Source organism: Stegostoma tigrinum, chromosome 35 (assembly GCF_030684315.1).
Source record: "Stegostoma tigrinum isolate sSteTig4 chromosome 35, sSteTig4.hap1, whole genome shotgun sequence".
Lineage (NCBI taxonomy): Eukaryota > Metazoa > Chordata > Chondrichthyes > Orectolobiformes > Stegostomatidae > Stegostoma > Stegostoma tigrinum.
In genome coordinates, this window is record NC_081388.1 from 3,024,063 (window position 1) to 3,168,241 (window position 144,179).

General features: G+C 43.6%; 2 protein-coding genes and 1 pseudogene across 2 annotated transcripts in view; 1 reads left to right on the plus strand and 2 right to left on the minus strand.

Moving 5' to 3' along the window:
• Nucleotides 1–25,553: 25,553 nt before the first annotated feature.
• On the plus strand, nucleotides 25,554–90,637 carry LOC125447380 (asialoglycoprotein receptor 1-like). The gene is made up of 10 exons (XM_059639950.1): nucleotides 25,554–25,771; nucleotides 26,286–26,405; nucleotides 36,482–36,556; nucleotides 40,152–40,226; nucleotides 41,283–41,357; nucleotides 45,778–45,852; nucleotides 49,582–49,656; nucleotides 78,937–79,085; nucleotides 84,103–84,215; nucleotides 89,388–90,637. The coding sequence occupies exons 1-10, from the start codon at nucleotides 25,648–25,650 to the stop codon at nucleotides 89,521–89,523; spliced, it is 1,017 nt and encodes a 338-aa protein (XP_059495933.1). The 5' UTR covers nucleotides 25,554–25,647; the 3' UTR covers nucleotides 89,524–90,637.
• Nucleotides 90,638–96,079: 5,442 nt separating this feature from the next.
• On the minus strand, nucleotides 96,080–118,742 carry LOC132206344 (hepatic lectin-like; annotated as a pseudogene).
• Nucleotides 118,743–125,591: 6,849 nt separating this feature from the next.
• The window catches only part of LOC132206317 (CD209 antigen-like protein C), an 18,944-nt gene continuing 356 nt past the window's right edge, over nucleotides 125,592–144,179 (minus strand). Inside the window, exons 2-4 of the mRNA XM_059639909.1 lie at nucleotides 143,494–143,601; nucleotides 131,778–131,887; nucleotides 125,592–125,813 (exon numbers count right to left, since the gene is read on the minus strand). Of these exons, the coding sequence (XP_059495892.1) occupies nucleotides 125,687–125,813; nucleotides 131,778–131,887; nucleotides 143,494–143,601 (345 nt within the window). The 3' untranslated portion in view covers nucleotides 125,592–125,686. The remainder of the gene's footprint in view (nucleotides 125,814–131,777; nucleotides 131,888–143,493; nucleotides 143,602–144,179) is intronic.

The following is a 144,179-nucleotide window of genomic DNA, read 5'->3' on the forward strand; positions in this document are numbered from 1 at the left end:
TCTATTTTTCTTCGGCTCATCAATTTGAACCATAGGGAGGAATTCTTTTCTCTTGTTGTTTGTGAGATCAGTGACAGGAAGAGCACTTAATTAAGTGGGACGGTGCTGTACCTCAAGCCTACTGCCCTCGGTCAATATTAAATTTGTGAGTCATGTCGACCCATGATTGACAATCTGTTTCCACCCCACAGATGCTGTTCTTCAGGGTGTAGAGCTGGATGAACACAGCAGGCCAAGCAGAATCAGAGGAGCTGGAAAGCTGATGTTTCGGGTCTAGACCCTTCATCAGAAAAGGGTCCAGACCCGAAATGTCAGTCTTCCTGCTCCTAAGATGCTACTTGGCCTGCTGTGTTCATCTAGCTCCACACCTTGTTATCTCAGATTCTCCAGCATCGGCAGTTCCTACTATCTCTGTCCCTGATGGTGTTGCTAGGCACGACAGCTGCCCACTTCTGTTTAGGTGAAACTTTCACATTCTCTGCTTGCAAGAGAAGGGCTGTAGGTGGCCTCTCCACTGCCTGATAGGCTTGTAGTCCAGTCTGTCCTATAAGGTTGCATCACAGTTCTTTGTGTTACAACAAGATTGAGCCTATTGACCCTATTGCTCTCCTCAGATGCTGCCTGGGTGACTGAGATATTACGGCATTTATTATTCTTATTTCAGGTTTCTAGGATTTGCAGTATTTTGCTTTTGCATTATAACGTATGAAGGAGAAGGTTTTTACACTGTTATGTTTCATTGAGGGCGAGTGAGGAGAGGCTGATGTTGGGCAAAAATACTCATATGGTTTGACTGGACTGAATGTGTTTTTGTGCAAGTTGCATTTTCCATGAAATCTCATGTAATCCATTTCATTAGATGGTTGCGCAATCTCAAATGCTGCATGGAGTCAGTCCTTCCTGTAGAATAACGTGTGCAGTGCAAAACAGGGCACCAGATTCGATTTATCTAGAAAATAGTGTAAAGTGCCCCTTGATTTATTCAGACAGCAAAAACGTGGTTGCAACACCATCATAAATAAATGAAACAAGTTGCAATAATAGGCTAAATTTATAACTTCCTTTTGCAGTCCTGTGATTATAATCTGTATAATCTAGTTTAAACTTTTTGTACTTTTTCAACAGTAGTTTTTTTTGTATAATAATACAGCTCCTTCCCTAATTGGTTTCACATTGAAAAGCCAGATGAGGCACATAGCAGCTTTTTCAGTAACCTGTAAGTAAAGACAGTAGGGATGCAATTAAGCAGATCCATTAGGGATTCACTGCATTATAAATAAATCACTACTGTCTTCATTTGCTTACTACTCAAGGCAGAGTGATTGCCTCCAACATTAACAGCTACACTCTTCATACAGACAATGTATAGGTCATCAGTTTATTCGATAGAGCTCATATACTATCCCTTTCTGGCAGTATTTGGCGTACCTGGTAAGTGAATTCAAAAGGCGGTGTGTTGAATACATTGTGGCACAATTTACACATGATTCCTGGTAAAGGCAGCCATTTCAATGTGCTCAGTTCAGATCTTAACGTTTGTTGATAGATAAAGTTGAACATTTCTAGGAGTAAGCTCAATACGAGATTCATTGCCTTCATATACTTATCGAAAACACCATATAACGTTATATCCACCATTAATTTGCTGTTACTGTTAAAAAAATTCATAATTTTCTGTTTTCTAAAAGCCAATCCCTATTTAAATTAGGCTGCTCTGCTTATCTTCTATTAACTTTGATATTTTCTTTTCAGCTGCTCAATTTTACCATTAGTCTTCATTTCTTTACTTGTTCATCTTCACTTTGTTGTAATTTTAATTGCTGCTCTTTTCTTCATCCTTGATGTTATCATCTTTCCGGATTTTTTTTATATCACTGGATACCACCTTGACATTGTCTTCCCTTCTGAACTCTTTCACCTGGTGACTAAAGTGCGATTTTTTGGCAAAGAGGCTCAGTGAGGAGGTTACGCCACTGTTGAAGAGGGTGAAGACATGACTGCCAAGCTGAATGAGTGTGCTGTGTGCATGATGTGGGAGGTCAGGGACACTGATGATGTTTCTGGTTCCTATACCTGTGGTAAGTGTGTACAAATTCAGCTTCTGAAGGAGGTTGTTTCAGCCCTGAAGAAAGAACTAGATGACCTCAAGCTCGTCCGAGAGAATGAGAATTTTCCGGACAGGACCTTCAGCGAAGTCACTACACCAAGGATACCTGAAGGGAGAAGGGGGCTGTTGATGACGAAGGAAGACATCAATGAAGTACAAGAGACCCCAGGGGAAGCAACTATTGTAAACAGGCTAACTGTCTTGGAAACTGTCGAGACAGACGACACTGCCAGTCCGAGAGGTGGACAGATCCGCGAGTCAAAAATTGGTGTCAAGGCAGAGCCGAGAAGTCAGACATCATGGAGAGCTGTGGTAATAGGGGACTCCACAGTGAGAGGGACTGACTGGGGTTTCTGCGGCAACAGGCGAGATTTGAGAATGGTGTGTTGCTGGTGTCAGCAGTGGGGTGGAAGGGGCCAAACTGGAAATTTAAGAATCAAGTTAAAGGGAAAGTGAGAATAAGAGAAGTTAAGAAGGACAACAGAATCAACAAAGCAGAAAACTCGAAATGGGATTGTACAGTATGACCAAGCGAAATAGGGATTGATAGGAAGGGTGAGGGGAGAAACAAATTAAAAATATTATATATGAATGCACGAAGCATAAGAAATAAGGTGGATGAACTTGACGCTCAGTTGGAAATTGGCAAGTACGATGTTGTGGGGATAACTGAGACGTGGCTTCAAGTGGACAGGGCCTGGGAAATGAATATTCAAGGCGATACGTGCTCTTGAAAGGACAGACTGGTGGGCAGAAGGGGTGGGGTTGCCCTGTTGGTGAGGAATGATATTCAGTCCCTTGCGAGGGTGGACATAGGATCAGGAGATGTAGAGTCAGTTGGATAGAGCTGAGGAATTCTAAGGGTCGAAAGACCCTGATGGGAGTTATCTACAGGCCCCCAAACAGTAGTCTGGATGTAGGGTGTAAGTTGAATCAGGAGTTGTAATTAGCCTGTCTCAAAGGTATCACTACAGTTGTAATGGGGGATTTCAACATGCAGGTAGACTGGGAAAATCAGGATGGTACTGGACCCCAAGGAAGGGAGTTTGTGGAGTGCCTCAGAGATGGATTCTTGGAACAGCTACCAGGGAGGAGGCAATTCTGGATCTGGTGTTGTGCAACGAACCAGATTTGATCAGGAACCTCAAAGTAAAGGAGCCATTAGGAGGTAGTGAGCATAATATGATAAGTTTTAATCTGCAGTTTGAGAGGGAGAAGGGAGAATCGGAAGTGTCAGTATTGCAGTTGAATCAAGGGAACTATGGAGCTATGAGGGAGGAGCTGGCCAAAGTTCAATGGCTCACTACCCTAGCAGGGATGGCAGTGGAACAACAATGGCAGTTATTTCTGGATATAATGCAGAAGGTGCAGGATCAGTTCATTCCAAAGAGGAAGAAAGATCCTAAGGGGAGGCAGGGGCGGCCGTGGCTGACGAGGGAAGTTAAGAACTGTATAAAGATAAAAGAGAAGTATAACATAGCAAAGATGAGGGGGTTGGGTGGGGTGGATAGGGAGGGCCTTTTTCCTGGGATGGTGACGGCGAGCATGAGGGGGCATAGCTTTAAATTGGGAGGTGAGGGATGTGGGACGGATGTCGGAGGTAGTTTCTTTGCTTGGAGAGTGGTGGGGGAATGGAACGCTTTGCCTGCAACGGTGGTGGATTTGCCAACTTTAGGTACATTTGGGTCGTCATTGGATAAGCATATGGACATACATGGAATAGTGTAGGTTAGATGGGTTTGAGATCGGCATGACAGGTCGGCACAACATCGAGGGCCGAAGAGCCTGTACTGTGCTGTAATGTTCTATGTTCTATGTTCTATGATTGGGAAGCCGGAGGACTGGGAAGCTTTTAAAAAGCAACAGTGGATAACTAAAAAGGCAATACACAGAGAAAAAATGAGCTATGAAGGCAAACTGGCCAAAAATATAAAGGAGGATAGTAAACGCTTTTTTAGGTATGTGAAAAGAAAAAAAATGGTTAAGACTAAAATAGGGCCCTTGAAGTCAGAAACAGATGAATTTATTATGGGGAACAAGAAAATGGCAGAAGAGTTGAATAGGTACTTTGGATCTGTCTTCACTAGGGAAGACACAAGCAATCTCCCAGATGCAATAGTGGCTAAAGGACCTAGGGCAAAGGACGAACTGAAAGGTATTTATATTAGGTAGAAAATGGTGTTGGATAGACTGTTAGGACTGAAGGCTGATAAGTCCCCGGGACCTGATGGTCTGAATCCCAGGGTACTTAAGGAGGTGGCTCTAGAAATTGTGGTCGCGTTGTTAATTATTTTCCAAGGTTCTATAGATTCAGGATCAGTTCCTGCGGATTGGAAGGTGGCTAATGTTGTCCCACTTTTCAAGAAAGGAGGGAGAGAGAAAACAGGAAATGATAGACTGGTTAGCCTGATGTCAGTGGTGAGTAAGATGCTGGAGTCAATTATAAAAGATGAAATTACGAATCATTTGGATAGCAGTAACAGGATAGGTCAGAGTCAGCATGGATTTACGAAGGGGAAATTGTGCTTGACTAATCTGGAATTTTTTGAGGATGTATCTATGAAGATGGATAAGGGAGAACCAATGGATGTAGTGTACCTGGACTTTTGGAAAGCCTTTGATAAAGTCCCACATAGGAGATTAGTGAGCAAAATTAGGGCACATGGTATTGGAGGCTAAATACTAAGTTGGATTGAAAATTGGCTGGCTGACAGGAAGCAAAGAGTAATGATAAGCAGGTCCCTTTCAGAATGGCAGGCAGTGACCAGTGGGGTACCACAAGGTTCGGTGCTGGGACCGCAGCTGTTTACAATATATATTAATGATATAGATGAAGGCATTAAAAGTAATATTAGCAAATTTGCTGATGACACAAAGCTGGATGGCAGGGTGAAATGTGAGGAAGATGTCATGAGAATATAGGGTGACTTGGACAGGCGAGGTGAGTGGACGGATGCATGGCAGATGCAGTTTAATGTGGATAAATGTGTGGTTATCCACTTTGGTGGCAAGAACAGGAAGGCAGATTACTATCTAAATGGAGTCAAGTTAGGTAAAGGGGAAGCACAACGAGATCTAGGTGTTCTTGTACATCAGTCAATGAAAGCAAGCATGCAGGTATAGCAGGCAGTGAAGAAAGCTAATAGCATGCTGGCCTTCATAACAAGAGGAATTGAATGTAGGAGCAAAGAGGTCCTTCTGCAGCTGTACAGGGCTCTTGTGAGACCTCGAGTATTGTGTGCAGTTTTGGTCTCCAAATTTGAGGAAGGACATTCTGGCTATTGAGGGAGTACAGCGTAGGTTCATTAGGTCAATTCTCAGAATGGCGGGACTATCATATGTTGAAAGATTGGAGCGACTGGGCTTGTATACACTTGAGCTTAGAAGAATTATTACTAAGGGATTGGACCATCTGGAGGCAGGAAGTATGTTTCCGTTGATGGGGGAGTCCAGGACCAGAGGACACAGTTTAAAAATAAAGGGTAGGCTGATTAGAACAGAGTTGAGGAAAAACTTCTTCACCCAGAGAGTGGTGGATATATGGAATTCTCTGCCCCAGAAGGCAGTGGAGGCCAAGTCTCTGGATACTTTTAAGAAAGAGGTAGATAGAGCTCTTAAAGATAGTGGAACCAAGGGTTACGGGGATAAGGCAGGAGCAGGATACTGATTGTGGATGATCAGCCATGATCATAACGAATGGTGGTGCTGGCTCGAAGGGCTGAATGGCCTACACCAGCACCTATTGTCTATTGTCTATTGCCTATTGTCAACCAGGCCACAGTATTACCTTTTGATTCGCCTTCACTTATTGGTGTTATTCATAGTACTTCTCCATCTTTTTTTTAAGAATCATAGAATCCACAGAGTGTGGGAGAAGGCCATTCAGCTCAGCAAGCCCACACTGACACCAAGCAGCATCCCACCCCATCCCTGCATCCCTACATTTCCCATACCTAGTCCACCTAGCCTGCGTGTCCCGAGGCTTCATGTGAGAGGTTTTGATTACAGGAGCAGGGATGAGTTGTTACAGTTACACAGGGCCTTGGTGAGGCCACAGACAGACCACGGTGTGCAGTTTTGGTCTCCTTTTCTGAGGAAGGATGCTCTTGCTCTCGAGGAAGTGCAGCAAATGTTTACCAGGCTGATTCTGGGAATGGCAGGATTGACGCATGAGGAGAGATTGACTAGATTAGGATTGTTTTCACTGGAGTTCAGACAAACTTGGGGTGGGGAGGGTGGGGTGGACGTTCTCATGCAGACTTATAAAATTCTAAAGGGACTAGACAAAGTAGATTCAGGGAGGATGTTCCTAATGGTGGGCGTGTCCAGAACCAGGGGTAACAGCCTGAGGATTCAGGGTATTTAGGACAGAGATGAGGAGAGAATTCTTCACCCACAGAGTCGTGATGATGTGGAGGTGCTGGTGTTGGGCTGGTGGACAAGGTCAGAAATCACAGAACACGAGGTTATATCCAACTGAATTATTTGACCCTGCAGAATTTGTTAGCCAAAATATTGAATGTATTCAAGAGGTGGCTAGATATAGCACTTGAGGAAAATGAGATCAAAAGTTATGGGGAGAAAGCAGGATTAGGCTATTGAGTTGTATCATCAGCCAAAATTGTGATAAATGGTGGAACAGGCTTGAAGGGCTGAATGGCCTCCTCCTGTTCAATGTTTCTGTTTCTTTGGACACTACTGGTAATTTACCATGGCTAATCTGCCTAGCCTGCACATTTTTGGACTTTTTTTTTCTTATTGATGGCATTTTCTCTGTCACTCTTTTGTCACTTCCAACTTTTAATCCTTGGCATTTTCTTCTCTCATGTTCCCACTGTGCCTTTTTATTTGCTCCTCCTCTGGTGCAAATAATCCTTCATCTTATCTTCCAATTCTTCCTTTTCCTTGAGGTTCCTTCTGGTTTCTTTTAAACAGTGCTGGCTTTTTAAGGACTGTCTCCAACTCCCTACCTGAACTCTCAATTCCAATCCTTGAATTGTTCATAGAATCTCAAAACCTAAAAAAAAATTCGTAGATATTAGCCACTGAGATTGTAACAGGAATGGAAGGATGAGTCCTTCAGAATTGGATTAGAATAATTTGGTGATTGTATTTGACCTGACATTGATGGCTTTGTTATGTGCTGTAGATTTTCATGATTCCATAACAGATAAAGAAACAAAGAAACAAAGAAACCTACAGCACAGGAACAGGCCCTTCGGCCCTCCAAGCCTGCGCCGATCAAGTTCCACTGTCTAACCTGTCATCTATTTTCTAACGGCCTGTGTCCATTTGCTCCCTGCCAGTTTTGTACCTGTCCAAATATATCTTAAAAGACACTAACGTGTCTGCGTCTACCACCTCCGCTGGCAACATGTTCCAGGCACCCACCACCCTCTGCGTAAAGAACTTTCCACGCATATCTCCCTTAAACTTTCCTCCTCTCACTTTGAGCTCATGACCCCTAGTAATTGAGTCCCCCACTCTGGGAAAAAGCTTTTTGCTATCCACCCTGTCTATACCCCTCATGATTTTCTAGACCTCAATCAGGTCCCCACTCAATCTCCGTCTTTCTAATGAAAATAATCCTAATCTATTCAACCTCTCTTCATAGCTAGCACCCTCCATACCAGGCAAAATCCTGGTGAACCGCCTCTGCACCCTCCCCAAAGTATCCACATCCTTTTGGCAATGTGGCGACCAGAACTGCACACAGTACTCCAAATGTGACCGAACAAAAGTCCTATACAACTGCAACATGACCTGCCAACTCTTGTACTCAATACCCTGCCCAATGAAGGAAAGCATGCCATATGCCTTTTTGACCACCCTATTGACCTGCGTTGTCACCTTCAGGGAACAATGGACCTGAACACCCAGATCTCTCTGTTCATCAATTTTCCCTAGGACTTTTCCATTTACTGTATAGTTCACCCTTGAATTTGATCTTCCGAAATGCATCACCTCGCATTTGCCTGGATTGAACTCCATCTGCCATTTATCTGCCCAACTCTCCAGTCTATCTATATTCTGCTGTAATTTCTGACAGTCCCCTTCACTATCAGCTACTCCACCAATCTTAGTGTCATCAGCAAACTTGCTGATCAGACCACCTACACCTTCCTCCAGATTATTCACATATATCACAAACAACAGTGGTCCCAGCACAGATCCCTGTGGAACCCACTGGTCTCCAATTTGAGAAACTCCCTTCTACTACTACCCTCTGTCTCCTGTTGCCCAGCCAGTTTTTTATCCATCTAGCTAGCACACCCTGGACCCCTTGTGACTTCACTTTCTCCATCAGCCTACCACGGGGAACCTTATCAAACACCTTACTGAAGTCCATGTATATTACATCTACAGCCTTTCCCTCATCAATCAACTTTGTCACGTCCTCAAAGAATTCTATTAAGTTGGTAAGACATGACCTTCCCTGCACAAAACCATGTTGCCTATCACTGATAAGCCCATTTTCTTCTAAAATGGAATAGATCCTATCCCTCAGTATCTTCTCCAGTAGCTTCCCTACCACTGACGTCAGGCTCACCGGTCAATAATTACCTGGATTATTCTTGCTGCCCTTTTTAAACAAGGGGACAACATTAGCAAGTCTCCAGTCCTCTGGGACCTCACCCGTGTCTAAGGATGCTACAAAGATATCTGTTAGGGCGCCAGCTATTTCCTCTCTCGCTTCCCTCAGAACCTGGGATAGATCCCATCCGGACCTGGGGACTTGTCCACCTTAATGTCTTTTAGGATACCTAACACTTCCTCCTTCCTTATGTCAACTTGACCTAGACTAAGCAAACATCTATCCCTAACCTCAACATCCGTCATGTCCCTCTCCTTGGTGAATACCAATGCAAAGTACTCGTTAAGAATGTTACCCATTTTCTCTGACTCAGCGCATAACCTTCCTTCTTTGTCCTTAAGTGGGCCAATCCTTTCTCTAGTTACCCTCTTGCTCTTTATATAGGAATAAAAGGCTTTGGGATTTTCCTTAACCATGTTTGCCTGCAATATCTCATGTTCTCCATTGACTATACCTAAACAGGGAATGACAAGTTGGAGGAAAACAATAAGTACTATAAGCATATGAGACTAGTTTGTATTTCATCTTTTCCCCAATTACTCATATAATTATGGAATGGTTACAGTACAGGAGGAGGTCATTTGGCCTTCTGGACCCAGTCTGCTCCTTTGCAAGACAGATTTAGTTTAACCCACTTCTCCATACCTTTCCATTCCACTGCAATATGAAAACCAAACCCAGTTGCTTATCTAATTATTTTGAAAGTATGGAAGAACCTTTTCCCCTCCCGTTTTAGGCAATTCATTCTCTTTTACTGCTTTTCTCTTTCCTTCGCAGTGAACCTGGTGGCGATCCTGATACTCTCATGTGGAAAGTGTGGTCTCTCTAAATGCATCTCATGTTACCTGATAGCCATGGCAACAGCAGATATGATGGTGGTTGTCTGTAATGTGATATTGTATAGGATTGCTGATCTTTATTGGTCAAAGTCTTTCCTGTTTTACACTCCAGTGTGCAAGATCATTCTCTTCCTGGGTCCTACTGCCATAGACTGTTCTGTGTGGTTAACTGTCGCTTTTACATTTGACCGCTTTGTAGCAATCTGCTGTGAAAAGCTGAAAATCAAATATTGTAAGAGTAAAATTGCAGCTGTGGTTATAGCAATTGTGAATGCACTGCTCTGTTTGAAGAATATTCCATGGGTCTTCTGATATGTTCATTATGTCACAATTAACAGTATTCCAATGGGTTGCCTTACATCTCTTAGCTTTTATGTGCTACCCAGTTGGATAGCATTTTCTTGGACTGAACAGCTATTAACTCCATTGCTGCCTTCATTTTAATTTTATTGCTTAATGGTCTCACTGTCAGACGCATTTTAGTGGCTAGTCAGATCCGAAAGACCCTCAGGGACAACAGCAAAGGTGTAAATGTTCAGGACCCTGAGTTAAAGGCCCGTCAAAGGTCCATGGTTTTACTTTGTGCTGTATCGAGCAGTTTTATCCTACTCTGGATGACAGCAGTCATATACTTCATATTTTATCGAATTACAAATGTATTTAACCATAGATCTTTATTTAGTCCCTTACAAAGTTCCCAAGAAGCAGGAAATATGCTTAAACTTCTGAGTTCTTGTACCAATACGATCATTTACACAGTGACCCAGAGGAAGTTCAGAGGTGAGCTACTTAAAGTCCTCAGCTATCCATTCACTCTAATTTATAAACCAATTCAATTGTACAAGAGGCAAATCTGACTACCCCAGTTGTAATAATAACTGCATGTCACAATGATACTTAAATGTTCCACAATGTTCAGAACAACAGGGATACTATATACAAGGCAAAAGTGTATAATGCCTTAATTCAGAATAGATTATAAATTTTTTGGTCCTATGTGAATCTGGCCTTGTGAATCCACTGCCTTGGAGGAAAAGGCAGTAGGCATCAATGCTTCTTAGTAATGTCACTATAAGTTGCTTCCAAACAGAAGGCTTTTTGTCAAATGTGCAAAGAAAAGTGGAATAATTCTAACACTTCAATACTAATGATACTATTTAACAGACAAATCTTTAATCTTAGCAATAAAGTTTAGCCCATTGGAGGGAGAAATACTTCATACTTTTATGGTAAATAGTCACTGGGCCCAAAATATTGACTCTGCTTTCTCTTCAAAGAAGCTGCCAGCCCTGCTGAATATCTGCCATATCTTCTGTTTTTGTGTCTTTTAAGTTGTATTTGCTGCCACTTTAAGTCGAATATAGTTATTCTGAATCTGCTGGTTTGCAGAGAAGCTAAATTTGGCATTGGCATTCATGATTTCACTTTGCAATTGGTTGTCAGTTAATTGAAGAATTGATCAAGTGTTCATTACAAGTCTAACATATCATGAAATTCAGAAAATTGCTGAGTAGTGAGCATAGATTTCAAAAGGGAAATCTCGCTTGACTGAATTTTTTGAAGACGTAGCAGAGGAAGTAGACAATGTGATTTGGCTGGAGTAAATAATCTGCCTTTTCAAAAGGCCTTTGATAAGATGCTCATTCATGGGTGAATTGATAGGTTTAACCTGGGCCAAATGACATGATGAATTGTGAATAAAGACTAAAAGATCTGCGAATGCCATAAATCAGAAAGGAAATCAGGAGTTGGTGGAAAAGGTCAGCAGGTCTGGCAGCATCTGTGAAGCGAAATCAGAGTTAACATTTCAGGTCCAGTGACCTTTCCTCAGTGAGCTGACTTCAAGCAAACTGGCAAAGAGGTGGTAAAGGCTAGCTGGCCCAAGTGGCAGAAGGTAAGCACAGGTGTTGCACATGGGTCAGTCCTGGAACCATGGAGGTTCACAGTATACACACATCACTTTGATTCCAAAGTTTAAGCTTCCAAAATTGGTAGATTACAGCACATTTATGGAGAGGGACAGTCTGGGAAATAGTCAATACTGAGGACGACTGCAACAAATTTTAAAAAAAGACATGACTAAAAATGGAAAATAATTGTCAAAAGAAACTTAACAGATAAATGGGAAGTGGAACATTTAGGTGGGTGAATCAGAAGGTCACTGATTACTTGGAAGGTGCAAATTTATAAGGGGAAGAGGAACAGAAAGATTCCAATGTATAAACACAATGACCACTAAATGTTGCACTGTAAGTCAGTAAAACTGTTAAAAAAATGTAATGAAACGTTGTTTTCAGACAAGAGATCTGTGACCAGCAGTGTGCCACAAGGATCAGTGCTGAATCCATAGCCTTATCATCACTTACATAAATTATTTGAATGTGAACATAGCAACTATGGCCTGTAAGTTTGCGATTACACTTAAATTGGTGGTGGGACCTGGACCTGATGGGCCATTGGGCTGAGGATTGGCAGATGGAGTTTAATTTAGATAAACGTGAGGTGCTGCATTTTAGAAAGGCAAATCAGGGCAGGACTTATACATTTAATGATAAGGTCTTGGGGGTGTTGCTGAACAAAGAGACCTTGGAGTGCAGGTACATATTTCCTTTAAATTGGAAACCTAAGTAGACATGTTAGTGAAGAAAGTGAGATAGCAAGAACTGCACATTCTGGGGTCAGAGGTAATACAGTGGAGAGCTGGAGGAACACAGCAGGTCAGACAGTACCGGAGGAACAGGAAAATTGATTTTTGGGTCGGGACTTTTCTTCAGAAATGGGCCTTTCCTGTTCCTCTGATTCTGCCTGGCCTATTGCGCTTCTCCAGCTCCACACTTTGTTGTCGTGAAGATGGTGTTTCTTACACTTACTTTATTGATCAATGCATTGAGCATAGGAGTTGGGAGGTCATGATGCAGCTGTACATAACATTGGTTAGGCCACTTTTGGAATACTGCATAGAATTGTGATATCCTTGCTCTAGGAAAGATGCTGTGAAACTTGAAAGGGTTTAGGAAAGATTTACAAATGTGGTTCCAGGGTTGGAGAGTTTGAGCGTTAGGGAGAGTTTGAATAGGCTGGGGTTATTTTCATTGGAACATCAGAGACTGAGGGGTGACCTCATAGAGTTTTATAAAATCATGACGGGCATGGATCGGGTGAATAGCCAAGGTCTTTTCCCTGTGGCAGGGGAGTCCAGAAGTAGACGGCGCAGGTTTCAGGTGAGAGGGGCAAGATTTAAAAAGCGACCTAATCTGTATAATCTATATAATAAGTGCATAATGTTTGACATCATTCATGATGTCTCAAATTCTGAAGCTATCTACTTCCAAATGCAATATTTTGTTTAGGGCTAATAAGTGATAATAACATTTGCACCACACAAGTGGCATGTAATGTTCATCTCTAACAACAGATAATCTAATCATTGCTCTTCAACATTCAAACAAGTGAATCCCTATCCTTTATCCTGGGAATTACCATTGACTAGAAACTGAACAGGATCAGCTATATAAAAACTGCTGCTACAAGAGCAGTTTGGAAGCTAGGGATTTTGTGGTAAGTAACTCACCTCTTGACTCCTCAAAGTCTGTCCATCATCTATGTTATGGACCACATCAAACCCCTTTAAAGTAAATAAAGAAGGTAACCTAAACTCTAATGTTTCCTGATGTTAAAGACAAGTGCCAGGTGTTGTGTTCCAAATGCAATGTGATTGGTCAAACTGCCAGTCTTGAAGCAAAACACTTTATTCATACACTATAGTTAAAAGACGACAAAAGAAAGAAAAAATTGGAATAACTTTATTCTGCTGGAAAACTTAACAGAATAATAGATTTGTTAACTACCAAAAAGTAATTGTTCCAACATAGTAACATCCCATGAATACACCCTTGGCAAAGACAAATTCAGTATAATTGATTGTCACACATGCAATTCTAGCAGCGGGAAGAGAACCTCAGGTGTTAGCTATAACAGAGAGAGGAAAAGTAGCTTCCATATCCAGCTTCAAATGCCCAGCAGCTACTGCTACTGAAAACCTAAAACCTAAAACCCTGGTTCTGTGAGAGCTCGACTTCACTTATTCAGGCTGCTTCTATTGTTCCAACTTAAAAAAAAACCCAAGGCCTTACAAACTGTTTATGTTATTGGCTCTGAGTGGACTGCTATCCATCTCACTCTCAATCGTTCTCCATAAAAAAACAAACAGGACAAAATCATCTCTCATATCTACAAGCTACAAATCAGCAGTATGATGGAATACTCTCCACTTTCCTGCAGGAATGCATCTCCGTCAACACCCCAGTTTAGGTTTCCTTATTTAGGGTTGGATGGAAAAGCATAAGAGATGGTTCAGTGCAGGTTTATGAGATTGATATTTGGGATAAGAAGAAAATTGATCAGCTGCACTTGTTTCTACTGGAGAGGAGAAGTGTAAGGGGTGACTTGATTGAAGTGTCTAAGTACCTGAATGGTCTTCAGAAAGTGGGTAGAGAAAAGATGTTTCCTCTGGTGGGTCAGTCCAGAATCCATGGGAACTCTTGTAAAATTCGGGTCATCCTTTTAGAACAGTGATTATGGAATGTCTTTTCTCTCAGATGGTTGTGTAGTTTGGGAATTCTCTGCTTCAGAAGCTGAAGGAGGTGGGGTCATTGAATTTTTTAAGGCAGGGGTAGGTAGATTCGCATTAGGTAAGGAGTCAAAGATTATTGGGTAAATGAGTATGAATTTCAGAACACAAACAGATCAGCCAGATTGAATGGAGGACCAGGTTCAGTGGACTGAATGGCCTAATTTGTATGCTTGTAGAAGCTTGACATGGTACAGGCAAAGCAACCTGCTTGATTGACACCCCATCAAAACCCTTCAATATTTTATCCTTCCATGATGGATACAAGATGCTCATCATCTACAAGATACACTGCACCAGTTCACCAAGGCTACTTCGAAAACACTTTCCAAACTGACAGCCTCTACTATCTAGAAGGAGAAGCACGGCAGATACATGGGGACACCACCACCTACAAGTTCCCGTCCAAGGCACTCACTGTTCTGAATGGGAAATATATCATCATTCCTTCACTGTAGCTGCATTGAAATGCTGGATTCCCTAATAACATTGTGGGGGTACATCCAACACACACATTCCAGTGATCCAAGGCAAGATTCATTACTCCTTTCTCAAGGGCAACTAGAGATGAGTTATCAAATTTGGCCCAGCCAGCAACACCCACATCGTGAGACTGAATAAATCAATAAACACTTGACACTCCACCTACCCAGGTTGTCCATTCCTTTCCCTGTAGTTGCATGATTTTGAATGCCAGTGTTTTTAATATTGAGCCATTGAAGTGGAAACATACATAATCTACAGTAGAGAGAAATCCAAAACAGTGGATTTGCAATGACTGGAAAAGCTGCTTAGATTTCATGTTTTTGTTCTTGTTATTCAACCCTACCTACTTTTCAACTTTTGACTGCAGTTATTTCTGTTATTGAATGAAATAAGTTGCAATATGCCTCAGCTCCAATATGTTGCCTTTCTTTGTATTGTGCTGTACAGTTGAATGTAGATAGTGTTTCTTCCACTTGCCTATCTATCTTTGAAAGCGCTGCTCAATATTGCACATTCTGTTTGTAGTCATTTGAAGAAAGATGGGTAAAGGATCTTCCACACTGCTGTTTCAGTTCATAATTTCAGATCTAGGCTACATTTTATGGTATGAAAACACAGGCATCAATGACTCAGTTTTCTGGAATTGGTGAGGCTGGGACAAACTGCTACATTCTGTCCTTGCACTCTGCAATTAATGTTGTTTGTAAAAAGTAATGAATACAGATTCATTCAGCAGGTTAATGTTAATGCTAATGCAACGTTTGGTCCAGATCAAACTTCCTCATCTGCCGTGGACAAGCTCAGTAAGATGCAGGCATGATAATATTCCAAACACTGAGCATTCCAGCAGCATTGAATAGGAACCTAAATGAGTGAACCTTTCAAGATGTGGGGCTGATGATGAAAGGATGCAATGCTGGAAGTTTTGGATGACCATGTTCAGGTCAGATTACTCTAGCAGTGTGCATCAAGTCCCATGTCTGTCATTTGATATGTCAATTAGTGTAGCTGTGTTCTTGCTGTTCATGCTATTCCAGCATGTGTTGTGGCTGCCCAGGCAATAGATCTTGGCTGTTGAAAACATCAATGTCAGGACAAGTGGGGAGTGGGAGTAGATTCCATTTCCCAATACATCTCAGAGGAAGATGAGGGAAGATCTGAGAAGACCCAAAGGCAGTATCAAGGTAGAACTAAAACTGAATCCCTCATCTTGGGTGGTCTCAGTATTGTCAAAACAGCCTGGTCCTGCAACAGCAGGCCTCAGTGATGCACAACCCAATGTCCTCCAGTAAGATTCAGGGGATATGTTCATGCCAGCTCTCCCCCACTTCTGAAACTCAGTAGGTTTAACATCTCACCTGGTTCTCCTGAGTATTATAGGCCACTTTCCCCTGCAAGAGAGTAAACTAAATGTGAGTGATTGTGTAAGCATCAGCTTGGTGTCACTGAAATGGTGAAATAGAGCACTCCTAATTTCTGAAGAAGGATCCAGACCTGAAACGTCAGCTTTCCTGCTCCTCTGATGCTGCTTGGCCTGCTGTGTTCATCCAGCCCTACACCTTGTTATATATGAGTAATGTACCAGATGGTTTGGCTGGGTCAGTAATGGTTTTGTGCTACACTGAACAATATGAGAGTTTGGTGGTTTAGGTACACCTGAGAAGCAGTATGAAAATGTATCCAAGATAGTAGGATCAGCTGATGCTGAAGAATCAGGAACAACAAAGTGTAGAGCTGGATGAACACAGCAGGCCAAGCAACATCAGAGGAGCAGGAAAACTGACATTTCAGGTCTAGACCCTTCTTCAGAAATGAGAGACAGACTGGTCAAGGAGAGGCAGAGTTGGAGCCAGTAAAGGTGAGTGGAGGTTGGGAGTTAGGGAGGGGATAGGTTGGTCCTCTGACACTTCCATCATCTGCAATCCGACCCCACCACCAAAGACATGTTTCCCTCCCCACCCTTATCTGAATTCCGGACGGACCACTTTCTCCATGACTCCCTTGTCTGCTCCACAGTCCCCTCCAACCCCACCACCCCCGGCACTTTTCCCTGCAACCACAGGAAGTGCTAGACTGCCCCTATACCTCCCCTCCTACCCCCATCCCAGGGCCCAAGAAAACCCTCCATATCAAACAGATGTTCACCTGCACATCTGCTAATGTGGTATACTGTATCTGCTGTTCCCGATGTAGCCTCCTCTACATCAAGGAAACCAAGCTGAGGCTTGGACGCCACTTTGTGGAACACCTATGCTCAGTTTGCGACAAACGACTGCACCTCCCGATCGCGAACCTTTTCAACTTCCCCTCCCACTCCTTGGACAACATGTCCATCCTGGACCTCCTGCAGTGCAACAACAATGTCAACTGAAGGTTTTAGGAACAGCATCTCACATTTTGCTTAGGAACCCTGTAACCCAATGGTATCAATGTGGACTTCACAAGCTTCAAATTCTCCCCTCCCCTGACTGCATCTCAAAACCAGCCCAGCTTGTCCCCGCCTCCCTGTCTGCCCTCCTACCTATCCCCTCCTCCCACCTCAAACCTCACCCCCATCTCTTACCTACTAACCTCATCCCACCTCCTTGGCCTGTCCATCCTCCCTGGACCGACCTATCCCCTCCCTAACTCCCCACCTACAGTCACGTTTACTGGCTCCAACTCTTTGACCTGTCTGTCGCCTCATCACCTATCTTTTCCTTTATCCATCTTCTATCCACCTCCCCCTTTCTCCCTATTTATTTCAGAACCCCCCTTCCCCTCCCCCTTTTCTAAAAAAGGGTCTAGACCGGAAACATCAGCTTTCCAGCTCCTCTGATGCTGCTTGGCCTGCTGTGTTCATCCAACTGTACATCTTGTTGTCTCATGAACATGTATCCACTCACTTCAAACATACTCATATGTGTAACAGCATTAGACTCTCTCTTTTAGCTAATGCTGCCATGTCTCCAAGATCAGACTCTGCATTCACTTCCTTACAACGTGCATCCACTACCTGCACAGAGTTCCTTGATAACTTATTGCTCCCCACACAGAAACGTGGCGTCTCACAGGCCTCCAGTTGGGTGACATTTCCCTATAAGTTAGCATTGCTAATCTGGAAACATTTTCCATGACCTGCAGTGGTATTTCCCTGTAGTTGGTATCATTTAACAGCAACTTCCAGTTCATTTTGTGCAGGGCTTTATATGGTTTGAGAAAGCTGTCAGTGGGCAGAAGGCTGCTTTCAGTCTCTTTCTACGCTCCTTTGTTGAGGGTATGGTCTGCTGGCACCACTACAAGGAGGGCAGCAGAGTTGGCTTCATGTAATAATCACTTTAATAAGGCCAGAGCCCTGATCGAATGGGCCGATTTATAGATGTTTGTGAGAAGCTTAAGGAACTTGACTTCTTGCTTCACACATTTTCTCTGGCATACTTTTCTCTGAAAAACCACAACTGCAAATAGTGCCTGACTGATAGGAGATTATTTTAGCATTTCTGCTTTCTTTAGCTAAGTAACAAGTCCTTGAGCTCTGAGTTTAAAATATTTGCTCTGTCAGGTCTTCCTGATTAAAGCACTCTGAGAACAATATTGTGAGGGATGGTAAGGGGGAAGGGAGTTTGGGAGGGCAGGGTGGTAGGAGGGGAGGAGGGTGACCTTTGGGGGCTTAGGTTAGATTGACAGGAAGGGAGATGGTAGTGATTAGGGTTAATACAAATTCTAAGTTTGTCAGTAAGGGCCAATAGATGAATCTTCAGTTCCCTGGGTTGCTGTTCAGTTTTAAGTTGCCGATTTCCATGGGGTCTCAAATTCCTCATTTACATGGTCAATGACTAGTGATGTTTTATTCAATTCTACGAAATCCAATCACTCTGCCACAGATTTAACTTTATTACTCTGCGGGCCTCTGGGTCATCTGTTAGAGCTGAACCATTCTAGAATGTGTCCTCTTGTTCCATGGAATCTGTATCTCTGTTCCATCAAGTGTATATTCCTGTTCCATTTCATGAGCACTGGAGGTTGCAGACTTAATAATATAGAATGGTGATATATATTTTCATTTAGTGACAGATGTCAAATGTATGACGGGAAAGAGAAACCAGCCTGAATTGGGCAGTCAGGAACATAAAAGCCAAATGCTGTGGATGCTGGAAAATCAGAATAAGAACAAAAAAGGTGCAGCAGAGACTCAGCAGATCAGGTAACACCTGATCAGAGACGTTAAACGCTGAAATTCTAACAGACAAGAATTTCAGTGCAGATAGTTCATCAAAGCAACTTTGATTAGATAGCCACTACAGTCAGCTGACAGGGGCAATTTAACCAGTTAAAGAAGTAACAGAATCTTTTCTATTATTAATCACCAAACAATTTTCAACAAATGTAACTAATAGAATAGCCTGGGGTGTACATACCTGTATTTGTGAAACTGTACACTAACGTACTTAGCAGCTGATAACTTAGTGATGATAAGAAAAGTCATTGAAGGAAATTAGCAGAATATGTATACAGATTATACAGAACCAATATTAGTTGTCAGTTTGAACAGTAACTGAACGTGAGGATAGGTCTGTGCCAGATGAAATGAATATTTTACTTAACGATATAGTGAGTGGGGGCATGCAATGTCAAGGTTTTATATTTATAAACTATTAAAGATGCTGACTATTGGACCTACAATTTAGTAAGACAAGGCATTATTGGGATATTCAATAGAATCTTACAGAGACAAGTAAAGCCAAAACCCTAAAAAAGAACTTTCTAAGCATTCAGTATATTTTTCAGGATTCATGGTGGCCAGAAAAATCATGAGTAATTACAAAGTTTGTTCAATTTTGGAGTCCATTTCTGGTGCTACATGGACCAGGCCATGACAAAGATCAGTTTGTTAATAACATGTTCATTGTATTATAAAGGTCGATGATAAATTGATGGAGAATCTTGATTGGTTAAGAAGTTTGAGCTTACAAAATAGCATGGTCTGGGCTGGGGTGGAGAGAAGGTTATGAAGTGTACCATCTCTTCCTTGGTAATATCTATGCCGAGGTGGAGAAGGTAGGCTGTCTGCTGGTAGGCATCAGGCTTTCACCTACAGGAGGTAACAGAAGAGCCTGGTCTGCACCTTTGACCCCAGGAATTACATTGTAATTTAATTTTGTTATTTTCCTTTGAAGTTTTAATTTCTGAAGTAGAATGTTGACCACGAAGCCATTAAATAAAAATGGAGAGAATGGTTAGTAAGTTTGCAGATGACGCCAAAATTGGTGGCACAGTAGTGAAGATTTTCTAAAATTACAAAGGGATCGTGATCAAACAGGTCAATGAGCTAAAAAAATGGCAGATTGAGATCAGTCTGGACAAATGCTAGGTACTGCCTTTTGGTACAACAAACAAGGATAGAACTTATATAATTAACAGTAAGGCCTTAGGCATTGTTGTAGAACAGATGGGCTTAGGGTTTCAGGCACATTAATCTTTGAAATTTGCATCACATACAGACAGGGTGGTTAAAAGGCATTTAGCACACTTGCGTTCATTGCTCAATCCTTTGAGTAACGGAGTTGGGAAGTCATGTTAAGATTGTACAGCACATTGGTGAGGCCCCTTCAGCAGTATTGTGCCCAGTTCTGGTCACCCCGTTATAGGCAGGATATTATTAAGCCAGAGAGGGTACAGAAGAGATTTACCAGGATTTTGCTGGGCATAGAAGCTGAAAGAACTACAGATGCCGTAAATCAGGAACAAAAACAAAGTTGTTGGAAAAGTTCAGCAGGTTTGGCAGCATCTGTGAAGGAGAAAACAAAGTTAACGTTTTCGGTCAGTTTCTGAGGAAGGGTCACTGGAACGGGAACATTAACTCTTTTTTCCTTCACAGATGTTGCCAGAACTGCTGAGTTTTTCCAGCAACTTTGTTTTTGTTGACGCTGTTGTTGAAACATATGGTATTGTGCTCACTGTCATTAAAATGTTTCCCTTGCCACCTCGAACACTTGAGCACTAAGGTCCTGAGGAGTGTTGTGGAACAGAGGAGACGAGGAGTACAAGTACATAGTTCTTTGAAAACAGTGTCACAGGTAGACAGGGTGGTGAAGGTGGCGTTTGGCATGCTGGCCTTCATTGTTTGAGGAACTGACTGTAGGGAGTTGGGACATTTTGATATAGTTAAATAAGTCACTGGTGAGGCAGCACCCAGAGTATTGTGTCCAGTTTTGGCCACCCTGATATAAGAAAGACATAGTTAAACTAGAAAGTGTGCAAAGAAGATTTATGAAGATGTTGCAAGGACTAGCAGGCCTGAGTTATAGGGAGAGGTTGGCTAGGATAGGATTTTATTCCTTGGAAAGTAGGAGAATCAGGGGTGACCTTATTGAGGTGTACAAAATCATGAGGGGCATAGATAGGATGAATGCACAGCGTCTTTTTCCCAGGGATGGAGAATTGAAAACTAGAGAGCATAGGTTTAAGGTGAGAGGGGAAAAATTTAAGGAGAATCTGAGGGGCAACTTCTTCACACAGAGTGGTGTGTAAATGGAATGGGCAGTCAAAGGAAGTGGTTAAGGCAGGTACAATAGCAACATTTAAAACATATTTGGATAGGTACATGGATGGAAGGGCTTAGAGGGATACAGGCCAAATGTGGGCAATAGGAATGAGCTGAGTGGGCACCATGGTCAGCATAGATCATAGAACATAGAACAATACAGTGCAGAACAGGCCCTTCAGCCCTCAATGTTGTGCCAACCTGTGAACTAATCTAAGCCTACACTATCCCGTCATCATCCATATGCTTATCCAAGGACTGTTTAAATGTCCCTAATGTGACTGAGATAATTACATTGGCAGGCAGGGTGTTCCACACCCTTACCACTCTCTGAGTAAAGAACCTGCCTCTGACATCTGTCTTAAATCTATCACCCCTCAATTTGTAGCTATGTCCCCTTGTACAAGCTGAAGTCATCATCCTCGGAAAAAGACTCTCACTGGCCATCCTATCTAATCCTCTGATCATCTTGTATGTCTCCATTAAATCCCCTCTTAATGTCCTTCTCTCCATTGAGAGCAGACCCAAGTCCCTCAGCCTTTCTTCATAGGGCCTGCACTCCAGACCAGGCAACATCCTGGTAAATCTCCTCTGCACCTTTTCCAATGCTTCCACATCCTTCCTGTAATGGGGCGACCAGAACTGCACGCAATTTTCCAAATGAGGCCGCACTAGTGTTTTGTACAGTTGTGGCATGACATCATGGCTCCAGAACTCAATCCCTCTACCAATAAAACCTGACACACCGTAAGCCTTCATAACAGCACTATCAACCTGGGTGGCAACTTTCAGGGATCTATGTACATGGACACCAAGATCCCTCTGCACATCCACACTACCAAGAATCTTTCCACTGACCCAGTATTCTGCTTTCCTATTATTCTTCCCAAAGTGAATCACCTCACATTTATCCGTATCCAACTCCATTTGCCACCTTTCAGCCTAATTCTGCAGTTTATCCAAGTCCCCCTGCAACCTGCAACATTCTTCCACACTGAAGTGCTCATTCACATGTTGAATTGCTCTCTGACTGTGGCTTGTCCTGCTTCATTCTCAAGAATTAGGTGCAGCACTGCACCATCCCTTGCAGGACCATCTACATGTGGACTTCAAAAACTCCCGCGTAAATTTCAAGAAATCTTCCTCCTCTAAATCCTTCATACTATGAATATCCCAATTAATATTGGGATAGTTGAAATCCCCAAACATCACTACCTTATTATATATTATTTTTACACACTTTAATGAATTGACTAAGCCCATCGCCCTACGCTATCCCATGTGCTGTTGACTCCCCATTGATTATTCGGGTGTCAACAGTGCAATCCCAGAAGTGTGACTGCCTCCTCTTTATTCCTAAATTCTACCCACTAAGCCTCATTTGATAACCCTTCCAAGATATCATCCTTCCTTACTGCAGTAACTGACTCCCCTAACTAAGAAGGTGTCACCATATCTACTGCTGCACACGTCCCTGTCCTGCCTGAAGATCCTATACCCTGGAATGTTAAGTTGTCCCTGTCTTGTCCCTCGCTCAATTGCATCTCTGTGATGGCAAGAACCTCACAGTTCCATGTATCAATCCAAGCCCTTAACTCATTTCTGTTACCTCTAATCCTCCCGGCATTGAAGTCGAAACCATTTAGCCTCACATTACTCTCTTTGTGACGCCACATGCTGAACTGTCTCTGACTTGGTTCCATTTCTAAGTTACGCTGTGGCATGACTGAATTAACTCACTGTGTCCCCTGTCCTGCTGAACTACTTTAATCTCTACTCAACAGGTGAGCAAACCTTCTTGCAAGAATATTAAACATAGAAACAGAGAAAATAGCTGCAGGAGTGGGCTATTTGTCTCTTTGAGCCCACACGACCACTCAATATGTTCATGGCTGATAGTTAGTCCCATTTGGAATAAGGTACAGACCATCCCACTTGTAGAGGTCCCACCTTTGCCAGAAATGGCCCTAATGATCCAGGAATCTAAAACCCTTCCTCCTGCACCAACAATCATGCACTCATCTGCTCAATTCTCTTACTTCTGTACTTGCAAGCTCATGGCACCTGGAATAATCTTTGAGATCCTTCTTCTTAATCAATTACTCAGCTCCCAGAACTCTTGATGCGAGATCCTTCAGCTGCACTGTGACCATCTCTCTAAATGTACTAACTATGATTGCCACCGATGGTAACATATAATTTGAATCTTGATAGAGTGGAAGCTTTATCTGTTGACATACTCTACAAGTTAGTGAAAGTGCACTCTCAAAGCAATGCAGAAACTGTTTTCATTCCCCTGGAGCTGAAAGGAATTCAGGAATAATGAAGAATCCTCCCCTCTCAGCTGCTTGACTCTCCTTTTCGCAGGCGAAGGATATGAAAAGTTGCACTCTGAAGAAAATGGCATCAGTATCATCCTTGGCTATATTTACAAGTTGAGGATTGGTAAATGCAATAAATGTCATCAGTTGCTCCCTGAGAAAACCCCTTGGCAAAAAATTCATTGGAGTTGTGAACTTGATAACCACCAAATGAGGTTTATCATCTATACCTTTTGAGGCCAATTCTGCTCCAGCAGATGACAAAGTTCAGAAATGATGTGATGGGATATTATTGCCACCTGCATTGCCTTTCAGACAGTTGAAGAACATTACAGTGAGGCCTATAGATGTAGGATTTCAAATCACACCTCTGCTTCCTTTGTGATCAGAGATAATGGGAACTGCAGATGCTGGAGAATCCAAGATAACAAAGTGTGAAGCTGGATGAACACAGCAGGCCAAGCAAAAAGAAGGTAAAAACCGAAAGAACTGTGGATGCTGTAAATCAGGAACAAAAACAGATGTTGCTCAAAAGCTCAGCAGGCCTGGCAGCATCTGTGAAGAGAAAATCAGAGTTAACGTTTTGGGTCCGGTGACTCCTCCTCAGTACTGATGGAAGCTGGGAAAATGTTGGTTTATATGTAGAAAATAGGGAGGGGTATGGGGTAGAGAGTAATTGATAGGATAAAGCTCAAAAGAGAGAGAAGATCAGTTGGATAGACAAAGGAGTTAATAACGATCTGGCTAGGAGGGTGGTGAGTAGCTGCTAATGGGGACTGTTAAAAAAGGGATGGGGATGGGGTAGGGAGTAAACGATACAACTCTCCCATGTCTTCGCCCCCTACCCCACATCCCAGGCCTTGTTATCACACAGCCTGCCTTTACAGCCTAAACTATTGTTAGTTACTAACAGTCCACATTAACAGCTACTCACCCTCCTAGCCTGATCATTATCAACTCTTTTATCTATTCAACTGATCTTCTCTCTCTTTGGGCTTTATCTTATCAATTACTCCCTATCCCACCCCCTCCCTATTTTCTGCACGTAAACCAACATTCTCCCAGCTACCATCAGTTCTGAGGATGGGTCATTGGATCGGAAACAAACTCTGATTTCCTCTTCACAGATACTGCCAGACCAGCTGAGCTTTTCCAGCAACTTCTTTTTTATTTACAAGATGGTACATAGTGCATACGGTGCAATGTCATGTTTGCTTGAAGCTATAATTTTTTATTGCACATTTCAAGACAAGGAATGGCCCAAGTTGAAGTCAGATGGATGGTGTTACTGAAACTGTGGAGACCTGAATACTGCAGTTGCCCAAGCAGGACCTCCAATTCTTAATGTATTAGTCCACTCCAGAACACTGGTTATCAACCCTCGATCACCGACTATCTGTAATCTCTGGTTCCCCAACATCAGATCACAGATTCTGTAATCTGTTTCCTGACACTCGATCATATGAGAGCTCTAGTTATTGATTCTCAATCACTAACAAACTGAGCTCTGTTTCCTGATGCTTGATTACTGGCAATCCTTCAGTTCTAGTGTCTGACACATTGACAATCTATGCCCCTCAATCTTCAGCACTCGATCTATATTCTCTCTAAACTAAAATCCTTAGTTCCTGGTACCATTCTAGAAAGTATCTTCTGCTGGGCCTTGATTGCCTTGCTAAAGTGTGGAGGTTTGACGGCCGCACAATGAAATGGGAGAAGATACTGAATGGCATAGGTCCGTAAATGCATTGAATTAGGAATGTGCACTCATTGAAAAGATCCTGAAAGGCTGCAGATGAACAGTTTAGATCTGGAGTTCAAAAGTAGAATTTTGCAATAATGTGCGTTCACGTTTATAAAGCCACAAAAAGTGCTATGCTCGCTTTTAGTAAAACAATTATAGAAAGGATATTAATGCCAGGAACAACACAAAACAAATTTAGCATCATCATTAGTGGTTTGAGAGTGGGATATGACTCCACCCATCATAGAAAAACAAGTGCTAAAGTTTCTTGACATTCATCAGACACAATCTACTACTGTAACTTTCAAAGACACTCTGGAAGTGCAGCATGAGGAACTGCATGCCATAAGTCACAAAGTCTCGACTTGCCTCTCAAGACAAGACATTTTTCCAGATAAAGAAATGGAATTAGAAGCTACTTATCAAAATGTCGATGTGATTTATCCGAATCAACCTGCACAAAACAGAAAGATAAGAAAAGCCCAGAATCCAACTGGACAGCACCAACACACTGGCCATGGCAAAGGTTATTCTGTCCTTATTAATATCTACAATTTCTTAACCTTCAGTGGAAATATTAACTCTTCTTCATTGACAAAATTAGCTGTCAGAATGTTCTACTTGAGGAGGATTGATCATTTTTACAACTGAATAATGAAGTAAAATAGTGGCTCCAGAAACGTCTTTATTGCGTTACTATCTCAGACTGAAACCAGTGAGGAATATTTTGAAGATGGTAGGGAAAGGGGGATAGCAATGAGAGGTGCCTAACTTATGATTAGTTTGGCAGTTTGCAGTGTACCTGCTAATAACTCTAATTTATTTCATTGCAATTTCCAGTATATTTGGATCTTTAAGTTTTGTTGACTGATGTTTTTGAATTCGAGGTATGTGTATTGAATAGGTCCAATCTTAGAAAATTTTAGAAATTTTACTGTTGATAAAACTGCTTGGTTCCTTGGACTTTTCCAGCACCAATGATGAAAGGTTTGGAGTCTTTCACAATGGTTCCAGTGATGGCATTCTCTTACTCTTCACAGTACGCAGCTTCCACTTCACAAAGCCTGTCCATGGAAAACGGTTTCCTCCGATCATCTATCTGCTCCAGGCTGTCTCGATTTTGCTGTCTGTGGTGATTTTTATTACGGCAGTTTTACTGTGTAAGTTTTGCAATATTTTCAAGTAAGGGAACTTACTGTGAATTCTTCAATGATAATAAAAATAATTCAGCAATGTGTCTACATTAGCATGAATTCAGGCTAAGTAAGCATGCAGTGCATAAATAGTGTTGTGGTACTATCACTGGACTAGTAATCCAGAACAGCTGGCAATTGCTCTGGGAATGTGATGTATCTTCTGTCTTCCATACAAAGCTATTAATTTTCCACTTTCCAATCCCACCTTTGGCTCTCTATCTTCTGAATCAATTAACAGGTCTAATCCTCATCAAGAAAATTAAATCCTCCCTAAAAATAATAGCAAGGTTCTACACCATAAATATTGGTTCCTCGCCTGTTGATATACAAATCATTTAGATCTCCCAGAATTTGTATCAATATCCAGGATTTTAAAGCCCTTCCTCATACATCATTTCTCCAGCTACATGTTGATCTGCTCATCCAACTATTTTGATACTCACTCATATGTGGCACCACTAGTAATCCAGGGATTACAGCCTTTCAGTTCTATTCATTAATTTGTTTTACAGTTCACTAGAATCTATGCCTAGGATCTTATCCCTCTTTCTATCTATTTCATTGGAGCTGACATGGACCTTGAATTCTGGCTGTTGGAATTCTCCCACGACGCGGTTTATCCAGGAACAGCTTAATGGCATTCTTGACCTTGGCAATAGGGAGGCAACACGTCACCCTCGAGTTACATTTTGCAGTTTCAGATGGACAGCTTGTTTTCTGAACTATGGAATGCTCTATGAGCATTGTTCTCTTTTCAGTATTTCCTATTGTTACTGTGCATGATCAAATGATCCTTTGAATTAAGAATAAAGAACAAAGAACAGTGCAACTCAGTTTCAGGCCCTTCAGCCCACCAATCCTGTGCTGACACATGACTTTCTAAATTAAAAACCTTTTGCCTCCATTTGGACTGTATTTCTCTATTCCCTCCCTATTCATGTATTGGTGAGGATGCCTCTTAAACATTCCTACTGCAGCCTTTTCTACCATCTCCTCTGGTACTTACTGCGGTATGAGTTAAAAAAAAACTTGCCTCTTGCATCTCCTTTAAAACTTTCCCCCTTTCACCTTAAAGGTATGTCCCATCATTACTGACACTTCTATCCTGGGGTAAAGACTCCAACTATCCATTTTCTCCATGCTTCTCATAATTTTGTAAACCTCTATCAAGGCGTGCCTCAGCCTCCAAGGTTCAAGTGAAAACAAACTGAGTTTGTCCAATCTCTCCTCACTGTCATTGAGCTGATGGCACAAATAGAGACAAAAGGGTATGACCTGGTGGGAGTTTCTGAAACGTGGTTACAGAATGATCAACACTAGGCATTAGATGTCAAGGCCCACTCATCATTCCAAAAGGATAGACAAGAATGAGTAGAAGATGGAGAGAGATAATGGGAACTGCAGATGCTGGAGAATCCAAGATAACAAAGTGTGGAGCTGGGTGAACACAGCAGGCCAAGCAGCATCAGAGGAGCACAAAAGCTTTTGTGCTCCTGAGATGCTGCTTGGCCTGCTGTGTTCATCCAGCTCCACACTTTGTTATCCGAGTAGAAGATGGAGTTGCTTTATTGTTTCAAGATGGCATCAAGGCTGTATTGAGAAATGATATTGGCACTAGGAACCTAAATGTTGAATCACTTTAGGTGGAAGTAAAAAGCAAGGGAAGAAACCCCGTGGTAGGTTAATTCACAGGCCCCTGAACAGTACTTCTGTAGAGCCCAGTATAACCCATGAAATAATGAGGGTTTATAAGAAGGGCACAACAATAATTACGGGTGATTTGAACATGTGTAATGACTGAATTATTCAACTTGGTAAGGGTAGCCTCGAAGAAAATTTCATAGAGTATACGAGGGATTGTTTCTTAGAGCAACGTGTCGTGGAGCCAACCAGAGAACTGGCCAGTTTTGATTTGCTACTTTGTAATGAGGAAGGATTGAGAAATGGTTTTGCAGTTAAGATCTTTTTCAAAGGGATGGTCACTACATACTACAGTTTCAAATTCAGATGGAAAGAGTGAAGACAGTGTTGTGCACAAGAGTTTTAGCATTGGCAAAGGTAATTGTACAGGCCGAAGGATGGAGTTTGCCTGAGTGGACTGGGCAAAAATGTTAAAGGGCAGGACAGTTGAAGAACAGTGGCAGATGCTTAAGGAGAAGTGAAATAGCTCTCAATTATATTCCTGAGAGGAAGGGGAATAGTAAAACGGTGAACAATCATCCGTGGCCAAACAAGGAAGTCAAGGATAACATAAAGGCAAAAACTAGGGAATATCAAACTGCAGCAGCCAGTGGCACTTTGGCAGATTGGGAGAATTTTAAATATCAGCCAAAAGCTACTAAAAGCAAAGTCAGAAGAGCCAAATGAAATACAAAAGGGAACTAGGAGAAACCATAAGCACTGATACCAAAAGCTTCTATAAGTATGTGAATGATCAGTACACAGGGACAGAGTGTAATATAGAAAAGTTCGCAGTGGAAAAATCAGGCTGTGATAAGGAGGTAATGAGTTTACAGATGAATTTTGATAGGCCAGGAGAATAGGCCAGAGTCTAGCACTTGGAGCTTACCCCCACCTCCCCCAGCTCCTGCGGGCTTCCGGACCCGGGGCCACATGGCAACGGCGAGCAGGCCTAGGGACCGGGTCAGGCTGCGCCTGATCCGCCCCATGTGTGTGGAGGGAGCCTGGGGGTTCTTTGCTAAGGAAAGGTCCGCTGGCACTGGAGAACATCCAGGGAAGTTTGAGTCGCCTCATACCAGGTTTGGAGAGATCCCGTTGTGAGGAGAGGTTGAGCCTTTACTCATTAGAGTTTAGAAGAATTAGGAGTGGCTTTATTTAAATGAACAGGATTCTTAAGGAAGTTAAACAGAAGACTGCGGATGCTGGAAATCTGAAACAAAAAATGTCTCTTACTGTTGGTGGGGACGACTTACCAGGGGAAAGCAGTGGGGCACAGGTCTCTGGCACAGAGTCTGTCCCTGTTGCTCAGAAGGGAAGGGAGAAGAGGAGCAGAGCATTAGTCATTGGGGACTCCATAGTTAGGGGGACAGATAGGAGGTTCTGTGGGGGCGAGAGAGATTCACGGTTGGGTGTTGCCTCCCAGGTGCCAGGATGCGTAATGTCTCTGATCGTGTTTTTGGGATTCTTAAGGGGGAGGGGGAGCAGCCCCAAGTCGTGGTCCACATTGGCACCAAGGCCATAGGTAGGAAGAGAGATGGGGATTTAAGGCAGAAATTCAGGGAGCTTGGACGGAAGCTGAGAGCTAGGACCAACAGAGTTGTTATCTCTGGTTTGTTGCCGTGCCACTTGCTAGTGAGGCGAGGAATAGGGAGAGAGAGGAGTTGAACACATGGCTACAGGGATGGTGCAGGAGGGAGGGTTTTGGGTTCTTGGGTAATTGGGGCTCTTTCTGGGGTAGGTGGGACCTCTACAAGCAGGATGGTCTTCACCTGAACCAGAGGGGTACTGATATCCTGGGGGGGATATTTGCTAAGGCTATTCGGGTGGGTTCAGCAGGGGAATGGGAACCAACATTGTAGTTCGACTATAGAAAAGGTTGCGAGTAGGGTGGTCCGAAATAAAGTTTCAGGGAAGCAAGATGGCACCAGCAAGCAAGAAGTTGGTTTGAAGTGTGTCTACTTCAATGCCAGGAGCGTCCGGAATAAGGTGGGATTTAGATGTTTCAGTAAGAACAGAGAAGATGGTAAAAGGGGCAGAAGCGTGGCACTGTTGGTCAAGGACAGTATGACAGTTGCAGAAAGGATGTTTGGGGACTCGTCAACTGAGGTAGTATGGGCTGAGGTTAGAAACAGGAAAGGAGAGGTCACCCTGTTGGGAGTTTTCTATAGGCCTCCGAATAGTTCCAGAGATGTAGAGGTAAGGATAGCAAAGATGATTCTCGATAGGAGTGAGAGAGACAGGGTAGTTGTCATGGGGGACTTCAACTTTCCAAATATTGACTAGGAACACTATAGTTCGAGTACTATAGATGGGTCAGTTTTTGTCCAGTGTGTGCAGGAGGGCTTCCTGACACAGTATGTAGATAGGCCAACAAGGGGCGAAGCCACATTAGATTTGGTACTGGGTAATGAGCCTGGCCAGGTGTTAGATTTGGAAGTAGGTGAGCACTTTGGTGATAGCGATCACAATTCTGTTATGTTTACTTTAGTGATGGAAAGGGATAGGTGTATACCACTGGGCAACAGCTATAGCTCGGGGAAAGGCAATTACGATGAGATTAGGCAAGATTTAGGGAGCACAGGATGGGGAAGGAAACTGCAGGGGATGGGCACATTAGAAATGTGGAGCTTATTCAAGGAAAAGCTCCTGTGCATCCCAGATAAGTATATTCCTGTCAGGCAGGGAGGAAGCTGTAGAGTGCGGGAGCCGTGGTTTACAAAGGAGGTGGAATCTCTGGTCAAGAGTAAGAAGAAGGCTTATGTTAGGATGAGATGTGAAGGCTCAGTTAGGGCGCTTGAGGGCTACGAAGTAGCCAGGAAAGAGCTAAAGAGAGAGCTCAGAAGAGCCAGGAGGAGACATGAGAAGTTGTTGGTGGATAGGATCAGGGTAAACCCTAAGGCTTTCTATAGGTATTTAAGGAATAAAAAATGACAAAAGTAAGATTAGGCCCAATCAAGAATAGTAGTGGTAAGTTGTGTGTGGAGTCAGATGAGATAGGGGAAGCGCTAAATGAATATTTTTCAACAGTATTCACTCTAGAAAATGATAATGTTGTCAAGGAGAATACTGAGATACAAGCTACGAGACTACGTGGGATTGAGATTCACAAGGAAGAGGTATTAGAAATCCTACAGAGGGTGAAGATAGATAAGTCCCCTGGGCTGGATGGGATTTATCCTCGGATCCTCTGGGAAGCCAGGGAGGAGATTGCCGAGCCTTTGGCATTGATATTTAACTCATCATTGTCTACAGGAATAGTGCCAGACGACTGGACGATAGCAAATGTGGTTCCCCTGTTCAAGAAGGGGAGTAGAGACAACCCTGGTAATTATAGACCAGTGAGCCTTACCTCAGTTGTTGGTAAAGTGTTGGAAAAGGTTATAAGGGATAGGATTTATAATCATATAGAAAAGAATAAATTGATTAGGGATAGTCAGCAGGGTTTTGTGGAGGGAAGGTCATGCCTCACAAACCTTATAGAGTTCTTTGAGAAGGTGACCAAACGGGTAGATGAGAGTAAACCGGTTGATGTGGAGTATATGGATTTCAGCAAGGCATTCCATAAGGTTCCCCACAATAGGCTATTGTACAAAATGCGGAGGAATGGAATTATGGGAGATATAGCAGTTTGGATCGGAAATTGGCTTGCTGAAAGAAGAAAGAGGGCGGTAGTTGATGGGAAATGTTCATCCTGGAGACCAGTTACTAGTGGTGTACCGCAAGGGTCGGTGTTGGGTCCACTGCTGTTTGTCATTTTTATAAATGACCTGGATGAGGGCATAGAAGGATGGGTTAGTAAATTTGCAGACTACACTAAGGTCGGTGGAGTTGTGGATAGTGACGAAAGACGCTGTAGGTTGCAGAGAAACATAGATAAGCTGCAGAGCTGGGCTGACAGGTGGCAAATGGAGTTGAATGCAGACAAGTGCGAGGTGATGCACTTTGGTAGGAGTAACCAGAAGGCAAAGTACAGGGCTAATGGTAAGATTCTTACCAGTGTAGATGAGCAGAGAGATCTCGGTGTCCATGTACACAGATCCTTGAAAGTTGCCACCCAGGTTGACAGGACTGTTAAGAAGGCATACAGTGTTTTAGCTTTTATTAATAGAGGGATCGAGTTCCGGAACCAAGAGGTTATGGTGGAGCTGTACAAAACTCTGGTGCGGCTGCACTTGGAGTTTTGTGTACAGTTCTGGTCACAGCATTATAAGAAGGATGTGGAAGCTTTGGAAAGGGTGCAGAGGAGATTTACTAGGATGTTGCCTGGTATGGAGGGAAGGTCTTTCGAGGAAAGGCTGAGGGACTTGAGGCTGTTTTCATTAGAGATAAGAAGGTTGAGAGGTGACTTAATTGAAACATATAAAATAATCAGATGGTTAGATAGGGTGGATAGGGAGAGCCTTTTTCCTAGGATGGTGACGGCGAGCACGAGGGGGCATAGCTTTAAATTGAGGGGTGAAAGATATAGGACAGATGTCAGAGGTAGTTTCTTTACTCAGAGAGTAGTAAGGGAATGGAACGCTTTGCCTGCAACGGTAGTAGATTCGCCAACTTTAGGTACATTTAAGTTGTCATTGGACAAGCATATGGACGTGCATGGAATAGAATAGGTTAGATGGGCTTGAGATCGGTATGACAGGTCGGCACGACATCGAGGGCCGAAGGGCCTGTACTATGCTGTAATGTTCTATGTTTTATGTCCTATGTACAGAAGTGCAAAGTTGTCCATTTTAGCTAGAAAAATAAAAGTGCAAATTACAATATAAATGGGAAGCAGATTCAAAGTTCATCAGTGCAGAGGGATCAGCTGCCTTTGTGTATGAGTCGCAGAAGGTGGTAGGACGATCAGAGACATGGACTATTTTCTAAACAGGGAGAACATTCAGAAATATGAAGTGCAAAGGGACTTGGGAGTCCTAGTTTGGGATTCTCTTTAGGTAAATTTGCAGGTTGAATCGGCAGTTAGGAAGGCAAATACAATGTTGGCATTTATTTCCAGATGACTAGAGTAGAAAAACAGGGAGGTACTTTTTATAAAGCTCTAGTCAGACTACATTTAGAGTATTGTGGCAATGTTGGGCCTCATACCTCAAGAAAGATGCATTTGCCCTGCAGCAATTTCAGAAGACGTTCATGAGAATGATCCAGGAATGAGAAGCTTAACTCATGAGGAACGTTTAAGGACTCTGGGTTTGTACTCGATGGAGTTTAGAAAGATGAGGTGGGATCTAATTGAAGTGTACAGAATACTGAACGGCCTGGACAGAATGAATGTTGGAAAGATGTTTCCGTTTACAGGAAATACAGGGACCGAGAGCACAACCTTAGAGTACAGGGAAGACCCTTTCAAAGGGGGCTAAGGAGAAACTCATTCAGCCAGAGGATGGTGAATCTGTAGAATTCATTGGCACAGAGGGCTGTAGAGGTCAGGTCATTGAGTACATTTAAGACAGAGATGGATGGGTTCTTGATTACGAAGGGGATCATGCATTAAGGGGAGAAAGCGGGAGAATGGCGTGGAGGAACTTATCAGCCATGATTGAATGGCGGAGCAGACTCAATTGGCCAAATGGCCGAGTTTCTGCTGCTATACGTTACGGACTAAAGTGGGCCTGCATGTTCAGTAATATAATAAGAAAAAAAAATAGAACCTTAATATTTGTTGAATTATAATAGTAAAGAATTGTTGTTACAATTACAAAAAGCATTAGTGAGACCATGCCCTGCAGTACTGTTACAGAGATAGTAGGAACTGCAGATGCTGGATAATCTGAGATAACATTGTGTAGAGCTGGATGAATACAGCAGGCCAAGCAGTATCTGAGGAGCAGGAAAGCTGCATTTCGGGCCTGGACCCTTCTTTAGAAATCTGAACAATATAAGAGACATACTGTGAAAAAAGAAGGGTCTAGATCCAAAACATCAGCTTTCCTGCTCCTCTGATGCTGCTTGGCCTGCTGTGTTCATCCAGCTCCACACCTTGTTATCGCTACAGTATGTGTTCAGTTTTAGTCTTGTTATTTGGGGAACAATGTGGTAGCATTGAATGCTGTTCAGAGGAGATTCACCAGATTGATTCCCGGCATGAAAGGGTTTAATAATTATCTGAAACTTAATCCCACCACTCACACTGTGATGACTAATACAACACACTGAGTCTTTTGCTTCTGTTATTTTTGTTTGTTATTTGGTCTCAATAACTTCTGATATAAATCTGCTACTGTATACTTCGTGTTTATAGACTTATCATTTTATTTTAAATCATGTGTTATTATAGTTTCAGTGCATTATTGCATATCCAGCAAGTTCCTGCACAGTGTTTTATTGTCTATTCTGTATTTGTTCACTTCGAGTTGCAAGAGGAGAGAAATCCGTAGAGGTTTAGGAAATAAATTCTGGAACTTAGCCTTGGTAGTTGAAGATAAGGCTATTAGTAGCAGAAAGATGGGAATAGAGAAGGTTAAGGAGACAAGAATTAGAGCACTGCAAAAATTCTAGCTACATGTAGGGATGGAGCAGATTGGAGAGAATGATGAGGATATCCAGGGATGTCAAAACAGTGGAAATTAAAAGAAATAACCAGAGGTAGTGGATACCTGGTAATAATCTTCCAAGAAGCTTCAGGCTTTGGTGAAGTCCCAAAGGATTGGAAAACTGCCAATGTAGCATCTTTATTTTTAAAAAAATGGATATAAAAACAGGCAACTATGGGCCTGTAATCTTAATGTCTGCTATTGAGAAAATGAAAGCAGCCTCAAGTCCCTCAGCCTTTCCTCATAAGACCTTCCCTCCATACTAGGCAACATCCTGGTAAATCTCCTCTGGACCCTTTCCAATGCTTCCACATCCTTCCTGTAATGCCGTGACCAGAACTGTACGCAATACTCCAAGTTGCGGTCGCACCAAAGTTTTGTACAGCTTCACCATAACCTCTTGGTTCCAGAACTCGATCCCTCTATTAATAAAAGCTAAAACACTGTATGCCTTCTTAACAGTCCTGTCAACCTCGGTGGCAACTTTCAAGGATCTGTGTACATGGACACCGAGATCTCTGGTCACCTGTAATGCGATGATCAGAGCTGTACAAAATACTCCAAGTCCAGCCTCACCACAGTTTTGTACAGCTGCAGCATAACCTCATGGCTCCAAAACTCAATCCCTCTACCAATAAAACCTACACACCTTATGCCTTCTGTTGCAAGTGAACAAAACCCCAGCAGCTGAAATGTGATGTGGGGGAAAATGACATTATGATCTTTGGCTGGAAGAAAAGAGTGTTAAAAATTATTTAAATGGAGAAAGACTACAGAAAGCAATAGCACAGGGCAATTATTTGCATAAGTCACAAAATGCTAGCATCTACGTTTGCTACATAAAAAAGGTAAGATGGGTAGAATATTGGCCCTTATTAGAAAGGGAGTTGATTATAAATATAGGGTGTTGCTCAAACTATACAAGAGCTAATTAGACCCAGCTAGAATACTGTGAATAATTTGGTCCCATTATTGAAGGGCAGCATGATGATTCAATGGTTAGCAGTGCTGCCTCAGGCATCAGGGACCTGGTTTCAATCCTAATTTCGGGTGACTATCTGTGTGAAGTTTACATATTTTTCCCGTGCCTGTGTGGGTTTCCTGCGGGTGTTCTGGTTTCCTCCCATAGTCCATAGATGTTAGATTAGGTGGATTGGCTATGGGAAATACAGGGATAGGATTATTTTGGGAGGAGAGAGCGGGATGCCTTTCAAGGGTTGGTGCAGACTAGATTGGCCAAATAGCCTCTCTCTGCACTGTAGGGATCCTGAGATTCATGAGGCTGCTCTTGATATAGAGGGACTGTATTGTGAGTATTCTCTGGAGTTTAGACAAGTGAGATATGTTAATGAAATATATAACATTCTTAGGGGACTTGACACACTGAAATGGAGAATTTACGACTGGGGGCATATCTCAATATATTCGAGGCTGAGGTAGGCAGATTTTAAATCAGCAAGGGAATCAAGAGTTATGGGGAAAAGGCAGAAAAGTGGAGTTGAGGATTATCAGACCAGAATGTCAGAAAAGACTCAATGGGCTGAATGACTTGCTTCTGTTCCTAAGTCTTAATGGTTTATGGTCTTAACAAAGAAAAAAATCTTCAAATAGACATTGCCAGGCGAGAGACAACACAGGTCTGTGAAATCAGTGGCAGTAGTTACTTTGATTTTCCACATTCACAGTATTTTGTTGTTTGAATCTGTTTGATTGTTCACATGCTGAGCTATTCGACAGGCAAAGTGTGCTCCCATATATGTCGGGTGTTGTTGAGGGTTTGACACTATCTATTGAACTTTATTTGTAATCAATTTTCCTCCTTTTTAGTCTCTGTTTGGTCAACAAAACTGGCAGCTGTTGAGAATAAATTCCAAATGGAAATTTCTGGCCTCCAGACAAACTGTGAGTCTGAGATTTATCAAAATTGAATGCTTACATATAAGTTTTTTAGACATTTCTGATATCTCTTTACCTCAACTTCCTGCTACCTACATAACTCCCAGCTGAGATTAGATTCCCTACAGTGTGGAAACAGGCCCTTCAGTCCAACAAGTCCACACTGCCCCGTGGAGCATCCCACCCAGTGCCAAACCCCTATATCCCACACACCCCTGAACACCATGGGACAATTTAGCATGGCTGATCCACCTAGCCTGCACATCTTTGGACTGTGGGAGGAAACAGGAGCACCCAGAGGAAACCAACGCCGACATGGGGAAAATGTGCAAACTCCACACACGGACAGTTGCCCGAATCTGAAATTAAACCTGGGTCCCTGGCGCTGTGATGCTGCAGTGCTAACCACTGAGCCACCGTGCCGCCCCTAAGTACTGTCCTAAAACTCCCACACTCAAACATCGAGACCCACACATTCCATTCAGACATAACAGACTCAAGCATTTCTCTGCAAAAGCATTCACATGAATTAGTATTAGGAAAGGCCATTTTAAGGTCTTAGTGGAAATTTGCAGCTCGGGTTGTGAACGCAGTTGTGTGTTAGCTTGTTGGCCATTTGTTTTGTGGCGTGCAGGTGGTTCATTGCCTTTCTAGGCAACATCAGCAGCGCGACCTCTAATCAAAGTGTTGGTGTTCGTATTGGTCATGTCACCAGCCGGCAGTAAAAAGGAATGACCAATATTCACTTGTCTCAATTGTTTATGGCATCCATCAGCCTCGAGAGACCATGGATCTGCGCCTGGAGAGTTTTGATTCAGCTGCTCATGATAGCACAGCGTCTGCTGTGGCTGTACACGGGAGTCACGGTCTCGGTTGCAGCGACTGCATTCAAAGACACTGTCCTCCAGTGTTGCCGTCTCAATACACCCAGACAATGAAGGCCCTCAGTTTGACTGGGACAAAGTGACCATATTGGGATAAGCAAACACTAAACATGCAAGGGAATTTCTGGAAGCCTGCTTCTTAACACAGGACTCCATTAACAAACACATTGAAATAGACCCCATATATAGACCGTTGCTAAAACAACAGAACCAGAAGCAACAAGTCGATCAGGCCAGAGGATCATATAAATCTGGGAGGAAGCAGAACATCAATGCTTCAATTAGAGGTCATGCTGCTGTGTTGCCTAGAAAGGTAATGAAACATCTGCACACCACAGAACAATCAGCTCAACAAGCTAACGAACAACTGTATTAGGAGAGGTCACTCAACTCCTTGAACTTCCTCTGCCATTCGATTAGTGTCAAAAAATTCCTACAGTCCAGAAGCAGGATTTGATCAATAGAGTCAACACTGACCCTCCAAAGACCATCCTACCCAAACCAATCCCTGTAACCCTGAATTTCCCATGGATAATCCACCCAACCTGCCCATCTCTGGACATGATGGGCAATTTAACATGGTCAATCCACCTAGCCTGCACATCTTTGGACTGTGGGAAGAAACTGGAATGGATAAGGGGCTACGTGCAAACTCCACCCAGACAGTCACCAAGGCTGGAATCAAACCCAGGTCCTGGTGCTGTGGGGCAGCAGGACTGACCACTGAGCCATGGATCATGGCTGAGCTGATTATTCCACATTCTTGCCTAATCTCAACCTTTTATTCACTTGCATACCAAGAATCTACCCACCTCTGCCTTAAAAGTATTCAAAGGCCCTGCTTTCGATAGCCTTTTGAGGAAGAGATTGCTAATGGCTCATGGCCTTCTGTTAAAAAAAAGTTCTCATCTCTATCTTAAACACTACCTAAACACACAAAACCAAACAACACTTTGTATCCAAACACACCCACATCCAAACATAACCCTCTGCAAACACTCTCACACAACCACCCAAGGAAAAACCCAGTCCTGCCACACCCATAAGAAAACTTACTCTCCCAAATACACGCACTCAGGCATATTCTTACTCACCTTCTCACTTACTCAAACAACTCTCCATTCATTCACAATCCCATTAAAACTTACATCCCACTCAACCCTCCCTCCACCCAAACATCTCACCACCATGTCTCCCACCATGAGTGCTTGATTATTACAACATCAAAATGATACGGACAAATGCTGGAACAGTCAGCAATGCATTTCCTTTGCCAGAAGACATTGTGGATCTTCATAAGAGGTTGAATTTAAGCCCTGAATCAGGTAAGAAGCTGAGGTGAGGAAACACACAGTGTAATTTTATTTCTGAGACACTTTGACAATGGGGAGGTTGGTAATGTGTTGGGAGGCTTTTTGACTCGCCAGCTGTGCATGCACCTGACTTCACAGTTTCCCAAAATTGAGTGGGCATCGTGATAACCCACATTGGTCCCTTCCATTTCCTATATGCAAGTGTGAGAATTAAAGTGGGTCTGAGGAAAGCAGCCTAAGGCACCAAATGGGAGTGATTGGAAATGATCGAAGTAGTCAGCATCTTGAGTATGGTTCCTAGATATAGCACCACAAGCATTTCAATAAGATGATTAGGGCAGGAAAGCATGGCATGTTCAAGCATAAAACTGCTCACTCTGCATGCTCGGCCTTCTTCTGCATATCAAAGCATCCCCTTCTGTTGAGGTACCTTCTTGCGTTCACCCATTTTCATTGCAATATTGCACCCATCCCTCCTAGCAGCTTCAACAAATTCTCCTTACACCATCTCAAACATCTTTTTTTTCTCTGCCTGCTGGAGAAAGAGAAAGTACAGAACACCAGAAGGAGGTGCAGAGAATTAGAGTGACCACCCTGTTGTCTCCATTTGATAGCTCTGCAGGGTGGGTTTCTGCACCTCCAAGACATGATCTCCCATCCTAAGAGCTGCTAGCCAGTCAGAGGACTGGCACACCTGGCAACTCATGCCACTGAGTTTGATAGCCACTGGTGGGAATGTAACAGCTCCTGGACGAATCATGTTGGAGGGAGTCTAAAATGTGCTAAGTCTGGTCAAGGTTCATTGACCTGAAGATGTTAGATGGGTGTTGATCTCAAGGCAGTGGAGGTCTTCCAGCAGGTGCAGCATTTGCCACTGGAAAACCTGACATTGGGATTGGGGAGCCTGATCAAGCTGCCTCACACCCCTGAGCCACCAATCCCTCATAAAGTGGGATGCAAAATCCAGTCAACTGTATTATACACTGACTATGCTGGCAGGCACTCTGAGTTATTGGAGAGGATTACAGAAAATTCCAGCGATTAGCACCAGACAGCTGAAGATGAGGCCACTATAACGACAATGTTTCAGAAGGTTAGAATTAGGAACGGTGAAACATCTTGGAGGTCTGCAGGTCTGATACAGTTGCAGAGACTGGGAGGAATGAGGCCACTGAGCAATTTCCAAACAATGATCAAATGCTTGAAATCAATGTGTTGCTAAACTGGAAGTCAATGAAAGATCTTAGGGAGGCTGGTTCAGCATACTTTGTTTATATTTCAGATTTCCACCATTCAGAATACTTTGTCTTTTGCATCAGTGTTAATCTGGACATGTTAAGTCATAAGGCACTCGGTTATCTGTGAAGTCTTCAATTTATCTTTATCAACACTTTCCATTTGTAGTCACTGAGTGGACATCAAAACTGGTAGCGATTGAGAGTAAACTCACAGAAGACATTTCTGGCCTACAAAGAAATGGTGAGTCTGAAATATTTCATCATTGGAATGTTTCCATGTTCTTTAGCTAGATTTTTGAGTTTCTTTTGCTCACTCAAAGACCAATTAACCAGCTACAATTCACATACTTACACACACATCTGCCCCACATCAAAATCACACCCACCTGAGCTCAACCAAACCACACTCCCTCAAAAACTCTGCAAAGCCAAATGCATCACCAGTACTCAAACATGTTTGCATTTCCACTATGACACCTATTGAATTACAATCACTTTTTATTACACATTCAGTTCTTATGTATGCAGTGAGTTATTCTGCACCCAGTGTGCAACTGTAGCCTCAATGGCTAGAACTTCCCGGGTCTTTTGAGGAAGTGTTTCAAGGGGCAGAGGGGCAGGGTATGTAACATTGCCTAGGGAAGAGACAGTGAGAAACACCACTAAATTGGGGTAGGATGCTGCCAGGGCATGCCAAGATGAAGCAGCACCTCTACTCGACAACAGGTGCTGAGTCAATTAAACTGCCAATAAAGTATTCTACTAGCTTGTTTGAATTTTACAGAAAACACTTGGGCTCACAGGGGCTCAGAATGCTAGCAGATTTAAAATCTATGAAGGCCATGGGGAGGTTGTGGGGACATTAGTGTGAACTAGGGGAAATAAGGGACCATGGAGGAGGGTAGAGGGTAGAGGGTAGGGTACTTGAGGCAGATAGGATTGGGTAGAGAGAGAGAGGCATAGAGTGGGATGAAACATAAGATTAGTATGAATGAAGCACAGGGAATGTGTGTGGGTCAGGTAGGTGATGTAAGTTGGTGGGAAGAATGAAGGGATGTTACTGCAGTCATTCCTTTTATTAATTGAACTGCAGTACAGCCCTGATGCAAGAAAGCAGGCTTATACCTAGGTCACATTCACAGCCAGCAAATTTCATTTACATCCCAAGGGAAACCTACCACCCCAGGCCGAAAATCTGAATCTCCAGGGGACTGTTTCCTGTGTTGTGTTCAGGAATGAAAATTGAAGCCTATCTGTTACTTCTTTAATGTTTTTATAACATTTTTTTTCCTTATAGTCACTGAATGGTCCACAAAGCTGACAGTGATTGAGAATAAATTCAACAAAGAAATCTCTGCTCTTCAAAAAAATGGTGAGCCTGTGATATATCACAATTGAACTATTTCGATGTTCTTTGTTAAGACTTTTTGAGGGGCCTTTACTCAATATGCCAGCCCACACAAACACCACCTTATAGACATCCACCCGAGCAACCTCCTGCCTAACCATACCACCCAAGCCAGGACACTCCCACCCAAACATGACCAACCATATATTCACTTACTCAAACACCTCCCCAACTACAAAATCTACACCGGACACCCTTTACAACCCAGACATACTACAACTATCCCTCAAATTCACTTCCAATCAATCACCCATCATGTAAACAGCCCAAAAAAATGACTCCCCCCAGAAAAAGGCAAAAGTATACCCTCATCCAGACACAACCCAATATCCCCCAACCAAATGCTCTCCTCTCCAATATCACCCATGTAATAAATACATAATCCAAAACCCCTCCCAAACATAGCCCACAAATGACACCCTGCACCCAAATATTTATTCAGTTAAATACACACCCAAAACTAAATTACCCCTCACCAAAGACTCTCACACTTTCAAATATTTTCCCATCTGAACATATCTGCCAAGATCCCACATTGCTCCGTTAGACACTCCTCCCACAAAAAAAGCCCCACACCACGAAATAAGCCACCACCCTTTACCTAAACACTCTGCTGTCCAAACATACTCCAAACAAAATCACTTCTCCAGTAACACAGCCACCATCCAAACTATCTAATGACCACGTTCAAGCACCACACTACTTGAACACACTCCCACTGTGACAGCCTGTTGGAGTACACACAGATTGTGTATGGTATACTCAGTTCTTGAGCAGACAAATATTTTATACTCATTGTATTGCTCAATAGCTGGAAATTTCAGGGCCCGTTGAGGAGGGTCCTTGAGGTGGGGCTGGGCAGGGGGAGGGGAGCAGAAGGTGCAATAAAAGCTTCAGAAAAAAAGACAAAAACAATCAGGAACAAAATGTGATACCACCATATCACATACAGGCATTATAAAGGCTAAATGCTTCAGGCAAAAGGACATCCGAGACCCAGCAGGTAGATGAAAGTAACAATGGTGTGGCAGGTCAGTTCTTGCTTCAGTCAGCATTACTGGACGAGACAGTGCGACTTGATACGAAACAGAAATGTAGGCCTTGGGTTGTACTATATGAAGGAAGAAGTCAGGTGCCAGGGCTTTGGGGATGTTCCACAAAAGTGTATGAGCGTAAGGGCCATGAAGAGGGAGTGGAACTGGATGATGGCAACTAGCATTTGGAGGCTGCACCAGTTATGGGCCTTGTGTATTCAGGAGATATGAATACACATCCATTACATGCAGGCTGTGTTTGACTGCACACGTGATCATCAAGGCTCCTACCAGGCCAGATGCTGATCTTAATAGATGGAAAGGACTCCAATTCCAAAAATGTACAATTTGCCAATGGTGACAATCAGAGGATCCTATGAATTTGTGCTCTAGAAACACTTCTAATACCTACATACTCGGGCACTCCAGGTGCCAAAGACAAAGTTCAGTGTATTTCATAATAAAATGTAGAGGTAGCTTTAGTTTAAGTCTCAAAGAATACAGAAAGCTTTACTCTGTATCTAACCCTGTGCTGTATCTGTCTTAGGCTTGTTTGATGGGGAAAGTGTAGAGGAAGCTTTATCCAATTCTAAACACATGCTGGACCTGTACTGGAAGTCCCTGATTGGGACAATAAAGAGGGTTTTAAATTCAATTTTGATGAGTAGAGGGAGCTTTACTCTGAGCCCAGATTAAATTCATAATCACAACAGTTATGTTCCCACATTCTTTCAATTGTCTTTCAGATTTCCCATTAGTTCTTCCAAGCAGCTCCAATCAAACACTCCAAATTTCTCTTCAAAGATTATCATTCTTTATATGGAGGTCATAACAATGCTCACTTCTGATGAGCAACTGAAATTAAACTCAATATGTTGCTGTAAATTCCATTTTGTGTACTCAATGTTCGCATCATGCAGTGCGCTATTTGAAACTCTGTGTCATTCTTCAGTGACACTTTACACTGCATTTTTACACACTCTGTTAATGTGCAATTTGTTAAAGTCTGGGAAGATTGTTGCTCGGGTTTTGGATGAGTTTGTAGATTTGCTCACCGAATCAGTGGGTTTAGTTGCAAATGTTTTGTCACCCTTCTAGGTAACATCGTCAGTGCGCCTCCGGTGAAGTGCTGGTGTTCTGTCCCGCTTGGCATTTATATGACCTGGTTTCCTGGTGTATTTGGTACCACTTCTGGTTCTGTTTCTCAGTGATTTGTACACGGAGACTTATACAATCTGTTTGTTGATGGAGTTCTGGTTGGAATACCAGGCCTCCAGGAATACCCTGGCATGTCTCTGTTCTGCTTGTGAGATTATGGGTGTGTTATCCCAGTCAAATTTGTGTCCCTCTTTGTCCGTGTGTAGTGAGACAAGTGAGAATTGGACATGTCTCTTGGTGAGTAGGTGTTTGTGTATCTGTATTGTCAGTTTTCTTCCAGTTTGGCCTAAATGTAGTGTTTCTCAGTCCTTGCATGGGATTTGTACATTACAATGGTTTTGGGTGTGGGGTCATTTCAATTCGCTAGTAGCTGTCGGTGGTAGTTGGTTTGTTGGTCCCCCTCAGACCCACTGTCTCACCACCAGGCACACTTGCCAAAAAAACGACAACAAAAATTGAAATACTTACTGCATAAAACTACCCACACTATCCACTCCTCCCAAGAATTTCTCAACAACATCAAGGACACCAGGATAGAAGACTGCGAGACCATATCCTTCAACGTAACAGCACTATTTACATCCATAAACACTGACCTAGGCAAAGAGACAACTGCCACACTACTGGACAAATTAAGTAGGCAGGCACCCCAGGACACCAACATCAACAAGAACACTTATTGAAGCTCCTAGATCCGTGCCTCACGGCCCACTTCGCCTTCAATGGCAGTGACATATACAAACAAATCAACGGAGCACTAATGGGATCCCCCATATCAGGGCTGATTGCAAAAGCAGTAATGCAAAGATTAGAATAGACAGCACTCCCCACTGTACAACCCAAACTTTGCATCCGATACATAGATAACACCTTCGTGATTATCAAATGCACAAAACTAGAAGAATCCCACCTACACAAACATCCTCACTGGGATAAAATTCACAAAAGAAGAGAACAACGACCAATTACCCTTCCTGGGCATAACAGCACAATGCAAAAACAATGAGGAACTCCAGACTAGCGTATAAAGAAAGACCACACGTAGGGACCAGATACTCTATTACGCTAGCAACCACCCCAATGCTCGCAAACAGAGCTGCATCAGGACACTGTTCAAAACGAGCCACAACACACTGCAGCAACCCTGAGCTACACAAAGCAGAACAGGAACACCTATACAGAGTCTTCAAAAGAACTGGACGCCGAAAAGCACAATCCACCATTACCTCCGAGACAGACCACGACAGGAAGGCACAACATGACCAGACTCACTAATTACCTTACCGTACATCAAGGACATTTCAGGGATAACCACAAGACTACGCAGATCGCTAGGTATCAGAGTAGCCCACAACCCAACAACCACCGAACGACAGCTACTAACAAACGCAAAAGGATCCCACACCCAAAACCAGCTAAACCGGTGTAATGTACAAATCCCATGCAAAGGCCGAGAGAAACACTACATTGGCCAAACTGGAAGAAAACTGACAATACAGATACACAAACACCTACTCACCAAGAGACATGTCCAATTCTCACTTGTCTCACTATACACGGACAAAGAGGGACACAAGTTCAACTGGGACAACACATCCATAATTGCATAAGCCAAACAAAGATAATGCCCGGAATTCCTGGAGGCCTGGTACTCCAACTGGAACTCCATCAACAAACACATTGAATTAGACTATGTGTACAAATCACTGAGAAACAAAACCAGAAGTGGTACCACACAGCCGAGCAAATCAAGACATATAAATAACATGTGGGACAGAACACCAACATTTCACAGGAGGTGTTACCGCATAGGGTGACAAAACATTTGCAACTAAATCTACTGGCTTGGCAAGCAAGTCTACAACTTTGTGCAATTGAGTTAGTTCCTGTAACATTGGCAGAAATTGCAGAAATGGGGAGTGTCAATGCTTGGAAAAAATGTCAAGACAAGGATGAGAATTTTTCAAATGAAACATGCTTAATGGGGAGACAATGTAAGATAATAGACATAAATGGGTGAATGGGCTTTGTTTATGTTTAAAATTTCCAGTATCTATAGTATTTTGTCTTTTGCATATGTATTACTGTACACAAGCAGGGTTATTCAGCATCGGTACTACACAGAGTTTTGTTGTGCAAATAAGGAGATTTTTTTTGGAATCACACTGATGAATCATTTTTCTGATTTTCAGTCAGTGAGTGGCCAACACAAATGACAACGATTGAGAGTAAGTTACAACTGGAAATTTCTGGCCTCCAGCGAAATGGTGAGTCTGAGGTTTATCAAAATTGAATGCTTTCGTTTTATTAATCAAAATTCTCTTAATAAAACCTGCTACCCTCAAACCAACCATTTTGACACAACCCACTCTAACACCCCCTCAATCTAAACACTTTCTCAATTCTTCTTAGATGTATATCTCCAGCCAAACGTATCTCCATTAAGACAACTTGGTAACCTCAGATCTTGAACATTCACTGTCCCATCACACTAATGCTCCACTCAAACATTCTCCACCCAAAATCGACCAGGCCCAAACACCCTCCAACTCAAACACCTGCCACACCCACTTGAACAGCCCAAAGCAAACATCATAGCACTCCACTGGCTCCACACAAACACATGATTTGAGCAGATACCTGCCTAAACATATCCTTATCGTTCTTCAAAAATGGCAACCTGCTTTAGTGCAGCCAGTGCATGGTTAATTAATTACTGTTTGGTCAGATTTTGTGAAGACAATGACTAGGATCTTAAATTGAGATGGAGACATGGACCATCTGGTTTAAGGCCATGCACAATACCACCTCCACTAACCATTGAAACCATGAGCGAATAACCAGGCAACTCACTGTCCACAGATAAAGTAGGAACTGTAGGTGCTGGAGAATCTGAGATAACAAGGTCTAGAGCTGGATGAGCACAGCAGGACCAGCAGCATCTTAGTTTCGGGCCTAGACCCTTCTTCAGAAATGGGGGAGGGGAAGGGGAACCTGAAATAAATAAGGAGAGGGAGAGGTGGATAGAAGATGGATAAAGGAGAAAATAGGTGATGAGGTGAGCAGTTTCAGGGCTGAAGAGATTACACTCTACACCTTGTTATCTTAAATTCTCCAGCATCTGCAGTTCCAACTATCTCTGAAACAATTTTATCCCCACTGTGAAATCTCTCCTAAGGATGAAGAAGTTACCCTTCTCCCTCCGGATAGACCTCCGCGGATCTCTCTCCCACTGTAACTCTCTGCTAATCTCTACGGCCCTGAAACTGGTGCCTCTTCACCTATCTTCTCCTTTCTCCATCTTCTTCTGCCTCCCCCTCTCTCGCTATTTATTTCAGAATCCCCTTCCCCTCCCCCATATCTGAAGAAAGGTCTAGGCCCGAAACGTCAGCTTTCCTGCTCCTCTGTTGCTGCTTGGCCTGCTGTGTTCATCCAGCTCTACACCTTGTTATCTCAGATTCTCCAGCATCTGCAGTTCCAACTCTCGCTGCAGATCATGATATGCCCATCATCCCTGGTATCATGCCAGCAACAGTAGGAAGAGACCTGTATGTAACAAATTGTCAAGCACAATACTGGGCATGCAGCCTGATACCTTTTCTGCAACAGTGAAAAGACAGCTTTCAGAGAACACTTCCATTACTCCATTTGAATTTACACCTTCCTTCAGCCCACCTCACATCCAAATGAGGGCAAGCTAGGGAAGTAAAATTCTGTCCACTGAATTCTTATCCACCTAATGTTAGTGCACACCCTGTGGGTAACATAAGTTAGGGAATGGTTGAGAGAGTGAATTCTAGGGATTAATGCCTGGAGGTGTGACCTCTAATGGTGAAGTCAGGAAATGAGGAAGGTACAGAAGGTCAGAATCAGACCAATGCAGAAACCTTATCTGATCGCAAAGTTAGAAGAGCTTGCAGAGCTGGGATAAGGTCTTGGAGAGATTTGCAAATAAAGATAAACAGATTAATATTCAGATTGAATTAACTGGGAGTCAAGAACCTTAGAGATAATGGGAACTGCAGATGCTGGAGAATTCCAAGATAATAAAATGTGAGGCTGGATGAACACAGCAGGCCCAGCAGCATCTCAGGAGCACAAAAGCTGACGTTTCGAGCCTAGACCCTTCATCAGAGAGGGGGATGGGGAGAGGGAGCTGGAATAAATAGGGAGAGAGGGGGAGGCGGACCGAAGATGGAGAGTAAAGAAGATAGGTGGAGAGAGTATAGGTGGGGAGGTAGGGAGGGGATAGGTCAGTCCAGGGAAGACGGACAGGTCAAGGAGGTGGGATGAGGTTAGTAGGTAGCTGGGGGTGCGGCTTGGTGTGGGAGGAAGGGATGGGTGAGAGGAAGAACCGGTTAGGGAGGCAGAGACAGGTTGGACTGGTTTTGGGATGCAGTGGGTGGGGGGGAAGAGCTGGGCTGGTTGTGTGGTGCAGTGGGGGGAGGGGACGAACTAGGCTGGTTTAGGGATGCAGTAGGAGAAGGGGAGATTTTGAAACTGGTGAAGTCCACATTGATACCATATGGCTGCAGGGTTCCCAGGCGGAATATGAGTTGCTGTTCCTGCAACCTTCGGGTGGCATCATTGTGGCAGTGCAGGAGGCCCATGATGGACATGTCATCTAGAGAATGGGAGGGGGAGTGGAAATGGTTTGCGACTGGGAGGTTCTCACACACCTCCCTACCAACCACCGGATCACACCCCGCCCCCGCCACAACCGCCCTAAGAGGATCCCCCTCGTTCTCACACACCACCCTACCAACCTCCGGATACAACGCATCATCCTCCGACACTTCCGCCATTTACAATCCGACCCCACCACCCAAGACATTTTTCCATCCCCTCCCCTGTCTGCTTTCCGGAGAGACCACTCTCTCCGTGACTCCCTTGTTCGCTCCACACTGCCCTCCAACCCCACCACACCCAGCACCTTCCCCTGCAACCGCAGGAAATGCTACACTTGCCCCCACACCTCCTCCCTCACCCCTATCCCAGGCCCCAAGATGACATTCCACATTAAGCAGAGGTTCACCTGCACATCTGCCAATGTGATATACTGCATCCATTGTACCCGGTGCGGCTTCCTCTACATTGGGGAAACCAAGCGGAGGCTTGGAGACAGCTTTGCAGAACACCTCCGCTCAGTTCGCAACAAACAACTGCACCTCCCAGTCGCAAACCATTTCCACTCCCCCTCCCATTCTCTAGATGACATGTCCATCATGGGCCTCCTGCACTGCCACAATGATGCCACCCGAAGGTTGCAGGAACAGCAACTCATATTCCGCCTGGGAACCCTGCAGCCATATGGTATCAATGTGGACCTCACCAGTTTCAAAATCTCCCCTTCCCCTACTGCATCCCTAAACCAGCCTAGTTCGTCCCCTCCACCCACTGCACCACACAACCAGCCCAGATCTTCCCCCCCACCCACTGCATCCCAAAACCAGTCCAACATGTCTCTGCCTCCCTAACCGGTTCTTCCTCTCACCCATCCCTTCCTCCCACACCAAGCCGCACCTCCATCTCCTACCTACTAACCTCATCCCACCTCCTTGACCTGTCCGTCTTCCCTGGACTGACCTATCCCCTCCCTACCTCCCCACCTATACTCTCTCCACCTATCTTCTTTACTCTCCATCTTCGGTCCGCCTCCCCCTCTCTCCCTATTTATTCCAGCTCCCTCTCCCCATCCCCCTCTCTGATGAAGGGTCTAGGCCCGAAACGTCAACTTTTGTGCTCCTGAGATGCTGCTTGGCCTGCTGTGTTCATCCAGCCTCACATTTTATTGTCAAGAACCTTAGTTGGGATAAGTCAATAATAAACCAGATTTACAGCATCTGCAATATTTCCTTTTGGTATCAGTATTATGTGGTAATTTTCACAGTAAGTTACGCTGCATGATGCATTTCTGTACTTGTAGAGTACTGTTGAAAGTGCAACACTATCTGTGGACTTTTTCAACCTCATCACTTTCCCTCTTTTCTTTTAAGTCACTGAGCAGTCAACACGACTGGCACAGATTGAGAATAAATTTGAAGAAGCAATCACTGGCCTCCGGAGAAATGGTGAGTCTGAAATTGATTAAAATTGAAATGTTCCCTATTTCTTGGCATGGTTTCTTTTTGAAGTCCCTTCACTCAAACATTATCTCACGCAAACACCATCTCAACAAAGATACCAGTCGAAACAATGAGTCAGACGATGATAGATTGAACACTGTCCTCTTTCCTGCTTGCATGTAAGGACCAGTGAGTTGTCTACAGCAGGGCGAGTCTGACTGTTATGACAGACGCAATTTGACGCTCTGGTTTTACCCAATTGCTTTTGATTTCAACCCTTAGTAACATAACAGATCAATCAATTCTTTATTTTCAAGCCTCAGCAACCGAATCACATCCTTATTTTCAAGCCTTAGCAACTTAGTCGACCAATCATATATTTATGGCATTTTATCAATAGGACATCTGTCTAGGCCTGTTTTAAAACTTCCTTCTCTTAACTGGAAATAAGCACGGTCAGTGCCATCATGTGGACAAAATTAGCTGTCCTATTTTTCTGACCCCATTTTGATTCCTTCCACACTCCCTGCTTTTGTCCTTTCAGGACATCCTCAGAGCTCAATCTGGCTCAGCGCCTGGAATTCTACGTTCTTATGTTCAGGTACCATCACCAGTGGAACAAAAGCACTGGGAGTAGTTTGTTTTACACAACTGGAGCAAAGGACATACCCTATCAGAAATAAGACAATAGCAATCATGAACCTTGAACGATCGAGCTTCCCAGATTCTCCAGGATAGCTTTAAGCCAGTTTATGGAAGTCAGGCGACTGCTTAAGCTAGTCCATTTCCTTAGGGATATGGTCAGCCAAGCTGGTGACCTCCTCAGAGTTATCGGGAATGTAGGTAAAACTGACCAATGAGGGCACAAGTGCGCCCTTTCTCAGCTAAGATTTTGTCCAAAGCTATGCAATTCTGGATAGAGGTGGCTTGTAGGGCAATCATTTCAGTATTAATCCTGTCAGGGGCCTGAGAGGTATCATCGGCTATCATTCTAGGATAGCTGCCACTTTGATAGATTCTTTGGCTAGCTTGGTTGTTCCTTACAAGGGGAACAGAATAGCAAAGAACTGTGCTGTTTCTGTGATGGCACGTTGTGTACTGTAGAGTCAATTTCAAACTGGTCATAAACGGAACTACAAAAGCAAGGTAACACGAACATGTCGATGGAGGGGCAGGGAGAGGGGCCGGTGAACAACCAGACATGTGCCTCCTCTACGCAAACAAAATGCGCACCATTGTAAGGAACAAGCCAGGTTATATAGTCAGAGAACAAGATGTGGTTAAAGGTCCCTGTTGATGTAAGGTTGGAGAAATGAAATTTAGATGGAGGCCAAGTGTGAGGCGTGACATTAAAGTATTGGATAGAATTGCTATGACCTGCAGGCCAACCCGTAAGCTCAGATCTAGTGAGGTAAATAGAGCCGCAAGTTTTCCTACCCTTGATGTATTAGTAATGGTGACAAAGGGTGGGGTGTGGGTGGTATTAAATTGGGATTGTTACCAACCTTCAAATGCTGAAAAACTGTATCTGGCTGATATCCACTTATCTTGGGTACCATTAATCACCATTCAATGTAACCCCCCTCTGTGTGCAAGATGTGGCAACCATGTGATCCCCAGTCATAGAACATAGAATATAAAGTACAGCACAGTACAGGCCCTTCGGCCCACAATGTTGTGCCATGGAATAACCCTAATCCAAAAATAACCTAACCTACATTCCCCTCAATTCACTGCTGTCCATGTGCATATCCAGCAGTAACTTAAATGTCACGAATGACTCCGCTTCCACAACTACCACTGGTAAACTATTCCATGCGCTCACAACTGTCTGGGTGAAGAACCTCCCTCTGACGTCTCCTCTATACCTTCCTCCTAACACCCTAAAACTATGAACCCTCGTGGCAGTCAATCCTGCCCTGGGGAAAAGTCTCTGGCTATCGACTCGGTCTATGCCTCTCGTTACCTTGTACACCTCGATCAGGTCACCTCTCTTCTTCCTTATCTCCAGAGAGAAAAGTCCGAGCTCAGTCAACCTCTCCTCATAAGACAAGCCTTTCAGTCCAGGCAGCATCCCGGTAAACCTCCTTTGCACTCTCTCCAAAGCCTCCACATCTTTTCTATAATAAGGCGACCAGAACTGGACACAATATTCCAAGTGTGGTATCACCAGGGTTTTGTAGAGCTGCAGCATAACCTCGTGGCTCTTGAACTCGATCCCCCTGTTAATGAAAGCCAAAACACCATATGCTTTCTTAACAACCTTATCCACCTGGGTGGCAACTTTGAGGGAGCTATGCACTTGAACACCAAGATCCTGCTGTTCCTCCACGCTGCTGAGAATCCTGCCTTTAATCCTATATTCAGCATTTAAGTTCGACCTTCCAAAATGCATCACTTCGCATTTATCCAGTTTGAACTCCATCTGCCATTTCTCAGCCCAGCTCTGCATTCTGTCAATGTCTCGGTGAAGCCTGCAATAGCCCTCGATACTATCAACGGCACCTCCAACCTTTGTGTCATCAGCAAACATACTAATCCACCCCTCAACCTCCTCATCCAAGTCATTTATAAAAACTACAAAGAGCAGAGGACCAAGAACAGAGCCCTGTGGGACACCACTCAGCACTGACCTCCAGGCAGAATATTTACCATCTACAACCACTCTCTGCCTCCTGTCAGCCAACCAATTCTGAATCCAGACAGCCAAATCACCCTGTATCCCATACCTCCTGACTTCATGATGCGCCTGCCATGGGGAACCTTATCAAATGCCTTGATGAAGTCCCTGTATGCCACATCCACTGCTCGACCCTCGTCAACCTGTCTCGTGACTTCCTCAAAGAACTCAATAAGATTTGTAAGGCATGACCTGCCCCTCACAAAGCCATGCTGACTCCCTTCAATCACGCTATGCTTTTCCAAATAGTCATAAATCCTATCCCTCAGAATTCTTTCCAAAATCTTGCTGACCACAGATGTAAGACTGACTGGTCTGTAATTTCCAGGGATTTCCCTATTCCATTTCTTGAAAAGAGGAACAACATTTGCCTCCCTCCAATCTTCCGGTACGATTCCCGTGGAGAGTGAGGAAGCAAAGATCTTTGCCAGAGACTTAGCAACCTCCTTTCTCGCTTCCCAGAGCAACTTAGGATAAATCTGGTCTGGCCCTGGGGTCTTATCAATCTTAATGTTTGCCAAAATTTCCAGCACATCAACTTCCTCAATCTTGATCTGTTCAAGCCTGTTCTCATTCACAACAAGGTCCCTTTCCTTAGTGAAAACTGAAGCAAAAAACTCATTTAGGCCTCCCCCATTTGCTCAGATTCCACGCACAAGTTCCCTACGCTATCCCTGATCGGCCCTACCTACTCCCTGATCATTCTCTTATTCCTCACGTATGAGTAAAATGCCTTCGGGTTCTCCCTAATCCTTCCTGCCAAGCCTTTTTCGTGCCCCCCCCAGCCCTCCTCAGTCCACTTTTGAGCTCCTTCCGAGCAAGCCTGTAATCCTCTAAAGCTGTGCTAGACCCTTGCTTCCTCCACCTTACGTATGCTGCCTTTCTCTTTTTGACAAGAAGCACCTTTGTACCCGTCATCCAAGGCTCCTTAATCTTACCCCTTCTTACCTGTCTCGGCGGAACAAATTTATACATCACTCGCAACATCTGCTCCTTAAACAGCTTCCACATGTCTGCTGTGCCCTTTCTGTGGAACAATTGCTCCCAATCTGTACTTCCCAACTCCTGCCTGATAGCGTCATAGTTTCCTTTACCCCAGTTAAATATCTTCCCCTGGTAACTGCTCCTTTCCCTTTCCATGGTTATGGTAAATGTGAGGCTGTTGTGGTCACTGTCGCCAAAGTGTTCTCCCACCATGAGATCTGACACCTGTCCTGGCTCATTGCCGAGCACCAGATCCAAAATGGCCTCCCCCCTCGTCGGCCTGTCCACGTACTGAGTAAGGAAACCCTCCTGAACACACCTGACAAAAACAGCTTCATCCAAACCATCTGCATGAAGGAGGTTCCAATCTATATTGGGAAAGTTGAAGTCACCTAACAACAACCCTGCTACGTTTGCACTTTTCAACAATCTGTCGGCCAATGAGTTCTTCGATCTCCTTACTGCTATTTGGGGGTCTGAAGAAAACCCCCAATGAAGTGACTGCTCCCTTGCTGTTCCTAACTTCCACCCATACTGACTCAGTCGACAAACCTTCCTTGGCAACCTCAGCCCATACCACCTCAGTAGACGAGTCCTCATCAAAGGTTCTTTCAGCCAGCGTTATACTGTCCTTGACCAACAAAGCCACACCTCCCCCTCTTTTACCACCTTCCCTTGACCTTAATGAAAGATCTAAACGCTGGAACCTGCAACATCCATTCCTGACCCTGCTCTATCCATGTCTCCAAAATGGCCACAACATCGAAGTCCCAGGTACCTATCCAAGCTGCAAGCTCACCTACCTTATTCCGGATACTCCTGGCATTAAAGTAGACACACTTCAAGCCAGCTTGCTGTCTGCCAGCACACTCCTGTGACAGTGAGGTCCTGACCATGTCCTCCCTACGCTCATTGTGCTATGTACTAGGACTACACTTCAGTTTCCCATACCCCTTCTGAGCTAGTTTAAATCCACCCGAATAGCACTAGCGAATTTCCCACCCAGGATATTAGTGCCCCCCTCATTCAAGTGGAGACTGTCCTGTTTGTAGAGGTCCCACCTTCCCCAGAATGAGCCCCAATTGCCCATGTACCTGAAGCCCTCCCTCCTGCACCATCCCTGCAGCCACGTGTTCAGCTGAAATCTCTTCCTGTTCTTTGCCTCTCTATCACGTGGCATGGGTAACAAACCAGAGATAACCACTCTGTTTGTTCTAGCTCTCAACTTCCACCCTAGCTCCCTGAAATCCTACCTGACATCCCTATCCCTCCTTCTGCCTATGTCATTGGTGCCTATGTGGACAACGACTTGGGGCTGGTCACTCTCTCCCTTCAGGATCCCAAAGACACCATCCAAGACATCACGGACCCTGGCACCTGGGAGGCAACACACCAGTCGTGAGTCTCTTTCGTTCCCGGCAAACCTTCTGTCAGTCCCTCTAACTATCGAGTGACTATCCTCTCTTCCTATCCCCCCTTCCCTTTTGTGCAAGAGGGACAGACTCTGTGCCAGAGACCTGCACCCTACTGCAAGCCCCTGGTAAGTCGTCCCCCCCAACAGTATCCAAAACGGTATGTTTTTCAGGGGAACGACCACAGGGGATCCCTGCACTGACTGATTTTCTCCCCTTCTAACAGTTACCCAGCTTTCTTCACGCTTAGGAGTAACTACTTCCCTGTAACACTGACTGTGTCTCCTGAATGATCCGAAGTTCATCCAGCTCCCGCTCCAGCTCCCTAACGTGGTCTTGGAGGAGCAAGAGTTGGGTGCACTTCCTGCAGATGTATTTGGAGAGACACTAATGGCGTCCTTCACCTCATACATCATGCAGGAGGAACATTCCTCTACCTGCACTGCCATCCCTGCTAATCCCCCAAACAGAAAGTTAAAAAAAAGAGAAGCTTACCTTGATTTGTCCCTGGTGTATAAGGTTAGAGGAGGTGGATGGGTAGGAGGCCCTACAAGGGTAGGGTTTCGGGTTTACACAATGATCAATTATATAGCTGAGGGATGAAAAAAAAGTCACTCCCTTCCCAGAAACCTCTGCTCCGGGGTGCTGCTGATCGAGGTAAGCTTTTTAAAGTTTCAAAAACTCTGGCTCACCGGCTTCCCGACAGGCCCCTGGTCCAAGCTCCCGCTCGCGCTGCTGCTCAACCAGAAATGGAAGGCACCGACCCTCGAGGTAAGCTTTTTATAGATTCAAAAACAGTGACTGACCGGCTTCCCGACAGGCCCCTGGTCCAAGCTCCCGCTCGCGCTGCTGCTGCTCAACCAGAAATGGCATCAGGCATTTGTTCTGATGAGTAGCCCATCCTGCCACTTCAGATACATTGAAAGGCATGGGTCTCAGGGGTATACCACCCTTTTCATGTATGGGAATATTAACAGCAACTGGGAATCCATTTATTCATTCACAGGATGAGGGGGTCGCCGACCAGGCAGCATTTATTGTCCATCCCATTTGCCCAGAGGGCAGTTGAGAGTCAACCACATTGCTGTGGGTCTAGAGTCATATGTAGGCCAGGTAAGGATGGCAGTTTCCTTCCCTAAAGGGCGTTAGTGAGCCAGATGGGTTTTTCCAACAATGGATTCACGGTCATAATTAGATTCTTAATTCCAAATTTTAATTGAATTCAAATTCCATCATCTGCCATGGCACGATTCGAACCCAGGTCCCCAGAACATTACCTGGGTCTCTGGATTAACAGTTCAGCAATAATACCACTAGGCCATCACCCTACCCATAGAAATATTACAATGTCTAGAAAGTTCATATGACATATCCACAGAGATATCTCTTTATAATCAATCCTCCCATTGCAGGGAGAGTCAGTATAGTTATCAGTCCCAAAAGCAACAGTATCTTCACCTCTGTGTGGCAGTCTCTGTGTGCCTCTCGTCTTGCCTGGCCCTCCTGGGGTGGGGGTCAGTGCTGGCTGAACACGTGATGTGTGGACCCACATGGCCTTTCCTTCTATCTTCACCTCTATGTGTGTTGTCAATAGTATTTGGTGCTACCATTCCCACCTGGGTTCCAAGCCATTCTTTCAGTGGAACAATCTCACAAACACGCAGTCTCTGGCTGATACATGGGGCAGTTCTCTTCGGTGGCTTCCCATTGATCTTCAATTACTTGTAAGAGGAAAGCTTTAAGAGATTTAGTCAAGGTGATGCAATAATTTAATAGGGTTTCATCCATACTGTGAATGCCCATTTGCTTAGCAGTGAGGGGACCATTTGCTGGCAATCTCATTGGCCTACCTATCATTTCATGAGGGGACAGTCCTGTTACCCTATTAGGGCTTAACCACATTCGCATGAGAGTGAATTTAGTGCCTCTGGCCACTTCAAGCCAATTTCCACACATAACTTTGTTACGTTTTTTTTAAACATTCCATTGTGTCTTTCTTCTGCTCCAGATGACTGGGGGTGGTAGGGGCAGGACAGGTGATGTTTGATCTACAGTCAGCTGAGCTGTTCCTTAACCACCTCTCCAGTAAAATGTGGGCTATTATCGCTGAATATTTGCTCTGGTACCCCGAAATGGGATGCAAAGTCTTGTGGCACTGTTAACTGTTGTAGCGTCATTTCTCCAGGTAGTGTAAGCTTCCACCCACCTGGAGAATGCATCTGAAGTATCTAAAAACAAAGCAGAAACCCATGCATTTGGGCATCTGAATAAAATCTGTTTGCAAATGTGTAAAGGGGTCCCATGATTGAGGCTGCGATGCAGGCTTGACAATGGTGTTTTCCCTGCATTAAATTTTTGACTTACCATGCATCCAGCAGTCATCTTTTTGCCTACTGCCGCATACCAGGATTTTTATATGATGCGACTCATCCCCACATTTGTCCACATGTGTGAAGTGGTGACACACACGAGTAATGCAGCGGGTGCACAGCTGTCAGGAGCACCCTGTAACCTGCCAGGCCAATTGTTCTGCCATGTTGGGTTCTGATTGCAAGGTTATAATATCCACAAGTGAAGGGGACAGAGAGAGGGACAGCACCAGGGGCAGTAAGAGCAACACATCGTTGTACCACTGCCCCAGACCATCCTGCAGCTTCTCCCTTGCTGGCAACTGGGTCCTGTGATACCACAGTGCGGAGCTGGAGGAAAAGTGCAGGCCAGGCAGCATCTGAGGAGCAGGAAAGCTCCCAACCCGAAACAACCCCTCCTCTCTCTATTTGTTTTTGAGCACCCCTCCCCCTTCCCTATTTTTGAAGAAGGGTCCCTACCCGAAATGCCACCATCCTCAAAGTAGAGGAGCAGCACCTCATATCCTGCCTTGGGAGCCTACAGCCTAAATGTGGACTTTATCAGTTTCAAAATCTTCTCATGATAACAAAGTGTGGGACTGGATGAACGCAGCAGGCCAAGCAGCATCTTAGGAGCACAAAAGCTGACGTTTCGGGCCTAGACCCTTCATCAGAAAAGATGATGAAGGGTCTAGGCCCGAAACGTCAGCTTTTGTGCTCCTAAGACGCTGCTTGGCCTGCTGTGTTCATCCAGTCCCACAGTTTGTTATCATGGATTCTCCAGCATCTACAGTTCCCATTAACTCTGATCAAAATCTTCCCATGCCTGGCCTCATCCTATGACCAAATCTCCCTCTCATCCCTGCCTCCTTGACCTGACACAACCTGTCCATTTTTACTCCCACCCATCCGCCCCACCTATCCCACTGAGCAATCCCCACCACTCCCTAACTGTACTCACCTATTGCCATCCCACCTACTTCCATAGCCCCACCCCTCCTCTCTCTATTTCCCAGCTCTGTTCCCCTTCCCCATTTCTAAGGAAGGGTCCCGACCCAAAACGTCAACTTTCCTGTTCCTCTGATGCTGCCTGGCCTGCTGCGCTCCTCTGGCTCCACGTTGTATTATCTCTGACTGCAGCATCGGCAGTTCTTACTATCCCAGCTGGGTCTTGTATTGGGCTATGGGACTGAATCTGTTACTGTGCAAATAGATCAGTGTACCCTGTCAAAATCCCTTTGACTTGGAAGCAAACAATTGGAGGGGTTCAGTATGGCCAGGAGGCCCAATGCAGGGGTGCTGGGGGGTAGTTTTAAGGTATCCAAAGGCTGATTCGGACATCGCAGTCCATGTAATTGGTCTGGAGCTGAAGGGACGGTCAGGTCATGGAGGGGACGGCTAAGTTCAGCATTCCCAGGAATCCATTGGTAGCAGTAAGCCATTCCCAGGAAGTGGACCAGGTCTTTCTCTGTGGTAGGTTTGGGGATTTTGAGGATGGCTTCAATGTACTGAGGGGATAACAACCATTTGTTCCCATCGAGAATGTGGCAAAGGTAGGTGACAGTCATCTGACAGAGTTGGAGCTTCACTTTGGATTCTTTGTGACCCTTCTCGGCCAATGATTTCAGGAGGGAGAGGCGGTTAGTTCGAGAGGACGGGCAATCAGGAGAGGCAAGGAGGAGATCGTCCACATGCTGGATAAGGATAGGGTCACAGGTCAAACGAACCTTACTCAGATTCTGCTGCAGATGACTTGAAAAGATGGTTTGACTGTTGGTAGCCCTGGGGAAGACAGGTGCAAGTCTATTACTTAACCTCGTAAGTGAAGACAAAGAGGTATTGCAAGTCCTCATGGATTGGAATGGAAAGGAAAGCCACACACAGGTCCACAACTGTGTAATATTTTGAGTTGGGTGGGATACAGCTGAGAACCATGGTAGGATTTGGGACCACTGGGAAAGCAGGGATAACTGAGAAGTTCACGGCCCTAAGATCTTGCACAAACTGCCAGGTGTTCTTACCAGGCTTCCTGAATGGCAGCATGGATGTATTACATGGGCTGGCTGTGGGAATGATGACATTTCGTTGGAACAGGTCTGCAATGATGGGAGCGATTCCTTTGTGCAAATGTGGCTTGGAGGGGTCAACTTTAACTTCAAAGGTCTCAGCCAATAGGATGCACCGTACCTCATTGGGACGTGTCACCCAAAGGGTACCAGGGATCTGGGCTAACAGATCAGAAAAAGACTATTAGCTGGGGAATGGGTGCAAAGGTGTGGGTCTCAAATCTGGCAGTCAGCACGTATTGATCAGTGGGTATGAACGTCATTCACAGAGCACGCTCTGTGAGCATTTCCACTGTTCTGCCATTGGTCTGCAGGGTGGATGTGACAGTTTTTGACAGTGGTCTATAAATCATGGTGTACAGATCCCTCGCTTCAAGTCTGAGTGCAATGTTGGGAGTGCAGTGGGCTGGTCTCTAGGAGGTTAGCTGGACAGCACCTGGACATTGGGAAGTAGAAGAATGGAAAGGGGAATGCCTTCCTTCCTGATGTACAAACAGGGAGCAGTCTTATAGACAGACTCACCAATCATGCCAGCAGCTCTTGGCTCATATTCCCAATCACTGTCTGTATCATCATAAACTGCGGTACAATGAAATTGGTAAAGCCATTTCGAGATGCCTATTGGACCACAGGTGAGACCATACCTGAGGGCACTCCAATGATTATCAGAGTACTTGGAGTGTCAACCAAGAGAATGTTTTATCAATCACCTACCACCACCAAACGATAGGACAGAGTCACTGACAACATGCTGTAGGAGCACGTGGACATTGCTATATTGTTGTGTTGGGACTTGTAACTCAATGCCCATAGGTGTACAAATGAGGGAACACCTCATTTTGCAGAGTTAGTCCCTTCCCAGTAGATTACTAGAAATGCCGTCGGCGCGTAACTATTGCTGTTTTCCTCAGGCTTGAATGTCACACATAATGTCCCCCAAAAAAGGCATGATAATGAGTCATCCCATCAACCCCACTACTCTAGCTGTTGGTGATTCCCCCTTATAGTTCCTCAATGTAGAATATGTGTCCCCAGTGTACACCAAAAACATGAAGGGCTTCCCATTGATGGTCACTGAGCAAGCAGCTCTCAGTGTTGCTGTACAAGTTGGAAAGGTAATGATGTATCCTTTATCTGGGGGGAGTGGCACATCTATGCTTGCTATTGCTATAGGTAATGTGGTGTGGAGGTAGAGGAACACAGCAGGCTAGGCAGAATCAGAGAAGCAGCAAAGTGGACGTTTCGGGTCGGGACCCTTCTTCAGTGCAATGGCAACTGATGTAGAGGAGGGAAGTGATTCGAGATGGAAAAAGACATTGCATTCTCCTGCGCCTTGTTCGAATGCTCCCGGGACCAATGGCTGTGTTGGCCACAGTTATAACAAGACTATCCCAGCCATGTCCCCTACCTATGTTGGTCCCATAGGGTCTATGGGGTGGTCTAACTCTGTCAGCAATAAGGATTCGATCAGATCTTTCCTTATTTTTCTGTTGCTGGAGTTGTAATTGGCACTGTCAATATTGCAGGATACTCAAGGATTCATTTCGGCTCTTAGCTTCCCATTCTACACAGATAGCAAAGGACATCTATGGTTACAACTCACTTACAATAAGACTGACAAGGGCAGGTGTCCCTGCGTCTCCCTCAATACCGGAATAGAATCCAAAAACTAAGTGGAGTCACTCAACGTCATGCCCATGTCCTCACCAATTTCCTGCATTGTCCCATGGATTTTTTCCCCAGTCAGCAGTTTTTGGATAACTTTCACCCGGTACCTTCTTCAAATCTTTCCAAAGTTGTGCTTAAAGGATCCTCATTTTGTCTTAACCTGCCCCCATTTACAAGGGCCTAAACATGCATCCATCATCAGTCCCATATACTCTCAGTTCACTGTATTACACTTACACAAAATCTCTAACTTTTGTAAAAACCCTTCAATGTTGGTTTTCGGGTTGGGCATGTTTTCGGCTGTGCCGCATAACGCAGAAGGCATCCATGGCCGGTAGACCTGAATGGTTTGGCCTTCTGGTCCAGGAAATGCATGCACAGGTAACTGGCTCACTGTCCACTCCCAGTCCCAGCCCCAAGGTGAGAGCGGGTGTGCCCAGTGACCCGGCTGCACAATGTTTTGGAGCCGACATAAACAACGTGACCTTCGCTCCCAGAGGGCACCATCATGGAGTCAGCTTATTGGGCTGCCAGAGGATCTTTCTTCTGATGGGGAGGATCGGGGAGCCCCTGAGGAAGATGAAGGGAGCAGAGGCCAGCAGTCCCACGTGATTTTGGGGCTTTCTACTACTGGCCTAATTTCCCCATTTGTTATAATCATCACAGTCACGACCTTGAGGTTCCTCGTCACTGTCCTTCTAAGTTGTCAATTTATTAGAGACCGTGATTTTGTCACAGTTTTCATTTGATTCTACTCTATTGTCCTTCACAGTTTCTTTGTCCTCTTCAACTTGTTTACTTTTCTGCATTGACACCTGCCTCCTTTTGTTAGATTCTGTCAGCCACCATTGATACACTGATCAACCAAAATCCAACCCCCAAGACTAAAGAGGTATATCCCTCCCCTCCCCCATCTGCCTTTTATTGAGTCCGCTCACTCCGTGACTCCCACATCTGCTCCTCTAACCTTACCACACCCGGCACCTTTCCCATGGCAGGTGCTACACATACCCCTACACCCCCCCACTCACCCCCAACCAAGGTGAAAAGCCAACTTTTCATATCGGACAGGGGTTCACCTGGGCATCCTCCAACCTGGCCTCCTATACCCATTGCTCCCAATGTGGCCTCCTCTACATTGGTGAGGCCAAATGCAGACTCAGGGACCTTTCATGGAGCATCTGCACTCTGTACACTATAATCAGCAATGCCTTCCAGTCACAATTTTAACAGCCCCCCCCCCCCCAACTCCCTGGGTGACATGTCCATCCTGGGCCTCCTCCAGTGTCACAACAACGCCACCCAGAAATTGTAGGAACAGCACCTCATGTTCTGCCTCAGGACCCTACAGCCTGATGGCCTAGACATGGAATTCACCAGTTTCAAAAGCTACACCCCTCCCCTGCCGGCCTCATCCCATATCCATTCCTCACTCTCATTCCCACCTCCTTGACCTGACACAACCTGCCCATCTTCTCTCCCAACTATGTGCTCCACCCATCTCAATGGCCAATCCCCACTACCCCTAGCTGCACCCACCTATCACCATTTCATCCACCCTCCCCCCGCCCCACCCCTCTTTTCCCTATTTATTCCCCCGCTCCTTTCCCCCTTGCTGGTCCAGATGAAGGGTCTAGGCCTTTTGAACCAAAACTGCGGGGTTCAACTTGCACCTGCCCCAGAGGTAGGTAACAACATCTCAGTTCTGAGGAAGAGTCACCGAACCTGAAACGTTAACTCTGATTTCTCCTTCACAGATGCTGCCAGACCCGCTGAGCTTTTCCAGAAACTTCTGTTACATTTCAGAACAGGTTGATTCGAAAACATTGATTATTCTGTTTAAGAGGGTTGATTGTATTTTATTGGAAACCCGTAGGACCACAGAATATCAGAACTTCAGCAGTATATGGAGCAGTAAAGGGGAACCATGCCATTTGGCAGAAGGCCATAAGACATAGGAGCAGAATTAGGCCATTCAGCCTGTCAGGTCTGCTCTGCCTCTCAATGAGATTACGACTGATCTGATAATCATCAACTCTACTCCCCTGCCTGTTCTCCGCAAACCTTGTTTCCCCAACTGATTAAAATCTGTCAGTCTCAGCTTTGAGTAAATTTAACAGTCCAACTTCAGCAGCTGACTGTGATAAAGAATTCTACAGACATATTACCTCTGAGAGAAGAATTTCCTCCTCATCTGTCCTTCCTGGTTGGCCCCTTACTCTGAGATTACCCGCTCCTGAATTCCCCCTCAAAGTGAAATCATCCTTCCACATTGACGCTGCCAAGCTTCTAAGACATGGTTGTCTGGATGTGTTCTTACCAGCACCATATACATTTGCAGTAAGACTTCACCACTCTTATACTTTATTCCATTTCAAATAAGGGCCAGCCTTCCTGATAACATACTTCACCCATGTGCTAGTTTTCTGTGTTTTGTGTAGAACTACCTCCAAATCCCTTTGTGTTGCAGCTTTCTGCAGTTTTTATCCAGTTAAATAAAACTCTGTTGTTTTGTTCTCCCTTCCTTAACTTCAACAACTTCATATTTTCCTGTAGTAGACTTCATTTACTAACTTACTTAACCTATCAATATCTCCCTGTGAATTGTATCCCACTCACAACCTGCCTTTCCACCTACTTATGTGCTGTCTGCAGATTTAGCTACAGTACATTCACTCCTTTCCTTCATGTCATTAATATGTGTCGTAAACTGTAATGAGGTGATTGTAACGAGGTCAGCCAGCTGGACCTCATAGAATAGGAGTTCCCTGACTGGGGCTGTTAATCTGGCCCAGTCAGGGAGCCCTGGCTGACAGATATAAACAGGAGGGTCAGAGGTTCTGTTCACTCTGAGAACTGGTTCTGAAGGAGTTGGGTCAGTGCCAAGTGCTGTGTACACATGTAAGTAAAGGGTGACTTGGTGATGGAGCCATTTCAAACTCTATCTTGAGAAGAACAACTCCCTCATAGTCATTCAAGAGCTAATTGATACTTTGTAGCTATGGATGGAATCAGGCCCGAATGACCATCAATTGTTGGGTGGGTACAATTGGCATAAATGTGGCCACGCATATTCCATTTTCAAACCCAGTGGTAACAACACATTCAGCCCAATGTATTCTTACATATGCAATATTTTGTTGCAAATTCATCATTACCTTGAATATTCACTTGATATTTGAGAGTGGCCACAGGACATTGTAAAATGGAGGGTTGAAAAGTCAGCAGTGGCGGTATATGGAGGTCCCAATGACGTAGGTAAAAAACATGAAGTGAGGTCCTGCAAAGGGAATTTAGAGAGTTAGGCAGTAGATTAGAGAGGAGTACTGCTCAGGTTGTAATCTCTGGATTACTTACAGTGCCAACCATTACCGAGTCTGGGAACAGGAAAATAGGCCAGATGAACATATGTCTCAAAGGGGTTGTGTTAGGGAGGATTTCAGATTTTTGGATTGCTCGAACAGTCGCTGAGGAAGGTGGGACCTGTACAAGATTGACAGGTTGCATCTAAACCAGAATGAACCCAGTGTCACTACTGGTAGATTTTCTCATGTTGTTGGAAAGATTTTAAACTAATTTGCCAGGGTCATGGGTGACAGAGTAGATATAAAGTCAAGAGCAAGGTTCAATCAGATACAGAAGGAATATTAGTACAGTCCAGCTGTGGGGATAACATGGGCATGATAAGGCACATAGGAGGACTTGAAAGCCAAATTATGTCTATTTTAATGCAAAAAGGAGGCCATCACCACAATAATGGGGAAGGATGTCCTACAAAGCTCTTAAAATGACACCATCTGAGTAGAACTCAGAAAAGAAACGGGACAACCACTTTGATGAGATTATACTACAGGCTTGCTAACAGTCACAGAGAGCTAAAGGAGCAGATATGTAAACAAAACACAGAGTGGTGAGAGCAGATAAGGCTGGGTTCATTGGGGATCTCAACTTTGCTCACATTACCTGGATTTATCTTAGCTTGAAAGGATGACACGGAGTGAAATTTTTAAAGTGCATCCAAGAGAGGTTTTGTGCCAGTACATTGATAGTTTTACTGGAGATGGGGCAGTGCTTGACCTAATCCTAGGGAATGAAGCCAGATAAATGATTGAAGTGTCAGTGGATGAGCATTCTGGGGATAGTGACTCTTTAAATTTCAAAGTCATTATGAAAAGGAATAAGGATAGTGCAGAAGTTAAATGTCTAAATTGGAGGAAGGCCAATTTCAAACTCATTACATAGGATCTGGCAAATGTAGACTGGGAGCAGCTATTAGTGATAATGGGAACTGCAGATGCTGGAGAATCCAAGAGCACAAAGTGTGGAGCTGGATGAACACAGCAGGCCAAGCAGCATCTCAGGAGCACAAAAGCTGATGTTTCGGGCCTAGACCCTTCATCTCAGATGCTCTAATGCTTACAGACACCGCTCTATGATGTGAATATTTCTGGACGACTTGTCTTGCCAAAATTGAAGACATTATGACAATTTCAAGAATCTTATACAAACATTCATGGTGATCCTTTTTATGGTTGTTGACCAGTACAACATTCACATTGTAGAATTCCTTTTGATCAATGAATATTCAGAGTGAATAGATAGAACCTTCAATGCTGCATATCTAAACTCCCTGGATCATGTGGATCGAGCCAGAGTAGCAAATGCCTTATACTTCTGAGTAATGTCAACAGCAGCGAAAAGCACGCAAATGGCACGGGAAAACATAGCAGCGATCACATGACAGATGCATCGATGTGCAGTAAATTTTGGGAGAGGAGGCGAAATGGTTACATAGTGAAACACTTGACTAGAATCTGGAGTCCCACGATAAAGTGTGTTGGGGATGTGGGTTCAAATCCCAGCAGGGTGAGAAACGGCGTTTGAATTGAATAACATTCTGGAATGAAAAACGAGCCTAACAACGGCCACTTCGATTTTTGTAAAAACCATCTTGTTACCCGATGTCCTTTAGAGAAGAAAATTTGCTGTCTTTATCCGTTCTGGCGTACCTGTGAGTCCACACCCACAGCAGTGTAAGTTGACTCTGAGCTGCTCTCTTAGCAAATAGAGATGGGCATTAAATGCTGGACAAGCAGGAAGACTGACGTTTCGGGCCTAGATGCTTCATCCAGCTCTACACCTTGTTATCTCAGATTCTCCAGCATCTGCAGTTCCTACTATCTCCAGAACACAACTAGTCATGTCCTGCCAGTTTGAGCACTTACCTAGTAGTCCAACCTTTTGTTTCCTGCCACTGAACCAATTTCCTCATGGTTAGCACTGCTGCCTCACAGCGCCAGGGACCCGGGTTTGATTCCACCCTCGGGCAACTGTCTGTGTGGAGTTTGCACATGCTCCTCGTGTCTGTATTGGTTTTGTCCAGGTGCTCCGGTTTCTTCTCACAGTCCAAAGATGTGCCGGCTGCGTGGTATGGTCATGCTAAATAGTGTTCAGGGCTTTGTAGATTATGTGGGTTACAGGGGGATGGGTCTGATTGGGATGCTGTGAGGGCCAGTGTGGACTTGTTGGGCTGAAGGGCCTGCTTCCACACTGTAGAGATTCTATGATTCTATGAAACCAGTGACATCCACATCATGTGAAAAAGGACAAAAAAGGCACGAACAGGTCCACTGAATGATCCAGTGTTGCAGAAATTGAGAACTGTGGGGTCATTGTTTGATACTGGCATTGCATGTCCAGCTGTTCCATCTCAGAGAAGGATGGAAATCTCAGTGACCACCTGCTGGTAAAATCTGAATCCCTTTGAGAGTTCTGCCGTATCTAAGATGATCGTCCTGCATCTGTACATCTGCAATCTGACCCCACTACCAACGACATTTTTCCCTCCCCAACCTTATCTGCTTTCTGGAGGGAACACTCTCTCCCTGATTCCTTTGTCTGCTCCACACTCCCCTCCAGCCCACCACACTCGGCGCTTTTCCCCGCAATCGCAGGAAGTGCTACACCTGCCCCCACACCTCCTCCCTCACCCCCATCCCAGGCCCTAAGAAGACTTGCCACATCAAACAGATGTTCACATGCACATCTGCCAATGTGGTATACTGCATCCACTCTACCCGGTGTGGCCTCCTCTACATCGGGGAAACCAAGCGGAGGCTTGGGGACCGCTTTGCAGAACACCTCCGCTCAGTTCGCAACATACAACTACACCACCAAGTCGCAAACCATTTCAGCTCTCCCTCCCACCACTCCTTGGACGACATGTCCACCCTGGGCCTCCTGCAGTGCCACAATGATGCCACCCGAAAGCTGCAGGAACAGCATCTCATATTTCGCTTGGGAACCCTGCAGCCCAAGGAACCTCACAAACTTCAAAATCTCCCCTCCCCCGACTGCATGCCAAAACCAGCCCAGCTTTTCCCTGCTCCCCTAACCATTCCTCCCACCTGAAGCCTCACCCCATCTCCTACCCACAAACCTCATCCCACCTCCTCGACCAGTCCAGCTTCCATGGACTGAGCTATTCCCCCCCAACTCTCTACCTACACTCACCTTTACTGGTTCCATCCCCACCTCTTTGACCTGTCTGCCTCCTCTCCACTTGTCTTCTCCTCTATCCATTTTCTATCCGCCTCCCCCTCTCTCCCTATTTATTTCAGAATCCCCTTACCCTCCGATTTCTGAAGAAGGGTCTTGACGCGAAATGTCAGCCTTCCTGATCCTCTGATGCTGCTTGGCCTCCTGTTTTCATCCAGCTTCACACCTTGTTATCTCAGATTCTCCAGCACCTGCAGTTCCTACTATCTCTGTAACAATTTTAAACTCACTGCGAAATCTCTTCTAAGGATGCCCACCTTAAAGAAGTTACCCTCCTCCCTCTGGAAACACTTCAGTGTGTCTTTCTCCCACTGCAACCCTCTTGTAATCTCTTTGGCCCTAAAACTGCTCACCCACGTCCTGAAGCAAACCAGGTACTACAGCCACGTTACCTTTCTGAGTACCTGCCTGCAGAACTGGTTCATCCCCAAAGGATTACAGTCTACCTTCAGGCCTTCCCAATTTGGTCCCAACCATGACGACCGCTACAGTCAGAACATTGATATCATGCAGAAGTGCTTCTCCCTGCGACTCCTGAAATACACACTAGCTGCAATGCGCCAGCATCTCCAGGCACTAGAATCAAGCTGACCTCAGCCCAGAGCCTCCCTCTCCCAAACCTGCAAAGGACCTCTCCTGTTCTTTATCCTTCGTAAGATCCACAACCTAAACTCACAATTTTACTCGGCTTTATTTGTCACGACAAACCAAAAACAATTTAAACTCACTGGTGCTTACCACCAAACCCAGAACCTTCCCCATCGTGTGCCCACCACCATTAGGCCACCTTCGGAGCACCAATCGTTTCCAAAAATGTCGTCACATCCGCTTACCACCTCCACATCCAGCAGCTCCAGAGGAGACAGCAGCACCCAGCCCTGCCGGGTCTTCGCCATCACCCGACACCTCCCCCTCACTGAGGATGGACGGTCAGTCCTCAATAAAGGACTCACTTTTGTCTCTCTCCACCCGCACTTCGACAAATACAATTCTCGTTTGGACATTGGGCAGTTTTTCCGCCACCTCCACGCTTAATTCATCAATCATGAGCCTAACCCTCCCTCTACTGACCCCTTCTCCCACTTCCAACACACCCCCTCCTCCTAGTCACCACCCCAAGCGCTCTTACCCTCCCTTGACCTCTCCATCTCCAACTGACATCGTGACATCAATCGCCTCAACCTCTCTACCCCTCTCACCCACTCCAACCTCTCCCCCACAGAACGTGCAGCCCTCCGCTCCCTCTGCTCCAACCCCAACCTCACCATCAAACATGAAGACAAAGGGAGGTGCACTGACCTCTACATTGCTGAGGCCAGGTGCCAGCTCTCTGACACATCCTCCTACTGCTCCCCTGATTATGACCCCACACCCGACCACCAAACCATCATCTCCCAAACCATCCACAACCTCAGCACTTCAAGTGACTTCCCACCCACAGTCTCCAACTTCATCGTTCCCCAACACTGCACCGCCTGCTTCTATCTCCTTCCCAAACCCACAAACCTGACTGCCTTGGTCGACCCATTGTCTCCGCCTGTTCCTGACCCACAGCACGTCTCTGCACCTATCTGGACTCCATTTTCACCCCCTTGGTCCAGGAACTCCCCACCTACATCTGTGACACCATCCACGTCCTCCACCTCCTCCAAAACTTCCAATTCCCCGGTCCCTAACACCTCATCTTTACCATGGACGTCCAGTTCGTATACACCTGCTTTCCCCATGCAGATGGCCTAAAGGCCCTCCGCTTCTTCCTGTCCCACAGGCCCAACCAGTCCCCCTCCACTGACACCCTCATCCACTGAGCTGAACTCGTCCTCACCCTCAAAAACTTCTCTATCAATCCCTCCAATTCCCTACAGACAAAGGGGGTGACCGTGGATACCTGCGTGGACACAAGCTCTGCCTGCCTCTTTGTAGGTTATGTGGAACAGTCCCTCTTCCGTAACTACACTGGCCCTATCCCCCACCCCTTCCTCCGTTACATTGATGACTGTTTCGGCGCCGCCTCATGCTCCCATGAGGAACTCGAACAGTTCATCCACTTCACCAACACCTTCCACCCCAACCTTAAGTTCACCTGGACAATCTCCAATGCCTCTCTCTCCTTCCTGGACCTTTCTGTCTCCAGCTCTGGCAAACACCTCGAACCAATATCCATTTCAAGCCCACCGACTCCCACAGCTACCTAGAATACACCTCCTCCCATCCACCTTCTTGCAAAAATGCCATCCCCTATTCTCAATTCTTTCGCGTCCACCGCATCTGCTCCCAAGATGAGGTGTTCCATCCTGGACATCCCAGATGTCCTCGTTTTTTCAAGGACCACAACTTCTCCTCCACAGTGGTCAAAAATACCCTCGACCATGTCTCTCGCATTTCCCGCAATTCATTTCTCACATGCCCTCCCCGCAATAGCCACCAAAAGAGAATCCTCCTCATCATCATATACCACCCAACCAACCTCCGGATCCAACGCATCATCCTCCAACACTTCCACCATCTACAATCCGACCCCACCACCAAAGACATTTTTCCCTCCCCACCCTTTGACTGCTTTCAGGAGGGACCACTCTCTCCATGACTCCCTTTTCCACTTCACACTCCCCTCCAACCCCACCACACCCAGCACTTTCCCCTGCAGCAGCAGGAAGTGCTACACCTGTCCCTGCCCCTCCCCCCTCAGCCCCATCCCTGGCCCGAAGAAGACTTTCCACATCAAACAGATGTTCACCTGCACATCTGCCAATGTGGTACGCTGCATCCGCTGTACCCGTTGTGGCCTCATCTACATCGGGGAAACCAAGCGGAGGCTTGGGGACCGCTTTGTGGAACACCTCCGCTCAGTTCACAATAAACAACTGCACCTCCCAGTCGTGAGCCATTTCATTTCCCTCTCCCACTCCTTGGACAACATGTCCAAGCTGGGCCTCCTGCAGTGCCACAACGATGCCACCCAAAAGCTGCAGGAATAGCATCTCATATTTCATTTGGGAACTCTGCCACCTAAGGGTATCAATGTGGATTTCACAAGCTTCAAAATCTCCCCTCTCCCGACCACATCCCAAAACCGGCCCAGCTCGTCACCGCCTCCCTAACCATTCCTCTCAACTCAAACCCCACTCCCATCTCCTACCCACTAAACTCATCCTGCCGCCTTGACCTGTCTGTCCTCCCTGGGCCAACCTATCCCCTCCCTAACTCCCCACCTACAGTCACCTTCACTGGCTCTAATCCGCTTCTTTGACTTGCCTGTCTCCTCTCCACCTATCTTCTGCTTTATCCATCTTCTATCCGCCTCCCCCCTTCCCTATTTATTTCAGAATCCCCTTCCCATCCCCCATTTCTGAAGAAGGGTCTCGACACAAAACGTCAGCTTTTCTGCTCCTCTGATGCTGCTTGGCCTGCTGTGTTCATCTAGCTCTATGCCATTTTATCTCAGATTCTCCAGCATTGGCAGTTCCTACTATCTCTGTATGTCTCATGCTGGTGCGTCACCTTCTGTGAGATGGACCACCTTGCTTATCCTCTGTCCTAAGGAGCTGCAGGTGGCTTCAGAACTGTTGCTCCTTCTGTTCGTTGGGTATTGTTGCTGCTCTCCAGCTCAGAACCAAGATAGATCGGCAGAAGCAGGTTCCACACTGTTGTGCAAATTGCCGGCTGAGAAGCGCAGATCAAAGGCAAAAAGTGACCACAAGGTGACAGAACATAGAACACAGAACAGTACTGCAGAGGACCAGGCCCTTCACCACCACCCAGTCTGTGACTGTGCTGGCCATGATGCCATTCGAAACTTATCCCATCATCCTGCACATGGTCTGTGTCCCTGCCTGTCCATGTACCTGCCTAATTGCTTCTTCAACATTGCGGTCATATTTATTTCTACCAGCTCCCATGGCAGTGCATTCCAGGCACCTACTATCCTGTGTGTAAAAAATGTGCCTCGCACATGTCATACATTCATAGAGTCCATGGAGATATACAGCATGGAAACAGACCCTTCAGTCTAACTCATCCATGCCAAACAGACATACTCCATAATTCTGGTCCCATTTGCCAGCATTTGGCCCATCTCCCCCTGAACCCTTCCTATTGGTACACCTGCCCAGATGCCTTTTAAATGTTTAATTGTACCAGCTTACACCACTTCCTTTGACAGCTTATTCCATAAACGGGCCGTCCTCTGCCCCTTAGTCCCTTTTATATCTTTCCTTTCTCATCTTATATGCCCACTAGTTTTAGACTCCATGCTAGTAAAAAGACCTTGCCAATTTGCCCTATCTATAGCCCTGATGATTTTATAAACCTCTAAAAGGCCACCCCTCAGCCTCCGACACTACAACAAATATAGTCCCAGCCTCTCCCTATAACTCAGAGCCTCCAAACCTGGTAACATTCTCGTAACTCGTTTCTAGTTTCACAACACCATTCCAATAGGTAGGAGACCAGAATTGCATGCAGTATTCCAAACGCAGTCTCACCAATGTCCTGTACAGCCACAACATGACCTCCCAACTCCTATACTCAATGCACTGACAAAGGCAAGCAAACCAAATGGCCTCTTCGTTATCCTATCTACCTCTTTTAAACTTTTCTCTTTTCATCTTAAACCTATATCCCTAGTTTTTGACATTTCTATCCTGAGAAAAGGCTCTGACTATCCACTTTATCCATGCCTTTCATAATTTTATAGTCTTCTACCAGGTTGTCCTTCAGCCTCCAATGCTCTATTGAAAACACTCAAGCTTATCCACCCTCTCTGTATAGCCAGAAAACTCTAATTCAGGCAACATCCTGGTAAACTTCTTTTGCTCCTTCTCAAAAACAAACACATCCTTCCTGTGGTGTGGTGACTGGAGATGCACACAATCCTCCAAATATGGCCTCAACAATATCTTGTACAGTTTCAATGGAAATTGGCAACTTTTGTCCTCACTTTCTTGACGAATGAAAGCAAGCATGCTGCATGCCTTCTTTACCATCTTATCCTGCCTTGGGAGCCTTCTTTAATCCTACTTTACACGCTTATTTCATGGTCCCTTTAAGCCCTCCTCAGTCGTGTCTAAGTTATTTTCTGCTTCCTTTATATTCCTCGAGGGTCTTGTCCAATTTCAGAGATTGAAGCCAGTAATTATAATCAAAATATTAGAAACTACCTCCGAGCAGTGAAAGTGCAGTTAGACAAAAGCACTAGTCCGGGGCTAAAAGCCTTTCGCTTAGGCAAGGGGACAGACTTCAGCTTATAGTTTTTAAAACGTTTCACATGAATTTCTGAACCTTATCAAATCCAAATGTTATCTCATCTTGCTTTACGTTGCAAGTTCCAGGGAATCTTGGAAACTGAAAAACTGAAATTATTGAGTAAAACAACTGAAAGAACTGAGCATGCTGGAAATCTGAAACAAAACAGATATTGCTGGAGAAATGCAGCAGGTTTGGCAGCATCTGTGGAGAGAAAGCAGAGTAATGTTTTAGGTCCAGTGATCCTTTATCAAAAATTATCACGCTGGGTTAAATCTGCAGTTAGTTAGCAATTAACACTGTTAAATAACGGATCAATACAGAGGGTTTCCTCTACACTGGTGAACTCACTTAGACTAGTTTGTCCCCTCCCCCCACTGCATCACAAAACCAGCCCAGCCTGTCTCTGCCTCCCTAACCTGTTCTTCCTCTCACCCATCCCTTCCTCCCACCTCAAGCCACACCTTCATTTCCTACCTACTAACCTCATCCCACCTCCTTGGCCAGTCCGTCTTCCCTGGACTGACCTATCCCCTCCCTACCTCCCCACCTATACTCTCCTCTCCACCTATCTTCTATTCTCTCCATCATCGGTCCGCATCCCCCTCTCTCCCTATTTATTCCAGAACCCTCTCCCCATCGCTCTTCTCTGATGAAGGGTCTAGGCCCGAAACATCAGCTTTTGTGCTCCTGAGGTGCTGCTTGGCCTGCTGTGTTCATCCAGCTCCACACTTTATTATCTTGGATTCTCCAGCATCTGCAGTTCCCATTATCTCTAGACTAAAAATGAATGTTTTCTGCTTCCTGCTTGGTACCACTTTCAGGAATTTTCCAATTGGCTTTTATTGCCTTCTCCTGCTTCTTTTAAATTCCTCTGGTTGTTTACATTGATTAATTGCAAGTGAATAGATTTTAACTTTGTTTTTAATAATTTAATTTAATTGTGATTTAACAATTCTCAGTGTCATTAGTTTTTCTTGTTTATTTTAGCACACAGTATTGATTAATGATTCAAGTGATTGAGTGTTGGGTGAATGATATATTTGAGTGAGAGGAGAGGGGAATGTAAGTAGCCAAGGGGATATCATGGCATGTGGGTCGGGCAGCAGTTAGGTATCAGGTGCTCACAGATCTCAGGAGCGTTCAGCAGGGAGTCTTGGGGTAGTTTGGGATGGACAGTGGGGTGGTTGGTCATTTGGTATTGGAAACTGAATTCAGTGCAGGGAGAGAGGTGGTGTGTGGGGCTGGTGTGAGCATAGGGTTGAGTCAGATATGGTCAGAATGGTGCTGTGGAAATCAAGGTAAGGTGGTCAGGTCCAGGAGGAAGGGATTGTTGTGTCAGGTTCGGAGTGGGTACTGAATGTCTGTGGGGGAGGGGGCAGCACTTTTGCGCAGGCGGTCAGTAGGGAGCTTGGGAGAATGTTGGTTGAATGATTATCAAGAGGTCCCAATTTGTAGCGATCTTTGAAAAGTACTATGTGATGTGCATAAATGGAAACTGGGACTTTCAGAAGGCATTTGACAAAGTGCGGTATCAAAGCTGATGACAGAAAATTAAAGCTCACGGGATGGGGTAACATATTGATATGAATAAAAGATTGGCTGATTAACAGGAAACAGAGAGTTAGCATGAATGGGACATTTACTGGACAGCAAGAAGTAACAAGGAGTGTGTCACCGGGCTCAGGGCTAGGGTCTTACCTTTTCACAATTTATAAAATTATTTGGATAACAGGTACTTGGTAATATTGCAAACGTTTATTCAAAATTTGTTCAAAAATGGAGATAGAAAGCAGAAAATGATAAGCCAGCTAGCTTAACATCTGTCATTGGAAGATTATGTTTATTCAAGACTTATAGAAGACACTTAGAAAAGATCAAGGTGATCAGACACAACCAACATGATTTATGAATGGGGACCATGTTTCCCTAATTTTTTAGCAATTTCAAGATATGACATGGGCTTAGGATAAAGAGCAACCTATAGATGCGCAGCATTTGAGTTCCAGAATGTATTTGTCATGGCATTTTCACCAAATATTATTGCAGAAAATAAAAACTGGTGTGTAAATGATAATATATTGATGGATGGAAGTTTGGCTGTTTAACAGGAAACATATAGTGGATATAAATGGGGTAATACAGTGTAGAGCTGGAGGAGCACACAGGCCAGGCAGCATCAGAGGATCCTGAGATTGCATTCATTAGAGTTTAGAAGGTTGAGGGGAGATCTAATAGAAATTTACAAGATAATGTATGGCTTAGAAAGGGTGGACGCTGGTAAGTTGTTTCCATTAGGTGGGGAGACTAGGAGCCGTGGGCATAGCCTTAGAATTAGAGGGGGTAAATTTAAAACGGAAATGAGGAGACATTTCTTCAGCCAGAGAGTGGTGGGCTTGTGAAATTCATTACCATGGAGTGCAGTGGAGGCCGGGACGTTAGATGCCTTCAAGGCAGAGATCGACAAATTCTTGATCTCACAAGCCACCAAGGGCAATGCGGAGAATACAGGGAAGTGGAGTTGAAATGCTCATTAGCCATGATTTAAATGGCAGAGTGGACTAGATAGGCCGAATGGCCTTATTTTCACTCCTATGTCTTATGGTCTTATGGAAAGCTGATGTTGCAGATCGGACCCTTCTTCAGAAATCCTCAACCGAAACGTCAACTTTCCTACTCCTCTGATACTGCCTGGCCTGCTGTGTTCCTCCAGCTCCATGCTGTGTTATCTCTGACTCCAGCATTGGCAGTTCCTACTAGCGCTGATAGATATAAATGGAGCATCATTTGATTGGCAACACATGGTGTGCTACAGAGATCAGTGCTGGAATATCAACATTTTACAAAGGCTTTAAAATAACTAGGATGACGGAACTGAAAGTGTAATTGTTAAATTTGGGGATGGACAGGCTTGTATCTGTTGGAATTCAGAAGATAAGCATTTTCTTGCATATAACAAACTAAAGATCCTGAGGGTCTGAAAAAGGCTAATACGGAAGGTTAATATCTGTGTTTCGATGAAGAGAGTTGCAAAGCCTCATGGCTGTGTTAGGAAATATGTTCCTTATCTGTCTTTAAATGGACAATCCCTTTTTTAAACAGCAAACCCATAAGGAGAAATATTTGTAAGGAATATTATATCACAGTCAGATGTGGGTCTTTAGAACTCTTTTCCTCATAGAAAGTGGAAGCAGAATCTTCTAATATTTTTAAGGCAGGATTGATGGATACATGAGAACCATGGGGGTGGGACGGGGAGCTCGGTGGTGTGGGGGGGACGCAATCATCTGGAGTAGCTGGCAATGCAACATTGATGTTACAATCAGACCAGCCATGATCTGATTCAATAGCAGAGCGGGTTCAAGGGACCTGCGGTTTTCACATAAGACAAATCCAATCTTGCAACCAACACATTCAGGAAAACCTTGTGGGTTCAGAAACAGAGGCCAGAGCAGCTGCAACATAGGAGCAGCAGTAGGTCATTTCGCCTCTTGGACCAGCTCTGCTTTTCAAAACTCCAAATGCCTGCCTTAAGATCATATCTCTTGATCTCCTTGCCAAATAAAAATTGAATTAGCATAATTTGAGGAATAGTTCCAAACCTTCACTACTGTTTGTGTGTAGATGTGGTTTCTAACATTGCTCCTGAATGAAAACACAATTTGCTGAAAAAGCACAGCTGGTCTGGCAGCATCCGTGAAGAAAAAAATCAGAGTGAACATTTTGGGTCCGGTGACCCTTCTTCAGAACAGACCTGTTGAGCTTTTCTGGCAATTTTATTCTTGTTCCTGATTTACAGAATCTGCAGGTCTTTGGACTTTTATTGCTCCTGAATGGCCTGGCGCTGGTTCTGAGACTGTGCCACCTGGTTCTAGAATCTTCCATCAGTGGAAATAGTTCAGATTTATCTACCCTTTCTTTACTTGTTAAAATTCAGATGACCCCTTGAACTTCTAAATGGTAGAGAACAAAAGTCTAGTTTGTCTAATCTATCGTCAGAAGTCCAAGCATCAGCCTTGTCAAACTGCATTGAACTCCTTCCAAGGCCTAAACATCCTTCCTAAGGTGTACTGCTCACAGTATTCAGTACACGTGGGGTCTAGCTTGGGCTTTGTCTAACTTCAGATAACATCTGCATCCTGACTGTTTTCTGCACCTGTTCATGGCATTTTAAAGAGCAATGCACTTGAACATCCGAATCTCATTGGACATTCTGTCTACTTCACCTTGTGCTTTCTCAAATAAAAACCTGATTTGCTCTTTTTAGATTTGATATGGATAACCTCACTTTTGCTCAGATTAAATTCTGCCCAAAACCTTTAAAACATCCTGTTGTAATTTTATGCAGTCATCAACACTGCCTGTAATGCTGCCCAATTTGGTGTCATCAGTACATTTCAATACTTGATTTTTATGCCTTTATCCAAGCAGTTAATGAATATTGTGAATAATTGAGGGCCTAAAGGAACGCAACTAGTATCAGAGGAGCAGGAAGACTGACGTTTCGGGCCTAGATGCTTCATCCAGCTCTACACCTTGTTATCTCAGATTCTCCAGCATCTGCAGTTCCTACTATCTCCAGAACACAACTAGCCATGTCCTGCCAGTTTGAGCACTTACCTAGTAGTCCAACCTTTTGTTTCCTGCCACTGAACCAATTTCCTCATGGTTAGCACTGCTGCCTCACAGCGCCAGGGACCCGGGTTTGATTCCACCCTCGGGCAACTGTCTGTGTGGAGTTTGCACATTCTCCTCGTGTCTGTATTGGTTTTGTCCAGGTGCTCCGGTTTCTTCTCACAGTCCAAAGATGTGCCGGCTGCGTGGTATGGTCATGCTAAACAGTGTTCAGGGCTTTGTAGATTATGTGGGTTACAGGGGGATGGGCCTGATTGGGATGCTGTGAGGGCCAGTGTGGACTTGTTGGGCTGAAGGGCCTGTTTCCACGCTGTAGAGATTCTATGATTCTACGATTCATGTCTGAATGTCAACTCTGAATTCCAAGCATTTCCCCCTTAGCCAACAGTCTCACGTGCGGGACTTTATCAAAATCCTTCTGGAAATCCAAATAAACAACAGCCATAAATTTATCTTTGTCCAATACCCTTGTCAGCTCTTCAAAAACGTCTATTAAGTTTTTCATGCAGTGCCTACCTGTCATGAATCTATACTAACCTTTCCCTGATTAACTGAATTTTTTTGTGGTGATCAGCTGCCCTTGGTTATAGACTTCACCAATTCCCCCACGGTGGATGTCAGGCTAGCTGGTCTGTAATTCCCTGGTTTCTGTCTGACACCTTTCTTGGAAAGCGGGGTGGCATTAACAAATTTCAAATCCAGAGATATGACTCCTGAATCCAGGGAACTCTGAAAGATTACGGTTGGGGAATCGGCAATGTGCTCTCCTACCTTCTTTAATGAGAATTTAAGGATGAATTTATGCAAAGATGGAAAATTATACAGAAAAAGAAGGCTTTTTATTTTTATAGTTCCTTTCAGGGCATCCCAAAACACTCCTCAAACAATGAAGTACTTTTGAACAGTTGTTTCTGTAGTAATACAGAAAACATATTAACAAATAGTGCCCAGAGAAATCTCTCAAATAGAAATCTGATAAGGGTCAAATAATCTGCTCTTGGTAATATTGGGATAAATGTCAGCTAACAAACAATGAAACCTGAGCTGTCTGAGTCATGCTATGTTTTGTTTTTGTTTGGTACAGCAGACAGGACTTTGGTTTAAAATCTCATCTGAAAAGTTGCAAACCTGACTGGTTGGTAACCCATTGAAGCATTTAGCCTGAAATTTACACAAGTTAAAGGATGCGAGACTTGAAATCATATCTGATCAAGAGACAAGTGTTACTCATTAAACCACTTCTCTGTGCATGTTATAAAATATGTTGGATTTCCATGTCATTGGCACTGTTCCACATGCACTTATCTTCATTGTCAACTTTCCATTTGTTATATTCCATGGGATTTGTGCAACCAATTAGTGATTTAGAATAATACCAAAAGAGAATAAGTTCAATTCTCATTCCAGGCGAACCTGCCTTTTCATTCCATCCCTGAGAATGGAAGACAATGGCAAATTAGCATTGACAAAACTGAAGACGACAATTCGACATGAACTATCTGCAGGCAATGAGCCAGGGTCTTACCTTCAAGCAGAGTACAAATGAATGGGCTATTGGAATGTGCTATAGGTGACTTGCATTGATGATGTACATGGAAAGCCCCGTTTCCGATTAGAAGGGATAGTTTTGCATTGAGAAACGCGATCATCAAAATTCTGTTTCATAGCCTAACTGTGTCATCTTTTTACAGATTCCAAACAATTGTGTGCCCCTGGCTGGAAATACTTTAACAGTAAATGTTATTACTTTTCTAAATCTTTGAAGAACTGGCATGAAGCTAACTCAAGTTGTATCTCCAACCAGTCTCACCTCATAGTCATTGACACAGCAGAGGAGCAGGTAAGGATTTGTACTTGCAGACAGGAGAACCAACCTACACTCATTCGCCCTCTGCCACAAAACCTGTCAGACCATTGGATGTAGGAGCAGAAGTTGGGCATTCAGCCCATCAAGATTGTTCTGCCATTCAATAAAATCATGGCTGAACTGATAAATCTAAAAACCACTTACCTGCCTTTTCCCCCCACTATCCTTAATACCCTTTAATGATTAAAGCCATCTCTATCTCACTCTTAAATATACTTAATATTTCAGCCTTCATAGCCCTATGTAGTATAGAATTCCACAAGTTCATCTTCTGAAGGAAGAAATTCCTCCATATCACTGTCTTAATTGGGTGACCCTTTGCTCTGAGATTATGCTCTCCCAAATAGTAAGCAAAATCTCTGTATCTAGGGATAGTAGGAACTACAGATGCTGGAGAATCTGTGATAACAAGGTGTAGAGCTCTATTAACACAGCAGACCAAGCAGCATCAGAAGAGCAGGAAAGCTGACCTTTCAAGCCTAGGCCTTTTTTCTGCAGAAGGGTCTAGGCCCGAAACGTCAGCTTTCCTGCTTCTCTGTAACTACTTTGCCAAGTTCCCTAAGAATTTTATATACACGTAGTTCTGCAGTTAAATGTGTTTTGTCAACACAAATTAGCTATAATGCAATTGACAACTTAGTGAATGCTGTTTAGATAATGCAAGCTTTCTGCTGTACAGGTTTAGTCATTTTCTATAGCAGTCTCCAAAGCATGATTTTCTATAATGCAATTCTCTGTAGTGTGAGATCGCACAGGAATACTGCTATTGCATTATACCAGAACTACTTGCATTTCAATAAGGTCATCGCTCATTCTTCCGAATTTTAACGACTACAGGCCTAACCTGTCCTCATAAGAAAAATCCTCAAAACCCTGGATCAACGGAGTGAACTTTTCCTTGACAAACTCCAATGCCAGTAAATCTCCTCAGAGAAGTGGCTCAAAACTGTTCACTGTATTGTATGGCCTCACTAGAGCCTTGTATAGCTGTTGCAGGACTTCCCTATTTTTGCACTACTTTTGAAATAAAGACCAATATTGATTCACCTTCTCTGTTATCTGCTGAACCTGCATGTCAACCTTTCATGAATTGTGCACAAGGTCCCCAAATCCTTTTGTACAGCAGCTTTCTGTGTTTTTCTTTAATCAATGTCTTCGGAATGTAATGACATACACCTGGTGCAGGTAGGACTTAAACCTGGGCCTCCAGGCTTAGAGGAAGAGACACCACTGCTGCACCACAAGAGCACTTAACATTTTACAGTCTACTGCTATTTAAATAATATTCAGTTTGCACTTCTTAACTTGTCTGATTTGTTATAGGTCCATTCTGAGCATTTCTCTGTTGCCCTCTCCACTCTGATTCTATTTTCCCTTTGGAATCAGTGTGCATCAAGTTTGATCCTTCCTATAACTGGGCTACCAGAACTGGACACAGTGTTCCAGAAGAGGCCTTACCAATGACCTCTATAACCTCAATATGACTTTATAACTCCTTTACTCAAAAGACTGAGCAATGAAGACAAATGTGCCAAATGCCTGTTAACCACTCTGTCTGTATGTGACACAAACCTCAAGGAATTATGTGCCTACACCCCTAGGCCCCTCTGATCTACAACACTACCCATTAATTGTATATGCCCTACCTTTGTTTGTTGTGCCAAAATGCATTACCTCGCATTTATGCGGATTGAACTCCATGTGCCAACTTTTCACCCATCGACCCAATTGATCAAAATCCCTTTGTAATCCTAGAAAACTTTCTTCACTGTCTACAATGTCACCAATTTTGGTGTTGTCCTCAAACTTACTAACCATAGGGGCGGCACGGTGGCTCAGTGGTTAGCACTGCAGCCTCACAATGCCATGGATCCATGGCAATCAGGTTTGTCAGACATGATTTTCCTCACACAAAACCGTACTGACCATACCTAATCAATTTTTGCCTCTCTAAATGTGTATAAAACCTGTCTTTTATAATACCCTCTAACAATTTCCCACTACTGAAGTTAGACTCACAGGTCTAGAGTTCCCCAAACAAAGGTAGAACATTAGCCACCCTCCACTCCTCAGGCGTCTCACCTGTAGTTATAGATGATGGAAATATTTCTGAAAGGGTTTCACAATTTCCTCCCATACTTCCCACAATGTTATGGGATATATTAGATCAGGTCCTAGAGATTTATCCACCTTTATATTCTCTAAGACTTCCTGAAATTCCTCTTTTGTAATGATGAGTGTTATTAAAACATTAAAATTTATTTCTCTGCATTAAGTAGGTTCCTTTCCTTTCCGCACAGACAAAACTGATGCAAAATCCTGTTCACCTATCACTACTGTTTGCTGACCTGTGCTTAATCGTTATCCAGCAACAATTTCAAATATTCTCAGTTTTATTTTCAAGCTCCATCACGACTTTGTGCCTCTTTAAAATCACATCAAGTCTTGCAATTCTCCAAGAAATCTTCAATCCTCGGATTTAGTCTCTCATGTATTTCTGGTTTCTTTTACCTCGTCATAAGTGGCTGCATTTTCATCTGTAGGTCCTAAGCTCTTGCATTCTCTTTCCAAACATCTTGAACTGTCTCTGTTCCAATAAGTCTCTCTTTAAAAGTCACTTTTGCCAAGTCGTATGTCACCTATTGCAATTCCTCCTTTTTGTCTAATTTCTCTCCTGTTGTTCTATACTAATGATGATGGATAAACTCAATTTGTTGCTTTGATCAGTTTTGCTGTACTGCAGATGACAGGGCGTGCACCTGAGTGCAGTTCCACAGACAGGTTTTCTGCCAATCACCAGATAACTAACTGTGTATCAATCCAAATGTTGGCAGGTTTTCCAACCTCTATAGAGCAAACATATGGCAAATAAGTTAGTTTAGATCCGGTACTGTGTCATAGACAGCAGTCATCATGTAGTAAAGGTTCTTCTTTAGCAAGGTGATCATAATATCACAATTGACAACAACAACAAATATTTAAAGAAAGTTCAAATTACTCAATGAACATACAATCCCTTAAGAAGAAAAACCCCACGGGAAAAGTGGTTAATTGTGGCAGTCTAGAAAAGTAAAACATTAAATTAGATGAAAGAAGTTTATAAATTTTAGCTTTGTTGGCTGACATCCTGAGATACTTAAAGAGGTAGCTGCAGAAATAATGGATGCAATCTTATTAATCTTGCAAAATTCCCTGGCTTTTGGAGTGGTCCCTTATAGAGCTGTGGCTAGAAAAAATAACAAATGTTTCCCCATTCTTCAAACAAGGATAGAGACAGAAACTGTAAATGGGCAACTTGTAATTGGGCAAATTCTAGCATTTATTGTTAAGAACATCATAACAGCATACTTAGAAAATCATAACCTAATAGACAGAGACAACATGGTTTGTGATTGGAGAATTGTTTGACAAGTTGGGAGCTTTTTTCAAGGTAAATAAGGGTGGCACATGACATTTGATAGGGTTATTATTCCAAATTAGGACTGGGCTAATATATTATGACTAAATGACATGCTGTTGAGTGATCCAAAAGAAAAGCAATAAGATATATTTCTTTGTTGGCAGGTTGTAACTAGTTGGGTGTCGCAAGGGTCAATTATTCAGCATCAATTATCTATGTAAAATGTCAGTGCTTTAAGTGAAGGAGCAAGTTTAATATATTCAAGTTGGGTGTGCAGAAATTAGGATGGGGAAAAGTAATTAGAGGATGACAAAAGGGTTGCAAAAGGATAATGTTATATTGAGTGAGTGGGCAAGAAAGTGACAGGCCAATTGCATATAACACAGGGAAATGCAAAATTATCCACTTTGGTAGGAAGAACGTAAATGCAAACTATTCTTTGAAAATTTAAAGGGCAAGTAAATGTTGGGTTTGCAGAGGAATTTGGGCATCCTTATGTGTGCATCACATAAAATTAACATGCAGATGCAACAAACAATTAGGAAAGCAGTTTGCATGTTTGCCTTCAATGCAAGTGGGTTGGACTGAAACAGCAAAGCATTTTTGTTGCAATTTCATAGGCCTGTAATGAAATCGCATACTTTGTTCAGTTTAATTTTTCTTACTGAAGGAGGGAAATACTGACTTTACATGGGCTTCAACAAATTTTCAGTAAATTGATTTCTGGAATGAGAGGACTGTGCTATGAGAAGTGAGTGGGTTCACGCTCAACGTCTGAAGTGGACACCACAGAAACTAAATCATTGAAATAAGTAAAATTCGAGAAGACCTAACAAGGTAAATGCATGTAGGATATTTCCTCTAGTTTTAGAAGCTAGAACTAGGACTCCATGCACTCCCATGCATGTTTTATCTATGATACACTGGGGACTGTCAATAGCAAGAGAACGGTTTTCTGGTTCAATTTATAATCTGATGATTCAGTATACATCAAACTCTACAAATGCCAAGGATTACACTGGATCAATGCAGAGTAAAGGAGATGTTGCTTGGAACAGGACCAGGAATATCTGAGAATGAGATGTTAACTTGATGAAGTTACAACATAAGATTATAAGCATGTTAAGCAGTGAAAGTGGGATGCAATATACTGGGATCCCATACTATCAGATCAGATCAAAGCTTTATCATGTTGCTTCATGAAACCTGAATCATGGTGGACAGTCAGACAATGAAAAGCAAGTGGAGAAGGTTCTACAAGGTTTTCATCCTCAATGATGTCAGAATCCAGCATATTATTGCAAAAGACAAGACTTAAATAGTTCGTGAGTGATGCGAAACAAATACTAGCTTCGCTAGTAACACGGCTGGCACATGACCAATGGCAAGAGGGTGTAATTACTATGTGACAGTTTTACACTTGTTTTCCCCTCCGTTTGCAGACTTTGTAAGAAAATGTGATTCTAAATGGGAACAAAATCCAATGCCCCAGAACATCTATTCACCTGAAGTCTTTCTGAGAGATTTATCAAAAAATTAATTTTAAAGTTTTAAAACAGTGATAGCTTTTGACTTTGATTTCTTTTGCAGAATTTCATTATCACCAACATAATGCAGCAGCAACACTGGATAGGACTCAATGACCTCTCTGTGAAAGGGCAATGGAAGTGGATTGATGAGACTGACAGCAAAACCTCACAAACGTAAGTTTGAAAAACTGCGAAATTCTGGCACCTCTTGGACATTTGCGTTCACACCGAGCAAGGCTTTACATATGGGCAAAATAAATGGCCTTGGTTGTAAGTGTAGCAGTGAACCAGGAGAATAATTGCTCGAGTCAGATTTGCAATTTCTCCTTAGGGCAGAGATATGGTCATGATTCACTGCTGTGGCTCTGAAGGAAAATGAAAAAAAAGCAGTATCAATCATATTTCTGTTCTAACCATTTGATGATGATCTCGAGCTGGACTGTGTTGGTGCCTGGCCTGGTTATACAGCTCTACTCTTTAGTACTTGGTCACTGAGTTTCAAAATGGACAGTAATAACACACACACACAACTTTATTTGGCCTGGAGTCAATTCCTGCACGGAGAGACACTTGAGACAATCAGAAAGGAATAAAGGAAATGAGGCAGGGCTGGGGCCATTAATCATCAAGAGTGATACAGTCCATTCTGCTGATGACAGTTGAAAGATTATTCAATTAGTCTCACTTTACTGCAAATTCAATCTCTCAAGAGATTTTTTTTCATCAACCCATTCAGAGATGTCATTACACACCACAGGAGCAGGTTCACTGCAATGACAATATGCATAATTGCTAGATTAAAATTCTTCAGATGCGACACAACGTACAACAATGTGAATTAGGATTCGGAACAGGCTCCTGGAGCCTGCAGGATTCAATAAGATAATGGCTGGTCTGGTTGCTCCACATTACCACATATCACCATCAAACAACACAACCCGTCTCCCCTGTCAAATAACCTTCATCCGCTCCACATCAAGAATTTAACTACCTTTACCTTAAAAAAATGTTCAAATTCTCTTTCAATTGCCCTTTGAGGAAGAGATTTCCAAAAAATTTACAACTCTATGAAAGAAAAACTCCTTATCTCCATCCTGAGTGGGTGACTCCTTCAGTTTCAAACAGTGACCTTTGGTTCAAGTTTATCCCACAGGATGAAGCATCTAACCAACAGAAGGCAAAGGGTCAGGATAAATGAATTCACTTCTGGTTGGCAAAATGTAATTAGTAGAGTGCTACAGAGTCCGGTCCTCAAGGCCCAACTATTTGCAATCTCTACTAATGACTTGGGTATTGAGATAAAAAGTGCTATTGACAAATTGCAGATGTTACTAAAATAGGTGGTAGAGTAAATTGCAGTGACGATATAAGAAATTTACACATGGATATGGATAAAAATAAGCATAAACGTAAAACAGTACAGCACAGTACAGGCCCTTCGGCCCATGATGTTGTGCTGACCTATTATCCTACAGAGATCAATCTACCTTGCATACTCGACATTTTACTATCCTCCAATGTGCCTATCCAAAAGTTGCTTAAAAGCCTCTAATGTACCTGGCTCCACTACCACTGCTGGCAGCACATTCCACACACCCACCACTCTCTGTGTGAAGAACCTACCTCCGACACCTTCCCATACCTTTCTCCATAATTATGCCCCCTCGTAATAGCCATTTCCACCCTGTGAAAAAGGGATAAGTTGGGTAATTGACCAAAATTTGGCAGATGAAGTTTAATGTTGATAAGCATGATTCGAGGAATAGAAAGGCAACTTATTGTCTAAATAAGACCATAAGACCATAAGACATAGGAGTGGAAGTAAGGCCATTTGGCCCATCGATTCCACTCCGCCATTTAATCATGGCACTCACCTTACTCAGCAGCCTCCCGTGAGGCACCTTATCAAAGGCCTTTTGGAAGTCTAGATAGATAACATCTACTGAGTTTCCCTGGTCTAACCTACTTGTTACCACTTCAAAGAATCCTAACAGGTTTGTCAGGCACAACCTCCCCTCACTAAATCCATGCTGACTTTTTCTAATCCAACCCTGCACTTCCAAGAATTTAGAAATCCCATCATTAACAATGGATTCTAGATTTTTACCAACAACCGAGGTTAGGCTAATCAGCCCATAATTTTCCATCTTTTGCCTTGATCCTTCCTTGAACAAGGGGGTTACAGCAGCAATTCTCCAAACATCTAGGACTTTCCCAGACTCCAATGACTTTTGAAAGATCTCAACCAAAGCCTCTGCTATTTCCTCAGCCACATCCCTCAGAACTCTAGGATGTAGCTCATTGGGGCCAGGAGATTTATCAATTTTTAGACCTTTTAGCTTTTCTAGCACTTTCTCTTTTGTAATGCCTACCATACTCAACTTCGCCCCCTGACTCTCCTTAAATGGTGAGAAATTTCAGAGTGCTTCGATACAGAGGAATCTGGGTGTCCCCATGAATTAACTGCAGAAAAGAATTATTCAGATCCAGCAGGTAATAAGGAAGGCAAATGGAACTTTGGTATTTACTGCTATGAAATAGGATATAAAAATATAAAACTGAGCAAGGCATCTGTGAGACTGCAGCTGTTACATTATGCACTATTTTGGTCCCCTCACCTGGGGAGAGATGTAGTTGTATTGGAGGCAGTTCAGAAAAGGTTCACTAGATTGATTTCAGAGATGAGGGACTTATCTTACTAAGAGACATTTAGTAGTTTAGATCTATATTCTCTGGAGTTCGGAAGAATGAGTGGTGATTTAACTGAGATGTATAGGATACTAACGGGGATTGACAAAAATAAATGTAAAGATGGTGTTTCCTCTTGTGGGGCAATCTAGAACGAGAAGTCATAGCTTCAGATAAAGGGTAACATATTTAATGCAAAGTTAAGGATGAATTCTTTTTCTCAAAGTGTTTTGAACCTTTGGAATTCAGAGAATGGTGGACACCAGGATATTGAGTAAATTTAAGGAGGAGGTTGGCAGATTTGTAATTATTAACGGGCAGAAAAGATATGGAGATGGGACAGGAAAGTGGAGTTGAAGCCAAGATGAGATCATCCACGATTGTATGAAGTGACAGAGCAGCCTCCAGGGGCTGAATTGCTGGTTCTTGCTCTGAGTTCTTAGTTCTGTGTAATCTGAAATTTAAAGTTCCAGAATTACAATTTCTTCCCTAGTCTACCACAAAGTCTGAGGATGCATTTGATCAGACCCAGGGGATTTATCTATCTTAATGCACTTTAAGACTGCAAACATGTCCTCCCTGGTAATACATATGCAATGCAAAACATTCCCACATGTTTCTCTTTTTTCCTTAACATTCATGATTCTCTCCTCAGTAAACACTGAGGAGAAATTTTCATTGAAAATCTCCCCCATTTCCTGTGTCTCCACACATTGTTAGCCATGCTGATCTTTAAGAGGACCTGTTCTCTCTCTAACCACCCTTCTGATCTTAACATCTCTGACCAGGTTGAATAGAGGTAAAAGGTTGACAGGGGAAAGGGGCGCACTTGTGGTACAGGTGTAGTGCTCCTACCTTGGAGCCAGGAAGGCCTGGCTTCAAGTCCCACATCCCATTGATGTGTAATAACACAACTGAATACATTATTACAAATCCCTAGAAGGTTGTGGAGTGATTACAGGGAAATAGAGAGGAATTTGAAAACAGGGATGAGAATTTTAGAATTAAAGTAGTATTTGTCCAGGACGCAGTGCAGGTCAGTAAGCATAGCAGTGATGGGTGCATGAACTTGCTGCCATTTAGGAAACACACACTTCATTAAAAAAAAGGGCTTCTGTCAGTACAATGCTTTCTCACCTACTTCAGTGGAGTATCAGCCTAGATTTTGTATTCAAGGTTTTGGAGTGCAAATTGAACCATCTGATTTCAAAATGATAGTACCAGAACAAAACTAATACATTTGCTCAAATAAATTTTTGAATTGCTTATGACCTGATGGGTGGAATTTTCCAGACCTGCCCAGAACTTTTAGAAGGATGAACAGGAGAACTTAATGTGGAAGGGCACAACCATTCACTTTCCCAAAATTGAGCTAATGCTTTCCTATTAAGTTCTGAGATTCTTTCAGGCAAGTCAACTACATAAGTTCAGAAGATGTTGTGAATACATATTAACATTCAAGCCTAAGGAATTTTGTTCAATCTTGTCAAAAACAGGAAACATGGGTGTTCACAAACCTGACTATATGAGTACTTGGAGGGCTTAACTTCTTCTTCCAAGTCTGGGAGAGTAATGAAGTTGCCTGGCGCTCAAACTCTGAGACAGTCCTCTATGATGGCTTCTTTATAATATGATTGACACTCATAGAGACATAAATCATTCAATAGACACTGGTGCATACCCCGGTAGAGCGCAGAAGATCATCTATCCAACTATGCCATTGGGAGTTAGTCTCCTTGAGCTGTCTACAATCACTGGCTCGGGCAACCACCTCTGTCCAGGCTACCTTTATGAGCTGCTATGTTGCTATCCAGAGCTTTCCTTTTCTCCTGGACTGACTTCAGGAGCATGACTACCAAGCAACCTCTAGAACAAAGTATCACTTCTTGTTTGGTCTCTGTTTAGTTAGCATGCAGCCTCACAGACCCAGGGACCTGGGTTCGATTCCACCCTCGGGTGACTGTCTGTGTGGAGTTTTCACATTCTCCCCGTGTCTGCGTGGGGTTCCTTTGGGTGCTCTGGTTTCCTCCCATAGTCCAAAGATGTGCAGGTTAGGCGGGTTGGCTATGCTAAGTTGCCCGTGGTGTTCAGGAAGGGGCAGGCTGGGTGGTTTATCCATGGGAATGCAAGGTTATAGGAATAGAAAAGTGGGGGCGGTCTGGGTGGGATGCTCTTCAGAGGGCTAGTGTGGACTTGATGGGTTTCCACACTGGAGGGATTCTATGATTCTATGTTTCTATCTGCAGAAGTGTGTGAGGTTGAGCAATGCTCATCAGTTGCAGAGAACATCATGCAGTCTGGGTGCCTTTTAAATATGGCACCTGGATTTTGGAGGTCAGAGGACCCTGGCAGTCTTCAGAATTTGATACTCATGAAATGTGGCATTTTATCCACACATTTGCAATAAGTAGAGATCATAACTGCGTGGGAAAACCTGATCTACCCTTGTGTACTACTTTTACATCCCCTTCAAAAAAGAAAATTTCAACAAACATGTAGTTTCCCAGCCCAACAGATTTATCTAAACATGTGTGAGAAACTTCAAATTGTTTTGTCTCACGATCATCCTATCATCACAATGTTGTATCCCTTGACGTTCCTGAAACGATAGAAAAACATGATCCTTGGTTAATTTTCTGGCAATTCTCAATTTTGCAGGTTCTGGGCAAATGAACATCTAAATAACGGACACTGTGTTCAAATGAGAAGTGATGGGCGGTGGGAGAATGCACCTTGTACAAGCAATAGAAGATGGATATGCGAACAAATCCCATTTGCGTGCTTCAGTAACTAATTAAAAAGAACACGTGACTTTGTTGACGGCGCTGCAGAAGATGATAACCAATCAAAATTCAAAAAGAGGAAAAATGAAAGGGAGAAAGAGGAAGGGGAATTGAGTGGTTGAGAAGGATGAAGGCGAGGAGGATGGAAAGCTGGGGTTGCAAGGATTGGAGAGGAAGAGGGATGGCAAAATAAGACGGAGAGATATCGGGAGGCAGAACGGGACAGCAAAAGTGTAGGTGGAAGAACTGAAGCAGATAGAAAAGATAGGAAAAAGTGATTGAAGAGGATCGGGAGAAGAGGCCAAGTGGTGGAAGGTGGGAAAAGGATGGGAGGAGAAAAGGAGGGGAAACACGGAAGAGAAAATGTTAGTAGGGAGTGAGAAAGGCACAGGGGGGAGTGGAGTGGAAAGGTATGGAATGGGAATTGTATGGTGAGGTGGCTTGCAGTAAGGACAAGAGAGAGATGAGGAGAGGATGTGTAGATTTCTGCACTGGGGATTTACAGTGAGTGGGAAGAGAAGGACGGGGTAAGTCTCAAGGTCTGGGAAAAGTCTGTCCCTCACAGTGCTATGACCAGTTTCAGGACTCTGGCTGGGGAACGGAGTAAATCGAGCTGTGATTTTGTCTCATTGAAACCTTGGGGAAGTCGGTAAAGGATCAGGCTCAACTGCAAAGCCCCTCGGAAAGGAATAGCAGGAAAGCACTCAATGGCTTAAATGCTCGAAGGGCTGCACATGACGGTTCATGAAAATGAAGGAAAATCCAAATGAACGGATGGAGAAAAAGGCAGTTGCTAAGATACAGCACAGAATGCTCCCCTCATCCTTTCCCTTTTAACTCCTCTCCACATCCCTCCTCTCCAACTCTGTCACCCTTCCTCAACTTTTTTTCCTATGTTAATGTAAATAAAGGGAACTTTTTTAGTTGAATAATGCATTTCAGAGAATTGGTGGGCAATCAGTTACACCCTGAGAATTTCACCTCTGGCTAGAGGGGATCCTGGGTTCAAATTCACCTTTCAATGTCCCCGCACACTGTAGGAAATGAGTTTGGCCAGTTTCAACCTCTGTTTATTGGCAATGAAACAAAACTGGCAATTTCCTTTGGAATGGTTTTAGGAGAGTTAGTCACAGTGGAAACAATAGAATATTGAAGAAGAATCTTCTGAAAAAATAGAGTAGAGGGAATGATTGAGAGGCTGAAAGGAGAGGCTTGTGCCCTACACCTCAGCAAACAATAGTTTTTATTTTTAAAACAATATTTCAAATTGTTCTGTTTCACAAACCAACAGAACTCCGACACTTCTGCCATTTACAATCCGACCCCACCACTCAAACCATTTTTCCATCCCCACCCTTGTCTGCCTTCCGGAGAGACCACTCTCTCCGTGACTCCCTTGTCCGCTCCACACTCCCCTCCAACCCCTGCACAGCCAGCACCTTCCCCTGCAACCGCAGGAAGTGCTACGCTTACCCCCACACCTCCTCCCTCACCCCCATCCCAGGCCCCAAGATGACCTTCCACATTAAGCAGGTGTTCATCTGCCAATGTAACATACCACATCCACTGTACCTGGTGTGGCTGCCTCTACATTAGGGAAATCAAGTGGAGGCTTGGGGACCGCTTTGCAGAACACCTCCGCTCGGTTCGCAATACACAACTGCACCTCCCAGTCGCGAACCATTTTAAGTCCCCCTCCCATTCCTCAGACGACATGTCCATCATGGGCCTCCAGCAGTGCCACAATGATGCCACTCAAAGGTTGCAAGAACAGCAACTCATATTCCGCTTGGGAGCCCAATGGTATAAATGTGGACTTCACAAACTTCAAAATCACCCCTTCCCCCACTGCATCCCAAAACCAGCCCAGCTCGTCCCCTCCCCCCACTGCATCCCAAAACCAGCCCAGCCTGCCTCCGCTTCCCTAACCTGTTCTTCTTCTCAACCATCCCTCCCTCCAACCTCCATTTCCTACCTACTACCTCATCCCGCCTGCTTGACCTGTCCATTCTCCCTGAACTGACCTATCCCCTCCCTATCTCCCCACCTATACTCTCCTCTCCACCTATCTTCTTTTCTCTCCATCTTCGGTCTGCCTCCCCCTCTCTCCCTATTTATTCCAGAACCCTCTCCCATCCCCATCTCTGATGAAGGGTTGAGGCCCAAAACGTCAGCTTTTGTGCTCCTAGGATGCTGCTTGGCCTCCTGTGTTCATCCAGCTTCACACTTTGTTATCTTAGAAAGAAATTGTGTCTCTTTGCTTTAGAAGCGATGATTGTATTGTGAGTTTCTGGTGATTTCACAGTGCTTCCAATGGGTTGCTCATATCTTTAGCTCTCAGTCACGTTGCTTAAATGAGTTTGAGGAGTGCTGGGTTTGGGATGACAAAAAAAAACTTATATTTATTTGGCATGCCGCAACCTCAAGATGTCTCTTAATATGCTTCACAAAATAATTAATCTTAGAAACTACCATGACATTATGGCATTCTCCAGATTGCGAAATACACACAACCTGTAAAAGATTGCTAATTGTCTTAAAAGCTGTACTTGTTTAATTTTTTTAATGGACTTTGCTGGACTAAAATGTGTATCATGATTTACAAGTCGACCACAGCTTCAGAAACATCAAGGCAATAATTAAAAGGATAGGTAAACAGATATAAGACTGTAAGACCAGAAGACATAGGAGTAGAAGTGAGGCCATTCAGCACATCGAGTCCACTCCACCAAATAAATCATGGCTGATGGGCATTTCAACTCCACTTCCCTGCACTCTCCCTGTAGCCCTTGATTCCTTGTGAGATCAAGAATTTATCAATCTCTCCCTACATCATCCCTACACTTAGTGATTGCAGGGACAATGCCATCACAGAAAGACAAAGAGAGCAGTAGCATTTTGGTCTCTGAACCTGGTTTGTAACAAAGAGAAAATTGTCATATCATGTCACACTTGCAGAGGAACTAATAACCCAATGTACCTTCGAGGATGGCTATAAGATGTAGGAGCAGAAGTAGCCCATTGAGTTTGCTCTGTCATTCCATGTGATCATGATTAATCTAATAATCCTCAACTGCACTATCCTGATCTTTCCCCCATAACACTTGATTCCCTCAATGAATAAAAATCCATCTCAGCCTTGAATATATTTAATTATCCTTCCTCTACAGCCCACAGCAGTACAGAATTCTATAGATTCACAATGGTCAAAGGAGAAACTCCTCCTCCTGTCTGATTTGACCGGGCAAACCCTGGTTCTGAAATAGTGCCCTCTGGTCCAAGACTTTTTCACAACGGGAAGCAACCTTTTTGCATCTATCCTGTCAAGTCCCCTGAGAATGTTACATATTTCCAATAAGGTTGCCTCTCATTATTCTAAGCTCCAATGAGTATGCACCCAACCCACTCAACCTGTCCTCATAACACAGTCCTTCCGTATCTGGGATCAATGTTTATGAACCTTCTCTGGGCTACCACTGATAGCAACGGATCTTCCCTTAGATAAGGGCCCAAAAATGTTCAAAGTATTAGCGAGCTTTGAGAAGATTTGTAGCTCAGGTTGAGGTTCTGGATGTGAGTTTGCTCGCTGAGCTGGAAGGTTCGTTTTCAGACGTTTCGTCACCATTCGTCGGAGGCTCACTGATGATGTTACCTAGAATCACATCCATGTTCAAAGTATTCCTGGTTCGGTATGACCGGTATAACAAATGGTTTTAACAAGATTTTTATATTCTGGACAATGCTGTATTTACATTCTGTATAATCTACTGAATGTGGACGCTAGCTTTTTTCTGATGTGTGCTCAAGATGCACAACGGATCAAGGGCACATAAGCCGCTTGATAAGTTTAAACTGACATCTTTATGGGCTCACCACATGACAAAATCTCCACTGATATTGGAAAAACCTTGCTCATTTGTTAAAGCTCTTACCTGTCAGTAACTTCCTGTCTGTCTTGTAAATTCTGAGTCAGTCGAGCCAGCAACGCCATCAAAGACATTCAGACTTCAGATTGAAAGCTAAGTCTGTCTCAAGTCCAAGTAAACCTCTTTGCAACATAATTTCTAAGAAAAACTGCAGGTGGAATCTTATGTTGGGTCTTAGTGACGCGTGCTATGGTGAGCTGTTGTGGCAGAATCTGGTGACAAGTGCAGCAGGGTCTATCTCCATGTCAATATAATCTTATTCTATCTTTGATAAGAGATAATGGGAACTGCAGATGCTGGAGAATCCAAGAAAATAAAATGTGAGGCTGGATGAACACAGCAGGCCAAGCAGCATCTCAGGAGCACAAAGCTCCTGAGATGCTGCTTGGCCTGCTGTGTTCATCCAGCCTCACATTTTATTATTCTATCTTTTATGCTTTTCACAAGTGGAGTGATGAAATTTTCACTCAGTAGCAGCAAAATACCAACTCATTATTGTTATTGATTATAAGATGCTAGTTAATGCCACAACATGCCTTGTTAATGTTCAGGCATGCAAATTACCAAGCTTGCTAAACATACTGGACATCAGAACAAATTTAAGGAAACCAGAATATGTAGCTGGTGGATTCAACTTTCTCCAAACTATCTCTATGTTGCCCACGCCTAACTGCAACACAGAATATGAATATCGAGCACCAGTCACACTCACTCCTCATTCATGGACATTGGCATCTGCCATCTGCCAATCCATCACAATCTTCCTGGAAGTTCTACCATACACTCCTCCAGAAGCACAGACTTGTATTGCAGGGAGCACCAACAACAAGCTCTGAAAAGGAGCACAGCTTACAGACTGGACCTGGCTGCATTTTAGCATTGATCATTTACTCATGGTGCTTGCTCACTTAGCATCCCTGCCAATTAGCTTAGTCAAACAACTTGGCAGCTTGTCTTCCTACTATGGAATCTACATCCCAGTGGGTATACATTTTGCTGAACATCAGTGTGTAATGTGAGTTATACACCTGCTCCATGTGCCAACAGTGTAAATGGCTGATACACTTCATGTGCAGCAACAAACATCTATGTATCGAACTCTAAGAAGAATAGTCATCAATGAAGAGCATGGCGGTACCCATTAGTCAGGGGATCGTGACGTAGTAAATCAAGGGCATTGGGCATGGTCAGGTGTCCTTTTTGAGGTCAGTGTCTCTTCATCTCAGGAAGTGGGTCACAATCAGCCCCTTGGCACTGAAGCAGCAAGTTTGGGAGTTAGGGCTAATGCAGTTGGGGAGATGTATAAGTAATAGTCAATGGTCAAGCACATCTTTCCCAGGGCTTTGTGATCATGTTGGTCAAGTGGTGATCCAAAGCCGATTTGTTGGGTTAAGGGAACGGGGTGAGGAGGAGCTGTGTGCAATTACAATCACAGCCAGGGCACTGACAGAGATCCCACAAAAATGTAAGCTTGAGAAACTGCTGTATGAGCTGTTCCCAATGTGGCCTCCTCTACATCAGTGAGACCAAGCAGAGGCTTGGAGACACTTTGTACAGCACCTGTGCTGAGGCTGCGCTGTCAGTGGGCTTCATATCATACAGTCTGGCATAGTAGGATTTGCTGATCTTCAGGATGTCAGAATGAGATGGCGTTACCGAGCCATTTTCTTCCTTCAGGCTGCTGATCACAGAGCTGTCTTTGTGCACCTTCTGAACGAAGAAACATGAGCACTTCTCATCCTGTTCATGGAGGGGACGCTGGACTGGACTTTTAACTTGGAGATCTCTGAGGCAAAGTGTGTGGCTTACTGTTCTCCTCCTGGAAATCCTCATAACATTCACCCTCATTGCCTGCAGCAGGGGCAGGTTCTGCATACTTTTCTGGAGTTTGGACAGTTTGCCCCACCTCTCTCTCGCCTTATGAACATCTTTGAGGATGAAGAACCTCTTGATATTCCCTTTCACTGTTTCCCACCAGCTCCCCTGGATACTCAAAGAGGGGCTTCACAGATCTCCAACCTGTGTAATCCCTTTGGAGGTCATTACTGTTTTCTGGGTTCAACAATTCCATGTTTAGCTTCCATGTTCCCTTGCCAGCCCACTGGTTGTCCTGTAGGTGACAGTCGGGCAGCAGGAGGCAGTGGTCAGAGAAGAACACCAGCTTGACATCGCTGGATCTGATCGAGAATGTGCAGGACACAAACAGGAAATCTATCCTTGACAGATAGACCTGTCTGTGTGTGACCAGGTGTATCTGCACTGCACTCTATCTGCAGGGGTGCTGAGGACATTGTGCAGCTTGGTGTCTTTAACCATTTTCATCATGTGGGCTTCAACAGAAACCCACAGAGCTGGAAAGAGTTAAAATGAGTTGATGAAACAGCATTATAGCTCTTTGTTTGATTCGAATATGAGTCACACTCCAACGGCAAGGTTCATTTTTAGTATTTCATCCGGAATCACACACACTCACTACATTGAGTACTGAAATGCTGTGCTGATTGGTTCACTGGCTCACTGTGTTGTTGGGAATAGATGGCAAGGAAAGGGAGGGCAAATGGTTCAACTCATACAAAGTCTAATAATTCCATCCATTTGGAGTAGCTTTCAAGCATTTGTATTGACCTCAGATCATAAAAAGTTCTGTTTTACATGAATTCTTGTAACAATGTTCAAATTTTTCTGTTTTCAGCTGCTAATTTTACAAACATTTAGCCTTAGACAACCCTCTGTTACACACCCATTGATCTCTTTCAGTATCCCTGCTAACTGGGGGCCTCCAAGGAAGGGTTAGGTTTTAGAGGACATGTAGGTTGCAGAGGCGCAGAGTAGAGGTTGAGAGAATGAATGGCATTGGGATGGGCAGGAGATATCTCTCTGAGTTTAGACTGAAGCAAAGCCATGGCTGTGAGCTTTTTTGTCAATTGAGGAATAAACGAGCAAGAATGGTTCAAAATCCATTCTATCCCTTGAAGGATGAGATGAAATGTCAATATGTTTAAGACCACTTTAGCTCCTTTGTTCCAATGGGATTAGGCTGGTGGATTAAAGGAACAGGACAATTTGATGTACAAACAATGCACTGTCACTGAAATTTTCCAGAAATGTGTATCAAAAATGGAAAGTGCTGGAGAAGCTCAGGTGGTCTGGCAGCATCTATGGACAGCCACACAGATTTAACATTTTGACTCCATTATAACTGTTCTTCAGACCGAAAGTTTTAACTATTTCAGTCTCCACGCATGCTGCTAGACCACCTGAGTTTCTCTGTTCTTATTTCACATTGCCAGCATCCATAGTCTATCAGAATTGTTGATCTGATTCAACGTAGCACTGGAATATTGGGAAAATGCACCACGTGAATCTTCACATCATTGGATTGTGAGAAAGAGGAATAACTTGTATGTTCCGTGCGAGATCTTACAAAGGTTTGATCAGGAGTGTGAGAAAGATTCCTTGTGACTCTCCTGTTAATACCCAGCTAAGAGCTGCTGGCCCAATGTACACAGACTGAATATTTCAAAAAGGATTTACTTCCCCCGGGTACTGATGGAACATTAAGCAGAATCAAACTGCACTGGCTTTTCACAGATCCAATGTAGAGAGGTATCACATGGTCGATCATTCCACTCTCCATCAACATACACTTGTGCACAGTCTTCATTGGAAGCATCATTTGGTTCACCCTTCCTCCAAAATCTAAAAAAAAACAATACAATTCATGATAAGAAATCCTGCTGCAAATTAATGCAAAATTCCAGTGAGACTCAAACAATTGAACTTCTAAGAATGGCGCAGTATGCTTTTCATTTGCACTAAACTGCATTAATGAAACAGAATTGATTCACTGGCATTGATCTCGCCACCGGAAAAAGAACAAGTTTACCCAGCCTAACCAACCTTGAAAATTCCTCCTTCCTAACACCTGGATTGGAGGGGGGTATGGTGTAGGGGGCAGAGAAAAAACTAGTATCAGCTTAGTTGCAGAATCCCAACATCCTAACACCACCATCACCAGAATACGGTATTTACCTGTCCCACAGACATGAAAGACACATTCATGTCAGCATACTGGTTTCGTGTTGGGAGGGAATTACCATGAAAAGTCCTCAACAGTGTGTTGAGTCAAACATGGACAAGAAAACCTCCTGCTGTCCATCAATTACTGCCCTTTCAGGGCTGATGAATCAGTTCTCCAGCATGCTGAACACCACTTGAAGACAAAACGGAATGGCAAGGGCACAGAAAGTACTCTGCACTGGGAATATGCCCACCACTGAGAGTGACTCAGTCGGACCTGTGCTGATTGAGCTTGGCAGTGACATAGTGGTTAGACTAAGCATTGCAGGTGGTGAGGGAGCTGAACAGAGGGAAAATTTTTCCATCCCCACCCCTGTCTGCTTTCCGGAGAGACCACTCTCTCCGTGACTCCCTTGTTGGCTCCACACTGCCCTCCAACCCCACCACACCCGGCACCTTCCCCTGCAACCGCAGGAAATGCTACACTTGCCCCCACACCTCCTCCCTCACCCCTATCCCAGGCCCCAAGATGACATTCCACATTAAACAGAGGTTCACCTGCACATCTGCCAATGTGGTATACTGCATTCACTGTACCCGGTGTGGCTTCCTCTACATTGGGAAAACCAAGCGGAGGCTTGGGGACCGCTTTGCAGAACACCTCCGCTCAGTTCGCAACAAACAGCTGCACCTCCCAGTCGCAAACCATTTCCACTCCCCCTCCCATTCTCTAGATGACACGTCCATCATGGGCCTCCTGCAGTGCCACAATGATGCCACCCAAAGGTTGCAGGAACAGCAACTCATATTCCGCCTGGGAACCCTGCAGCCTAATGGTATCAATGTGGACTTCACCAGTTTCAAAATCTCCCCTTCCCCTACTGCATCCCTAAACCAGCCCAGTTCGTCCCCGCCCCCCACTGCACCACACAACCAGCCCAGCTCTTCCCCCCCACCCACTGCATCCCAAAACCAGTCCAACCTGTCTCTGCCTCCCTAACCTGTTCTTCCTCTCACCCATCCCTTCCTCCCACCCCAAGCCGCACCCCCATCTACCTACTAACCTCATCCCACCTCCTTGACCTGTCCGTCTTCCCTGGACTGAACTATCCCCTCCCTACCTCTCCACCTATACTCTCTCCACCTATCTTCTTTTCTCTCCATCTTCGGTCCACCTCCCCCTCTCTCCCTATTTATTCCAGTTCCCTCTCCCCATCCCCCTCTCTGATGAAGGGTCTAGGCCCAAAACGTCAGCTTTTGTGCTCCTGAGATGCTGCTTGGCCTGCTGTGTTCATCCAGCCTCACATTTTATTCTCAGAGGGAAAATCTACTTGATTTTGAACTGAACACGCTACCTGTTGCAGCTGCATCACCCATGTCAGGGAGTTAAGTGCAAACAGGTTCAGCACACACAAACTGGATATCAGAGAGGTGCTGTGGCCCATTAACAGCAGCAGAACTGCAGTCAGTTGTAACCCCGTGGCTGGCAGAGTGAAGAATGCAGGAAGGCATGCTCAGAGTAGCACCTGGTATACCTGAAGCTTGTCAACTTGGTGAAGCTACAACAAAGTATGAATGCAGATCAGAAAAATCAAAATATGGTAGACAGCATTAAGTGAACTTAAGAACCAACAAATGCGATCTAATGAAAGTAAAATATTGTAGATGTTGGAAATTTGAAACAAATACAGAGATTGGTGGAAAAAGTAGCAAACATAAACCCTCCCGTCAAGAACGAAGGGATATAGAAAACAGGGATCAATAGGCTATCTGGTTTGATGACTTTCATGGAGAAGGTGTCAGAATTTATTATGGAGGAGGTTATTGCTGGGTGCTTCCAAGAAATAAAACCAGATAGTACAAGAGAAACTCAACAGGTCCGACAGCATCTGTCGAGAAAGAAATAGATTTGGTTTTTCTCGCCACAGATGCTACCAGAAGATTGGTGCAATAAAAACAATCTGTCTCTCAACGTCAGCAAAACTAAAGAAACTATCATCAACTTCGGAAAGAAAGGAGGAGAACATACCCCATCTACATCAATGGAACTGACGTTGAGAGAGTGAAGAGCATCAAGTTCCTTGGGCTGATGATAATGGATGACGTGTTCTGGACTTCCCACGTAAATGCAACAGTCAAAATGGAGCAACTATGGTTCTTCTTCCTGAGGTGGCTCTGGAAATTTGGCATGTCTATAAGGTCCAACATCACCTTCTATAGATACACCATTGAAAGCATCCTGTCTGGGTACATCATGGCCTGGTATGACAACTGCTCTGCCCAGGACCATAAGAAACTGCAGAAGGTGGTGTGCACAGCCAAGACCATCACAGAGGCCAACCTTCTATCCATGTATCTATTTACATGGCTCACTGCTACAGTATGGCGGCCAGCATCATCAAAGACCCATCGCACCCAGGTAATGACCTCCTTCAATGTCTTCCATCATGCAGAAGATACAGAAGCCTGAACACACGCACAGGCAGGCTCAGTAACAGGTTCTTTCCAGCTGTTATCAGAATGTTGAATGGATTCTAGCCTTAAATAATATAACCTGCAAAGTAACCTGTATGCCTCTAAACCTTTTTGATTTGTATATCCTTGGCTTGCTGTGATCTCCCTGTACCTTTTGTAAACAAAGCTTTTCACTGTATTTTGGTCGAAGTGACAATAACATCAGTCAATCAACCCTGCTGAATTTCTCCAGCTTTCTTTGCTTAGACCAGGTGTTAGCTCAGTTGTCCTGTCACATCGAGTCTTGAATAGTGCTGGACAATTAAACAACTCACTGCAGGAAGAGGTTCCACATGTATCCCTGATCTCAATGATGCAATAGTCCAACACATCTGTGCAAAAGATAAGGTTGAAGCTTTTGCTGCATTTTTCAGCCAGAAATGCAGAGTGGATAGTGCATCTTTGTCACCTCCAGTGGCCCCCAGCAGCACAGATGCCAATTTTCAACAAATTTGATTCACTCCACATGATATCAAGGAAGGGTCAGAGGCACTGGGTACTACAAATACTACAGGCACAAACTTTCTTGCAATTGTACTGAAGTCTTGTGCTGCAGAACATGCCATGCCACAGCCAAGCTCTTCCAGGACAGCAATAAATTGTCTGCCGGAAGAATTAATGCTTGGTCAATAGTGTTTTATTTTCGCCATTTAATGTTGTCAAAAATTATTTTAAAGCATGAAATATTGAAATATCACCTGTTCTGCTAATCACTGGATGTTTGACGTTTTCAAGTCATTATTGGTGTCTACGATTGTAACAATATCTAATCTTCCATCAGTCATCCACACCCTCTTCCAGGAGGCCTGATGGCTTACATATTCATTTCTTACTTTCTCCTTCCCTGTCACCCAAAAACAGATGCTTGCTCTGTTTCATTTCAAACACACAACTGCTGTTTTCTGCCCCGACAGAGAAGAGCAGAAAAACAGTGAAGATGCACTGTCAGAGATAATGGGAACTGCAGATGCTGGAGAATTCCAAGATAATAAAATGTGAGGCTGGATGAACACAGCAGGCCAAACAGCATCTCAGGAGCACAAAAGCTGACGTTTCGGGCCTAGACCCTAGAAGGATCTAGGCCCGAAACGTCAGCTTTTGTGCTCCTGAGATGCTGCTTGGCCTGCTGTGTTCATCCAGCCTCACATTTTATTATCTAAGATGCACTGTCACTCATTTTACACATACAGCCACCAGATTAGAAATGGGCACTATGAGCAATTTGAAAGATACAAGAGAATGAAGATCTGAATGTGGTGAAGCACTGCTGTCAGGTCTGAGCGAATGGAAATCTCTGGTACCACCTCACCAGAAGGTGAGATTGCCCTCTGCTTTGGCTGCAGAAGATTCAGAAGAGGACTTCAATATCCAGGCACCAGAGAAAGAGTGATGGGTACACACACTAAGCTGCTCAGGGAATTGAGAATCCTGCTAGAAAGCCTGCATTCAAATTTCAAGGTGCACAGAAGAATCTGGTACTAACATGGCACAGGGCTTTGTGCAGAGATTGGACCCCATTCCTGCCTGCAAAGACTGGACAGTCACCTCCATGAACAAACCTGCAGTCAAATAGGGTACAGAATCCCTACAGCACATGCACTGTTGTTCCGATATCTTAGTGCGGCGGTAGAATCTCAGATCGCTGCTGTTATGGATCGAAATACAACACAACACGAGCAAAGCTCAGGGAAAAAGCTGTTCTCTTTCAACGTGCTCCCTCAGAGTCTCTGTCATCTTGATCACTGTGAAAAAAATAGCTGCTTTTACTCTTCCCTTCCCCTTCTTTCACTTATTATGCTCTGCACGATCTCTCCTCATTGTCCCAGTTGTGCTCAATGATAAGAATAAATACTCGTAGGGCACCACTGGAGATAACTGGTTTGTGAACAAAGCCTTCAGTCACTGAAATAAAATCAGCCAGACCACTCCTTATCATCTCTTAAAACATTTCACAAGTTTAGAAATATACTGTAAATTGCACAGAATTGTAGCAATGTCATGAATAAATATTTCAGTGACTGAACTGTAACTAGCTGATAGTCTTTTTAAACTACCATTGTTGGGAGGAGCTTCATGCCCTGAGGGTTGTGCTCAGATGTCCGAATTTGAGAGAGTGAAGGTTGGAACTCTGGACCGAGTTCCATCATGGTCTGCATGCTCTGTACAAAGCTCATGTACAATGATGAGCATGTACGGCAATCCCTTTTATCAACACAGCAGTCTTCGCTCTCTGCAAGTGAGTGCACACACTGAAGATGCCATTTTGCAACTTAAAGGAACCACATGGTGCCTGTTGTACACCGACTGTCAGACTCAGTTTCACTCCCTTTGTCTCAAAATTAATCGTCCAGTTAAGGTAAATAGCTGAAGCTCAACTTCAAAACACATCGAGATTTTAATTTTGTGTCCAGTATATTGCCCAAATATTGTCCAAAATATACAATCAGAAAGCGAGCTCACTTTACAGAGGAATTGTAGTCCATCCCATCCATCCAGTGTCAATCACCTTCCACAATAGAATCAGTGAGTCCAATCCAGTAACCTTTGTTTTGGAGCCACTTTTTTACAAATTCCTGCCAGGTAAATAAAAGAGTTGTTACAGTAAATGGAATAAAGCATGTTGTTGGGAATGTTACAACTTCTATCTGAGGCATCAACCCATTCATTTCAAACTCGCTTTGCTCACTATGAAATAGCAGTGCTTAATACAAGTCTGTTTATTTGAACAATTAAGTATGTTTTCTTTTTATTCCATTTTCTATTCCTTTAAGGGACGTGGGTAGAAATAGTGATGTGGTGCCCATCAACAACAACAAAGGTCACTTTGTCCTGGATGGTGTCGAGTTCCTTGAGCATTTTCAGAGCTGCATGTGTCCAAGCAAGTGGGGAATATTCCAATGGAGCCCTGACTTGTGCCTTGCAGACAGTCTGTGGGGAGTCAGCAGGTGAGTTACTCACTGCAGGATTCATTGAGTCACACAGCACGGAAATAAATGCTCTGACCCACCATGTCTATGCTGAGCAGGAAGCACAAAACTACATTTATTCCATTTTACCTGCACTTGGTCCATAGCCTACCGTGTACTGGTCGTTTGAAGTGCTCATCCAGATTTTTCTTAGATGTTGTAAGAGCACTTCCCTCCATCACCCTCTCAGGTGGCACATTCCAAATTTCTGCCACCCGCTGGATGAAAAATCCTTTCTCAGATCCCCTTTAAATAACTTGCTCCTTGCATTAAATTTGTGCTGTTTGGTCTTAGTCAAGTCCACATGGGGAAAAGATTCCACTGTCTATGTTTCTCACAATTTTGTTGCCAGCCGTATGACTGATATTTTCCATCACAGGCAATGTCTTGGTGAATCTCCTCTGCACCCTCTCCACTGCAGTCAAATCATTACATCAGTGTGGTGACCAGAACTGCACATAGCATCCATCTGTGGACTAACTAACATTTTATAAACTTGTAATAAGATTCCAAGCTGCTATAATCTATGCCCAGCTAATGAAGGCAACAATCCCATATGCCTTCTTCACCACCTGGTCTACCTGTGCTGACATCTTTAGGGATCTCTGCACGTCTACGCCAAGGACCCATTGGTGCTCAGTAATCCTTGGTGACAACTTTCATTGTGTATATCTTTCCTTTGTTCAACTTTCCAAAATGCAATACTTCACACCTAGCAAGATTAAATTCTATTTGCCATTGATCTATCCAATTTATCAATTTATCAACATCAGACTTATCAATAGAGCTGATTTTACCTGCTCTCAGCACATCCAAGTTTTCAATACAAGTAACAAACCGTAAGGAACCCTGCACAGTGGTACACTGCTGGTCACAGGTTTCCAATCTCAAAAATGTCTCTCCACCATCACTCTCTCCTCCCGTCTGCAAGTGAATTTTGGCTCCAATCTGCCAATATGTCTTGGACATCATGGCCTCTTCCCTTTCGGACCACTCTTCTATGGGGCACTTTGTCAAAGACCTTATTGAAGCCCACATAAAACATATCTTCTGCATGACTTCCATCAAGGTAATTAGCCACATTTTCAAAAAAAACTCAATTAAATTATCGAGTCAAAATTTCCCTCTAACAAATCTCTGCTGACTATCCCTGGCCAATCACTGCTTTTCCAAGTTTTGATTAATCCTGTCTCTCAAAAATGGTCCCAATAATTTCAGTCCCATTCTTTTCAGACTAATTGGCCTGTAATTACTTGGCCTATTCCTGCTGCCATTCTTGAACAAAAGAACCAGGTTAGCTATTCTCCAGTCACCGGACACTTCATCTGTGACCAGTCAAGTATGAAATATCTCTGCCAGACCCTCAGCCATCTCCTCGCACGCCTCCTGTAGCAGCCTAGGATAGATCACATCAGGTCGTGGGTATTTATTCAGCTTTACGCCAGATAAAATATCTAATCCCCTCCTTGTTAATCTAAAAATGTTCTAGAATCTCACTGCCCCAAATTAAATCTACATGTCTTTCTCTGCTGTGATTACAGATGAGAAATATTCATTGAAGACCTCACTGGCATCCTCTGGCACCACCCATAGGTTATCCTATTGGCTCAGTGGTTAGTAATGCTGCCTCATAGCACTAGAGACAAAGGTTTAATTCCAGCTCTGGGTGGCTGTCTGTGTGCAGTTTGCACAATCTATCCTTGTCTTTGCGGTGTTTACATTGCGCAGTCCAGTTCCCTCCCACAGTCCAAAGATATGCAGCTTAATTAGACTGGGCAAGCTAAATTATCTGTAGTGTGTAGGAATATATAGGCTGAGTGGATTAGACAACAGAAAATGTGGGGTTATGAGGGCAGGGTGGGGGAAAGAGTCTGCGTGGATGCTCTTTGGACGATTGGTGCAGACTTAGTGGGCCAAATGGCCTCTTTCCACACTGTAGAGATTCTATGATTCTAATCAATCCCACTCTTGCCTTGAAAATCCTCTTGCTCTTCATACACTTTGAAGATGCCTTGGGGTTTTTCTTAATTCAATGTGCCAAAGATATTTCACGGCCATTCTTTGCCATTCTGATTTTATTTTCAACAATCTCCTACACTCTCCATACTTTTGAAGGGCTTCCCCTGTTTTTAATGTGCTGTACCTGACATATGCTTCCACCTTTTCTTAATCTAACTCTCGATATTCCTTGACATCCAGGGTTCCCTGGACTTGCTACCTTTGCCTTTCATTTTTAGAGGAACATGGTTACCCTGAGTTCTCACTGCACTACGTTCAAAATGTAGACTTACCTGCAAGTTACTGCTCCCAGTATACGTTTGTTCGACCCTATGTAATGATGTTGAAATTGGCAGTGCCCAATTTGGATACTTAAATTTGGCATTTTCTTGATCTCTTTTCAGAGCAACATTTAAACTTGCTGAGTTGCAGTGACTAGCCACAAAATATTTGCCCATCAAAACTCTAACTGCTGGAGTGGATTCATTCTCGAGGACTATGTTAGGCACTCTCCCTTCTCTAGCATAACTAATTATGTACTGGCACAAAAATTTTCCCTGGATGCACTTTAAAAATTTCTCCCTGTTTAATCCTTTCACACTACGGCGATCCCAGTTAATGTTAGCACATCTGGAATTCAGAATCCACCATTGCCCATGAAAACATTGTTGATTGTCTGAAAAACCCATCTGGTTCACTAGTGTCCTATAGGGAAGCAAATCTTCCATCCTCACTTGGACTGGCCTACTGTGACTGCAGACCCATATCAATCAGATTGTCTCTTAACTGCCTTTGAAATGGACTAGCAAACTACTCAGTTGTATCAATCACTGCAAAGTCCCAGCAAAGAAATGAAATTGGTCGAAAGACACCACATGGCCTGCGGTGGTTCAAGAAAGCAGCTGACCACTACCTTCTCAAGGGCAACTAAGGAAGACAATAAATGCTGGAGCAACCAAATTGCTAAGAAGTTGAAATTCCCTACTGCTATAACCTTGTTTCTATTGCATCTCTCTGTGATTTGCCTACATATCTGCTTTTCTATCTCTCTGTGACTTGTTGGAAGGCCTACAATATAATCCCAGAAAAATAATCATCCCTTTATTATTTGGAAGCTCTAACTAGAGACCCTCATTTGGAGATCTCTCTAAGACAATCTCCCTCATTACTTCAGTGATGGTTTTCTTTATCAATAATGCAATGCCCCTGCCTCTCCTACACCCCTCCCTCCTGCAGCTGAAATTTCTTTATGGTGGAATATTGAGCTGCCAGTCCTGCCCTTCCTTTGATCAGTTGTCAGTGATTTCAATAATGCCATGTCTTCCCCACCTACGGGACTGCCCTTCTATATCTGATTCCCAGACTCTAACCTGATATTGTAGCTATTGTGTTTGTATGGCTAGTCCAGTTCAATTTCTGTTATTGGTAACCCCCAGAATGGGGGATTCAATGATGATAATGTCATTAATTGACATGGGCCGATGATTAGATCCCCCCTTGTAGGAGATGGTCATTGCTCGGAACTTGCGCACTTTTCAGCCCAAACCTGGATATTGTCCAGATCCTGCTTCTGTATCTGAGTATCTGAGGATTCACAAATGGTATTGAACATTGTGCTGCCACTGGCGAACATTCCCAGTTCTGACTTTATGATGGAGGGAAGGTCATTGATGGAACAGCTGAAAATGGTTGCACCTCAGATACTACCCAGAAGAACAATGCAGAGATGTCCTGGAGCTGGACATTCCTTGGCGCCAGGTATGACTCCAACTGGTAACAAAAATAAAGTTGCTGGAAAAGTTTAGCAGGCCCGGCAGCATCTGTGCAGGAAAAATCTGAGTTAATGTCTCGGGTCCAGTGACCCTTCCTCAGAACCCTTTCAGTGATGGGTCATTGCGACTTTACCAAGTTTGGCTCAGAGTATTTGAGCTGGAGACTGAGGTGCAGACATTGTGGGGCATCAGGAAGATGAAATGTTACCTGGGTATCTTGCTCCCTGGACTCTCTGCTAACGTGAGGTTGCACTTCGGAGTTGGCCATTGGCCAGCGACAGGAGGATGTGGCCATGAGTCAAGATGTAGTGTTGGAACACTCTTCCTCTCTTGATTTGGACCAGCAAGTGTGAGGTTTTTCTGAGGTGTCTGGATAAAAACAAGGAACTACAGCCAAATGGCCCACATCTCCACGATGTGAGAACCATTCAAATGGGGGCTGTGAGGTGTAAGTGACAGTGTCGATCCTGACGTTGTTTTCCATGGACGGGGATTAGAGAATATTAGGATATAATCTATGGTTGAGGGAGTTCTTCAGTCAGAGGTTTGTCATCCTTTGCAGCTGTGACCCCTCAGAGAGTGTGGGTTACAGACTGAGATTGGCACAGTTATGATCTCTCAGGGAACAAAGGAATATCGGGGAGTATGTGAGATCTGAAATGAATGCAGAGGGTCGTCCACGATTGCATTGAATAGTGGGGCATATTGGGGCAGGCTCTGGGCCAATGTTGTTGAATCTTACTCCTTACATATTGTCTCCCTGAATGTTTAGTTTGACATTGTCCCCGTGTTCACTGAGAAATGATCAGGAGCTGGTGGGTTTGAAATTGTTTAGATCTCTTACCTGCTCTTCAGGCTTGTTAATGACAAGAAGATTGGCATCCTTTGATGCACAGGATCTCTGGGCCTCTGTCCAGCTCTTGCTGTCTGATGAAAAGTAATAACACTTTTGCTGGAATTGCCTCCAGTGTTCAGGGCATTTCAGAAGCAGTTCTGTGAGAAAATGTAAGAAATAAATATTTGAGTCTGAAGTGATGCTGCAGTACATCTTTCATCTCCTTGTTCAATAAAATTTCACCCAGTATTGTCAAGTTACTGGTTAGAAACCGTGCACTGTCTTACGTAGAGGTATGTTTAACTCAGAGTCTCACACCGCAAGGCAGTGATTTATGAATCCAATCCCCTTGCAGCACACGCTGTGGCTAGGAAATCAATCCACCCAACCTGATGGTTCGTTACTAACGACCTGCAAATCCCAACCCCAGAGGCAATTCACCAGTCCCAGGAATCATCAGGATCAGCCAACCTCACAGAGGTCAATCAGAGAGATTCAGAGGAGCAGGCAGTCAGGGAGGAATTTTCAGGGGAGGGGAGATGGTTAGCAGGATAGATATCAAGATGGTAATATAAAGCACTTTGATAAGGGTGGTGTAGTTAGGCCTGGTGAGGAGAAGCTGCAGAGGAAAGATGAGACATTTGAGAGGTCGTAAAGCAAAGATCTGTCAAACACAAGATAACAAAGTGTGGAGCTGGATGAACACAGCAGGCCCAGCAGCATCTTAGGAGCACAAAAGCTGACCTTTCGGGCCTAGGCCCTTGGTTGCTATCTTGGATTCTCCAGCATCTGCAGTTCCCGTTACATCTGTCAAACACCGATAACTTATATCAAAATGCCAGGTCTACTTTTGCGAGTGTCAAGTGTATTTTTTTATTCCAGGTGTCTCTGGAGAATCACCTGAACAAAGAAATGGTTTTGGAAAATTGCAGAAATACATTACAGGTGAAAACAGATGAGTGCGTCAGGGTTGAGGAATAGAGGCTACAGTGAAACAGGGAGCTGGTGCAAGGCTGAGAGATGTTTAAAACGAAGCATAAATATAAACATAGATCAGTCAGTTCGAAGAAAATGCAAAAGGCATAATTTAAATGATTTCACAGCTGAATTTTCAAAAAGATTATTCATAACGATGTCCTGGTGATTGATTTTCATTTCCTGTAGACACTGATGAAACCAGAATCAGTTGACAAGGCAATGTTCGACAGTAGGGAAAGATGGACGGACACTCTGATGCATCTTCTTTCAGGCAGAATGAAACTAATGTGTGCAAAAATTGACCTGACCCTCTCTGGATTCCTGGTTTCTGGTCATTAGCAAAGCCCTGATCTTAGCCAGTTGTGGTCACCCAGCAACACGCCATGGATTGTGTGGTTAATAACACCATTGTTTTTCCAAATTGGCCATGAAAGGCCACCACTGGACAACCAAAATTGTTAATGGGGCCGTTTGGCAGTTGGAAAACTCCCAGCAGTACCACTGAAACAAGTGGTGAGTGATAGCTGAGGAGGCATGTGGTTGATTGTGATTAGCTATCCTCTGATGCCATTGTCAGCTCGAGATGGGATGATGTCAGAAACCTCTTCAATTTGGAATGAACAAATGTTGCTTCTGGTCGTCTCTCCAAACCCATTTGCTCAGTGCTGGGATCAATCAGCCACTTGCCTCTGCTGTTGGAAAAGTGTCAAAGAACCTGAGGGGTTGCTTTGGTGGAAGGAATTGAGTGAACAGCAGACCCAGACTCCCAAATGTGGAAGGATACAAACAATCCCCAAAACACACCAACCCTTCCACACACTCCCACTTCCTCACATTCACCCCTCCTCAACACCACCCTCCACACACTCTCCTTTCCTCACATGCTGCTCCCTCCTCACACATTACCCCTTCCACACACTCTCCCCTCCACACACATGCCCCTCCGCAGACTCTCCCTTCCTCACACACGACCCCCTCCTCACACACTACCCCTTCCACACGCTCGACCCCCACACACACGCCCCTCCACACACTCCCCTGTCCTCACACACAACCCCCTCCTCACACTCTTCCTTACTCACACACTCCCTTTACACACAGTCCCATGGCCACACACTACCCCCTCCATGCATACACTCCCTGCTCCACACACTAACCCTTCCACATACACACATTCCCCCCTCTACACATTCTCTCTTCTACACGGTCCCACCTACTCACACACAGATCCCTTCCCCTTCCCTTCTTACATCTGGAGCCCATTTGCTTGTTTTTCACAAAACAGCCCGAAGAAGCCAGAAGCAACAGTTTTTGCGGCACTGCTCCCCATCAAGCTTTTCATGTGCTCTGACTGCCTGATATAGGTGCCTCAGATGGATTTGAGGGTTGTTGTTAACTTTGCCAAATAACTCAGTATCTCTGCAGGCTACACCTAAGAGGTGATTGCTTCTATCAACAACCTATTACAGTCTGTACCTTCCAAGGCCATAAAATCCTGGAGTGGAACTCAAACTCGAGAGCTTGTGGCTCAGGGTGAGGAACATTAAAACCTGCACAATGAGAGTTTCCGTCCAGGAATAGAGAAAGGGGGTAAATCATTTACTGATACAATCACACAACATAAAAGTATATTTTGCATGAAAAGCTGCCAAGAATTGGCTGTGCTATATTATCAATCCATTTAATCCCAGTGTTTACCACTCTGACAGTTTTCACTCAAAATACTTGAAAGTTAAAGGTCACTGTAACAGTTTTAAACTTACTCTTCTTCAGCTGAGAAATGTCATTCCTAAGCTCAATGAGTGAACTGCTTGTCTTCTCAGATAATCCTGTAACTGAAAGAGAAACAACAATTGAGACCACATGATGGTCCTTCTCCAAGAGATCATCATCACCATTCTGTACCAGATGCTTATGGTCTGAGTCAGAAAAGAAAAAAAGTGACTGCCTTCCTGTCTGCTCCAATTTTGATTCTTTTGAAATGTGATGTACATGATTAGAACACAAAGTTTTCATATTTTCACATAAAGAATGACGAATGTTTTGCAAAGTACTGAGGATGGCAAGGCTATCCTAAAAGGAGAGATTGGTTCGACAGGACATGCATTCACTCGAGTTTAGAATGATGACATGGGATGTGGTTGAAATGTGTACAATTCTAACGGGAATGGAAGACTAGATGTTGAAAGCATGTTTCCCCTGGTTGGGGAGTCTAGAACCAGGGAGTACAGTCTCAGGTTACAGGGTAGATCATTTATGGCTGAGATGAGGAAATATTCCTTCACTCAGAGGCCAGTCAGTCTGTGAAATATGCTATCACAGAAGGCTGTGGAAATATACAGTGATTTACAACATCTGCAGTTCTTTTGGTTTTTTTAGGGTATTCATTCAGTTGAGAGGAGCAGTTTACCGTTTGTTTAAAATCCTCACAAAGGAGGACCAACCTATTGGGCTTCACAGTTGGTATGTTTAGTGCTGCCCATTCTTCAAACGGTACTAGTTGAATGATTCCTCTATTTTCCAGCCACCTGATTCCTGCTTCCACTTTTGTATGTCAGGCAAGTGAGACTGGGTGGGTCTTGCAGAATCGTAAAATTGATTCCTGGTCAACATGCAACATTTCCGAATTGAAAAATGTTCAGGTCAATCAAAGTGAATTTTTCTCAAGCAATTTCACTCCATTGGGCTTGGGCCTGAGCCTTTTACCACAATCATTGGTAACTGAACCTGCAGCCTCTCATACAGGACAGGAACTGAAGTTGTATCCTCAATCTGTTAAGGTTATCTGGTGTTCGCTCTCAATCTGGCTGAGGTCTTGCAGACATAATGACTAGGATTCAGACTGAGTGTTGTTAAAGACTGGTTCTCCAATCACTGATACAGCTGCACTGGAGTCAACGTGCATTACAACCAGGTGACCATTTAACCAGACATTTATTTTGACTGGTTTTTATTTGGATGTTGCTGAGAAATATAACAGTTCCCGGCCAGACGCTGGTGTATTTTTTGGGGTTTTCACGGTCCTGGATACCAGCATCTTGTTCAATTTAGGTCCACTGGGACTCTTTTGCTGAATCGAGTCTGTATAGTGGCAGCAACTGCACAGTCCCTGCGAAGGCAGACAAGAGAAGGGAGGGGACGTAGACACATATTCCTCTCCCCTCCCTTGTCTGCCTTGTGTAGGGACTGTTCCCACCAGGACACCCTGGTCTGTACCTCCTTCACTCCCAACACATCTCCACAGCCCTGTAACCGGCAAAGGTGCAACACCTACCCATTTACCACCCCCCTCCTCAGAATCCAAGGGCCCACACGTACCTTCCCAAGTGAAGTAGCACTTCACCTGCACTTCCCAGAATCTGGTCTACTGCATTTGCTGTTCACAATGTGGCCTCCTCTACATTGGGGAAACAAAGCGTAGACTTGGCGACTGCTTCGCTGAACATCTACGTTCTGCTCGCAAAAAATACCCTGAACTACCTGTTGCCTGCCACTTCAATGCACCACCCTGCTCCCTGGCCAATATCTCTGTCTCTGGCTTTCTACAGTGTTCCGGTGGAACCCCATGCAAGCTGGAGGAACAACACCTCATTTTCTGCTTGCGAACCCCACAGCCCTCTGGACTCAATATTGAGTTCAATATTTTAGGGCCCAACTCTCCCATGTCCCAGTCCCCCACCCACACACCAGGCCTTGTTACCACACAGCCTGCCATTACACACTCCCTGTTGTTAGTCACTAACAGTCCCCATTAACAACTATTCACCCTCCCAGCCTGATCGTTAGCAACTCCTTTATCTGTCCAACTGCCTTTCTCTCTCTTTGGGCTATATCCTATTGTTTACTCCCTACCCCAACCACCTCCCTATTTTCTGTATATAAACCAACGTTTTCCCAGCCACCATCAGTTCTGACGAAGGGTCACTGGACCCAAAACATTATCTTTGTCTTCTCCTCCACAGATGCTGCCAGACCGGCTGAGCTTTTCCAGCAACTTTGTTTTTGATCCTGTGAACAGAAGCTGCTCGCTATTGGTGGAACTAAGTGTTCCCCAAAAAGAGAAGTGTTGTCAAGGCCTGCAGGCCACCCGTATTCAGTGTTGGGTTGTGATGAGGGACAAGCCAATAGTACTCCCATTCTAAACACTGGAGCAGCCCAATACATACAATGCGAATTCAAAATGCAAGACTGAGAATTTCACAACAATCTTTACCCTGATGTATTGATTGGGTCACCTTGCAACAGATCCAGCACGACACAGGTCCATCTTCACCTAATCCAGTTCACTCCATGTGATTTTAAGAGACAGCTGAGAGCACTCAATGCGCAAAGGCGACAGGGGCCAACAGTATCACACCTGCAGCAATGAAGACCTGTGCTCGAGAATTTGTTTGCTTCAATTCAGTCAAACTGTCACAGGGGAGCTACAACATTGGTATCTCCTACCTGCGTTCTGTGACTGCTGATGGTGCAGGCAAGGGGCAGCAATGTCATACAGTGGGGTAGTGAGACAGATGGAGGGGAGGTTATGATATGTACTGGGTCTATGGTTTAAGGCCTGACCTTGCACCACAAGGCAATGTCTAGAAATTTCGAAGACCCAGGGCTCCTGTCCAGCTGAATCACGGTCCGGGAGATTTATAATTCACTCTAAGGAACTCAAAAAATCCTAACCAGGAAATAAAAATATCATCACAGTTCTGAAGAAAGGTCACTGGAACCAAAACGTTAACTCTGCTTTCTCTCCACACATGCTGCCAGACCTGTTGAGTTTTCCCAGCAATTTGTTTTTTATTCCTAAACGATGACTTGGATGTAACCGCTTCATTTATCATACATTTCACTGACTCGATTCAGACCGGAACAAGTGATGCAACATTGTATCTGTGCTGATTGACAGTTAGATTTTAGCTCCTGACACAAACCAAACCCATAACACCCAATGCTTATCCCCCACAAACAGGACCATCCTCCTCGATATCATCTACAGGTGGAGCACCAACCCTCTCGAATCAAAAGGATTCAGCCTAGCCTCAGAGTGAGTGTCTCGAGAATGACCAGAGCCTCAGACAAATTGAGGAACTCTCTGAATTGGAGACCTAGCGATCGTTCAGACCCACTCACCGTTCCTTTGTAATTCTGCAAGATCCACCTCAAAGTCAGTTTCTACCATTTTCATGGGACTGAACAGCTGTGCAACTGAAAAGGAAACAAGGTGATGGTTCACACATCAGCATCAACTTTTATATATCTCTCATATCCAACAGGGAGAAAATCACATGGTAAGACTGTTGTAGCTGTATCTTTCCTGCAAGAGCCCTACATGCTGTGTGCGCATGATGTTGAATGGATGAATGATTTATTGTTTTGTGCATTTTGTGCACCATTCAGACTGTCGGGTGGTCTCTCCCACCGCTGCTTCCACACTGAAAGTGTCGGGCCCAGCCAATGATGAAACCTTCATTCTTCTTGCAGCAAATTTAGCTGCTGGGTCTACCTCGCTGGCATTAGCTTAGAGTTTACTCTCCTCCCACACTGAGCTCAATCTACCCCCCACACTGGGCTCGATCTCCCCCTCAAGCACTACACTGGGCTCAATCTCCCCGATACGCTCTACATTGGTCTCAATCTCCCCCCAACACCCCACACTGGGCTCAAATTGCCCCCCACGCCCCACACTAGGCTCAATCTGCCCCCCATACCCCACACTGGGCTCAATCTACCCCCGCACGCCCTGCACTGGGCTCAATCTCCCCCTGCACACTCCACACTGGGCTCAATTTCCCCACCACGTGCCACACTGGGCTCAATCTCCCCCTCCACACCCTACACTGTGCTCAATCTCATGCCCCCACGCCCCACACTGGGCTCAATCTCCACCCCCACCTCCCACCCTGGGCTCTATCTCCCCACCACGCCCCACACTGGGCTCAATCTCAACACCCACGCCCCACACTGGGCTCAATCTCCACCCCCACCTCCCACCCTGGGCTCAATCTTCCACCCACGCCCCACTCTGGGCTCAATTTCCCCCCCATGTCCCACACTGGGCTCAATTTCCCCCCCACGCCCCACACTGGTCTGAATCTCACCCCCACACCCCATACTGGGATCATTGTCCTCCCCACACTGGGATCACTCCCCCATATCCGTTGACCAGAATTCATGTCAATTGGGCAGAAACCTGTGAAATTCATTCACTATTTTATGAGCAGAAACAGAATGAAGGCCTCATTGTGATCTTTAGGGGCTAGAAAACAGAATTGTTCAGCTGTTGATCGTTTCCATCCCCACGGAGACTTTACAGAAAAATTTACAAGACGAACAAAATATCATTGAAGGGATACTCAGCAGTGAACATAAGTGTAAAGCGAGCTTTATTGGCCCATGGACAAATTCAGTATTTGAAAGAATCATGGAGCACCTGAACATGTGGAAGATATGGCTCCCTGTATGCACCATGCAAAATACTATCAATCAATCAGTTTTGCCAGGCACATGGCAGAAAATGCATTTGACAGAGGCAGTGTATGAGATAAAAGCTGATGCAGCTACAAACAGCAGTGCGTGGATGCAAGCAGACTGTATGTCAGGAGCATCTTCATACTATAGTAAAGACCATCTGGATTCCAACCAGAGGTATGTCCCTGAAGTGACTGAGAGATCAGAATCTGAGAAGGGACATGTCAACACAATGAGTGGTGAAGATGTGTTTCACAACGTCACCTCATTAAGAACATCAATGTCGCCACAACACACAAAGTGTTTGTAAAAATCCAAATGATTGGCCGTTGGAAAACATGTGACTGTTTGCTTATAACTAAGATTGTCACAGGGTAACGTGTCGAGATGACACTCAATTCCCACAGACATGGGAAGACATAACAGAACTTACAAAGATAAATGTAAAACGTAGAGCACACAGAGGTTCCCTGTGCAGGATCATTCGTGCTGGAGTGTCACTACAATCTGTTATCCTGAACATCACTGACATTCTACGGCAGAGAAACTGCTCGACCAGCAATCACAGGTCTCCCAGCACGATGTGACCATACACTAGTCACAGTCAGTGGAATCACTCAATAATCAGACAACAAATCAGGCAATTTCAGAGATTATCACTTCAATTCATGATTTAACATTGAAATTTAGAGTCACAGAGTCAGAGATCTGTATCCTTCAGCCCATTTTACTGATGCCAGTCAAAAACTAACTATTTTAACAGCGTTTTCCAGAACGGGGCCCGAAGCCTTGAATATCTTGGCACTGAAAGTGTACATCTAAATCCTTCTGATATCTTATGAATGTGTCTGCCTTGTCCATCCTCACAGACAGTGAGTTCCAGATTCCCACAACCCTCTGGGTGAAAACGTTTCTCCCCAAATCTCGAAACCTTTCACCCCTTACCTTAAATTTACACCCCTCCCCCCGCCCCCACCATTGTTCCCTCCATTAAGGGAAACATGTCTTCTTGTCTATCTTATCTATGCCCCTAATAATGTTACAGAAAGGTAGAAAAACCACAGAAATATGGAAAATAAGTGTTGGAGTAGACCATTCAGCCCTTTGAACCTGTGCCTCTATTCAATATGATCACAGTTGATTCAGCAACTTCACTATCCCACTATGCTCTCTCTCCCCACCCCTTATCGCTTCAGCTGTAAGGGCCACATCCAGGTCCCTCTTGAATATATCTAATACATTAACCCCAACAGCTTTCTGTTCTACAGAATTCCACAGACCCAAAAATCTCTGAGTGAAGAAATTCTTCCTCATCTCAGCCCTGAAGGGCTTATCTTTTATTCTTCGTCTGTGGCCCCTTGTTCATCAGGAACATTCCTCCTGCATCGAAACCTGTCCAGTCCCATCAGGATTTTATGTGCTTTATGTATTTACCTCGGTCCTGGAAATCCCCTCTGCTCTAAAGAAAACAAACCCAGTCTGTCCAATCTCTCTTCAAAATTGAAACTCACTAGCCCAAGCAACATCCTGGTAAATCTCCTCTATGCCCTCTTCAGTGCTATTACATTCCCCCACAACGTGGATTCTAGAACTGCACACAATACTCTGGCTGTGGCCTAACCAATGTTTTATGTAGATAAGAACTTACGGAGTCCAGAGTGGTTGGATAAAAATAGCAGTTTCAAGGGAACTGCGACATTGTATTGGCAAGACAATGAATGTCCGTCCACTCACCCACAGTGCACCTGCAGCGTCCACTTAAAAGACACATTGAGCTGGACAATAGAGAGTGAGATGGGGCATTCAAAGGCTACATTAGCACATGGATCGGTATGGTTTAATAACATGCTTCATGATCAAGCGATTACTAAAATGCACAGACAGGTTTCACAGGCATTTTAATATGGAGGAGCATGAGGTGAGATGAGAGGAGGAGAAAAATCAGGAAATATGAACCTGTTAAATTTACATTTGGAGTTGGGCAGTTACATAGGGTGACAGAGCACAGAAACAGTCTATTCAGGATAACGGTTTGTGACCATGTCAGTGTGCTCCCCCTCCATTGATCCATTGACGCTGTGGATTGAAACATTATCCAGTTCACACAGAGGGACAGTGTCTCACAGAAAGTCACATTCTGTTCAGCAGGAAGAAAAAAATGAACACAATAAACCCAAACAACAACCAAAAATTGATCAAACTCCTCAAAATTAGCGAAATCCTTTACATCAGGTAAATTTCTTTCTTGAGGAAGAAAGATGATCACAGGATCATAAAATTGTCAAAGTGCAAAAGGAGGCCCTTCATCCCATTGTGTCTGTACTAGCTCTGCAATGATTTTATGTGTATTTATTTGTAGCAGAATCAAAATCAAACCTGTGTTTATTGTTGAAACATTTCAGTGTCAAACAAACATTCTGTAAAATCCTTATTTGCTCTTTCGACGCAGATTAAGCCAAGAATTAGTGCAGTCATAGCAACCTACCGAAGGAGCAGTATTTATACGATCAATGCTGAAATGGAAACGTAATGACACAATATTTTCACATAAGCCTGAGTATATCCTGGTGCAGTGACAAAGTCTGAATCGTCCTTTACCAATGACACGTAATTTCTGTGGCACGTATCACTTCAGAAAAGGAAGAGATGAGTTTCCCAGGAAGCTGCTCCCGTTATTGAGATCCTCTAAGATCATGCCGTCTGGGTTTCAGAGTCTGTGAGGACTGTGTCAATGACTGCCCCTCCTGGACGCCTACAGGGACAATCTCACCCATACTGAATCAGGGCAACATGTGGGCTACTGACTGAGGTGAGGCACAGACGGTGGGAAGGTAGTGGGTAAGGTGCAGTGCTTTGTGTGGAGCCCAAATTCCAATTCTCCTTTCATCGTCATCACTCACATCACCCAGGCTCATTTCACCGTTACGTTATTAATATCTTTAATTTTTGCACAACTTTAAATTATGTTTGTCAGTTGCTATCACAACACAGTTTAAAATGTCACATCACTTACACAGTATCACTGCAACAGTAAGCGTTGTCAGGGACAGTAGGATGGAGAGAGCCAGGAGAATGTAGATGACCAGATGTGACCATGTTCCTCGGACAGGCTCTGTTGATTGAACGCCATGTTCTGTAAAGAGAAGAGAAGGTCATCACTGAAAGGACTAGACAAACCCAACTTGCAAATGCGACTATAAACCCTTTCCCATTTGAAGCAGAAGAGGTGGAGAAACAGAGTGTGATCATCAATGCTGGAATTTTTTAAACATTAGAATTAATGGACGTGCCTTGTTCAGCTCACAAACATTCATTAACAGCAGCTTAAAGATATGAAACAGGGCAAGAATTGAAATGACAAAATGTATGGGTAAGTTAAAAGAACCGATACAACAACATAAACAGTTAAAGGGATGAACATGGCAGAGTGTCTGACCCTTGTGCATTATTTCACTCTTTAGCTCAAAACGCCTTCAATTCTGAAATAGAATTTCTGACAGTACTTTGTCTCAAACAATGAGAAATGATGTTTACATTGTTGTACATTGATCTGAAAGTTAATTTACATATGACAGAGTAATCTGTACATTAATGGCCAGATCACTGATGTTTACCTGATTTTGGATTTTGCTGTTTCATGCCTTGTTTCCCTTGATCATAATGCAAGTTTTCCAGATTGGTATAAATGTCATCCAGCTCCATGTCCTCACTCAGGATGCCTTTCTTGTCTTTCACTGCAACTAGACAAAACCAATACTTTATTCTCACAGTTTCCGTCCAGAATTTCCGTTTCTTGTCAGCTGAAAAGCTAAGGTTGTGTGAAAAAGACAGCAAGATAATTTCATATGACTGCTTTTCAATGAAGGCAAGGGGTTTTATCCACTTCCTTTCCAGTGGCAACACAACCAAATTTGTTTCTGCTTTCACTGAGTGTATTTAAATAAAAAACAAAACAACTGTGGTGCTGTAAATTGGGACCAAAAACAGAAATTGCTGGAAGCTCAGCCAGTCTGGCAGCACCTATAAAGAAAAAACTCAAAGCTAACATTTCAGGTCCGGTGATCCTTCCTCAGAATGGCAGCACAGGGCCAGATACTCTTCCATGATCAGTTGTGTTCAGAACAAAAGTTACATTCTGTGATTGATTGCTGAAAATGATACTGGATGTTTTTGGAGCTCTGTTTCCCTCTACCTACATTTTTACAAAATTCTGTCTTTGAATCTCCGAGACTTCCTGTCCAACAACAACCTGACAGCAGTTGTGTGAAGGAACTAAATGCAATATTTTCAAGTCTGTTCCCTACAAAGCCATGTGGGCACTGGATGAAGAAGAGAAAGTAAGAGGTTTCGAGGAGATTTACAGAAGTTGAGTGATTTGAAATTGTGTGGCAGATGTAATTTAGTGGGGAACAAGTGAAGTTTACTTCAGGCAATATAGAACAGAATGGCCAGATATTATTGAAATGGTGATGGATTGAGAAATTTTGTTGAACAAACAAACCTGGGTGTCCTGGCACATTGGTCATTGAAAGTAAGTATAGGTGCCACAAATTATCAGGAAGGCTAATACTATGTTGACTTTCATTATCAAAGGGATTGAGTTCAGGAGTAAAAGACTCTTAGTGCCACTGTGCAGAGTCTTGGTGTACTATGTGCAGTTTTGATCTCCTTAAGTAAAAAACACACTTGCCAAAGAGGGACTGCAGCAAATTTTCACTCATCAGATTCCTGGATGGAAAGTTTGCCAAATGAAGGGAGACCAGGTCAAAGGGACCTGTATTTGCTGGAGTTTAGACACATTATCGAATCCCCATTGTCAACATCCAGTGCTACGCAGTACGCTGATCGTACCATCTACAAGATACATGTCAGGAATATAATGGGATACTTCCCACTTGCTGGGGTAGGTGCAGCTCTAGCAACACTCAAGTTGCTCGATACCATCCAGGACAAAGCGGCCCATTTGATTGGCACTACATGCACAAACATCTGCTTCCTCCACCACCAATGCTCAGTCACAGCGAGATGTACAGAATGATTCCATAAATAGAGGTTTAACAATGATCGGATAAACAGCTTTTAGGAATGTTTCATAAGAATTTAAATGTTGGCCAGAACAATGGGGAGAGTTGGGCAACTCTCCTGCCAGTAAGCTGTCACCTGTGAGAGGTTTCTTGTTAATGTCTCATCCAAAAGATGGCACCTCTTTCAGAGCAGCGCTCCCTCAGTGCAGCAGAGCCTGGATCAGCCTGGATGTTCTGGAGCAATGATGACCCATGAAGTTTTCGCTCTGATTTTAACCTGGATAGTGAGGTCAGCTCAAACTTATTGCCCCAGCGTGTTCAAAGAGCAATTCCCTTATCCGAACCTCAGCAAACAGCAACAATTTGTGGCCTCTGAGCTTGATTGAAATCTGAGACACCAGAAGGGAAAGAGGAATGAGGGTAGCAATTTTGATTGTCTTTTCCTGTACAGCAATGTCTGAAAAATGGAATGAAATGTCATTCCAGGAAATTGCACGCCGAATGCCCCACGGTGCCGTGTTACAGTTCATGGGTCTTGATTTGTTGAAGTGCTCTTACACAGTGCTAGCCCAGTGATCATTACTGGCAGTCTGCAGGCCGTTTTTACTGAGAGTTTGGATCTAGACAATGTGGCCTCAGGCAGGAGGCCCTGAGGCCATGTGGTGCAGCTGGGCTGGCTGACCAGTAGCGGCTAAAATACTATTGTAGGGGGCTCTGAGCCAGAGTCGGTGAGGGTCAGGGTTAGGGTTAGGGTATGGCAGGGTTAGGATTGTGTTACGGTAGGGTAGAGATAGGGGTAAGGGTAGATTAGATTTAGGGGTCGGTGTAAGGATTGGGTTAGGGATAGGTGTAAGGGCAGGGTTAGGGGGTAGGTTTAAGGGTAACTGAAGGGGTATGGTCAGGGTAGGGGTGGGGTTAGGTGTATGGGTAGGGGTAGGATTAAGTGTAGGGGTAGGTGTAGTTGTCAGGTAGGGTTAGGTGTAGCATTAGGTTTAGGGATAGGGTTAGGGGTATGGTTAAGGGTAGGGCTAGGGGGTAGGGTTAGGGTTGGGATAGTGATAGGGGTAGGGTAAGGTAGGGAAAGGTAGGGTAGGGGAGGTTAGGTTAGGGGTAGTTGTATGGTAGGGTAGGTTAGGAGTAGATTAGGGTAAGGGTAGGATGGGGAAGGGTAGGGATAGAATAGGGTAGGGTATGGTAGGGGTAGGGGTATGCTTAGGAGTGGATAAGGGTGGGGTAGGGGTAGGGTATTGCTGGTAGACGGTATCATTCTTAGGCAGAATCCCAATGACATTTAATACAGCTGCTGGCCTTCGATTAACTGAAAGCTCTCAGTGGGCAGGACATCCAGCCAAGGGTCCTTGACCCTTCGGGGAGGAGCCACTTATGGCCCATTTAGTCTCTCATTGGCACCTAATTTAGGGGCGTGGACCACATAAAGTGGGAACGTATCCATTATCCACAGATTACCCTCATTGCTTAACATTGTTCCGTCTGAAAATTCCCCATTTACCTTTCTGTCCTTTCCTAAATGCAAGCATGTGTTTTCACTTTGTTAGCGACGTTTTATATGATACATCATTAAACACTTAAATTGTTCCTGTAAGAATGAAACGTATAGATTACAAGAGTCAGGAACCTACGATGATGAGAAATGTGGTACATTCGGTTAAAAAGTAAAAAGATGTATATGTGAGGTTTAGGAAATAGAAATAAATACAATCTTTGATGAGTATAAAGGAAGCACGACTAAAATTAACAAAAAATTAGCAGGGCTAGAAGGGGCCATGAAATACCCTTGGAAAGTAGGATTAAGTAACTCCCAAAGCATTATATACATCCATGAGTGGCACAGTGGCTCAGTGATTAGTACTATTGCTTCACAGCGCCAGGGACCTGGCTTTGATTCCAGCTTTGATTAACTGTGTGGATTTTGCAGAGTCTCCCTATGTCTGCATGAGTTTCTGCCAGGTGCTCTGGTTTCTTCACATAGTCTTAAAATGTGCAGGTTAGATGGATTGAACATCCTACATTGCCACGTAGTTTCCAGGAATTTGCAGGCTAAGTGCATGGGCCATGCTAAATGTGGGGTGACAGGAATAGTGTGGGGGTGTGCTGGAGCTGGGTGGGATGCTGTTCAGAGGGTTCGTGCAGACTTGATGGACTGAATGGTGTCTTTCTGCACTTTAGCCATTCTATATTGGGAGCAAGAGGGAACTAGAGGAAAGAGTAGGTCCAGTCAATGGCAAAGGAGGGAATTTAAGTGTGGAGTCAGGGGAAATGGGTGAGGTCTTTAATAATACTGTGTATTGGAATTCACCAAGGGTAAAGACAGAGATGATGATAAGTTTAGAGAATGGTTTGTTGAACCTCTAAAGCATGTTGATATTAATAAGGAGGAGGGAATAAATGTCTTGAAAAATATCAAAGCCCCCAGGGCCTGATCAGACTTACCCCAGGGTATTGAAGAAGGCAAAGGAAGAGTTTGCTGTGGCCTTAACAGAGATCTTGGTATCCTCGTTAATCACAGGCAATGTCCCAGGAGGCTGGAGAATAGCCAATGTTCTTCATTTGTTCAAGAAGGGCAGTAGGGGTAATCCAGGAAATTCTCGGCGAGTGAGACTATACATCAATGAAAGGAAAACTGTTGAAGAAGATGTATAGGGGCAGGATTTACTCACATTTGGAAATGAATGGACATCCTGAAGAGAGTCAGCATGAATTTCTGCAGAGGAGCTCTGGTGCCCTCTGAGTTTCTTGAAGAAGTGACAAAGATAACTGAGGATAAGGCAGTGGGTGTTGTTTACATTGACTTTAATAAAACATGGTAGGCTGGTCTAGAAGATCAAATCACATGGGATCCATGGTGAGTAAGTCATTTGGATAACAACATTGGTTTGGCCAATGAAGATAGAGGGTAATTGTGGAGGGCTGTTTTTCTAACTGGAGGTCTGTGACCAGTGGTGTTCCACAAGATCAGTGCTGGGACTTCTGACTTTTGCAAATGTATATATCGCCATTTTGGATGAAAATGTAGATGGTCTGGTTAGTAAGTTTGTAGATGACACAAAAATAGGTTGGGTTGTGGAGAGTGAGGAAGCTTAGCAATGGATATAGCAGGAAATAAATCAGCTGGAAGTAAGGAGAGAAACAGCAGATGGAGCTAAATCCAGACAAATGTGAGGTGGTGGAGTTTGGGAGGTAAAATGCAACAGGAATGTATACAATAAATGACCAGACCTGTTGCAGCACTGAAATCCAGAAGGATTTTGGTGTACACAGCCATAGCTCCCTGAAAGTGGAAATACAAGTAGATAAGGTGGTGAAGAATGCACACAGCATGCGTACTTTCACCGGTCAGGGCATTGAGTATAAAAGTTGGCAAGTCACGTGCAAATGTACAACACTGTGGCCAGGCCACATTTGGAGAATTGTGTGCAGTTCTGCCTGTCACACTGCAGGAAGGAAGTGGAGGCTTTAGACAGGGTGCAGAAAAAGTTTATAAAGATGTTGCCTGGATTGAAGTTTGTCAGCCTTCTGGAGAGGGTTTACAAATTTAAATTTATTTTTGCTAGAGGCTAAGATGATGATTTATTGTCACTTGGACTCGACAATGAACAACATGATAAACTGCAGTGAAAAGTTTCAACTCTTGATACAATCTGGTTCCATTTGAATATTTTAAGAAAAAGAAGATAAAGCTGAAAGAAAGTCCATTTTCATTCCAACACCTTCACCATCAGTCCTGAGCCAGATGACCAATGACACCTTTGCTCCCATCCACTGCCGCCTGTGCCAGACCCAACAATGTCAGAGTCATCACTCTTCAGGTGCCAATTCTTTGTCGCTGGGTCCCCCTGACCGATGGCCCACCTGAAGCCCCAGCTCCAGGCCATCACAACCACGAGCTGCTGTCACTACCACGCCAATAGGCAGTAGTCCCCGCTCCACGCCGAACTCAACCAGGAGTCCCTGGCTCCACTGCCTGTGCCTCACCAATACCTGGAGTCCCTGCTCTGGGCCCAGCCTGACCAATGTATCCACATAACCTGTTCATTCCAGGTATCAAACTAAACATCAGCCTTCCATTTCACATCTGCAAAGAATTCAATGGGCGAGCCAAATACATCCTTTTTAAAAATTGGCTCTTTGTGCGTGAGAATTGGAAATAATATCCCTTCATACAGACACTTATCACTAATAAACTACTGTTATGATCCAAGATGATGTTATAATTGGGCAAGTCATACCTGGCTTGATAGATTATATTGTGATTTTTAAAAAAAAATTAATTGAATTAAATTTTAATTAAGCAGGGAGTGCTGCAGTTTTTGCTTTGATGTGAAACAAGTTTATTAACAAAAGAAATGAAGATTAAACAGAATTAACTGAATTATCTATTTATCAGACAAATTCAAAAACTTGCTATAATCCCATTATATCCAAAACATTCCTTCACAAATTGAAAAGAATTAAAAATGTCTTGTATAGGACTCAAAACACACCTCTTTCTCAGAATCCAAAACACCACTAGTGCAATAGTCATAGTTAGGCTCTCTGTATCTGACACCCCAGTATAAGTAAGTCATTTGTGACTACCTTTTTTTTGACTGGAACTACAGGTAGCTTCTTCCCAGAGCTTCAATGTATGCACTTTAAGTAAGCTCTTCAGGGTTTTATTTCAACACTCTTGGTGCCAGCACAGATTAACACTTCCCTCAAAGGTAACCTAGTTCCCTCCATATTTTTTTCTTCTTCTATTCCAAGGACTTCACAGGGCTACCCCACTCAAAGTAACAATTTGAACAGTAAAAGTCTCCCACCCTAGCCTGTGAATATTTCCCTTAAACCTAAAAAAACACAAGTTCTAGAGCCTTCGAACAGCTTTGAGGCCCATTATCTACCTTGTTGGTCACACAATCTAAAAAAGTAAAATCCATGAATGGAGCTCAAGAAAAACCATTCATTCTAAAGGCAGGCCTCAAAAACAACTTTAAAAGAAATCACCACAGAAGGAGTTATAAGTTAATTATCAACTTCTGACAGACCTGAAACCCACTGGTTACTCATTCAAAAGCGATATTGCAAACTAAAAACATTAATGATGGTTGTTAGGAGAACCAGTGCATGCTCTGGGCTGAATGAACTCCTTCCAGCCTTCTGTGATACATATAAATCACGCAGATCACATCACTCAACACACTAACAGACCACAGGACTCAGCCGTGCAATCCATATTTATTGAGAAATAAGATTACCGGGAAACAGTTTAAGGCAACAACAGAGTTATGACATGAAAGGATTGGAAGGCCATCTTATATTTACAAACACATGATGTCAAGGGAAAGGTGAAGTTTAAAGGTGGCCTTGAGTCCTAAAGGGACGTTGGGTATCAAGGGGAAAGGAGGGGAGGTGGCTGGATTAAACAGAAGTTGGAGTGAAGGAACATCCAGGGAAGTGGAATGCATCTGGATATTAGGGTGGTGGGGTGTGGGGATTGTGTTTGCGGGGGCAGGTGAAATAGATGGAGAGACTAGGGTGAAGGGGAAGGTGGTATTGAACAGAGAGAGGGCGTGAAAGTAGAGGTTGGGCATGATGGAGAGGTGGAAGATGGAGAGAGGTGGGGAACAGTGAGTGATGAATTAACTTGAGTGGGTGTAAAGCGATAGGAGCAGAACTACATCACACTGATTTTTCACAGATCAGACGATGACGGGAACTGCATGGCCAATCATGCCATTCCCCGTCAGAAGTCATTGCGGCACAATTTTCATTTCTGTTACCATTGGGCTGGCCACTCCTCCAAAACCTAAATGTGGAAAGACAACAGGGCAGAATGAATGGATTGTTGTACATGAAATGAAGTGTAAGGACCTTCTCTAAGGTACTCACAGCAACAAAAATTTGTCCTGTCAGCTGGTTGTTAAATGTTTAACAGAGTTACTGTAATCTTTGGAACAGCACAATAATGATCCAACACATAAAATGATTGCTCTGTGTGCCGAGCTCATATAAATATTCATTTATAAATGACACTGATGTTAAACACCTTCCTTGTTCTGATGACTCATGAAGCTCGACTGATGTCAAACAGTTGAATCTGTGAACATACAGAATCAAACATCTTAACCACCAATTAACTGGATTCATGCAGAAACTCAGGCCTGGAATCATTTTAAACACTGCAAGAATGAAACTGTTCAAGCCTGATACAACTGAAAAAAGCAGGCAGTGACCTCAAAGTGGCCGATACAGCACAAAGCCTGCAGTGGGGATGCTAATAGATTTTTGAACAATATTCAGCACCACTCCTAAGGCCCTGAAGCTGTCTGTGTTAATATCCCGCAAGAGCAGGACAGCAAGACAGGTCTGGGCTGATAATTGGCAGGCAACGTACACATCACTCTCCAAGGATCGATTTCCACTGCTGCCCTTCCAAAGCAGAAAAAGACTAATAATTCTAGCCTAAGGTATTAATTGTGAGTTTATGAGCTGTCAGGAGGGACAAGCCAAGCAGAATGTGTTGTAATGATACTGTGGCTTTACAAGGTGTATTTTCTCATGGGTTTTTTGAAGACAGGTTTTCAGACAGATGTATCAAGCTTTCTATTTGAACCTAATAGAGTAAACAGCTAGTGAGGACTTGGGCTTTATTTCACAGTGAAATGACAAGGCCAACCTGAATGGTTGCAAAAACTCTCACAGAACCAGGAGTTGTAGTTTTAGCTTTCAGCAGCAGTTACTGGGATCTTGAAGCTGGGTTTGGAAGCTACAGTGCATCTCTCCCTGCTATTCCTCTTTCTCTGAGTTTTCTCTTGATGTATTTTTGCTCCTGGGCTGGAGAATTGCCTGTTAGACAATCTATTTTACTGCATTTGCCTTTATCAAGGTATGTTTTTGGGATGTTACTACCTTGGCACTGTTACTGTTTAGCAGTTAAATAATCTGTTATTCTGGTAGGCTTTCTAACAGAATTAGTATTTAAATTTGATCTTTCTTTGTTGTATTTTAAATATCATGCATGAATAAAGTAAGCTTTGTGACAAGACAAGTAGTTTGCCCAATCAAAATGCATCTGGAATGCAATGCCTGGCACTTGCCTTTGAAAGCAGAAAATGTGAGGGTCTAGTCTATCTTCTTAATATATTTTGAGGGGGTTTGGTCTGGTCTGTAACAGTGCAGCTTGTCACATGTGGGGATTCCATGGCATTGCCATTATCCCAGTTGAACGCATGTGCAGGAAGTGCTGCAGAAGCTGGAACTCTGGGTCTTGGGAACTTGAACAGCAGCTGGAGACAATGCAGTGCATCTGCAAGACTGAGAGTTATGTGGAAAGTACATGTGGTGAGGTGGTCACATTGCAGTTCAAGGGACTAGAGGAAAGATAGCAATGGGTGACCAGCAGACAGTCCAGGAAGAGCAGGCAGGTAGTGCAGGAGTCCCCTGGGGTCCCACTCACTAACCAGTATTTCATTGTGGAAGTTGATGAGGAGACTGGTACCATGGAAGAATGCAGTTAAAGCCAGATTTCTGGCTTCACAAGAGGCTTGACTGTATCGGGGTGGGGGGAAAATGTTGCGGGCAGGAAGAAGAAAGGAACAGCAATTGTGCAAGAGGATTCTTTATATGGAGATGGAGACAGGCATTTCTCCAGTTGAAGACATGATTCCAAGGATGATGTGTTGCTTTCCTGATGCTAGGGTCAGGGATGTCACTGAACAGCTACGGGGCATCCTGGAAGGGGAAGGTGATGAGTTAGAGCTCATGGTACATGGTGGTACCAATGATATCGGCAAAGTGAGGAATGAGGTCTTGCCTGAAGAATTCAGGGAGCTCAGCAGTGAGTTCAAAAGCAGGACCTCAATGGTTGTAATATTTGGGTTAGCCCCAGTGCCATGTGTCCGTGAGTTTTGTAACAGGAAAATAGGACAGAGGAATGCGTGGCTCAAGAGTTGGTGCAAGAGGGAGAGTTTTAGATTCCTTGATGACTAGGACTGTTTTTGGTGAAGGTGGAACATGTACATTAGGGATGAGCCAATGCCTGAAGCACATTGGGAATATCAGATAGTTGGCTCGTGCTGGTGGAAAGATTTGAGCTAGTCTGGCAGACAGGACACAGAATGTTGCTGAAATGGAGACACATCATGGTACAGCAAAGGAAGCAAGTGACAGTGAGGTGAGTGTCAAGAGAGTAAGGCAAATTATTGGATCTTTAGGCAAGACAGGGGAGGGTGTGAAAAGGGCATTGGTGTAGCACTGGTATTCAAGGAGTCGCTATCTTAGAAGGGTCCTTAAATGAGGCTTTGAGGGAAGAACTTAGGAATATTAAGGGGCAGTTACTTTAGTAGCAGTGTATTATAGGCTCCCAAAGAGTCAGTGGGAAATAGCGGAACAAATATGTGGACAGCTCACAGAGGTAAGAGAAATTAATAGGTAATTATACTGGGGGTCTCAACTTTCCCAATAAAAATTTGGATAGTCATAGTGTTAAGTGCTCAGAAGGGGTGATTTATTGAAATGTATTCAGGGGAGTTTTTCCCATGACATGGGATGGTTTAAATTTCTTCTGGTAAAGGAAAAAGATGGCCTGCAAAATAGGGCTTTGGATTGAGGAAAGGTGGATTTTCTTAAAACAAAGCAGGATCTGACAACAGTCGACTGGGAAAAGCTCATTGTGGGTAAACCTAGAGTGGAGCAATGGCTGGGGTTGGTGGGAGTGGGATGGGGAGATGGGGGTGGGGGTGGAGAGGGGGTTGGGGTCGGGCAACATCCAAAAAGGAGCTGGGGAGAGTATAGGCCCAACATGTTTCCTTTAGAGGGAGAATGTCGGAGCTATAAGTTCAAAGAATCCTGGATGCCTTGGACTATTCAGGACTGGATAAAGAAGAAGAGGACAGCTTTTGGAAAGTCCAAATGGAGCAATTCAGCTATGACTCTCAGAAGTACAAGAGGGAATTTAAGAAAGCAATTAGAAGAGCAAAAACAGAACATGGAAAAGGACTCATGTACAGGATTAAGGAGAATCCTAAATTGTTTCATAAATAAACCAAAGGGAAGAGGTTAATCAGGGAAAGAGTAGGGTCCATGAGAAACCAAAGGGGTAACCTGTGTGTGAAGCAGCAGGATATAGAAGGGGTGTTGAATGAATATTCTCCTCATTATGCAAAAGGAGAGTGTAGGTACATAATTCAGGAAAGGAACTGTGAGGAACTTGCACAGTTTAGCATAGGATATGGGGTATAGTGGAGGCTGTGTCAAGCTTAAAAATAAACAAATCCCCTGGCCTGGACAAATTACATCCCAGGCTGCTGTGGGAGGAGAGGCAGGAAATTATGGGTCTTTAAAACAAATTTTTATTTCTCTCTGGCCGCAGGGGAAGGACAGAGCACTGGAAGATGGCTAAAGTGGTTCTGCTTTTAGAGAGGGTGGTAGCGGTGTGCCAGAAAATTACAAACTGATAAGTCTTATGTTGTGGTAGGGATGCTATTGGAGAAAATTCTGAAAGAGTGAATTAATATCCACTTGGAAAGGCATTTGGAAATTAGGGGTAGTCAGCATGACTTTGTCAGAAGGATGTCATGCCTCACAAATTTTGAGAATTTTTGGAAAATGTGATCAAGTGTGTGCATGAGTTAAATTCAATTGACACAATTAAAATGGATCTTGGCAAAGCTTTTGACAAGGCCCCATGTGGGAAAGTGATTGAGAAGGTTAAAACACATGAAATTAAGAGGAACGTGGTGAGGTGGATCAGAAACTGGCCGAGTAATAGGGCACAAAAGGTAGAGACAGAAGGCTGTGTGACTGGAGGCCAGTAACTAATGGTATACCACAAGGATCAGTCCAGGGACACTTATTGTTTGTGATATGAAGAAATGGCACAGTTTTAGGATGAGGAGCAAGAGATTCACAGGGGATTTGGGAAAAAGAAGACTTTTTCACTCAGCTGCTGATGGGAATGTGGAATACACTGCCTGGGAAGATAATGGAGACTGGAAATTTTACAACCTTGGATGGGCACTTCAAATATGATAACATTCAAAGACATGGGACAAGTGTAGGAAATTGGGATTGGAGCACATTTAGTGGCAGTTATATTGGTGCAGACTCGATGGGCTGAGGGGCTTTTCTGCACTGTTTGAATTTATGACCTGATTGTAATTCAATTCCTTGGAAAAATCAGAACAGAAATTCTGTAAGCTCCATCGAGAATTCTTCAACATGTTGCAAATGGGAACATTATGGAGGCTGGGTGGAGTGATAAAAATTACAATTTCCTCTTTCAAATTGTCTCAACAGGGACAAGCCAGGGAATTATGGTCTTTATGGAATTGATATTGTGAAATAGTAAACACTGGGATAGAGGTAAGTGACTCAGGGCCAATACAGCGTAATCCAGAAGATCATGCTTGATCAACCTTCTAATTATTTTAACTAATTAGAAGAAAAAAAGGCAATGCAATGGATCAGGTTTTTATGAATTTTTAAATGCATTTGATAGCGCTTCACAGAGAGGCTTAATGAGAGGGGACGAACAAAAGAACAAAACAGAAGTACAGCACAGGAACAGGTCCTTCAGCCGTCCAAGCCTGTGCCAACCATCATGCCCTAATTAAATAAGAAAGAAACCTTCTGCCCTTATTCAGCCCATATCCCTCTATTCCCTCCCTGTTCACAGATCCATTCAGATGCCTCTTAAAAATCTCAGATGCACAGTGGCTCAGTGGTTAGCACTGCAGCCTCACAGCACCAGTGACCCGGGCTCGATTCCAGTCTCGGGCAACTGTCTGTGTGGAGTTTGCACATTCTCCTTGTGTCTGTATTGGTTTCGTCCAGGTGCTCCGGTTTCTTCTCACAGTCCAAAGATGTGCCGGCTGCGTGGTATGGCCATGCTAAATAGTGTTCAGGGCTTTGTAGATTATGTGGGTTACAGGGGGATGGCCATACTAAATTGCCTGTAGTGTTCAGGGGTGCGTGTGGGTTACAGGGGGATGGGTCTGGGTGGGATGCTGCAAGGGGCAGTGAGGACTTGTTGGTCCAAAGGGCCTGTTTCCACACTGTAGGGAATCTAATCTAATCTAATCAAATGCCGCGAATGTGCCTGCTTCCTCCAAATTCTCTGGCAGTGCTTCCCAGGTTCCTCACAAGCTCTACATGAAAAACCTCCCTCACGTATCTCCCTTAAACCATCCCCCCTCATCTTGAACCTATGCCCCTTTGTAATTGAAACTTTGCTCCTGGGAAAAAGCCTCTGACTATCCACCCTATATATGCCGCTCATAATTCTGTAGGCCTCTATCAGGTCTCCTTGTCGGTGCTGTCTTTCCAGTGAAAACAATCCCAGTCTTTTAAACATTTCCACACAGCCAATGCCCTTGAGACCAGGCAACATCCTGGTGAGCCTTCTCTGCAGTTTCTCCTAAGCTTCCATGTCCTCCTGGTACTGTGGCTACCAAAACTGCACACAATCCTCCAAATGCAGCCTAACAAGGCTTTTATATCACTGCAACATGTTTTGTCAACACTTGTACTCCATGCCCCAGCCGATGAAGGTAAGCATGCCATATGTATTCTTTATCACCTTGGCCACCTGTCTTATCACTTTTAATGCTGAAGACCACGCCACATGGCGATAAAGAGGGGAAGTCACTGAGATAGAGAGTAAGCTGAAGGGCAAAAAACAATGAGATAGAAGTTGAGTAGATTCAATATGGTGGCTGATTCACTCTGTCGCAAGTGAAAATTATGTCTGTATGATGGAAACACAACTCACTTTACAGTTGAATCATAATCAGTCCCATCCACCCAGTGCCACTTCCCTTCTTCAACAGAGTCGTGGAGTCCAATCCAACAAGTATTTTTCATATCTACGTGTAAATATTTCTGATAGATAAATAACAATGAACCTGTGTTAATGTGTTTTTTAATGGCTACCATTGCAACAAAGAGTTATTAGACTTGCTTCCAGAGAAATGTAAAGCCACCGTATTTACCCAGAATTACTGTTTCATGACACAGAGAGAGAGAGAGAGAGAGAGACAAAACACCTGACCGTCACCACACCTCAGTCAAGAGGTGGGGTTGAGAAAGTAAAACATGCTTGGGAGACTAATATGAGTTTTCCCACATGAAAACTGTTCTCTTCCTGCCTCATTTCCACTCTAGTGGCTCAAATGAGTTGTATTTCAGCCTAGAAGGGTCTGAAAGGGTTAACACTCAATCGACCAGCCACACCCATTTGGTGACAGAGTCCAGTAGAATCTAGTGGGAAACAGGCTTCAGGCTTGGTCCTCCCAGCAGTCTTTGCAACAATGCACAGACTTTTTACATAAACTACAAATCGTTGAAGAAATACAATTAACATGCAATAAAGAGATGTTGCCAAATTGTCAAATTCTGTTCTTACATCCAATAATCTATGACATATTTACTCTACAAGACTCTTCCCATTAGAATTAATGGCTGCCCTCCAGGAGACCATGTGAACCCCAAATGAACACATAGACTGTGAAGAAATGAAGGTAGCACACATAACATCCACTCCTAACATGAAGGGATTGATCTCAGTGAGATTGGGAGACCCAGATTCTGGATACAATTGAAGTGTTCTGGAAACATTGAACCAGAAGAGAGATTCATGGATAAATCTTTCAAAGACCAAATAACAGTGAACAGAACAGCACGGGAACTGGCCTGGCAGAACAAAGAGATAAGGACAGGAAGGCCCTAGCTGAAGAAAAGGAAAAATGGAAGAGAAGATAAACAGAAATAGAAAGAGTTTGAATTCAGAAGTTGACATTTACTCAGGAAAGTCCACATAAAAGTTTGGAGGCAAATGTAGAAGGTAGGCTCAGTGAAGAAGATAGTGATGATTAGCAAACCCATTGTAGCCAAAGACCTGGTGGGGTCTGTTTACATATGTCCAGTCATTGCCTAAATTTGATGAGATGGGAGTAGAAGCTTTTTTCATCTCATTTGTGAAAATGGCTAAACAAATAAAATGGCAGGTGACTATGCAGGTTTTGTTGGTCCAAACAGAGTTGGTAGGTAGAGTTAGTGAGGTGTTTGTGTCACTATCAGAGGAGTTATCTGGGGAGTATGAGGAGGTGAAGAAAGCCATCTTAAGTGCATATGAGTGAGTGGCAGAAGCCAATAGAAAACATTTCAGGAATCTGAGGAGGCGCCTTGGCCCTGAGCTTGAAAGGATCAAGCAAGGTAATTTTTAAAGGTGGATAAGGGCATTGGAAATAGATCAAACATACCGTGCTCTGAGAGAAATGATTCTTTTGGAGGAGCTCAAAAATTCACTTCCTGAAGTAATGAGAACTCATGTGGAAGAGCAGAGGGTTAAAACTACAGGATTAGCAGCTGAAATGGCTAATGATTATGAGTTGGCTCATAAATCAAAGTTTGGTTTCAGACATCAATTTTGATCCATGATGGATAAAAATTGAGGTTAAGGAGAAATCCTCAGGTGGTAAGAGAAAACAAAATCTCATTGAAGTTAATAAAGATAGTTTCCTGTCGGGTGAAAAGGAAACTCATGAAGGGGAAAGAAGTTAAAATGCTCAGGTGTTTTCTCTGCAATAAATTGCAGTGAAATTGCAGTGTTGTTGCTCAGAAAAAGCACTGGGAAGATGGATGTGGGAAAACAGGATAAGCCCGTGAGTTTTATTGAAGTGGTAAAGTAAAGCAAATCAGAAGTTAAAAGCATGCACCAGAATGTACAACCCAGTTGGAAGTTGCTTAGGAACAAAGTTCCAGATCTTTCTTAAATGGTTTACTTGAGAATGTAGGGTTTACTCGCATAGGCCAGGATCAGCAGCTAAAGAAGTTACAGTATTCAGATATGCAATCATGTCAATCTTTGCTGTTGACGGATGAGGAGATATGTAATTCAGAAGGACAATTACCAGAAAAAGTGGCAAAATGTGGAATTCATGAAGAGAGGAGAAGTGCTCCATAGTGTAGAGTGAGGTTGGAGTGCCCGGTGAAAAGTGAAGAAGTAGTGACAGGAGACTGGAGGAACTCTTGACTCCAGGAATACAATTTGTCCTTGGTAACGATACAGTTGGATCACACATTATAATGCTGCCTACTGTAGTGGAAAAGCCAGTGGAAAATCAGGCAACTGAGGTATTACAGGAAGTATATCCTGGGATTTTTCCTGACTGTAAGATAACAAAGTCACAAAGACACAGGTTGAAGCAGGAGGAGAAATCAAAGAATAAAGACAAAGCAGTTGAAGGAGAATTATCAGAGACCACTTTTGATCAAATGGTTGAGACAAAGCAAGAACAGGTAGAAGACAAAGTGGATATTTTTACTTCAGAGAACTTAACTGAGTTACAACAGAAAGACAAAAAACTGAAGCAGTTGTAACAAAAAGCATACACAGAAGAATCTGAGTGTATTCCAGAATATTACTATCTTAAAAACCACATGTTCATGAGGAAATGGAAACCACCACATACTCAGACGGATGAGAAATGGACAGAAATTCATCAAATTGTACGACCAGTGGGTGATAGAAAGGTGGTGTGGCAGTAGCATATGAATTACCAGTAGGAGGTCATTTATGAGTGAGGAAAACTCAAACTAAAATACAAAAACACTTTTACTGGCCTTGACTGCAAAAGTATGTCGCTGAATTTTGCCAGACATGTCAAATGTGTTATGTAATTGGAAAACCTCAGGCAGTAATGAAACCAGCACCTTTATAAGGAAACCTTTTACAAGGGTCTTAGTTGGTGGCATAGGATCCCTACCTAAACCCAAAAGTGGGAATCAGTATTTGTTGACAATAGTGGATGTGCCCCCTAAGATTTCCAGAGGTCATTGTATTATGCAATATCACAGCTAAAAGGATTGTAGAAGAGTTACTCAAATTTTACATGAGATACAGACCACCCACAGAGAAACAATCATATCAAGGGTCAAATCTTACACCAAAATTGTTTCGGGAAGTTATGGACATCTTAGGAATAAAACAATTCAAATTCACTGCGTACCATCCAGAATTGTAAGGAGCATTAGAACAGTGGCATCAAACAGTAAAGACCATCTTAAGGGCTTATCATCAAGGCTATCCAGATGATTGAGATAAAGGAATTCCATTTGTGCTATTGTCAGTTAGGGATGCATCTCATGAATCTCCCAAATTCAGTCCATTTGAATAAAGTTTTCGGCATGAGGTGAGAGAACCACAGATTAAATAAGGAGAAATTTGTGAGCAAGAATTCAGAGACTATGTTTTGGTCTATGTTCAAAGTTTTAGGAAATGATTAAACCGAGCATGGGGGTTGGATAGATAGCATTTAAAAGTAGCACAACATATATTGAAACAGGAAGCAGACAAGAAATAAAAACTTAGCAATTTTGCTAACAGCAACAAAGTGTTAGTGTTACTTCCAGTGACAGGTGAACCTTTAAAAACAAGGTTCGGTGAGTCTTGACTCATCAAAAGGAGATTGAGTGAGATGAATTATTTGATAAGGATGCCAGGGAAAAAGAAATCTCACCAAGTGTATCATGTGAATACGCTCAAAATGTATTTTGATATGGAAAGAAAGCAAAAAGAGAATGTGTTTCTGGTTACAACACAGGGTGAAGAGCCAAGTTCAGAGGATTCTGAATTGGTCATTATTCAACTTACATTGGACATTGAGGAAGTTATCAAAAATTGGAAACATTATTGAGTTACCTTCCAGAGGAAAATCAAATGACCTGAAAGAGCAATTACTATTTGCGAGGGGATGTATGTGGGAATAAACTGGGAAGTACTAATCCAATTGTTTTCTTCTTTATTCATTCATGTGATGAGGGCATAGCTAGCTGGGCAGCATTTATTGTCCACCCCTAATTGCCCAGAGTCAACCACATTGCTGTGGGTATGGAGTCACATGTAGGCCAGACCGGGTAAGGATGGCAGTTTTCTTCCCTGAAGGACGTTAGTGTACCAGGTGGGTTTTTCATGAACAATTGATTCACAATCACCATTAGACTCTGAATCCTGGATATTTTCTTGAATTCAAATTTTACCATCTGCCATGGTGGGATTCGAACCCAAGTCCCCAGAATATTACCCAGATCTCTGGATTAACAGTCCAGTGATAATAGTACTAGGCCATTGCCTCCTCTTAAGTTATGCATGACGTAGATATAAGAAATGCTGTTCCAATTAAGCAACATCCTTATTGACTTAACCCTCAAGTTGGCTCAGGTCCAAAAAGAGATTGAAGACAATATTGTTGGAGTGATTTGCAGTGACTGGAGCTCACCCATAGTAAATGTGCCAAAACCAGATGGTACCCCACCATTATATGCAGACAATCACAAAGTCAGTGCAGTTACAAACTTTGATTCATATCAGATTCCACATTTGAAAGACTGTATTGAGAAGGTGGGACGAGCAACTTATGTTTCTAAGTTAGACTTACTCAGAGGATACTGGCAGGTAGCTTTCTCTGAAAGAGCACAGACAATTTTGGCTTTTGTGACGCCAAATGGACGATACCAATTTAAAGTCATGTCATTTGATATGAAAAATGCAGCAGCCACATTCCAAGGATGAACTAATAAAGCCCCATTTCTAGATGACCAAATTGTGTGGTATGCATCAACGACCTGGTGATTTTTAGTCATACATGGGAGGAACATTTGCAGCATTTATCAGAAATATTTGATTGACTTCGGGAGGCAGGCTTGGGAATAAACCTGGCTAAGCGTGAATTCACCAAACCCCAAGTCACATTCTGGGGCCATGTTTCCGGGCATGGGCAGACAGCCCCATGGAATATGAAAACAAAGGTTATTGGGGAATTTCCTGTATCATCAACAAAGAGAGCAGTACTATGATTCCTGTGATAGAGTGGGTTTTATCAGACGTTCGAACTGAATTTTAGCTGTGTGGTTGTTTCATTAACTTACTGAAGTGCAGAAAATTGCAGTTGATGGCACACTCTGGGAAAGCATTTGATAGCCTGAAAGTTGTATTAATCACTGCCCCAATGTTAGCCACACCTAATTACACAGAGCCATTCAAGGTGGTTATCGATGCAAGTGATGTGGTTATTGGTGCTGTATTCTCTTAGGAGAAGATGACGAGAAGTTAGAAAGACCTATCGGGTATTTTTCAGAAAATTGAATATTCATCAACAGAAATATTCCCCATTTGAAAAGGAGACCTTGACCTTGTTGTTGGCAGTTCAACATTTGAACAATAATCGTACCAGTCATATGCCTGAGACACTTGGATATACTGAGCATAACCCATTAGTGTTTTTGGAAAAAATTAAGGACAAAACCTCCAGACTGTTTCAATGGAACTTATTATTGTAGCCATTCAATTTGAAAATTATACACGTGGCAGGATGAGAAAATGTAATTGCCGATGTGTTGTGTGACTTGGATGAAGAAAGATGGAGGCATTCAGTGGCAGGAGTAAACAGACTGAAATAGAATGTAGCAGTGAATGTTTGTATGTTTCGAGTCAATGTAATGCAAAGGTATTGTAGTGTACTGATAGAGTAGGCCTAATGCTGTTAAAATGAAGCCATCTTTGGATGTTGATAGTTTTGTTTAGGGAAGGTGTGTGACGATGCTGTGACTTTATAAATGTTATCTATTTCCTGTTTTTTTTTGAAGAGAGGTTGTAGAGGCAAAGGTGCTGAAATGGCTACAGGACCCAGCTTGAATCAATAGTTAGAGATTGTAGGAACTGCTAATGCTGGAGAATCTGAGATAACAGGGTGTGAAGCTGAATGAAAACGGCAGGCCAAGCATCATCAGAGAGCAGGAAAGTTTGACGTTTCAGGTCGGAACCCTTCTTCAGAAAGTTTATAGTTTCATGTGTTTATAGTTTTATGTGTTCATCCAGCTCCACACCTTTGAATCAATAGTGTTTTCTTTGAAACAGTTTAAGAATGGAAGGGGAGTGGCCAGTTCTCCCTGTTCAGGTTCTAGTTTTGTTTTCACTGTCACAGACAGATGATGTTTTGAGCACCAGGAGGGTTGCAATCTTTAGTAAATGATGCCTAATTGAATTTCTCTGGAATCTCTCTGGATGTTGTTTTCTCCTGCCTGTAAGAGTCTGTGTCTGAATTTCCCTTTTTGCCATGGTGTGTGCTCAGGGGATGTTACTATACTCATACGGTTACTTCGTTTTGTTGCAGTATTGGGTCAGTTAAGTTTTCCAATAATTAAGCTGTTCTAAATTCCACTTTCATCTTTTCATGTTTCAACTGTCCTGTTTAAATAAATTCTGTTTTGCTTCAAGCTGCATGGTTTGACCAGTTGCATCACACCTGGAACACCCACTTCATGCCTACCTTTTAAATAAGAGAAAGTTAGCATCTCAAGTACTTTCTTAAAATATTTTGAGGGGATCTGGCCTGGCCTGGCTTTTTTAAACTAAAATCTTTATGCCTCTATGTCGGCATCCCTCTGTGCCCTGCCTATTCATGTATCTATCTTTATGCTTCTTAATGATTGATATTGTATCTGCTCCTCCCACCTCCTCTGACAGCACATTCCAGGCTCTCAACCCACTCTGTGTAAAAATAAAACCTGCCTCCCACGACTTTCCTCTGATACTTTAAACAAATGTTCCCTAGTAATTGGCATTTCGACGCTGGGAAAAAAAACTCTTCAACTATCTGCTCTATTCATGCTCCTCAACATTTTGTAAACTTCTATCAGGTCACCCCTTAGTCTCTGATATTCAAGTGAAAACAAACCAAGTTTACCTAATCTCTCCTCATAGCTAATACCCTCCAAACGAGGCGTTATCCTGATATATCTTTTCTGCATGGACTCCAAAGCTCCCACATTCTTGTGGTAGTGTGGAGACAAATACTGTCCACAAATATTCCATTTGTGACCGAACTGAGGTTCTGCAGGGCTGCAGCCTGCAACATAATTTGTCAATTTTTATGCTCTATGCCCCAATCAATGAAGGTAAGCATGTGATATGCCTTCTTGGTCTCCTTATCCACTTGTGTAAGCAATTTCAGAGAACTGTGGGTTCTGCCATTTATGACGTACTTTTCTCCAGCATGAGACCTTCCAAAATGCATCACCTCACATTTATTTCAACTAAATTCCATCTGCTGTTTCTCTGAACAAGTCTCTAGACGATATCTTGCTGTGTCCTCTAGCAATCCTCCTCACCATCGACAGCTCCCCCAATCTTTGTGCCTTCTATACACTTACTAATCAGACCACCTACTTTCTCCTCCAAGTCATTTATATGTATTACAAACAACAGAGGTCCCAGCCCAGATCCCTGATGAAAACTATTGGTCGCAGATCCCCAATCAGAAAAAAGTCACCCTTCCACTACTACTCTGCCTGTGATAACTAAGCCAGTTCTGTATCTATCTACCAGCTCACTATGAATCCCATGTGCCCTCAGCTTTTAAAGCAGCCAGCCATGGGAGGCTTTGTCAAAGGAATTGCCAAATTCCATGTAGTCAACATTCACATCAATCATCTTTGTTAATTCCTGAAATAAACTCAATCAAGTTTGTGAGACACAACCTCTCCCACACAAAGCCATGGCGCCTATTGTGAATATGTCCCAATTTTTCCAAATGAGAATAAATCCCTGAGAAACTTCTCCAGTAATTTTTTGTCCCACTGATGTGAGACTTGTTGGCCTGTGATTTCCTGGATAATTCCTCTTGCCCTTCTTCAGCAAAGGAACAACGTTGGATATTTTGCAATTCTCTGGGTCTTCTCCTATGATGAAAAAGGATATAAAGGTTTCGTACAAGTCACCTGCCTCACTCTCGGATAGGTCCCAATAGGCCCTGGGGCCTTGGTTACCTTAGTGGTTTTTAAAATACCCAGCACCTTCTTCTTTGTCACATTGACACGCCCGAGAATATAAACATTTTATTCCTGAAACTCATCATCCTCAATATCCTTCTACTTTGTGAATACTGATGCAACGTAGCCAAAAAGAACTTCACCCACTCCCACCAGATCCATGCATAAATTTCTTTGTCCTTTAGTTGACCTACCCTTTCCCTAGATATCCCCTTGCTCCTTGTATACAGTGACAATGCTATCACTTCAAGAAAACCCAGGACAAACTAACCCTTTTAAGGAGAGGATGTAAAGACAGAGGCACCAAACTGACGACTGAAAATGGCTTAAATAAATAACTCAGGAGGTCTTTAGGTTTTTTTGAAACAGTTGTAAAAGTGGAAGGGGGTTGGCCAGCACTTGCAGACCAGTTTTTCTCATGTTTTTTAGCTTTAGCAGTCAGAAGCTGTATGGGGTCTCAGAACAGCTGGAAGATTCAGTGATGATTCCTTTCTGCTACTTGCTCTAAAATCTCTCTCAAAGTTGTTTCCTCCTAGATTGGAGAACTGCATGTAAGGATCTGTGTCTGAATTTACCTTTTTGCTAAGGAATATGTTTGTGGGATGTTACTACATTGGAACAGTTAATCAGTAATGGGTACTGTATCTGTTATTCAGTTAAATTCTCCAATCATTAAATTATTTTAGATTCCTCTTTCTTTTGCTTGTATTTTAACTATAGTGTTTAAATAAATTGTGTTCTGCTTAATATCGACTAGTTTGACCAGTTGCATCACATCTGTCTTCAAAATAAGAAAACCAAGGATCTAGGTTACATTGTAAAAATATTTCGAGGGGTTCTGGTCTAATCCAGAACAATGCATATACAATGCCTTGGGATTCCCCTTACTGATGCTGGCCAGGACATTTCATTGTCCCTTTTAGTCTCCTAGCGTCTTGTTTGAGATCTTCTCTGCTTTCTGTATATTCTTCAAGAACTCTGCCTTCACTTTCCTAAACCTTGTATATGCTTCCTCTTACTTTCTGATTAAGAATTACCCTCTGTCATTGTCTTCAATGGTGAGTGGGACACACCTTGAAAAGCTCAGGTGAATCTGTCAAAGGAGTGATACAAAGTACCTCAAATTATTTTTACATCTGACGGCACATTTCAGTTGCTCTGCCATTTGCAACAATGAGGCCACCATTAATGGGGAACTAACACAGCGCATTCCCCTGGCAGAGCATTATTTCATAAAGATTACGCATTTGTTTTGAATATGAACTTGGATAAACAGAAGTTTGGACATTACTGTGCTGCAAAATGTACAATGTCTGTTTTTGCCCAAAACTTGAAGCTCAAAAATGGAAATGTGTGATGTTCTATTATTGGTTACAGAATGCCATGCAACCTTTGGAGATACTGGATTTAATACGAAGATCATACCACATGCCTTTTGGTTAAAAAGCTACCTCATAACAATCTTTTTGAGTTTTAAGTGCCAACATTTCCTAGACCTAAGAAGGGATTTAAATTCAGATCTCCAGAAAACTTGCTGGCAAGTATGAGTCTGTTTCTTTCTCAGTCTCTGTGGGTGGTAATAAACAACATTCAAGTTCACTGAAAATAACACATTTCAAATTCAAAGAACTGACCAGGTTCAACTAGCCAGCTTCAAAATGATGTCTTCTCTCAGACTGCAGTTGACTTCAGGAGTTTCATGGTGAATGGCAGGGCTTCAAGTATTGTAGAGGAAAAGGGCAATGAAGAAGGCTTTTGGCACACTGGCCTTCATCAGTCAGAGCATTGAGTATAGAAATTGGGAAGTAATGTTGCAGTTGTACAGGACGTTCGTGAGGTCACACTTGGAGTAATGTGTTCATCTTTGGTCACCTTGTTATAGGAAGGATGTTATTAAACTGGAAAGAGTGCAGAGGAAATTTACAAGAATGTTGCCAGAACTCAAGGGCCTGAGTTACAGGGAGATATTGGACAAGCTAGGACATTTTTCTTTAGAGTGTAGGAGATTTAGGGGGGATCTCAGAGAGTGTATAAGATCATGGGAGGCATGGATAGGGTGAATGCACTCAGTCTTTTTTCCAGGGTTGGGAAATCAAGGGCTGGAAGGCATCAGTTTAAGGTAAGAGGGGAAAGAACATGGGAGCCTGAGGGGCATTTTTTTTACACAGAGGGTGGTATGCATACCGAATAAGCTGCCAATGGAAGTGGTTCAAGTGGGCACATTAACAAAATTTAAAAGGCTATTGGACAAATACATGAACAGGGAAGGTTTAGAAGGATATGGGCCAGGGGCATTGAGTTAGCATGGATGGGCATTTTGGACGGCAAAGACCAGATAGGGGCAAAGGGACTGTGGCTCTATGAGTAATACACTAGAAACCAAAAAGGCTGTGAGAAAGTGACTTCATTTTACCGTTATGTTCTGGACTCTTGATCTCCAGAATTTGTTCATTTTGTCTATGTTTTTTACCTCGAAATTTCTGCAAAGTTGCTTGTCTTATCTGTCCTAATCAGAAATGAAAGCATCACTAATTGTATTTATAAGAGAAAATGTTGCGATTTGAATAGTAGTATAATATTCCATGAGCCCTTGTTAATGGATATCTTGTTTACAATAAATAAAGTTACTTTTGTTTATTAATGAAGCCCGGTTTGAATTTTCTTCATCATGAATGTCAATCAAAGTCAGGCTAATGAACCATCTTCATAATTCAGTTGGTCATTTATGTATGCGTGATCTTTCACTGAAAAGCGGGTCTTCATTACCAACACTCTCTTCCCATTAGGGTCTTAACAATTTATAATATCAGAGCTAGAAAAGTTCATGTGGGTTGTGGTATAGTTATGTCTGAGCTAGGAGGCCTTGGGCTCAAGTCCCATCTGCCCCAGAGGAATTTTGTAACACATCTACAAGTTGATTAGCAACTTTAATAAGTGTAACAACTGAACACAGGATTGGTTGTATTTGAGACTGAAATTTGAGCTCAGTAAATTGATCATGCTTGCCTTCATTTCTCAGGCTTTTGAGAATAGGAGTTGTGAAGTCATGTTGAGATCGTACAAGAGGTTGATGAGGCCTCTTCTGGAGTACTGTGTGCAGTTCTCGTAGTCCAGTTATAGAAAAGACATTAAACCGGAGAGGGTTCAGAAAAGATTGACCAGGATATTGCTGGGAATGGAGAGTTTGAGACATAAAAATGCACTGAAAAGGCTGTGACTTTTTTCACTGGAGCATAGGAGATTGAGCGGTGACCTCATTGAGGCTTATAAAATCATGAGGGGCATGGGTAGTGTGAATGACAAGGGTCTTTTCTCTAGGGTGGGAGAGTTCAAAATTAGTAGCCACATACTTAAGGTGAGAGATTAAAGACTTAAAAAAGCAGATGAGAGGTAACACTTTTATGCAGAGAATGGTTCACGTGTGGAACGAACTATCCGTGGAAGTGACAGATGCAGGTACAGTTACAACAACTAAAAGGCATTTGGGTAAATTAAGGAAAAGGAAAGGTTGGGAGGGATGTAGGCTAGGTGGGGGCTAGTTGTAGGCTGGGGGCACTAGTTTTGGAACATGATCAGCATAGACTGGTTGAACAGAAGGGTATATTTCCACGCAGTATGACTCGATGACTCCATGAATAGAATGAACAAAGATTCCTTACCTTCTCCTCAGAACTGTTAATAACAACAAGGTCAGCATTCAGCAATTTACAGAATCTTTGTGCCTCTTCCCAACTTGCTGTATGTGAGGAAAAGTAGTAAAGTCCATCCTTGAACAGGCTTCAATCCTTGGCACACTGGAGATGAGCCAGAGCTGTGAACATATTGAAAAAATTGAAAAACACCAGCTGGAAGAAGGCAGTATCTCACACATCTCCTTATTCATCTGGGACACATTTTGTAGATAGGTTTTTTACAGGAAAAATTTATAGCGCTAAGAATCACAATGTACCAATTTACGACTATTTATGTTATTAATTCAGCTAACTGACTGTGAATGATCAATCCGGATTTCATATCTTTAGACTTGTTTTTCTTTGACATTTTTCAACATCTTTTCAATGTTAATATCACTGGATTAGTAATCCAGAGGTTCAGGTCAATGTTTGAAGAATGTCATTGATTGGCTGCAGGACATTGCGAAGGGGCAGGGAGAAATGTCTATGTCAGTAACAATGAGGTGGGTAAATAAGATAGGATGTGGACCTGGCAAGAAAAAAATGGAAAGCTAGGAAAGAAATTAAAAGGCATCAACTCGAAGGCCCCAGAAAAAGACACTCCCAGTGCTTTCAATGAGATCGGGAATGGGAGAATTAGCTAGGTGAATGTATGGCTGGAGGGATATTGT

Bases quoted from the DNA above. Each gene is read 5' to 3' on its own strand.
- LOC125447380 (XM_059639950.1), top strand. From the start codon at position 25,648: ATGGAATTAGAAGCTACTTATCAAAATGTCGATGTGATTTATCCGAAT. The intron at 25,772-26,285 runs GTTATTCTGTCC...TACTCTTCACAG, and splicing joins ACACACTGGCCATGGCAAAG to TACGCAGCTTCCACTTCACA. The intron at 49,657-78,936 runs GTGAGTCTGAAA...ATCTTTTTACAG, and splicing joins CACTGGCCTCCGGAGAAATG to ATTCCAAACAATTGTGTGCC.